The following is a 144179-nucleotide window of genomic DNA, read 5'->3' as shown; positions in this document are numbered from 1 at the left end:
GGAACTTCCAAAACCAAAAATGACCAGGTGACCATGAGAGTCTGTACAGGCAAAACGATGACCATCAGGGGTGAACTTGCAGTCAAAAACAGCACCATGTCCCTGACCTTCAATCTACACACACAAAAAATATAAAACTATTAAATTAGGGATTACATTTTGTGTCCAGCCATATCTGTCTCTTCTAAAAACCAACCAGCATAATAAATAGTTTAAATTAAATTAAGTATAGAAGAAAGAACAGCACACATGAATATACAGAAAGTTGTGTAGCAGATGCTACTAATATGCTACCGTTTGTTTGCAATTCAATACATTAAATATTTTTCTGCTATCATTTTCATGGGTACCATCAGAGTAAACCTCCTTTCCTTTTTTTCCTTTTTTGTAAATTGCCTAACAGTCTCAGAATACTGTACCATGTTGAAGTAGTGATGAGTCTTTGTGCCTCTTATAAGGTCCCATATGAAAATGTTGCCATCATGACCTGCAGACAGCATGACACGGGGATCATATGGGTGTGGTTCCAGCACAAACACCTCTGCCTCATGACCCTGAGAAGTATGAAAAACGTCACAGTTTGTCCTACAGCAGTGGGCTACTCAAACATCAGTCTCAATAACTCTCTCATTTCTTTTGTTTTTGGACCATAGTGACACAAATCATAAATAATCCAAGTAACAAACTACATTTTTTCATACTAATCATACAGCCATTGTATTTGGTTGCATGTTAGATTCACTAACAGTGAAATAAATTATTTTTTGACGCATATACAACGTAAAATTGAAACATGGACTGGATACTCTTAAGTCTAATTTTAATAAAATGAATTCATGATTAAAACAAACAATTAAAAACACTCTTTTAAACAAACCCCAATATTGAATATAAACTCTGTAGTGTTTTATTTGGATTTTTTTTTTTACCTTCAACACATGTAAAAGCTGCCCTGTGTAGGAGTTCCACACTTTGAGGAGATGATTGTTGACAGCTGTGATAACGGTATTGTCATGTCGATCCCACGACACCATGGTGACCTTGGGTTTAAAGAAACCCTCTTCTTCCGCAGGCACAGTTCTGTAATTAGCGCAGATTAAAATAGCAGTGATAAAGCTTATATAGAAAGGCCAAAATTCAAGAAACAACTACAAAGATTGTTTTTAATTGACTACATTAACACAAAACAGACTTTCGTTCTGATTTGTCTTATTAAAAATATTTAACACATTTTAATAAACTGTATGAAAAACCCTTGAATAATCAGCTCTACACACATTTTCAAGAAATGACAAACATTTCTAGCACACAATATTCATGATAAAGTCAAATCAAAAATTATAGAATGAAATTGTGACTCCGGGGAGTCATACCCTGGTAAAGTGGCAGACATCTCCAGTAAAATGCTTCTCCACTGATGTCTCTGATGCAGCTTCCAGATGCGAGCAGTACCATCACGGCTGCCACTTACAAACCTGAGAGAGAACATGATACACGGTTAAATATGCTTTTAGACAATCTTTAAGCATGACTATAAATCCAGTACATTTTACTAACAAGTGCACTGCTACGTGTATTGTTTTTTTTGTTTTTTAATGGCCATTCGGGAAGTTTAGTAATTCTGCAATTTTGTTGATGTGTAGCTAAGAATCTACCCAATCTATTTCAATCTAACAATTATTGGCTGGTTTAGGATCCACAGAAAACTAAAAGAAACAAAACACACATGACATTACCAGCAAAATAAAATGTATACCACTAATTGTTGGAATTAAGGCAAGATGGGGAATAATTAGAAACTTTAGTATGTTCCGAGGTCTAGCTGAAATCAGACAACATTCTGAACATTCCACATGCATTCAACAGAACCATGAAATGATCTTCAGAAATCTGACTGAAAATAGGACAATTCTCCTCATATTAAACATACCTCTCTCCTGTGTTGCAGAACTGGATGCTGTCAACTTTGTCCTAAAAACAAAAACATGTCAAAATTAGCAGCACACTCAGTTACCTTAGGTTTATGCAAATAGGATGCAATTGATGTATAAAAAAATAAAAAAAATAAGCTCTAACCGTGTGTGAATTAAGCTCTGCTATTTTTTCCGGACTGCCACTGCCCATGTAGTATATCCTGATAACATCATCAGTGCTCCCTGTGGCTAGGAACATGCCTCCTGTATGAGATTAGAACAATTATATTAGTTGCATTAAAGTCATTTTAACTAAAGTCAGCATTGTTAATTAGTTGACGCTACTGAGATTCTGAATGTTTAATATAAATTTGCTTTAATGCTTTAACATTTTAAAATTTAATTAAAATAAAACCAAACAAATAAAGAAATTATCCACCCTGAATATATTTTCCTAGAACAACTGGAAATGTTTATACATAAGAACACCAGGTGTTCATTGTGTGGCATTTTGAAGTAAATGGAAAGGAAACTTCTCCCAAATTACATGTAATACAATCTTGTCCAATGGCTATAAAATCTGTTCCTGAAACCTCCTGTCTCTGCAAATAGGTGTGGCTCCTTTTTGGTTGAATGGAAAATTCGCAGCCATACTAGTTATTTTCCAGGAGTGCTCTGCTGTTTAGTTTTACCTGGGCTGAACGAGGAGCACACCATCTGAACACCAGGTCTTGGTCTTTCTGTGAATTTCAGCGGACGATCACTAACAAATATAGAGAGAGAACAGAATTAAACAGAACATTCTATATTGCAGCGGCATTCAACTAACAGATTAAGCTACACCAAAATTCTTGGCCTGGATAAGCAACTAGTGTTACTGGATGACAATAACAAAATATCTTTTTAATCATTAGTGATGAGTCCATAGCTGCAAATAAGATATGTTGTGTTATTACACTTTATCCTTTTCATTATCAATAAACTTTATGCTACGAGTCACAACAAGAATCTTTCTCAGAAGCCACAATGGCACTTAAAATAAAGATAAATGTCACTAAATTACAGGCCGTTTTTCTGTTCAGCAGTGTTACTTGGTGCTCTGTTTAACCCGCAGCCAGTTAATGGTCTATAAATATTCTATATTTGTATTACTTTGTAAGCACTATAAAGCTCTGCCTAAAAATACACATGCAAAATATAAACAAACAAAATACAATCTTACAATTGCAAGGAAAAAAAAAATTACACTTACGTGAAATTGGTGTTTTTTACATCCCACTGCCAGAAGCAGACAGTTGCATCAGTTCCTGTAGAGACCATGAACCTTTTGAAGCCCTTGGCAAATGGAGAAAACTAAAGAAACAAGACATATGGGTCAAATCAAGTCTATTAAATAATGCAGTAGAAAACAGTAGGGTAGAATACCTGTAAAGAGGTAATAGATCCACTGTGACCCTGCAGCACTGCTACTGGGGCACAGGTACGAAGGCACCAGACACGGATGGTTTTGTCGCAACTACCCGCTGCAATGAGGGTGTTCTCCATGTTGACAGCAAGGTCAGAGATCTCAGCATGATGTCCCCGCAGAGTGGAGTGAAGCCTCCCATCAAAAGAGGACCAGATTTTTACCAAGGCATCGTCAGAACCCTACAGAGGAAAGAAAAGAGCTCAATTGGTCTTCAGGGCTGAACAACTACAAGCTCCACACAGAAGGTTGTGTCCACTGGCTCAATAATTAAATGTTATATGACCTTTCATTTTCATAATAAAGAATTTCAAACTTTAAAATAATTTGCATTTTGGGCTACTGCACTTAGACTTTAGATACACTCCCCATCCAAAAAAAAAAAAAAAAAACCACGACACACTAATATTTCGTTGGACCGTCTTTAGCTTTGATTACGGCATGCATTCCCCATTAAAATTGTATCGAAAAGCTTCTGGAATGTCACAACATTTATTCTCGTCCAGAGTTGCAGTAATTTTTCACCAAGATCTTGTACTGATGATAGGAGAGTTGGACCCAAAGCACATACCAAAGATACTTAATGGGGTTAAGGTCAGGACTCTGTGGTGGCTGATCCATGTGTGAAAATACTGCCTCATGCTCCCTGAACCACTCCTTTCACAATTTGAGTTCCTCATCTTGGAATATACCCATACCATCAGGGAAGAAAAAAATCCATTGGTGGAATAACCCGGTCATTCAGTATATTCAGGTAGTCAGCTGACCTCATTCTTTGGACAGATAACATTGCTGAACCCAGACCTGACCAACTGCAGCAACCCCAGATCATAACACTGCCCCCATAGACTTGTACAGTAGGCAATAGGCATGATGGGTGCATCAGTTATTCTGCCTCTCTTCATACCCTGATGTGCTCATCACTCTGGAACAGGGTAAATCTAGACTCATCAGACCACATGACCTTCTTCTATTGCTCCAGAGTCAAATCTTTATGCTTCCTAGCAAATTGAAGCCTTTTTGCTGATTAGCCTCACCGATAAGTGGTTTCTTAAGGCTACACAGATGCCTATACAACAACCTTAACTGCTTTATTGGAAAACCATAATCTGTGCTGGTAATGATACATGATAATTGAATTCAGAATAAAATGTATTAAGAGCAACTAGATTTATTAACAAGTAAACTGAAAATCACCATACAAAGTAGTAGACGTGACTAATCAAACTGGCGTGTCATACCATCCCACATTGCTCGCCATACCGGCAGAGAAAATTAAAGTTATAACTAGGGCTGCAACAACTAATCGACAAAACGCTAAAAATCGTTAAATATCATTTGTTATCAACAAAGGCCGATATCGATTAGTTGCGCTGTTCAAGTTACAGGTTAGCATGACAGCAAGATAACACCGCCGCTTGCAAATTGGCATCTTAAGTCATCCAAGTCATCCATTTTATATTAAATGCAACAAAGAACACTGTAACAGTAAAAAAGCAGAAAACTCACTTTGCTCTACAGAAATACCACACTGACACACAAGCACATGAAAAGAAAACACTGGTATCACGGATGAAGGCGAAACATGAGCATGGTGAGCAGAAACTGTATAATCCTCATTATATAGAAATGGTACAGTTTAATGAAGTGCTACTGTGTAAACTATTTGCTAACTCTGGGGAAAGTTGCACTGGATCTGTTCTGTCGTGACTCACAAGCATCAGGTTGCACAATCAGCTCGCTCACGACATAGCGATGGATTCAATTAAAACAGTGCCGAACAAACACTAAATCTAAGAGCAGCAAATAACAGCAGCAGTAAACATTTACATTTTTACTTACTGTGTTTTTTAAATTAAAGCCTCTTTTGAATTAATTCTCTTTTTATAGCATTTGTCTACAACAGTAACTTTGTTTTCAAATGTGATTTACTGCAGCTTTACTACATTCAAATTGTTTTCAATGTTTTTATATTTAATTTATGCATACATTTAATTATTGTACAAAATTAAATCTGTTAGATATTCTAGATGCTTAGATCTTTACAACTGAACTAAATGCCTTTTTTTTATTTAAACAAAAATTGTCAAAACAATCTTTCAACTTCTCAATTAGGGGTCACCACAGCAGATCACCTGTCTCCAGACACCCCTGTCCTCTACATCTGCCTCTTTCTAAAACAACTACCTGCATGTCTTCCCTCACCACATTAATAAACCTTCTTCTTGGCCTTCCTCTTTTCATCCTTCTTGGCAGCTTCATCCTCAGCATTTTCTTACCGATAAACCCCATGTCCCTCCTCTGTACATGTCCAAACCATCTCAATCTCGCCTCACTCTCCAAAAAGTCCTACATGCCCTGTCCCTCTAAAAAAACTAATTTCTAATCCTGTCCATCCTCATCACTCCCAATGAAAACCTCAAGATCTTCAGCTCTGCTACCTCCAGCTCTGCCTCCTGTCTTTTATTCAATGCCACTGTCTCTAAACCATACAACATCGCAAGTCTCACCACAGTCCTATAAACTTACAAACTCTCCATTGCTTTGCACTGTTGACCCAGGTACCTGAACTCTCTCCAGCACTTTAGGCTCTTCTCAACCTGCTCCCTACTCTTACCATAAACCACAATATCATCATCAATATCATCCATTCAGACTCCTGTCTGACCTAATCAGTCAACCTGTCCATCACCACTGAAACAGGAAAGGGCTTAAAAGCGATCCTTAATGCAGTCTAACCACCACCTTAAACCAGTCTGTCGTTCATACTGCACACTTCACTGCTGTCATATTGTCCTCATACATGTCCTGCACCACCCTCACATACTTCTCTGACACACCTGACTCCCTCATTCAATACCACAACTCCTCTCTCAGCACTCTGTCATACGCTTTTTCTAAATACACAAATACACAATGCAATTCCTTCTGACCTTCTCTATACTTCTTCATCAACATTCCCAATGCAAATAATGTGTCTGTGGTGCTCTTCCTCAGCATAAAACCATACTGTTGCTCACAGATGGTCACCTCTTCTCTCAGCCTGGTTTCCACTACTCATCTGGTCCAACCGTCTTTCCACTTCCCGCTTCACTCTCCACATCATCCAACCTTCTCCCTCTCTCATTTTCCTCATTCATCAGCTGCACAAAATACTCGCTCCATCGTCTCAACACACTCTCCTCACTAGTCAACACATTTACATCTCCACCTTTATTGCTCTAACTTGCAGCACATCCTTCCCAGCTCGGTTCCTCTGCCTGGCCAATCTGTATAAATACTTTTCTCCTTCCTTAGTGTCCAAATTCTCCTACAGCTCTTCATATGCTTTTTTTTGGCTTATCCCTCTTCACCTGCTGCTGCATCTCCTTGTACTCCTGTCTACTTTTTTTCATCACTCTGTCGATCCCAATCATGTTTTGCCATCCTCTTTCTCCTTATGCTGTCCTGCACTTCCTCATTCCACCACCACGTCTCTGTCTTTCTTTCCATTTCCAGATACCTCTTCACCACCACCGAGCCTCTGTCTGACCTCTACCCTGAATCTCACACTAGTGTCTTCCTCCTTCAGTTTCCACCATCTTATTCTTCTTTCAGTCCTCACTCTCCTCCTCTTTTTCTTCACCTTCAAAACCATCCTACAGACCACCATCCGATGCTGTCTAGCTACAGCATCGGATCTCTTAAAAAGAACATAGTCCACCTGTGTGCACCTTCCACTCCTATACATCACACAGGATCCTCTTCTTCTTAAAATAAGTGTTCACCACTGCCATTTCCATCCTTTTAGCAAAACCTACCACCATCTGCCCTTCCACATTTCTCTCCTTAAGGCCATACCTACCACTTCATCAAACTCACTCCAAATTTTTCCTTCTCCTCCATCTCACAACCCACTTGTGGAGCATTGGCACTGGTGGCATTTATCACCCCTATGCTTCATGTTGATCACACTATCAGAAACTTTCTTCACCTTCACTACACTCTTACTGTACTTTTCTTTCAGAATCACCCCTACACCATTTCTCTTTCCATCCACACCATGATAAAACAGTTTAAACCCACCTCCAATGTTCCTGTCTTTACTCCCTTTCCACTTAAGCCTCCTGAACAAACAACATATCTACCTTTCTCCTCTCCATCATTTCAGCTACCTCTCTCCCTTTACCAGTCATAGTACCAACATTTAAAGTACCAACTCGAACCTCTGCTCTCCTACACTTCTTTCTCTGCTGTCTCTGTTGACGTCTTCCTCCTCTCCTTTGGCCAACAGTAGCCCAATTTCCACCAGTACCCTGTTGGGTAACAATACCTGTGGCGGTTGTTGGTAACCTGGGCCTCGACCGATCCGGTATGAATTTCCGGTATGATCCGCATATTTGATTTGGCACGTGTTTTACGCTGGATGCCCTTCCTAATGCAACCTTCCCAATTTGTCCTGGCTTGGGACCGGCACCCAGAGTGCACTGACTTCTGCAACCCTAATGGCTGGGTAAAAATTGTCAAAACAATGTTGTATTATATTATATACTGATTATTTTAAGCATGGTTGTTAACTTGCCATCTGCAATTAACATTGAAAAAAAATAATACAAAATCTAAATGTTGATTTACACAAATTGTCTCATTTTGCCTACTCATGCGTTTTTTTTTACACTCAATGAAAACACAAATGATCAAAGCAATTACACAATTGGTCCTTATCAAAAGGTAAGTCAGATTTTCATGGCTGAAGAAAGGTCTTACCGTGAAAATCCGGGAACCTGTTCGGTCAAAGGCGATGCAGTAAACGGCCGAGAGATGTCCCAGAATCCTCCTGTGCATTTTGATGTTTTGATATACACTGACAGGATGGACAAAGCTGAAACGCTGAGTGCCTGTCAACTCTCTTCCTCTGCACACCTCCACTACACACAGTTCAACACATTAACATCTTTAGTTATTCTCCTATTACATGCTATACATTAACACTGAAACAGAGTTGAAGGTATAACATTGGTGAATAGAACAACACAGAAAATGCAGTACAGACTATGACTCGAACTGTCAATGACTTTCATCTCAGATTTCAAGTTCAATTAAACAAGATATCAAATCTCAGCTGAAGTAGTACACCTTCGGTTTAGACTCAACAGGGGCTAAATAGGTAAAAAGAAAAATACAGAGAGAAAAGTTAAGGTTGTTATTTTACATCTGTGTATGTATTTGCACACTCAACTTCCCTTTTTCTACAGGAAGTGCTTTTTTCCAGAACTCAATTGTTTACAACTCAGATCCGCAGAGAAACAAACTGCACATGGTTTTGCTCAATAGGGTCGACTAAAAACCACCTGCTACCCTGTATGTCATTTTAAATAGAGTGACATATATAAGGGATGCACCGAAATGAAAATTCTTGGCCAAAACCGAAAAAGGAGGAAAGCAAGGCCGAAAACCGAAACACCGAAAGAAATTATGGCAATTATTATTACCATTGCATTAATGGCTATGACTGTGTACCAACCTTACTAAAATCAAGGCATTTCAATTGCATAAATTAATATTAAAGTCTCAAAGAATTAATCAATTACAAATTATGAAAATATTTATTTATAGCATTGCAACAATGCACAGGATAAAATAAATTAAAATTTTGTCTTAAATGTTTAACTTAAATGCACTCATGTGTACATTAAATAATAATGTACAGGCCCTCTGGCCTGCTAATAGGTTGTAAAATTAAATATGTTCTTTCATAAAAACAAAGTGCATTCAGAACTAGTGCAACTGCTTAAATATACAATACAACACTATCCCTGAGAAACTTCCTGCCTTTTCAAAAACGTCCACCACAGACGGAGTGCGCATGCTCGGAGGGGTTTTGCCTTTCTGTGCGTTTGCGTTCCTCTGATATTCAGCATAGCAATCAGATGTTTGGATTTCAAATTAAACCCGACGTGGAGAAAGTTTTTGCAGACGAAATTTCGGCAGTACATGTTTTGCAAATCACTATCCGTGGGTCTTTCTCAGATATACTGAAATACGTCCACACCGCAGACATGTTTTAGACAGGCACGTGCAGGCCGCGGTTTCTGTTTGCGTCATCACAACAAATTGTTGGGCCACCTTTGGGCCATTTTCGGCCGAAAATTTTCGGTGGCCGAATATTCGGTGCATCCCTAATATATTAAATTAAATTAAATTAAATTATATTATATTATATATATATATATATATATATATATATATATATATATATATATATATATATATATATACACACACACATACATATATATATATACACACACACACACACACATATACAGTACAGACCAAAAGTTTGGACACACCTTCTCATTCAAAGAGTTTTCTTTATTTTCATGACTATGAAAATTGTAGAGTCACACTGAAGGGATCAAAACTATGAATTAACACATGTGGAATTATATATGGAATTATATACATAACAAAAAAGTGTGAAACAACTGAAAAATGTCATATTGTAGGTTCTTCAAAGTAGCCACCTTTTGCTTTGATTACTGCTTTGCACACTCTTGGCATTCTCTTGATGAGCTTCAAGAGGTAGTCACCTGAAATGGTCTTCCAACAGTCTTGAAGGAGTTCCCAGAGATGCTTGGCACTTGTTGGCCCTTTTGCCTTCACTCTGCGGTCCAGCTCACCCCAAACCATCTCGATTGGGTTCAGGTCTGGTGACTGTGCAGGCCAGGTCATCTGGCGCAGCACCCCATCACTCTCCTTCTTGGTCAAATAGCCCTTACACAGCCTGGAGGTGTGTTTGGGGTCATTGTCCTGTTGAAAAATAAATGATGGTCCAACTAAACGCAAACCGGATGGAATAGCATGCCGCTGCAAGATGCTGTGGTAGCCATGCTGGTTCAGTATGCCTTCAATTTTGAATAAATCCCCAACAGTGTCACCAGCAAAGCACCCCCACACCATCACACCTCCTCCTCCATGCTTCACGGTGGGAACCAGGCATGTAGAGTCCATCCATTCACCTTTTCTGCGTCGCACAAAGACACGGTGGTTGGAACCAAAGATCTCAAATTTGGACTCATCAGACCAAAGCACAGATTTCCACTGGTCTAATGTCCATTCCTTGTGTTCTTTAGCCCAAACAAGTCTCTTCTGCTTGTTGCCTTTCTTTCTACCATGAAGGCCTGATTCACACAGTCTCCTCTTAACAGTTGTTGTAGAGATGTGTCTGCTGCTAGAACTCTGTGTGCCATTGACCTGGTCTCTAATCTGAGCTGCTGTTAACCTGCGATTTCTGAGGCTGGTGACTCGGATGAACTTATCCTCCGCAGCAGAGGTGACTCTTGGTCTTCCTTTCCTGGGGCGGTCCGCATGTGAGCCAGTTTCTTTGTAGCGCTTGATGGTTTTTGTGACTGCACTTGGGGACACTTTCAAAGTTTTCCCAATTTTTCGGACTGACTGACCTTCATTTCTTAAAGTAATGATGGCCACTCGTTTTTCTGTACTTAGCTGCTTTTTTCTTGCCATAATACAAATTCTAACAGTCTATTCAGTAGGACTATCAGCTGTGTATCCACCTGACTTCTGCACAACACAACTGATGGTCCCAACCAAGAAATCACACTTATTAAACCTGACAGGGGACACCTGTGAAGTGAAAACCATTTCAGGTGACTACCTCTTGAAGCTCATCAAGAGAATGCCAAGAGTGTGCAAAGCAGTAATCAAAGCAAAAGGTGGCTACTTTGAAGAACCTAGAAAATATGACATTTTCGGTTGTTTCACACTTTTTTGTTATGTATATAATTCCACATGTGTTAATTCATAGTTTTGATACCTTCAGTGTGACTCTACAATTTTCATAGTCATGAAAATAAAGAAAACTCTTTAAATGAGAAGGTGTGTCCAAACCTTTGGTCTGTACTGTATATAAAATATAATATATATATATTATATATTAAATATATATATTAAATATATTATATATATATTATATATATATAAAATGTGTGTGTGTTTTCTCAATTTAGTTTGTATTCACACTGTACATGAAGCCAAAATTAAAGTTGTCAGTAGGCCTGAAAGCATATTCAAAATTAAACAAAAATTGGAGCCCAGTTAAGCAGCGTGTATTTACAAAATATAGTTGCTGACAAAACCAAAACACAGCAGTTTGGTTCATTTTTTCAATTCGAGTGGATTCAGAACTGAATCACTTTAGCCTGGCACTCAAAACTCACTCGTTTTTTTTTTTTAGAACTTATTCGATTACCCATTCCTGGGCTAATTGTTTTGGTCCTTGCCCTAGTGTGATTGTGGTGTTCTTATGAACACACAAGAGCCACACAGAAGGGATAAACTATACCCAGGTTCTGTACGAACATGCCCTGTATTCATACCTATAAACAATATTCCATACTGAAACAGAAATGACACCTACCCAGATTTGGGGCATCCCTGCAGCTCAAAGGCCTCTCTGGTGGTCTTCCTCTGTGAAGCGCAGCAAAAGTCGAGCTTTTCCATCGGCTATGGCCACAATCTATTCCACAACAAGAGATTATATTGTGTAAGAATAATTATCGTATTTAAGAAAAGAACAGTAGTTTCAAATGTTAATGCTGCACCACCTTTTGCTGTCCGAAGTAAGGAATGTCTCCCTGTTCCCAGTAGAGAATGCACCCCAGGCAAACCAGACGGCACTTGTTTGTTGAGGATCGGTCCAATCTGCTTACATATCTGCAGCAAGTGGTCTGGTGCAATATGCTTGTTGGCTGCAATCTTATGGAGGAAAATAAAACTTCCTGTTTGCTAGATGTCATTCAAATGCATTAGACACTCCCATTTGAAACAAATTTGATCTAACTGGCTCATTTAAATAATCCATTCATTCATCCTCAGCAACATTATGCTTAATCACAGCAGATCCAAACCTGAAATTAAAAACTAAAATGAAATTATCTGTCAAATATTCAATACAATTTTTAAGAATTGTCTTATAATTTAAATGTTTTGACAAGCCACCTAGTGGGACAATGTGTCCTTGTACATGATCCAGAAACAAAAAAGCTCCAACTTTTATACCAATACTTGCATCAACACAACAATACGGATCACTATCTAGCCGAGCCTGTGCAGTAACTCAGCTTTGTATATCTCCAATGTTCGCTGTATACATTGTTTTAATCTTTAGTAAGAGTTGAAATGCCATTAGACACTGATAATTAAGAAGCGCTTGCTTGATTGTTTTTAGTAGCCAATAGTGAAATCTGCTTTTTATCTCATAGGCGTGAGATACACTAGCAGTGTCCTCTCCTGATGATTACAACAGACACAATCACTAACACTGGAATCATTAGGCACATTAGAAATATTTCACTATGATTACAGTTACTGTGTTTCAGGGCAGCTGTTTCCTTTAATGCACTTGCTTTAATACCATCATGCCCGACCTCCTCTCAGACCCAGCTCTTAGTGCCCACCCCAATCAATGTCAGTGGATCACCAGCTTCCTGACAGACAGGCAGCAGATAGTGAGGCTAGGCAACTCACATTCAGGTCTCTCACTATCGGCACTGATGCTTTCCAGGGTTGCGTTCTCTTCCCACTGCACTTCTCTATGTACACAAATGACTGCACCTCTAAAAACCCCTCTGTCAAGCTCCTAAAGTTTGCAGACGACACTACAGTCATCGCCCTCATTCAGGACGGAGACGAGTCTGCTTACAGACATGAGGTTGAAGAGCTGGCTGGCTGGTGCAATCACAACAACCTGGAGCTCAACACACTCAAAACAGTGGAGATGATCGTGGACTTTAGGAAAAATCCCCCAGCAATCCCCCACTCACCAGCATGAAGGTCATTCAAGTTTCTGGCTATCACCATCTATCAGGACCTGAAGTGGGACAATAATATTGACTCCATTGCTAAAAAGGTCCAGCAGAGGTTGTACTTCGTTTGCCAACTGAGGAAATTCAACCTGCCACAGAAGCTGCTGAAAAAGTTCTATTCGGCCATCAATAAGTCTGTCCTGTTTACATCCATAACTGTCTGGTTTGATTCAGCTACCAAATCAGACATCAGGAGGCTACAGCAGACAGTCAGGACCGCTGAGAGGATTATTGGTGCCCCACTGCCCAACCTACAAGATCGTCACTCCTCGAGAGTGGAGAAAAGGGCTAAGAAAATCTCTTTGGACCCCACACACCCCACACCCACTCTCTCTTCGAAATTTTGCATTGTGCCCAGCGCACCGTCCACCAGAACCACCAGGCACAAAAACTTTTTTTCCAGCAGGCTTTACTCAGCCTAAACAGTTAAAACATTAATTACTACACATTCTCCATCATAACTGAAACATTTATACAATCATACATTTGTAAACTGAACACTTGTGAATAACATCTGTGCATTCATGTAAACAATATTTCTACTTATGTATATAGTGCATTATTTCATTGTCTGTTTTACTTATATTTTGCTATATTATGTCTGTACTTTCTCCTGCACTGGAAGCCCCTGTCACCAAGTCAAATTCCTTGTGTGTAAACATACTTGGTAATAAAGCAATTTATCTTATTCTGATTCATATGCTCTCCGACTAATTCGCAGCCCAGTACCACTAAATTGTGATTTTAGAAGGTTGATAAATGAAATAAGTGAAATTTTAGTCATGATCCTCGGTTCAGGATATATAACAAAGTCTAAAAAGGAAGTGGTTTGAAAGTGAAGCTTTTATGCAAATAAAGACAGCGCGTCAACCAATCACAACGCACGAACAAAAAGAAAAAAGAAAAGAAAAAAAAGGAAAGCAGCGGTCTGAGAAGGCTGATTGGTCGTAAAAATGACGACGTCACGAAAACTCGGTATTCTCCACCCTCACTGCAATACGACACTAAGTGAGAACCGAGTCAGGTCAAAAACAAAACAAAAAAAATTATAAGAAAAAAACTCAGAGCTACACATAAAATATTAAATTGCACTTAACAGTACCAACAGCGTGGCACGACTTTATAAGCACACAAAAATCAGCCTGGGCTGCTCCCGCATTAGTGAATCTATTGGTCAAACAAATCCTGGTGAAATTACTAGCATTCAGGAGAAACACACATGGAGCAATTAAAGGCAACAGATAAAAACATACCAGGTCTTCATACGATCGGGGATGTTCATTGCCTTCCCAGTCCACTCTATGGGGAAGGAGCTGCCGAGAACAGAAACCCGATCAGCAATGACAGGACTTTAAACATGCTCCAATAATAAACCGATTAACCATGTTATCATTAATATACACAAAGATAGAGATAGCTATCAGAATTGACAGGCATTAAATCCGCCTCTTGGTGTGCTTTACTAGGAAGTAGGCTTTGTGTTAATCAAGAATAAAACACACGGACACACACCTGGTGTTCCTCCATTTCACTTACGAGAACCTGCAACAGAAGGGAAAGTCGTGTATGAAGATTAAACAAAATACAGCATTTAGACACAACACGGGCTTATAACCAAAGGGGTGTATACACAGCTCTCACCTCGGCCGCTCTCCGACAAGGACCGGTTGTTAAAAAACGAGAAATGAGATAATAAAGCTCTGCAAATAAACAAGAAACAAAGCGCGAGAAAATCAGTGAAATGTGAATTAAACGCAGGGAAACGGCGATGCTGCTGATCCCAAACATTAAACGTTACTTTTCTTTCGCCTTACCCGATTCCAGGAGCGAAATACTCCCTCTTTTGTCCATTCTGTCAGCCATAACTAAGCTGACGTACTACTCTTGAAACTTATTTCTGTGTCCTGTTATCCGCTGATATATTTATTTAATTTTGACTTCACGGTTTGGGTCCACTTCGTGATCGCTCCCGCTTTCCGTTCAGCCAGTTTTCAGTCGCCATTGGATGTGCGAGGCCTCGGCTTACAGAGCAACTTCCGCTACGACCAAAGGAAATGGGGGGTTGGGAGGAAAAAGTCTCTTTGTCAAACAAAGGGAATAGAAATGTCTGTGAGAAATTCAATGCATACTGACGGTTTATTATCTACTTGCTTACAGAAGTCGAAGAAATATTACCTCTAGGAGCTTCGACAGAAAAGGTTTTTTTTTTTCCCTTGTGTCGCGCGTGCTCGCGTGAACTTGTCGATGACGTCAGCAGCTCGTGCTCACTCTTTTGACGCTGAATCTGCCCTTTGGTTATTTTTGGAGTAAATTATTATTCAACTATTAAAAATAATAATAAAATAGGGCCCCAGATTTAAATAGCAAAAATGCATTAAGAATACCATAACTGTTTTAGAAAAAAAAAAGATTATATTTGCATAGAAACCTATTCAAATACAGTTAATTAGTACAAAATGATGTGCCAATAGAGCTTGTTTTCAGTCCTAAAGCTTTAAGTTTCGGCGGTCCCTTAAATGATCCTAAACATTTTTGTACCATTTTAAGTCACGTAGAATATCAATGAAATAAGAAAAAAAGTATTTTATATGTATCCACACGTAGTAGACTTTCCACATAGGATTTTTGCACAATCAGCATTCAGTGGTTTTCACATGTACATTCTTAACCAAGGTACTGTATATATGTCACATCATTTAAGACGTGTTTTCACTTGTTATGTAGAAGTTTTGTTCACATGTATTATTATTATTCCCATGATGTCACAAGCATTTATGTACATTCACAACACATTTGCAGGGCATAACATGATTATGTGTTCCAAAATTTCATGATCCTGTGTTACTATGCCTGCACCAGTAGCAGGTTGCTTTCATGCGTCTACAAGTTTCTGCACTCATCACACTCCTGCACTCCTGTGGCTGCTTTTTACTACATGCCCAGCAATAGAATAACAGGAGTGTTACACAAAAATGTTAAAAATGTATCATCACAGAATACAGAAAACGTAACATGAAGATCAGAGATTGTCTGAAGATAATTATAATTGAATATAATAACATTTTATCAGAACAGAAAAAACTACATGATAATGTTCCTTAACTATTTACTATATGTCATTACACAACACTTTTTTCCCCAAGAATGCAAACAAATTGATGGTTATCAGTAATTGATTACTGGGAACAATGGTGATTATGATTAGGAACATAGGTTTAAACAAGCATAACCTAGAGTATTCTTTTTAAATAGACAGCCATATATGCACTGTGTGGCAAAATTTTCCACTCTCTCAGTGCATATACCGCTGTCTATTTTGCCATTAATGCATATATAATAATGGTTGGCAATGGTACATACAGCATATAATAGTTGTCTTTAAACCAGACAGGACAGACAGGAGGCATACTCTTGGTATACACTGAGATTAATTAAAGTATATACAGTGGAACCCGGTTATGTCGAGGGCCTAGGGGGGTGCCAAAAAGCGTTGAGATAACCAATGATCGAAATAAACGAAAACCAATATGGCGGCAATATATTAACGTGCTTGAAATTTCTTTATGTACCTGATGTGCGTTAATAAATAAAAATGTGCATGCACGTGTTTTTTGAGTTTTTTTTACACATCAGCGTTGCCGCGATTTGTTTGATGAAGACATGCTATAAAAATGTACATACATGTTTAATAACAACAAAAGGCATAAGTGCACCAACTAACAGCAGAGATTTACCAGTATACAATACAAACCACCGTCCATTCTCAAAACAAACCTTTATTATATTCTCCAACATTGCAAACACAAAGATCGCTCACAAAATCACACAAAATGTGCAGGGTGTAGTTCGTTTTTACAAAAAGCTAACCAGTGTCAACATTAAATTCTTGACTCATTTCACTCTGACACACAGCTCTGAAAACACCTGTAGAATCTGTGAAGGCTTAATATTTCCGCCACTACCGCAAGTTTTTCTGCGGCTGCACAATGCCGTCTCACTACCGTATTTTTGCGTGTATAAGATGTGTATATAATTTTGCGTATATAAGACTGGGTGAGGGGTATGTAAAACTTTCTATAAGATGCGTCTTATATATGCGGAAATACGGTAGTGAGATGGTGACGTGGCAAAAGCCGGCGATTGGTCATGCGGATCGAGATAACCAACGTTAAGTGGCAAATTTGCCCCCACTTGTGCTCGAGATATTAGGGTTCGTTGACATAAAAGAATCGACATAACCAATGAGAGTTAACCGAGGTCGAGATAAGTGGGTTCCACTGTAATCTCATATAATTCATTTTGTATTATGGGCGGGTGCATCCCCAATTTGATTGCAAAAAGGGTGGCACCAAGGATGCGATAAATAAAAAAAATATATAGCTGGATTCTCACAATATTTGTCTAAATGCATATTTTCTACAGCATTTGCATCTTGCCCAAAATCCATAAATGGTTGGCAGTCATTTGTGCTGACTGGATAGCATCACAGGGTTGTACCTAAAGATTCAAATGTTCCCAACCTCCTGACTGGTATCACTGAAAGTAGCATTAAACCCAGCCCAATGAAAAGTCACCACCAGCTTGCTCATCAGGGACAAACTTACATTTATAAAAAGCATCTTATTCATTTTTATCACCACATTATCTGTGTAAAGCTGCTTTGAGACAATGTTCATAGTTAAAATTGCTATACAAATAAAAATGAATTGAATTTAATTTATTTTAACTGAATAGACCAATTCAGGCATGATTTTTATTTAGCTTAACTGTTGTTCTATCACCTTTTTTCATTTCTCATTTCCTTTTGTTCTGCAGAATGAAGCATCAGATGGTTGTCTGGAAGCCATCTTGTCCCAGATGGTGGAGGGGAAGGAAGTGTTCTTTTCTCTGTTTACTCTGTGTGTGTGTGTGTGTGTGTGTGTGTGTGTGTGTGTGTGTGTGTGTGTGTGTGTGTGTGTGTGTTTGGGGGGTGTTCGAAAAAGACAGACTGAAACTGGTTTGCCTTTTGAGTTTATCATTTTCAGAAACAAGAACAAAGGGCATATCTGGTATTTCTGGAGTCTCACAGGATTGCTGCCATACTATGGTTTCAGCATGCAGTGTCAATTCTTATATAGTAAACTACTACTATATGAAATATGGGTCACTATGGGTTAAGGTTAGGGTTAGGGCAGGTGGCACAATGCCATTTACTAGTGGAACTGTGGTCTGGATACTGATCCAACAAAGTGTATTGAAACAAGTCCTTAAATCAGTACTAATAGATGTAGTTCAGTGAACAAGCTCAGATTCTGCAGCAGATATTGTGATTTATTATATCCTTTAGGTAGTTAGTTGCTTAAACTGGCACATACTTTTAATTAAGCAGACCTGTATAAATTTTAAGTGAGTACCAGTGGAAGGGGTTTTATGTCTGAGTCTGTATCTGTCTGTGTTTCTGGATGAAGTTGATTTATCTGTCACATATCAGATAGATTTACAAAGTAGTCACAGGAGGCATATAGTTCAAAATTACTTAGTAAAGTGAGTAATTGCATGCTATTTATAATTCAGAAGGTTTAATTGGTATTAATGGTGTTTTTAAAATTACTTCTTTCCAAATTGGTCATCTACTAATTCCCACCCACCACACAGTTCTCTGCTGTTATACAACAGCTATCAGTGGGGGAGGGGGAGCACTAACACCAGTTTCCTCTGAGACTCATAAAGCCAGCCAGCCATAGCTTTTTGGAAGCATTGTATCTTTCTTCTCCTGTATATATAAGCTCACAGACTTGATTAGGTAGTGTTATGATTAATGATAGGGAGGGACAGCATGCCATCAAATACAATAAACAAAAATAATCTTCAACTGTTGCTGATCACAATCGCTATGATCAATATTTATTATCTTTATAAGATCTGATTCACAATTCCATACATGGTTCTTCTTCATCTTCTTTCGGCTTCTCCCATTAGGGACATGGTTAAACCTTTAAAATACTAACTAGTTATCTATGTTGTGAGCAATAGTTACACCTAGTGTTCAAACATGGAAACTGCAACAAGCATTAAAATAGATGGGAGAAGCCGAAAGAAAGAATTAGCTGCTTTTAACGGGAGAAGCCGAAAGAAAGTTTGTTCGTAAATCATTTCACGGAGTAGGTGGAACAGTGATAAATAATTAATGGTTGCCAGATTTTTTTAGTTTAAAAGCAACATATATAAATAATATGTAACAAAGCTCTGTAAATTATGCAAAATGTAGTTGCAGATGTTTGGAAGATAGAAAGAGGGAAAAAGCATTTGTGAAATAAGTCTTTTGATAATGTGTTTATCAAAAATACATCAGAATCACTTCCACTTAAAAGCTGAGAAACACCAGTATTATTGTGGTTCCTGAGATGTAATTGGGATGGTAATTATTTTAGCTCAATCACAGTTGAAGAAACATCTAAAAATGCACTAAATTAACTGCTAGACTATACAAAGAAATACGGTGTGATGATTATTGGTGATTTATCATAGGATTATGCTAAAAAAATACTATTAAGGAATATGGCACTAGCAAGATTGATTACTGGTTTCATACAACAATTCTATAAACAAAATATTAACTCAAGTGATAACAGCTGTACATTTTTAACTATGCAAAGCCACATGTGCTATTCATCATGTTCATGTTTTTGTCTGCATGACAGGACCATACAAATTTGTGTATCTTTTATTAGAGCATTTAAAATTTGGTGCTTTGAGTATAATTCTCTCATACTGACCACTGGATGTTCAATATGGCAACTCATGTCAAAGAGTTTCCTGAGGATTTGAGAATTAGCATTGTTGCTCCCCACAAAGACGGCCTAGATAGGTAACACCCTGAAATTTAGTTACAGTGCAGTGGCAATGTAACTGTAATGGTTCAGATGAATTGTAATGAAAGGTGATTTTGAGTATATGCTGACTTTAAGGGCCCCCTTGTGGTGAGAATTGTGTATAGTAACTTCTGTATGCCTCGTGTTGAGGTGAGTTAATTGGAAAGTGTCATGGCTGAAGAGCAGCTTGTATGGTGAAGTCGTGACCCGCATAAGGCTGTAAGACGCTATTATTTGTCATATAAATATGATGTTTAGTAGGTTAAAGATGTTAAAAGATGTAAATTCATTAATCTAGCGATGCAAATGTTGCTAAGAACAAAATGTAAAGTGCAAAGTGTGAGCTTTAGGTAGCGCCGTATGCTAGCGGTCTTTTGTTATGATTATTAGGCTAAATTGGGTTTTGTTGGATTGGATTACAAGCTATTACTTAGAATTAAGAATATAATTTCAAATGCACATGACAATGTAATGTTTAATGCATTGATTTAATGTGTGATTTAATGTTTCTTTGAATGTTTTAGGCAGTAAATACTGTTCAGTTGGCTTTGCACTTTGAATGTGATTTAATTACAATTCTAATTGCTGTATTTTTTATGTTTGTTTACAGTTTTATAATTTAAATTTTAATGTTAAAGTTAAACGAGGAAAGATTCATGAAATCTACAGAAAGAATAAAAGCCATGAATCAACATCTCGCCAGTTCGCTGTCTGTCTAGCTGGATAGAGAAGTTACATGTTTAGCGAGGACAGAACTGTAACGTGTTAGAAGCATGAAAAATTGGCAAGCATGAGGAATTGAGGAAGTTTGGTAAGGGCCAAGTTGTGATGGTTAGACTACTGGGTCAGAGCATCTCCATGCACCCATTTTCCAGGGTTCCCGCGGGGTCTTAAAAAGTCCTAAAAGCATTGAATTTATTAATTTGGAAATAGTACCTTAAAAAGTCTTTAAAAAGTCTTGAATTTTGATGTCTGGGTCTTAAAGATTGTGCTGTATGTAATTTCTCCATATATCACCACAGCCATAGACTACAACACAACAAGCAAAGGAGAAGCGCGAGAAATCAATGAAAATCTCAGCATTCCACAGGAAAGGTTGACTGACGGACGCAGTTATATTCTTAAAGTTTGTTTTTACGTTAGCTAGCTACCAATTTAATTCTGAGGTTATGGGGAAATGTAAATTTAATGAAGCGTGGCTGGCTAAAAACTCTTTTCGTCATTGGTTAAAACCAGTGGACAACACCGTTTTTGAGGCGTTTTGCACCATATGCAAAAAAAGGATTCAGCTAGGTACAATGGGAATGAAGGCATTAGAGTCTCATGCCAAGTCGTCCGAGCACATAAACGCTCTCAATGGACAAAAACAAACTCCTTCCATCGCCTGCGTGTTTCAACCAACTAATGTTAGCCAGCTATCTGCTAATGTGCCTGAAGTGGCAACAGGAGCTAATGTTAGCCAGCTTGCTGCTAGCGCTGCAGACCCTCCAGCTATGGCAGCAACTAGAGTGGATCTGCGCACAGCGTTCGGGTCCACACCAACAATAAAAGCCGAGGTGTTGTGGACTTTTAACACAATCGCTAAACACCAGTCCTACAATGGAAATGAGGGTATCTCAGAGCTTTTTGTGCTCTGTGCATGTTCCCTGACTCCGACATCGCTAAAACGTTTACTTGCGGTCCCGACAAAACAGCTTACATAGCCAAGTTTGGTTTAGCTATCCACATCAAAGAAGAACTGGTGTCCAAAGTTAACAAATCGCCGTTCGTTCTTATGTTTGATGAGGGTCTCAACGAGACTACGAAAAACAAACAGCTGGATGTGCACGTCCGCTTCTGGAACGAGGGACAGGTTCAGTCCAGATATCTGGGCTCTCAGTTTATGGGACATTCCACTGCACAAGACCTGCTGTCGCATCTCAAAGTAAGGATAATGATTATTTACGTTAAAAGCTCATCAATTTATATTGATAGACTCAACTTGTGTGCATATACTCTTCTGTAACTGCAATATTACATGCAATATTACCAAATAGTTATTTCCCTTAACAATATTTGCTTATCCAGTTCTCTTATTTGAGTAATCAAATGCAACCCTTTTTTTCTCAGGAATGTATGGACAGACTGAACCTCAGGGACTTGGTGTTCATTTCAGTGGATGGGCCCAGTGTGAATTGGGTCTGGCTAGGGATGCGGACAGGCTGGCCGAGGAGGCTGAAAGGAAGGCAGGAAGCAAGATGGCTGACCTGATCTCCAGGTCCAACCTCTTGCGGAAAGGCCATAAGGAGAAGTTGACGGAACTGGCTGTCCTTGATAAAGACATTGCTGCCCTGAGTGAAGAGCTAAGGAGTTGACTGTGTTTCTTAATTTAATTTAATTTATTGTTGAGTTCTGATTTTCGATGTTTATCGTTCAGGGGTCTCTCAGTTCCCCATATTCCCAGAATGGAATAAGTAGCTAGCTCATGTTAAAAAACAACTTAACATTGTTCGGCAAACTTTCTTGTGGTCTACTGAAATGTTTTATTTTTCACACTGCTTGGCTTATCTTTTACGCATTCCACATTTGAAAAATAAATGAACACAAGTTCAAGGATTTTGTTTTTCTTTGCTGGTAGGGACATGAAATAGGTATACATTTTTTATGTAAATGGTCTTAAAAAGGTCTTAAAAGACTTGAATTTAACTTGTAGGAACCCTGATTTTCACAATAGGAATATTTCTTTCCGCTTCTCCCATTAGGGGTCGCCACAGCGGATCATCCGTATTCGGGATCCGCATGTTTGATTTGGCACGTTTTTACGCTGGATGCCCTTCCTAACACAACCCTCCCCATTTATCTGGGCTTGGGACCGGCACTAAGAGTGCACTGGCTTGTGCAACCCTAATGGCTGGGGTTGGTTCCCTGACCGGGGATCGAACCCGGGCCGCAGCGGTGAGAGCGCCGCATCCTAACCACTAGACCACCAGGGACTTTCACAATAGGAATTTTCAAAATAGGAATATAATGTGGCTAAAAGCACACACATTTACCTTTTGGAGCAATAGGCCCATACATTTAAATGCAATCCATTTTGGATTCATATTCGATCTACGCTGGATCATAGGTACTGCATAGACCAGGGGTGTCAAACTCAAATTCACAGTGGGCCAAAATTAAAAACTGGGATGAAATCGTGGGCCAAACTCAATATTTATTGAAAATTTGACTGCAATTGTGCATGTTTTCCGTCTCTCCAGATGTGTAATGTTTAACCTTTTCACGTGGAAACAAACTTAGGTTTTGCATACATATTGAATCTGGAACAACCAAAGTTTAATATTATAAACACATGAGAAATTAAATTTGAAATAAAACACACATCAGTGGTATTAGTTTTGGTATTATGTCTGTCGCTCTCTATCTATAGACCTAATTCCTTTTTAATGTAAACCTTTTTTCACCGGGCAACAACACAACCAATAATAATAATAATAATTTCCTTCAATTAAAAAAGCAATTTTTCAACTATTACCAGTCCATGCCTTAAAGTAGAAAAAGTGCATAAAGACATCATTCATTCAAGCTCAGTTTTTACACTCTGATTTACTCTGATGCACATTGGTTCAAGCCAATGTGCATCAATGTCTGGGTTTAGGCTCTGAGCTGAGCATCATGTCTGGGTTTAGGCTCTGAGCTGAGCATCATGTCTGGGTTTAGGCTCTGAGCTGAGCATCATGTCTGGGTTTAGGCTCTGAGCTGAGCATCATGTCTGGGTTTAGGCTCTGAGCTGAGGAAATCCTCAGGATTGAGTGAAGATGTTCATCAGTGAGACTCCTGAGTGTTGTTTTGTTCATCTTCATTAAAGAGAACAGTTACACACAGATATGTGCTGCTGAACATAGAGAGGATTTGAGCAGCTTGGGCACGGAGTTGGAGCAGTGTGTCGGGGAGGAAACATGGAAACTGTGCAACACACACAGAGTCGTACTTTGACTTGAGCGTGTCTCTACACTGGAGTTCAATCAGATCCATTTGGAGGTTGGTTGGTGCGCTTTCCACGTCAACCACAAACGGATTACTGAGCAGTTCAAATCTGCATTTCTGGGCTTCAAAGTCGGTAAATCACCGGGTAAATTCAGCGCTGAGTTTTTCAGCTTGAAGTTTTTCAGCGGTCTCGACTGACGCGCCCGCGCACTAACAAAGCATTCTGGGATTTGTAGTATTAGCGTTGTATGCGCTATACACTGGCGGGCCAGCTCTAATACACATTTGATATGATCTCGCGGGCCAAATATAATTACACCGCGGGCCAGATTTGGTCCAGTAGCTTTTCTGGGAAAAACATTCCTTACATCAGCTATGGTAAGATACCCATCTTCTACATTTTGTGGCTTAAAACACACAAATCTGTCTTTTGGAGCACTTAGGCCCATGCACTGAAATGCATATTTTGCTTAGATAAAAGAAATAAAATAAAATAAAATAAAGGTGTTCAGTCATTTGTAAATAAAAATTTATTTTTTTTTTAGATTTTTTAAAACGTACATTCACCACAGCTAAAGAAGCTTTTATTGTCATTTTAAACATATATAGCTGCCACAGTACACAGTGAAATGAGATGTTTCTCCAGAACCTTTGTGCTACATAATACAGAACACAGAGCTAGGGCCTAAAGTAAGCTGTCCAAGCCACACAAAGTGAAAACAGTGCAGACAAATAACATTGCAAACGCACAACACAAGACACAAACAAGGTAGCCTTTTGCATAATGTGTCGTACAGTACAATGTGCAAAAAGAGAACTGTAAACAAGAGTGTACTTGTAAATATAAACACAATGTTGTGCAAAACTGCAACAGCAGCAATCGAGTAGATGTGCAAAACAGCATGTAAACAGTTATAATACAGTTATGATAAAATAGTGATAATATAAAATGGGTGATGCTGAAGGCCTGGATGTGTGTAAACTGAGATGAGTTCAGTTCTGTGTGTTAAGGAGCCTAACGGCCGTCACGTCTTCTGTGAACTGAAGTTGCTGACATTTTGGGAGAGGAATGTCGTCTCACATGTGTCTGATACAGGATTCTAGCTGGTGAACAGTTCTTAGTGTCCTTTGTTTTATTTTTCTTTGCATTATGTTCCAAATGTTTTCAAATAGTAAATGGTCTACGGCTTTGGCCCAGAGAGGATGGTGGTGTTTCGGATAATATTCACACGTCTTCTTTTTTGCACGATAGAGATTTACCCAGCATTTGTGGATGACATGGCAAACTTTATTCACAAACAATGATATCTGGAAGTATTAATGAGCCTATGCAGTGAGTCCATTACAGAATCATGACTGTTTTAAATGGCCATCCAATATTGATTTTCTCCCTTATACCTTGTATACAGAAATTTCTCCACATTCTTTGAAAGTTGTATAGTTTTATGTAAATGATTGGCTATTCAACTGTTTTGCAATTGTATGTTGGGGAACATTATTCTCAAATTGTTACACAATTTTTAGACACATTCTTCCACAGATTGGTGAAGCCCATCTGTACTTATGAAAGACTCTGCCTCTCTGAGATACACAATTTATACCCAATTATCTTACTGAGTTGTTGTCAATTAACCTAATAAGTTGTAAAATGTTTCTCCAACTGTTTAATTTTACTACTAAATTTAGTAAAAAAAAAAAATCCCCTCATTAATCTACACTCAGTATCCCATAATGATTCTACAATTCAAATCAAATCAAATCAAATTTTATTCGTCACATACACATACATACAGAGTACGACATGCAGTGAAATGCTTTATACGACTGACCAGCATGAGGGAATAGGGTGGGGGAAGAAATAAAACAAGGGGAAAGAAGGCAGATAGATAAAACCAATAAACTATGTAAAATAAATAAATAAATAAATATATATATATATATATATATATATATATATATATAAATAATAAATTTTCCTCACTGTATATATATATATATATATATACAGTGAGGAAAATTTATTATTTGAACACCCTGCTATTTTGCAAGTTCTCCCACTTAGAAATCATGGAGGGTCTGAAATTGTCATCGAGGTGCATGTCCACTGTGAGAGACATAATCTAAAAAAAATCCAGAAATCACAATATATGATTTTTAACTATTTATTTGTATGATACAGCTGCAAATAAGTATTTGAACACCTGTCTATCAGCTAGAATTCTGACCCTCAAAGACCTGTTAGTCTGCCTTTAAAATGTCCACCTCCACTACATTTATTATCCTAAATTACATGCACCTGTTTGAGGTCATTAGCTGAATAAAGACACCTGTCCACCACATACAATCAGTAAGAATCCAACTACTAACATGGCCAAGACCAAAGAGCTGTCCAAAGACACTAGAGACAAAATTGTACACCTCCACAAGGCTGGAAAGGGCTACGGGAAATTGCCAAGCAACTTGGTGAAAAAGGTCCACTGTTGGAGCAATCATTAGAAAATGGAAGAAGCTAAACATGACTGTCAATCTCCCTCGGACTGGGGCTCCATGCAAGATCTCACCTCGTGGGGTCTCAATGATCTTAAGGAAGTTGAGAAATCAGCCAAGAACTACACGGGAGGAGCTGGTCAATGACCTAAAAAGAGCTGGGACCACCGTTTCCAAGGTTACTGTTGGTAATACACTAAGACGTCATGGTTTGAAATCATGCATGGCACGGAAGGTTCCCCTGCTTAAACCAGCACATGTCCAGGTACGTCTTAAGTTTGCCAATGACCATTTGGATGATCCAGAGGAGTCATGGGAGAAAGTCATGTGGTCAGATGAGACCAAAATAGAACTTTTGGGTCATAATTCCACTAAACGTGTTTGGAGGAAGAAGAATGATGAGTACCATCCCAAAAACACCATCCTTACTGTGAAGCATGGGGGTGGTAGCTTCATGCTTTGGGGGTGTTTTTCTGCACATGGGACAGGGCGACTGCACTGTATTGAGGAGAGGATGATCGGGGCCATGTATTGCGAGATTTTGGGGAACAACCTCCTTCCCTCAGTTAGAGCATTGAAGATGGGTCGAGGCTGGGTCTTCCAACATGACAATGACCCGAAGCACACAGCCAGGATAACCAAGGAGTGGCTCTGTAAGAAGCATATCAAGGTTCTGGCGTGGCCTAGCCAGTCTCCAGACCTAAACCCAAAAGAGAGTCTTTGAAGGGAGCTCAAACTCCGTGTTTCTTAGCGACAGGCCAGAAACCTGACTGATCTAGAGAAGATCTGTGTGGAGGAGTGGGTCAAAATCCCTCCTGCAGTGTGTGCAAACCTGGTGAAGAACTACAGGAAATGTTTGACCTCTGTAATTGCAAACAAAGGCTACTGTACCACATATTAACATTGACTTTCTCAGGTGTTCAAATACTTATTTGCAGCTGTAGCATACAAATAAATAGTTAAAAAACCATACATTGTGATTTCTCGATTTTTTTTTTTTAGATTATGTCTCTCACAGTGGACATGCACCTACAATGACAATTTCAGACCCCTCCATGATTTCTAAGTGGGAGAACTTGCGAAATAGCAGGGTGTTAAAATACTTATTTTCCTCACTGTATATATGTATGTATGTATGTATGTATGTATGTATGTATGCATTAACGAAGTAATTAAACCTGTTTTAAAATTAATAAACTCTTCCATAAGCACTGGTTATGTACCTACAATCTTCAAACTGGCAGTTATCAACCCCCTAATTAGGAAAACCTGACTTTGACCCTTGTCAGCTGTCTTACTAGAGGCCAATATCAAACCTCCCCTTTATCTCCAAGATTTTAGAAAAGGTTGTAGCACAGCAGTTATGAATCACATCTAATTAGGAATAACATTTTTGAAATGTCAGTCAGGATTCAGGCCTCATCATAGCACAGAGACAGCAACAGTTTGGGTGATAAATCACCTGTTTTTGGCCTCTGATCAGGGTTTTGTCTCTTTACTTGTTTTGCTCAACCTTAGTGCAGCTTTTGACTCTATTGATCACACTATACTGCTTGCTAGACCTGGGAACTTTGTTGGAATAAATGGAAAAGCTCTCTTATTTGACTGATCGCTTTCAGTTTGTTGATCTAAATGCTGAGTCCTCTATACTCTCTACACTAAAGTTTGGTGTTCCCCAAGGATCTGTTTTAGGCCCACTGCTTTTCTGTTTATATATGCTGCGTCTGGTTATAATTATACATAAACACGGTGTTCACTTTCATTGGTATGCTGATGACACACAGCTGCATATTTTAGCAAAGCCAGATGAGAGAGATCAATTTAAAAATTTAGGGGTGTGTAAAGGATATTAGACAGTGGATGCTTAATAACTTTCTTCTGCTCAAATCGGATAGGATGGAATAACTTTAATTAGGACCTAATGCAGCTAGAAATAAACTGTCCGATTATGTAGCATCTCTGGATGGTGTTTCTGTCTCAGTGTGTACAGCAGTCAAAGACCTTGGTGTGATTTTGTTAAATCTAGATTAGACTACTCTTTGGGTGTTCAAGTAAGTGTATAAATAAGCTTCAGTTAGCTTAGTAGTTAGTTCAGCAGCAAGAGTCCTTAACAGATCTAGAAAATATAAACACATCACCCCTGTTTTAATCAGTCTACACTGGCTTCCAATTAAATCTCGCATTGATTATAAAATACTACTTGCATTGTTTATAAAATACTACTACTGATATAAAGCAGATACAACGCAGTTAACGGTGTTTATGTCAGTAATCCACCTGCCACGCCCCCTTCGGTGGCTGTCATGCCTCCGCACTCTCTGGAGCTCCCGGCTTAATCACACACACCTGGGGCTCATTATCACTCAGCCCCGCTCCTACATAAGCCCCTTACTCACATGCACTCCCTTATCCGTTATTGTATGTGTATGTTGATATGTACTGTTTGTGGTTACATGCATGACTCTATGCGGTCCGTGCCATTTGGACTCCACTATCCTGTACCGGCTGCACTTTTCCCCCCAGCGCATCTCGGATCAGCTGCGCTTCTCCCCAAGTGCACCTCGGACACTCTCTACATCAAAGGACTGCAGTGTGTGTGTTTGTGTGTATCACTCTCTCTCACTCTCTGTACTAAACCCGAGCGAGCTGTACTCCGGCTTCTGCCTCCGTTTTATTCGCTCCCTGACAGTTCTCTTCGATTGGAGGCCACTCTGTGCAGCATATTGCCAGTGAGTCACTATGTCCCTACTCAGTCTGCTCACCAAGACCCTTCTCAGACAGTTGCCTCCTGTTCCTCTCGCTCAGCCCCTGCCTCGCTAAGGATGCTGCTCAGCCCCCTGTCTCACTGAGGATGCTACTCATCTTCACTGCCTCTCTGAGGATGCCACTCATTCGCACTGCCTCTCTGAGGTTGCCACTCAGCCTCCCTGCCTGGCTGAGGACATTACAAGGGGCCAGCCCTTGTGTGTGTGTGTGTGTGTGTGTGTGTGTGTGTGTGTGTATATATATATATACACACACACACACACACACACACACACACAAAAACATACACTAAATACACACACAAATCAAAGAATTCTCAAATTAAAATTCAATTTAGATTTATTAGAAGAAAATGTATAATGTATTACCAAAGCAAAGTACAAAGTAGAAATAATAATTGTAAATTGTAATAATAAAAAACTGAATTAAGGGAAGGCTTTGCATATTTTTAGGAACACAATACGATTCTATTACAATAGTATGGCTTTGTAGTAGAAGAGTCTGGGTACTTAACTTGCCTGAGGTCCACGCCTTTCACCAGTTAAATATTTGGCACATCATGAAATGAAAAATATGACAATGAAGACCTAGGACTGTTGATCATCTAGAATCCTGTATCAGACACAAATAGTACATTACTCTCCAAAACACCAGCAACTGATCTCCTTAGTTCCCAGACACATACAGACTGTTAAAAAAAGTGGGGCTGTTATACAGTGGTAAACACAGCCTTTTTAAAAACTTTTTAAAAACATGTAACAGCCATCAAATTCAGAACTACCTTTTTTTCCCATTAAAACTGTAAATTTTCTCAGCTCAAACATTTAATGTGTTTTCATTGTTGCATTGTAAATAAAATATGGTTATGCAATTTGCAAATCATTGCTAATATTCTGCTAATATTGACATTTTTCATAGTATCACAACCTTTTTGGAATTGCAGTTAGAGAGCCTCAGGACAAGTGCTCCTCTACACTCTGCTTATTTTTTCTTTTACAAAACCCTACATGCAGAGCTTCATTTGGATTTTTGTCTTATTTTTCAAATCCATGATTAGAAAGGGCACCAAAACTTCACTGCCATATATGTAGACCCTTGTGCCAAATTAAATCAGGGGCAAGCGAGCAAACACATTTGTTTTGGCTGATATTTTTGTCAATCAGGGTTTGTATTGTAAAGATATGGTCTGATGTTCTATAATCCAATCTGACATTTTGTGACATAATGCTCAAATGTTAATAATGCTGCAATATATCCTCCCCTGATGACTACCTACACAGATGCCTCTTTAATTCTTTGGATGTAATTTGTCTCAAATGTTAAATGAAATGTCAATGAAATGACTAACACTCAGGATGAACATTTTTAGTAAAGGTAATCATAAATCTGTTTTTATGAGAATTTCATCAAGGCCATCTAAATTTTTTTTCTATTTTTTTTTAAAGTGATTCAACAAAAATTCCAATTGTGCATAGTTTTAGGTCGTTTTAAATGTATTTTTGTTTAAGTGTATTTTTATATACTGTTAACATTATTCACATTATTGATTTTGTCTCTTTCTATGTCTGCCAGCCTGCCGTAATGCTGTAGTTCAGCGTGGGGAGGCGATAAGCTGGTATTTGCGTGGGAGGTTGGCAAAGCCACTGATTTCAGGAGTTGAGTCAATGCTCTCAGGTCCCCCAGTTGTGGTAAAGGTGAAATGTTGGAGCATAGACACCAGGAAAAGAAACAGCTCCATTCGTGCCAGAGACTCACCCACACAGGACCTCTTTCCTGCATGAAGAAAGGACAATTTAAGTCAATATAAGTCTTCCATAGAAGGGCTTCTCTCTTGTCCAATCACAGTGAACATTGGTTGGGTCACAACAAATGACATCATCTTTTCATGTCATTACATATATTTTTCCTGGTCTTATTCTTGGCTTAAACTTAGATTTGCCCTGGTCTTAGCTAAAGTTTTGAAATAAGTGTCTTCCATACAAGGTATGCATTTTTCAACATAAAAAACAAACAAACTAAAAAAAACCAATTAAGATTTGAATAGATAAAATTGACAGATTAACCTTTGAAAAAACGACCATATTTATTGTATTGTGGTTAATATTTACCCTAAAAACAGTGCAAAGGCTATGTTGGTGAATGTGTATTTGTTTATGTGTATCTGTGTATGTGTTAACTTCCATTAACTGTTTGATGATTCTTCTACACATATATATATAAATATATATAATATATATGTGTGTGTGTAAAAGAATCATCAATCCTTTTTTTGAAAGGTGATAACGTTTTTTTATATTTAAAAAAAAAAAAAAATATATATATATATATATATATATATATATATATATATATTACAAATATTTAAAAAACGTTATCACCTTTTAAAAAAATGTATTAAATACAACTAGAGAATATAGACTTGTATTATGTCCATTTGGTAAGTTTGATGGTAAGTTTTTGTGGGACTAATTGTCTAATACTTTAATTAATCACCAAGTGTAACTGTTAAACTGTTTTGTTAAATGGTGAATATAGCAATTTTTACCTGCAGAAAAAGGCATGAAAGCAGAGTTCTTTTTAAAGTTGCCATTTCTGTCCAAAAAGTGTTTTGGGTCAAATGTCCAGGGCTTCTCCCAGTGTTCTTCATCCCTCAAAACAGAGTGAAGCAAGGGTAAGATTACTGTGCCCTGCAAGAGATTTAGTGAAAGGTTAACCAAAACTAGTGTTTTACCTCAAATTTGATACCTCAAATTTAGTTTAATAAAAAAAACTAAATAAAACTATTTAATCATTTGGGACAGATGGACAAGGAAATACAAAAATATGTGTTTTTGTGTTTCTTTGGAGACAAGTAATTGTATAATAATTATCAGCTGTGCAAGTCAGTAACTATGTGCAGCATTCACAAATGGATGGTAAATTATTAAATGATTCAACAATAATGTGCAGTAAAAAAAAGGTAGAAGAACAAGAATTTTATAAAATATTACATTGTGAAAATACAATCACTTTTCCACATAAATAATTTTTTTGTTATTATCTTGTGTTTAAAGTTTAATCACTTGCTAATAATAATTTAAAATAAATAAAATAAATAAAAAACATTCGCATTACTTTTAAAAGCTTAGATTGAACAGCTCGATGTAGGCCTTTATATTAATTCCAACTTGACTAGCTTATCTTCCATTTTTAAGAATTCTTAAGTGACACAATGATGTTAAATGGTATCTTTGGTAATCTAATCTATCAGTCATTAGAACAATTTGATATAATCATCCATTAGAGTCATTAGATAGGAGTCATTGCATATTATGATGTAGATAGGGTTAAATCAATATACTGATTTTTCTGGTCATAACCTTGAGGATATTAAAGAAAGCAACCTGATAATTTTGTCTATTTACAAACTTCTAGTGGAATAACAAACTTTTCAAAGCTGTCGTCACAATTTAGAGCACAAATTAATAGACTGATTGGAAAAAAACTTCACAGAATTTAAACAAGACGTTTATATAAATTAATGTCTACAAGAAACTGGCCACATACATTTTATTCTGTTTTTGGACTAGTATGAAGACTTTCTAAGTGTTTTTCCATTTATGTGCAAATTAATTTCTCATTACCTTCGGAATTGTGTAGCCTCTGAACGTAATGCGATGTGTGGCGTAATGGGGAACATTGAGTGGCACAAGGTCTATATAGCGTTGCACTTCATGGATCACTGCATCAGTAAATGGGAGGGACTTTCTGTCTTCCATGGAAGGGCTTCTCTCTTGTCCAATGACAGTGTCAATCTCTTTCTGCATGCGATCTGGAAAAGTGTGTACAGTGTATAATGATGCAACTCATATAATTGTTCATTTACATGCATTTTCTATAAATAAATAAATATGACATAAATAGCTAGTTTGTTATAAGAACTTGTGTAACAAATAAAAAAAATTATATTTTAAATGGGGCTTAATATATAATATTAATATAATTTTAATGTATAATATATAATGGGCAAATTGTTTAAATTACTGTAATGACTATCATATTTAAAACACAAACATTCATCAGGAAATCTACATTATATATTCACACCCCTCTATTAGAAACACCTTTACACCTGCACATGCATGCAATTATTCAATCACTTGGAAGCAGCTTTAAGACCCTACAGTTCAAGACCCTGAAGTAATGTTTGCTTTAAACATCAAAATACCAGAAATCTCAGTGACAATGAACATGGTATGGTTTTTGGTGCCAGGTTGGCTTGTTTAAATATGTCAAAAACTGCACATTCTTCTGACATTTCACACACAATAGCCTCTAGAGTTTAAAAACATCCATTGGGTAGAAAGGGCTTGTAAATGGGAGGGCTTAGACTGGGTCAAAGGTTTCTAAAACAGTTAAATCAAACTCCAAAGCAAACATCCACACCACAGTTTCCACTTTCTGATGTCTGAAGTAAAGATTAAATGACACTCATGACCAGTTTCTGCATGAATGGCTGATTGATTCATTTTATCATTAAGCGTGTGTACAGGTGTAATAAAGTGGTAGATAGATTTTACATGAGTATGCCATAATAAAAACAAACTTTTAATTATCTATTAGGTCGTGTGTTTTAAATATAACGTTTTTCTTGGAAAATAAGAATGGTTTTAGTATTAATATACTTTTAAAAAATCCTGATTGGTCCTACCCTGAATTTCAGGATGCTTGATAAGTAACATCAGAGCATATCTGATTGTAGTGCTGGTGGTCTCAGTCCCAGCCAGGAATAAGTTTAATACACTGGCTATCAAATTTTCATAGTGAAACTCTGTATTTGGACTGTCCTTTTCCTGTTGGAGAAGAAAAAATTGCTAAATGTTTTTCATGCACTTTAAAATACTCATATTTTTTGTTTATTCATTACGTTACTATGTATATAATTAGGTTTTAAAGGTTAAAACCAGCAATAACATTTAAAAAAAGCTTACCTGGCTAAGTCGAATAAGGAAGCAGTCAATGAAGTCTCGTGGGTTGTCAGGGTCCATACTGCCCTTGTGCTCTTGTACTTTAATCCTAGAAAAGGCCTTGAGTTCCTCCACATCGTTCAGAACTTTGAGATGCTTACCAGGAAGTAGCTCAACAAGCCATGGAAACACATTATACAACTGTAAAATAAAAGGGACAGATGAGTTTCCGATGAAGCAAGGCATACAGTATACATTTTTTACATTTAATAAAAAAATATATATTTTTTTGTTTTTGTTAATCGCATTGTAATCTAATCCCCTCATGCACATTGTGTTATATGTGTGGAAATGATGTGGTGATTAAAATTATTATTTTGATGTAAACTGTAACAGTGATTATTTTCACTTCTACTTCATCAAATACTTGAACATAATATATGTGACATATTTAAATTTTCTTGCTGAGGAAAGAGCATTGAGCTATAAAAGTTTATTGTTAAGAAAATAAAGCACAATTTAACTTGGTATAGGGGATCTAAAGGTTAAAGAATTATGATTGCAACATTACATTCCTCATTTTTATGTGGATATGAAAGTTCACAGCATTTTCTCAGAGAAATCTTTAAATGTTGCACCTGTCCCCATGTACTGCTGCCAAACCGCAGTACTCCGTTGATGACCTGGAGCAGATGCAAGAAGTGGCCGTCTTCATAACTAAAGCGTTGGCCAAATACCAATGCACAGATGATGTTGGATACAGCTCTGCTCAGGAAGAATGTGGGGTCAAATTGAGCAGCTACAGGAAAAAAGCACATGTTAAAAAGTATTACGGATTTATTTATCCAGATGTCATCCAGTCATCCACTAATGGCTTAAGAATGAATGGCTTAAGTATTACATTGTATGTATGGAAAAGGCTTTATTTTCTTCACCAGAAGATTTCAAAAGTTTATCAAATAACAGGCTGTGAGTAAAGAAATATAGTATTTTTACCACAGACCTGCAGAATTCTTAACTCTTATGTGTTAGAAAGTTGTTGTTTTTTATTTAACAGCAACCCTGACAGTAGAGGAAAGGTGAATGACATGTTTATATTAACTTCTTTGTTTGATCATTTCTGTAGTGTAAGTAATAACAAAAACAAACGTGTTTTTTGGATGTTTTGTTAACAACATATTAAAGTGCAATAGTTGACAAAATACTATGAAGCTACAAAACACTTTGCTGTTATTGAAAGACTTTGGAATAATAATAATATATTACCACTCCACTGTTGATTATTCTCCCTGTAGTATTTTAACAGATCCACATTACTATTCCTTGAATAACAGCTAGCTGTCTAACTCACTTCTTTGCACTTTATTAACTGGAATCCAACAAAACATCCTTAAGATTATACAATTATTTTATCAGCTTAAATTACATTCACATGCATTTTTACCAAACTCGAGTCATTAACCAGTTCTTTGTTCATTGAAATTGACATGAATCAGTCCACTCACAATTTGTTTCTTTAATGGTGTCCAGCAAGTGTTTGCTCTCTTCCTGTATCCACCCCTCCATTCTCTTTCGTCCCATCCCAAAATCTCTCAGCGTAGTGAGTGCAAATCTCCTGAGCTGACGCCAACGCTCTCCGTTACTGATAGCAATGCCTGCCAGATAAAGTAATAGAATGTGCGGTGGTGGATGAAGTCCACAAACCATGTACTTGAGTAAAAGTAGAGATACACTAGTTAAACTATGACTGTAGTAAAAGTACAAATTCTCACTTAAACTTTCACTTGAGTAAAAGTACAAAGGTTTTTGCCTTCAAATTTACTTAAATATATAAAGAACTATGACTAATTATAGCTTGAATAACCTATTATAATATTTGCAGTGGTGAACAAAGTATACACAGCATGTACTTGAGTTAAGTAGATAGACAGTAGGTAAAATATTGCTCCAGTAAAAGTAAAATTACTCCCTTTAAACTTTCACTTGAGTAGAAGTACAAAAGTATTTCTCTTTAAATGAGCTTAAGTATCCAAAATACTTCTCTACTTAAATCTCTCTCTCTCTCTCTCTCTCTCTCTCTCTCTCTCTCTCTCTCTCTCTCTCTCTCTATCTCAAGATTCAAAGGTTGCTTTATTTGTATGACAAATATGGACATTCGCATAGAACATACAGACAAATAACAACAGAAATAAGTCAGTCAGAAATAATAATAATAATAATAGTAATAATAATAATAATAATAATAATAATAATAATAATATGCTGTAATATAACTAGAATAACTACATCAGGGGTGGCCAACCAGTCAGAGACCGAGAGCCACATTTTTTACCGTGTTACCGCAAAGAGCCACATCATACACATTGGCACACATGAACATCACCCATCCCTTCCTCTTACACACTTACACACACACACACACACACACACACACACACACACACCTCTGCTCAGCCAGATTTATTGTAAATGTCACACACCAACATAATGACAGAAATTGACTCCTACAGTTCTAAGACCACAGGACAGTCATTTTCAACAATGAACATTGTGTGCACTGTCTCACACACACAAACTCTGTTTAACCAAGTCCACAAACAAAAATATAATAATTTACAATAGCGTTTTTCTTTTACTATGCATGTTACTTAGTGGGACTTTTGGCATTCCTTGCCTTGAACAATCCCCTTCAAATCTGCCTCGTATTCCGTTGTTACCACTCGAAGCAATTCTTTCACACGTGTGTCAGTCAGAACAGATCGATGCTTTGATTTCACGTGTTTCAGGGTAGAAAACACAGACTGTGGGGTTTTTTTTATGTGCGTGTTCACTTCGCTTGAGTGTAATACGGTATTTTTGTCAAATGCGCATGTGCGTGAGATGAATATACCGCAGGGGTGGGCAATTAATTTTTTACAAGGGGCCACATGAGAAACCTGAATTGTGTCAGAGGGCCACACCAACGATAATATTTTAGGGATGCACCGAAATGAAAATTCAATTCAAAAGGCAATGAAATCCATAATTTTTTGTGTTATGCCTTTTGCCTCGGCACCATCACTGGAAACTTTCCTGCCTTTTCAAAAACGTCCACTACAGACGGAGTGCGCATGCTCGGATTGACTTTACTTTTCTGCGCCGCGTTCTTCTCATATTTAGAAGGCAATCGGGATGTTTGGATTTCAGGTGATAAATTAAACCCGACTTGGAGAAACTCTTTGCAGATACACCCCCTCTTGAAATGTTAGCATTACATGTTTTGCAAATCGCTCTCCGCACACCGCACACATGTGGCTCTTATCCAGATAACCGTGTGCTGCTGCGCTTTTTTATTGCGTCATTACAACTGTGTTTCTGCCGTGTTGTTTCGGTGCAATTCTCGGTGCGTCTCTGTAATTTATGATTGGCCTCATGCCAAGGTCTGATATACCGCAAAGTTTCCCAGTAGGAGTAAGCTCATTTAAGTCTTAAAAATACCGTATTGAACGTAAGCAAAGCAAACACGCACATTCAAAATCAAACACACAAAAATCGATATGAACGTAGGAGCCGCATGAAACCGGCCAAAGAGCCGCATGCGGCTCGCGATCCGCGGGTTGGCCACCCCTGAACTATATAATAAAAACTATGGCGTAAAGAAAGAACAGTTGTGTATAATTCAATTCAGTGGTGTGTTAGTGTGTGTTTGTGGTGTGTTAGTATGTGTTGCTTATGTGTTAATGTGTGTATGTAAGTGTGTGTTGTGTGTGTTGAGAGAGCTTTATAATGATAAGAGTGTGGGTCACTCTCTATTAGATGTTGCCAGAATTTGATTGCGCTTTTTTTTCGATGTTTAGGAGAAGTGGATATCGGCCTAATTCTGCCCTGCATGTGGTGTTGGTGGTGTTTGTGTGCACCTTTAGGATCATTTTACAGAACTCTGCATGCATGACCTCAATTGGATTTTTGCCCCATTCACTGAATTGACAGAAGTTTGTTGCATTATGGCATAGAAAACTCTGCTTGCTTTTACTTTCAGTTCATTAACTGCCAGGTTAAAGTGTCCTGATGAAATCATGTTAAGTGCTAGGTATTTGTATTTTTGGTGTGCTCAATCTCGTGGTTTCCTAACCTAAATGAGTGTTTAAATCCCTGAGAGCTGGACCTTTTTTGGAAGATGATGATTTTTATCTTGTTGTGGTTGACTGTCAGAGCTCAGGTCTGGCAATATTGCTGCAGCAGGTCTAGTTTCTGCTGTAGACCCTGAGCAGTAGGGGACAGCAGGGCCAGGTCATCTGAATACAGCACGAGTTTAATCACTCTGTGGTGTAGAGTGAGACTGGGTGCTGCAGACCCCTCTAACATGGAAGCAAATTCGTTAATGTATCTTGAAGATCATGAAGAGTGTGGGACTTAAATATTAGCGCTGTCTCACTCCATGCTCCTGAGAGACAAAATCTGTTTGTTGATCTCCAATTCTTATTCTGCACTTGTTTCCTGTATACATGGATTTGATGATCATATGCTTTACCCCTACACCACTCTCCAACATTTTGTAAAATAATTATTGATGGCAAATGGAGTCAAAGTCCTTTTTAAAATCGATGAAGCAGGCAAATATTTCTGAATGATTTTGAATCACATATTTTTAATGAGGTGGTGCAGGGTTCAAATACGATCAGCTGTGTGTTAATTTAAGAAAAATGAATGTCTTTTACTCAAGACATTCTGTTCACTAAGGAATTTTAGAAATCTTGGGTTAATGATTTTACACATCATCTTCCAGAGATTACTGTTCACACAAATGCCTTGGTAGTTATTATGGTCAAGTTTGTCTCCACATTTATAGACTGGGTTATTAGTCCTTGATTCCAGATTTCAGGGAAGAAACCTAAACTCAGAACCAGATTGAAAATTTGTAAAATGGCTGAATCATTTTAATTCAGCCATTTTAAGCTTTCTTTGGTTTCAGTTTGTTAATTTTGTCCTTGAAATCTTCTTCTTCTTCTTCTTCTTCTTCTTCTTCTTCTTCTTTCAGCTTCTCCCATTAGGGGTCGCCACAGCGGATCATCTGTCTCCATACGACCCTGTCCTTTACATCTGCCTCTTTCACACCAACTACCTGCATGTCTTCCCTCACCACATCCATAAACCGCCTACTTGGTCTTCCTCTTTTCCTCCTTCCTGGTGGCTCCATCCTCAGCATTCTTCTACAGATATACCCCCTGTCCCTCCTCTGAACATGTCCAAACCATCGCAATCTCACCTCCCTCACCTTGTCTCCAAAACGTCCTACATTCACTGTCCCTCTAATAAACTTGTTTTTAATCCTGTCCATCCTCATCACTCCCAACAAAAATCTCAGCAGCTTCAGTTCTGCTACCTCCAGCTCCACCTCCTGTCTTTTACTCAATTCCACTGTCTCTAATCCATCGCAGGTCTTACCACAGTCCTATAAACTTTCCCTTTCACTCTCACAGATACCGATAACCCCAGGTACCTAAACTTCTCCACCTTCTCCACCTCTTCTCCTGCAACCGCACCACTCCACTGCCCTCCCTCTCATTCACACACATGTACTCTGTCTTACTCCTCCTGGCTTTTATTCCCCCTCTCTCCAGCATGTACCTCCACCTCTCCAGGCTCTTCTCAACCTGCTCCCTACTCTCACCACAAATAACAGTATCATCCACAAACATCATAGTCCATGGAGTTTTGTCCTTGAGATCCTCTTCACTAATTGGAAAATCTAAAGGGTTTTGATAATGGCCAATTACATTTGCTCCAGCTGATACTTAATTTGTTTTTGCTATCTCTCTCCTTTTCTCTCTCACACACACACACACACACACACACACACACACACACACACACACACACACACACACACACAATCGCCACGCAGACTCTCCTGTCCCGCTGTTCTCGCGATATTTTCTCCAGCAGCGAGCCCACCTCAGTGACTTAACACTTATCTTCCTACACTATCAATAAAAGTTTTTACCCACTCATAAAAAAAACAAAAAGAAAAGAAAAAGAACGACTGATTTCGGAAAATGAAGTTGAGTAATTAAGTAAGTAGAGAATTTAAAGTAATTCAAAGTAACATTTACTTTGCTACCGTCCACCACTGGAAATGTGACCTGATAAAGCACACATACACGAGTAATTTACTTACTGTAGTTATAGGTCTCATATAGGTCTCATTGTGCTTGGACAGTAAAGAGAATGTATAGATTTCAATTATAGCCTGTCTAATTTGTAACATTGAGTTTACTTTCTTACCATAGCCCTTCAGCACTCTCTGCATGAAAGGAACAGGGGCTCTGCCAACAAAATCATCTGCGTTGTCGACAAGGGCTTCTTTCACTGTGTCATAGCCCACCAGGACAAGGACTCTCTGGGATCCCAAATACACTGTCATCACAGGACCGTATCTCTTTCTCCACTGTTAAAGACAACAGACTTTAGCAGAATTTCCTAAATAGGTTAGAGCAGTGTTTTCTAAATATAAAATGCTCTACATAATTTTTCTTTTCTGTTTTCTTGTTTAATCATGTTAGTCAAGCTTATGAAAAAAATCTCAAAGATCAGTGAGCTGTATATAAAAAAAAAAATAAAAAAAAAACTGTCAATTTTACATGATCCTCAAAATATAAATATATTTCCAGACTTGTAGACTTAGTAGTATGACAACAATCAGACAACAACTCTGGTAGCACCGTGTAAAAATAGAATATTTTTATAGAAAGAAAGAAAGAAAGAAAGAAAGAAAGAAAGAAAGAAAGAAAGAATATATATAGATAGATAGATAGATAGATAGATAGATAGATAGATAGATAGATAGATAGATAGATAGATAGATATACAGTACAGACCAAAAGTTTGGACACACCTTCTCATTCAAAGAGTTTTCTTTATTTTCATGACTATGAAAATTGTAGAGTCACACTGAAGACATCAAGAGCTATTTGACCAAGAAGGAGAGTGATGGGGTGCTGCGCCAGATGACCTGGCCTCCACAGTCACCGGACCTGAACCCAATCGAGATGGTTTAAGGGTGAGCTGGACCGCAGAGTGAAGGCAAAAGGGCCAACAAGTGCCAAGCATCTCTCGGGGAACTCCTTCAAGACTGTTGGAAGACCATTTCAGGTGACTACCTCTTGAAGCTCATCAAGAGAATGCCAAGAGTGTGCAAAGCAGTAATCAAAGCAAAAGGTGGCTACTTTGAAGAACCTACAATATGACATTTTTCAGTTGTTTCACACTTTTTTGTTATGTATATAATTCCATATATAATTCCACATGTGTTAATTCATAGTTTTGATGCCTTCAGTGTGAATCTACAATTTTCATAGTCATGAAAATAAAGAAAACTCTTTGAATGAGTAGGTGTGTCCAAACTTTTGGTCTGTACTGTGTATATATATATATATATATATATATATATATATATATATATATATATATATATATACACAGTGAGGAAAATAAGTATTTGAACACCCTGCTATTTTGCAAGTTCTCCCACTTAGAAATCATGGAGGGGTCTGAAATTGTCATCGTAGGTGCATGTCCACTGTGAGAGACATAATCTAAAAAAAAAATCCATAACTATTTATTTGTATGATACAGCTGCAAATAAGTATTTGAACACCTGTCTATCAGCTAGAATTCTGACCCTCAAAGACCTGTTAGTCTGCCTTTAAAATGTCCACCTCCACTACATTTATTATCCTAAATTACATGCACCTGTTTGAGGTCGTTAGCTGCATAAAGACACCTGTCCACACCATACAATCAGTAAGAATCCAACTACTAACATGGCCAAGACCAAAAAACTGTCTAAAGACACTAGAGACAAAATTGTACACCTCCACAAGGCTGGAAAGGGCTACGGGGAAATTGCCAAGCAGCTTGCTGAAAAAAGGTCCCCTGTTGGAGCAATCATTAGAAAAATGGAAGAAGCTAAACATGACTGTCAATCTCCCTCGGACTGGGGCTCCATGCAAGATCTCACCTCGTGGGGTCTCAATGATCCTAAGGAAGGTGAGAAATCAGCCCAGAACTACATGGGAGGAGCTGGTCAATGGCCTGAAAAGAGCTGGGACCACCGTTTCCAAGGTTACTGTTGGTAATACACTAAGACGTCATGGTTTGAAATCATGCATGGCACGGAAAGGTTCCCCTGCTTAAACCAGCACATGTCCAGGCACGTCTTAAGTTTGCCAATGACCATTTGGATGATCCAGAGGAGTCATGGGAGAAAGTCATGTGGTCAGATGAGACCAAAATAGAACTTTTGGGTCATAATTCCACTAAACGTGTTTGCAGGAAGAAGAATGATGAGTACCATCCCAAGAACACCATCCCTACTGTGAAGCATGGGGGTGGTAGCATCATCCTTTGGTGGTGTTTTACTGCACATGGGACAGGGCGAATGCACTGTATTAAGGAGAGGATGACCAGGGCCATGTATTGTGAGATTTTGGGGAACAACCTCCTTCCCTCAGTTAGAGCATTGAAGATGGGTCGAGGCTGGGTCTTCCAACATGACAATGACCCGAAGCACACAGCCAGGATAACCAAGGAGTGGCTCTATAAGAAGCATATCAAGGTTCTGGTGTGGCCTAGCCAGTCTCCAGACCTAAACTCAATAGAGAATCTTTGGAGGGAGCTCAAACTCTGTGTTTCTCAGCGACAGGCCAGGAACCTGACTGATCTAGAGAAGATTTGTGTGGAGGAGGCCAAAATCCTCCTGCAGTGTGTGCAAACCTGGTGAAAAACTACAGGAAACATTTGACCTCTGTAATTGCAAACAAAGGCTACTGTACCAAATATTAACATTGACTTTCTCAGGTGTTCAAATACTTATTTGCAGCTGTATCATACAAATAAATAGTTAAAAAAATCATACATTGTGATTTCTGGATTTTTTTTTTTTTAGATTATGTCTCTCACAGTGGACATGCACCTACGATGACAATTTCAGACCCCTCCAGGATTTCTAAGTGGGAGAACTTGCAAAATAGCAGGGTGTTCAAATACTTATTTTTCTCACTGTATATATATATATATATATATGGCATCGTGGCATCAAAGACTATTAATTAATATGTAATAGCTCCAAATCTCTCAAATTTCTATAGTACATATGGTTGCCATTTTAATCTTTTTGAATTTCTCAGAAATTTCCAGAAAAACAGCCCCAAAACACTGAAGAGCCACCACTATATGTAATCATAGGCCCGAGGTACTGTTCTATTTTGCTGTTTCTCTGTGTACCAAACTCACCTCTAGTGTTTATTACCAAGAAGTTTTTTTTTTTATTTTTTTTTTTACAAAAGTTAAAAAGTTTAAACAGTAAAGAAAAATGTCACAGCCATATTTGCTAATATTTTCCCAATTGAAATTGTTAGTGGAGGGTAGTGTATATAATACCTATACATTTTTTAAATGCTGAAAACTATATGAGGAAAATGCCTGCTTACATTTAGAAAGGTTTTAAATGGTGCCCGGTTGTCCATCGTCCAAATATTTCCAATTATTGGCAAAGCTGTAGGTCCTGGAGGTAGATTATGTGGCTTATTCCTCCATCTGAGCAATATAAACAGCACTATCACTAAACCCAGCAAAAGCAAAGTGCCGGAGACATCCATTGCCCTTTTTCCAAAAAACAATATTTACACTTTTTGGAGTTGTGAATCTGTTGCTCACTTCTGCCTAAAGCATTTTCACACTGGTGCTTACAGAGTTTATGTGCTACCAGGAGATGGGAGGGGCTTAAAAACAGATGAATCATGTGTTATCTAGAGTACACATGAACTCCAGTGCTTGATGCTCGATGTGTGTGTGTGTGGGGGAACCCCATGACAAGTAAAAAATGAACTTACTAACTTTTTTGAGGGGTAATTTTCACTTTCTGTCTTTCTACTATATTTATTTACTTCCTGTCAGGGGTTTTGTATTCAGCACAATTTACTATTTTTTCATTATTAATAGGCCCCGTTATACAGGGGTGCTCAGATGAAAGCAACCCTCATTCGAGGCTAGTAGCCTGTATTTGCTGAAAGAGTTTGGCAAAAATCCAGTGCATATTTAAGTTTGCACTCAAAAGATGGCCATCGGCTGTCAACTGCAACCAAGACAGGAAGGAAAGCACAGACAGAACCAGACAGACCACTATGATCTGTTCTAGGTGGAAAAGTTACACATTAACATGTATTCTTTCCCTGACATCACCTGATACTTTTCCATCCTTTTGATGTTTAACTTATAAAAACACAGGGTCGTAAACACTTTCACAATGTTTTGTGTTACATTGTAAATAGCTGAATCAACAACCACCCCCCCCCCCACGCACATAAGACTTGAGTCAATTAGAGCACTGTAGTAGACTGATTATAGAAGTGAGATTTATAGAGTTTGCATACCATTTGTTTGTTAAGTACATAATCACCTATGATAGTAATATAACTGTAAATAAAATATGCAGTAGTGGTGGTATTTTGACAGTCACAATAACAATATTGTCACTTTAGATTTAAAAAAGTAAAAAGAACCGAGGACAATTCATGCTCAACCATAACCTGATTTTAAACTAACCTTTCCGCTCATGATGTAAATAAAGTTTCACTTGAAATGCAAAGTGAGGACAAGAATTTGAAAGTGACCACTCTCTTCTTTCACTTTATTGTTATTGCTATTGGTGTTAGCACCCAACTGGTCTGGTGATACCAGATGCTTTCTAAATGGTAATCATGGTCACATACCCCCTTTTTCAGATATTGTCCTTGATGTCCCACTGCCACTCCCATGCTATAATTACATTGTGAAATGCCAAATTTTTTCTCCATGATGATACCACAAAATTATATATACAGACCTACACACAGGACTACATAAAGTGCTTGTGCAAACAACAATTGTCTAAACAACACAATGGAGTGCAGTAAGAATAGTATCACAATGCAGAGCAGTGCCAACTAGTACAAAGAAATAATGTAGAATAGCTTGCAAAAGCATTGTCCTTTTAATGATAGTGTATATGTAAACATTTGGTGATTTACGGATATTTTGTTTGCATTTGTGTGTGCCTGTGTGTGTGTTTGCACATCAGTCCAGTCCAGTTTTGTTTTATAGAGGTTAATAGCTTGAGGGAAGAATCTGTTAAACAGTCTGGATGTGAGAGCCAAATTATTTCTGTATATTTTCCCAGACCACAGGAGGGTGCATGCAGTGTGTTGTATAGATGTCTATGAAAGCTGCTCAGGATGCTTTTAATAGTCCCCCTTTATAACATAGTGAGAATGGGTGGTGGGACCTGGGCTTTTTTCAGCTTTCGCAAGAAGTAGAGGTACTGCTGGCTTTTTCGTTTAAGTAGCTGGTGTTGAGGTGAACACCAAGGTATTTTGTGCTCTTGGTGCTCTCCATAAAGGAGATATTGATGATCAGCAGAGAGTGGTCACTAAGTATCCTCCTAGTGAACAACCATCTCTTTTGTTTTGTCCACATTCAAAGACAGGTTGCTGGCTTTAAACCAAACCGTGACCCTGGGTTTGGGGCAAATAAATGTTTGGGGAGGCATGGCTAAGGAACTGAAACAACTAAAATAATTTGGATTTTGAAGACTAAATTACTTTTCAAATAGCCATCATGTAATCTGAGTCATATTAACAACGGGGAGAGACTATTCATGATTTTGCACACAAGATCATGAATATAGGTTTGGACAGCCCTGTCTCACAGCATTTCGTGATATAGTCACAAAATTTTAAGTATTGTTTTGTGTTCATAGACATGAATTTCCCTCTTTTTTTCATGTCACTGAGGATCTCTTTCTATATAATGTATTTTAATAGGAAGTATTTTTGGTGCCTCTGCCAAAGATTTCTTTCCACACTGTATAATTTTTTTCTCATTTGTTATTGTTTTTTTTTTTTTTTTATCTTGAAGCACTTTTACTCAAAATTTAAGCAGGAGATTTTATCCTTGTTTTCATTGCTTTATATTCGGTAAGCCATTTGCTATTATAATCCACTGTCAGTGGTTCCTTCCAGTCAAAATACATTAAATATATTCTACTAGTTAATTAAGGAGACTGCATTAATTATAATAAGACAAACACATTTATTTCATATATAACTCTAACCATATATTTTCTGCCTTATTCTCTGATAAAAATGGTGTAATAAGATTATAGTAATCCCCATTTATCATGGTGGTTACGTTTCAAAACCATCCGAGATAAACGAAAAAAACGAGATAAATGGACCCCACCCAATAATGCTATTTTAAGTATATAGTACTGAACTGTATTAACATTTTACCTCATTTTATCATTAATAATTTTATTTTATTAATACATTTTATTATTTTAACATAAAACTCTATAAGTTCTTTGGTCTATTGTGCTATCCGTGAGATACCTTTAACATGCTTTTTTCACAATATTCCCCTCCTCTGACCTCCTCAGACTCTCTCCTCAGACTCTTGACCTCTGACTCTCTTCTTTTCTTTCCCTGGTCCATGTTCAGTGTGGTGTACAGAATGATACCAAACAACAGAGTGACTACTTTGCTGTTCTTCATTTAAAAAATGAAAAGACTGATTACATATTTAAAGATGTGTGATATTCATTAAATAAAACACTTTTTTTCCATTTCAAACTATTTTAATTAAAATACACATTGTCCATTTCCTCCTAAAGTGGTTCAATAGGGTTGTTCTCCCACTTAGAAATCATAGAGGGGTCTGAAATTGTCATCGTAGGTGCATGTCCACTGTGAGAGACATAATCTAAAAAAAAAAAATTGCCAAGCAGCTTGGTGAAAAAAAGGTCCACTGTTGGAGCAATCATTAGAAAATGGAAGAAGCTAAACATGACTGTCAATCTCCCTCGGACTGGGGCTCCATGCAAGATCTCACCTCGTGGGGTCTCAATGATCCTAAGGAAGGTGAGAAATCAGCCCAGAACTACACGGGAGGAGCTGGTCAATGACCTGAAAAGAGCTGGGACCATTGTTTCCAAGGTTACTGTTGGTAATACACTAAGACGTCATGGTTTAAAATCATGCATGGCACTGAAGGTTCCCCTGCTTAAACCAGCACATGTCCAGGCACGTCTTAAGTTTGCCAATGACCATTTGGATGATCCAGAGGAGTCATGGGAGAAAGTCACTGCACCGCACTGCACCACACTGTCTGAGATCCTCCAGCACTGCTCGATTGGTACCACCTTCTCTCAGAATGAGAGGTAAGTACAATTCAAGGCTCTTCTCTGTTCTGGCACCGAGGTGGTGGAATGAACTTCCCCTAGATGCCCCTAGAGTCCCTGATTATCTTTAAGCGACGACTGAAGACCTACCTCTTCCTAAAATACCTACATTAGCACTTTCCAAGTTTGTAGAATTCGAGTTTTAGTTATATTGAGTTTGTAATCTTGCGTACCAGTGTAGATTTATTCATTACTAGAGATTTAAAGCACGTTTGTATGTCGCTCTGGATAAGGGCGTCTGCTAAATGCCGCAAATGTAAATGTAAATGTAAGTCATGTGGTCAGATGAGACCAAAATAGAACTTTTGGGTCATAATTCCACTAAACGTGTTTGCAGGAAGAAGAATGATGAGTACCATCCCAAAAACACCATCCTTACTGTGAAGCATGGGGGTGGTAGCATCATGCTTTGTGGGTGTTTTTCTGCACATGGGACAGGGCGAATGCACTGTATTAAGGAGAGGATGACCAGGGCCATGTATTGTGAGATTTTGGGGAACAACCTCCTTCCCTCAGTTAGAGCATTGAAGATGGGTCGAGGCTGGGTCTTCCAACATGACAATGACCCAAAGCACACAGCCAGGATAACCAAGGAGTGGCTCTGTAAGAAGCATATCAAGGTTCTGGCGTGGCCTAGCCAGTCTCCAGACCTAAACCCAATAGAGAATCTTTGGAGGGAGCTCAAACTCCGTGTTTCTCAGCGACAGGCCAGAAATCTGACTGATCTAGAGAAGATCTGTGTGGAGGAGTGGGCCAAAATCCCTCCTGCAGTGTGTGCAAACCTGGTGAAAAACTACAGGAAACATTTGACCTCTGTAATTGCAAACAAAGGTACCAAATATTAACATTGACTTTCTCAGGTGTTCAAATACTTATTTGCAGCTGTATCATACAAATAAATAGTTATGGATTTTTTTTTTAGATTATATCTCTCACAGTGGACATGCACCTACGATGACAATTTCAGACCTCTCCATGATTTCTAAGTGGGATAACTTGCAAAATAGCAGGGAGTTCAAATACTTATTTCCTCACTGTACATAAGGGGTGTGATTGTGTAATATATATGTTTGCATTTTACACCATTAATGTAGGAATCACACCAAATATGTACAAATTACCTGAATAATTATTTAGGAGATATGCCACCAGTTAATAATTTATTATTTCATCATTATTTATTTTTCTCCACAAATGTAAACAAAAATATTTGAAGTTTAAAGTTTAGCACATTAAACCAAGTCCTGAATGTACCATCAAAAACGAACTTGAACATTACTTAGTTTCTAAAAGGATTTTAAAATTTTGTTTAAAATGCACCTGTTCAGTGTGAATCTGGAGGAACCATACTTATATGTTGATTGATTAGGAGGAATACACTTAGTTGCTTTGCTGGAGACATTATCTGATAATAGTAATTTGTTAGCGGTCTGGTTGGCTTTTGAGTGGTGCCTTGATAAACCAATCAAAATGGTTAGCAGACCGAAGATGCCAGAAGAGTTGCAGGAGAGCACTTGCGGAAGTTGAGGATTTTGCAATTCTTCTCAGCATTCAATAGGCAAAGTCTTATTAAAATGTTAATTGGCAGCATGGACTCACCACAGTTGTTTTGGTGAATCTCTCTTGCAGATATTCCTTTGAAACTTCTTCTTCTTTCGGCTGCTCCCATTAGGGGTCGCCACAGCAGATCATCTGTCTCCATAACTCTATATCTCTACATCTGCCTCTTTGAAACCCTGCATGTCGTCCATCACCACATCCATAAACCTCCTTCCTTTTTCCTCCTTCCTGATGGCTCCATCCTCAGCATGCTCCTACCGATATACCTCCTGTCCCTCCTCTGAACATGTCCAAACCATCTCAATCTCGCCTCCCTCACCTTGTCTCCAAAACGTCCTACATGCGCTGTCCCTCTAATAAACTCATTACTAATTCTGTCCATCTTCATTATTCCCAATGAAAACCTCAACATCTTCATCTCTGCTACCTCCAGCTCCACCTCCTGTCTTTTACTCAATGCCACTATCTCTAAACCATACAACATCGCAGGTCTCACCACAGTCCTATAAATTTTCCCCTTCACTCTTGCAGATACCCTTCTATCACAAATCACTCCTGCCACTCTTCTCCACCCACTCCACCCTGCCTGCACTCTTCTCTAACACACTCTCCATTACTTTGCACTGTTGACCCCAGGTACTTAAATTCCTCCCCTTTCACCATCTCTTCACCCTGTAACCGCACCACTCCACTGCCCTCCCTCTCATTCACACACATGTACTCTGTCTTACTCCTACTGAATTACATTCCCCTTTCCAGCACATTACTACAGGTTCTTTTCAACCTGCTCCCTACTCTCACCACAGACTTCCCCTTGAAACACTTTTGGCTTTTAACTGTTAGACTGTCGGCCAAAGTGTCTGATCCAATAACTGCCCATGTAACTGGAGTGTTGATAATCCTTTATCTTGATGTTTATGCAGGTTGCAAGTGGAGGCATTTTTCTTTTATATAACCAAACTATTAAAGATTTCCTTTTTTCCTGCAAACATTTGCCCATATAGCATGCACTATCTTATCTTTTTTCCATTGGAGTTAGCAGAGAAACAATTTTGATGAGATACATTGAAAATTTATTTACTACAAGTCTCTGTGGTGTCAGCCTACACATTATTTTTTAGCTCAGCGGGGATGGCAATGAGCTCCTACTTGCCTGAGGTTGACAAAGCCTCTGATTTTAGGAGTGATGTCATTCTCTCAGGTCTATGATCAGTGGTGAAGGTAAAATGTTTTTTTTATATAGATGAAACATATTTATTAAATTCATCCCACTCCCACACCACCTTATTACTCCACTCTCTCCACTAGCTTTTAAGGACTAAAAATATATAATACATATAACACTTTTTAAAATTAGAATTATTGAACGTTAAGTAAACACGTTGTTGCCCCATAATTTTACAAATTATTTAAGATTCAAATTGTTAAAATTCCTTCGTGCAGATAGTCTGACTTACGTTATTCACCAGGAACAAATCAAATGTACATTAAATACATAAATTTACAGCTTTTAACAGAAGCCCTTGTGCAGAGCGAGTTACCAGTTACAGTTACTAGTTACTTCGTTCAAAAAGTAACTCCGTTACTTTGTTGATTTCTTACACCAAAAAGTAGTGTGTTACTGTTAAAAGTAACTTTTTAGTTACTTTTTTAAAGAACCTTCTTTAATGTTCCCATTAATGCCCTTTTATGCGTTATGGTCTATACAAACACAAAACTGACTTAAACACAAAACTGACTTAAACACAAAGTAATTTTTATACACTTTTATTTAAGTCAGACCAGCACAAACTGAATATATCACAAGGATTTCTGAAATAAATAACAAAACAAGCTGAATAATATATTCACAATCAAAACCTAAAGCGGCTTCTGCTGTTGTGTTGAGCTCCTTCTTTTACTGATTATATTTGTACATATTGTATAAACTATAAATTCCTCTTTAATTTAAATGTATTTCATCATTAAAGGCATGTATGTTTTTGTAAAAGTGAGGCTTCATTTGTGAACTCAAGCAATGATGTTCACTATACATAAAAACCATGTGCAAATTTTGTGTTAAAAGGTATCCAAATTGGAGAGAGAATGATGAGAGAATGATTAATAATATTGTGTTGTGTTTAATAATGATGATAACAATGTCTATAAAAACATTTCATGAGAGTATTAGTATCGATATCGTCACCGGTTCTTGATTTAGGTTTGAAAAGCACGGCGCATCCATTGTATATATCTACACTACCAGTCCATCGTGTTAGATGGAGGACCTTTGCCGTAAAACGACGCACATGCGCCCTACAGTTCGGGGAGGGTCGTAAAGCATAAAGCAGTGCGAGTCCAAGAACCGGGCAGGAGACGTGGATTGGGAAAAACAGCACACACACGGCGCGGTCATGGCTGCTCGCGACAGGGTGACACATTTACTTAGGCAGCTTGTCGTTCAAGCGTAAGTCAAACAACTTGCGCAAAACAGACCATTAATCGAATTAATTCTGTTAAAGTTGCGTAATATTTCTAACCATATAACAATCGAATAGCATCCTGCATAACTTTAAAACGTCATGTACGTTATATATATATATATATATATATATATATATATATATATATATATATATATATAGTGTGTGTGTGTGTGTGTGTGTGTGTGTGTGTGTGTGTGTGCGTGCGCGCAGAATCAGAATCAGGTTTATTGGCCAAGTGTGTTGACACACACAAGGAATTTGGTTCCAGCTGTTTGTTACTCTCAAAAGTACAGACATAAATAAAAACCTATACATGACAAAACAGACACAACAAGACAAAAACAGACTATACAAGACAATACAGACAATATGAGACAGTATAGACAGTGTGGGTAATAAATAGGGATACAGACCAGTAATGTACATAAAGTGTGGAAGTGCATGGTGGTGCAAATGACAGGATTGTGTGCCAGGTATGATGAGAGAGTTTACTATAAATCTTTGTACAGTATATAGAAGCAATAGTGTGTGCAACATGTACAGATAATGTGATGAGTGACAGTTCTGTGCAGTACTCATAGATATGAGCAGGGAATATAATTATGGTCAGTTGTTAGTAAAGGTGATTGCTTGGGGAAAGAAACTGTTCCTGTGTCTGGCAGTTTTAGTGAGCAAAGTTCTGTAGCGGCTGCCAGAAGGGAGGAGCTGAAAGATGTTGTGTCCAGGGTGTGAAGGGTCATTAATGATTTTTCCTGCCCAGTTTCTGGTTCTTGTATGGTACAAGTCCTGGAGAGTGGGCAGGGGGCACCAATGATTTTTCAGCTGTTTTAACAGTTTTCTGCAGTCTGTTTCTGTCCTGTTTTGTTGCTGCTCCAAACCAGATGGTGATTGATGAGCACAGGACAGATTCAATGACTGCAGTGTAGAACTGTATCAACAGCTCCTGTGGCAGACTGTACTTCCTTAATTGCCTTAGAAAGTACATCCTCTGCTGGGCCTTTTTCAGAATCGAGTTTATGTTTGATTCCCATTTCAGGTCTTGGGAAATGGTAGTGCCCAGAAACTTGAAGTTCTCCACAGGTGACACAGGGATGTTGGATATTGTGAGGGGGAGTAGTGTTGAAGGATGTTTCCTAAAGTCCACTATCATCTCCACAGTTTTGAGTGTGTTTAGCTCAAGGTTGTTCTGACTGCACCATAGCACCAGCTGCTTCACCTCCTGCTTATATGCAGACTCGTCACCATCTTGGATTAGTCCAGTGAGCGTGGTGTCATCTGCAAATTTCAGGAGTTTGACAGTTGGGTCACTTGATATGCAGTCATTCGTATAAAGGGAGAATAGCAGTGGGGAAAGGACACACCCCTGAGGAGCACCAGTGCTGACTGTCCGAATACCGGAGGTAACACCTCCCAGTCTCACCTGTTGTTTCCTGCCTGTCAAGAAGCTGGTGATCCATTGACAGATGGCAGAGGGTATAGTAAGGTTTAGGAGTTTGGAGTGGAGGATTCCCGGAATTATTGTATTGAAAGCCGAACTAAAGTCAACAAACAAAATCCGGGCATATGTTCCTGGGCAGTCAAGGTGTTGCAGAATGTAGTTTAGCCCCATGTTGACTGCGTCTTCCACTGATCTGTTTGCTCGGTATGCAAACTGTAGGGGATTCAGCAGCTGTTCTGTCACTTTCTTTAGATGGGCCAATACCAGCTTTTCAAAGGTCTTCATGACGACAGATGTCAGAGCGACAGGCCTGTAGTCATTCAGTCCAGTAATGGAGGGTTGCTTTTATATATATATATATATATATATATATATATATATATATATATATATATATATATATATATATATATATATGCTGATGTGCTGTCCTAAAGTTACAAAGAAGCACATTTATGATATTTAAAAGTGAATGATATCCAGTAATTTTTTGTTTTTAATTGCTTGTAAATATATTAAGTACTTTTCTAAATGCTTATTGGGTATAAATAAAAAAAATATATTGAATTAAGCAAGCATTTAATTTTTTAATTGAGCAATGTATTTAGATATATGTGCTTCTACAAGACAGATACAGATAACTCATGGATGAGTAACTTTATTTTTATTTACAGAGTCCTTGCATGTCAAATCCTATGCGATTATTTTTTTAATAGGTGCAGATGTCCTGCTCACTCTTCCACACATTCTGTCCACATCAATCAGTCAGGTGTGTTTCTCATGTGAAAGACAAGAAAATACAGGTTTTTTATATATATTGTTCTATAAAAGGATTTAAATCATAGTATGAGCTGATTACCACTTAACCTAAATGACCGTCTTCATTGTGGACAGGTGCTGATCTTTCCTTTGGGAGAAAAACTGACTTTGCTTTTGAGGTTGGTGTCAGTCTTAATACTTATAACATGCATCAATGTTTTATATTTATTCCATTTAAATGTATTGAATTGTATTAACAAATGTCTAATGAAGATTCTCTTGTGGTTTTGCCTGTGTTTTTCAGATGGCCTGCTCTAATGTCAGATATGGAAAGGGTGTGACCAGAGAAATTGGCATGGTAATAATTTTATTATTGGCACCATTAGAATGAACACACAGTAATAGCATGCAATTTATCTCAAGCAATATAGGTGAATTATGTATTTATTTAATGATAATTTATATTACAAACTGACAGTTAGAGTAACATTGCAAAATATTTGAGTATTTAAACAAATATTTCTTTCATCTCTAGCTGGCTATGCATAATTACATAAACCAGGGGTTAAACAGTGCATTTAAGATTTTGATTAATACATCTACTCTTTATCTATTCATACGCAAGCTCCACTGAGCCCAGACACAAAGCCCATGGCTGAGCTCGGGAAAAGAGAATAAACGCCTTAAAACATAGTGCTTGGTTAAACCTCACCTGGCAGGATCAGAAACTGGTTTGCAATGAAATAACAGAGACAATTCTAATATAAGTATAAGAAATGGTAATATTTGCAATTACAATGGCAGTTGCAGCATTTTTATAAATTTCAAGGATTTAGAGTAAAATGAAATCATTTACTATTTTAACAAATGATAACATATGTATCTATGTTATAAAAATCTTACTTCATATACATTTTTATATAATAAAATAAATAGTTAAACCATATACCAAAGACAGGGAAAGTATGTAGGATTTGACATGTATTTTTTTTATAGTTGCTCTTGTTTAATGCCAACTGTATCTAAGACAGTTTTGACCTTTAAATCCACAAGTCATGGAGTTGTGATCCACTTGAAAACACAAGTGGGTGGAACTGTGGTCACTTGTTTGGTAGAAAAGAAATAAGTAACTTATTGTCTAAGAGAGTTAACAGTCTTGTACACCAGGATTCTTGTGGTGAGCTTCTATTTTATTATTTTATATTTTTGCTAGCAATTTTGACACCCCTGATTTAAAAACACAACAAAACTTGATAATGTATCCACAAGTTGGATTAGTGGCAAATTTGTACTTTTTTAAAATAATAACATCAATTTGAGTATAACGTTAAGTTCCTGAATGTTTTTTAGGACATGCAAAATATGGGTGCACAAAATGTGTGTTTGATGACGGACAGGAACCTGTCCAGACTGCCTCCAGTAACAGCAGTGTTGGACTCACTATTAAGACATGGTGTGAAGTATGAATGCTATGATGGTGTGAGGGTGGAACCTACTGATAACAGGTGGGATAAATGTGTATATTTGTAAAGCATAGACATAAAGTTTGTGTTGCAACAAACACTGAACTGTAAATATTTTAATTCATTTGCAGTCTTTTTATGTTGTGAGCATGATGGCTATATTGAATGGCTAATAAATTGCTATTTTCAATTTTTAGTTTTAAAGAAGCTATTGATTTTGTGAAGAAAAGGAATTTTGATGCATATGTAGCTGTTGGTGGTGGATCTGTGATTGACACCTGTAAAGCGGCCAATCTTTACGCATGCCACCCGGAGGCTGACTTTCTGGATTTTGTCAATGCACCAGTTGGAAAAGGAAAGCCAGTTACCCAACCATTGAAGCCTCTTATTGCAGGTATTTGTATGAATACTTATTTAGGAAATACGGAACAATGGGTTACATGGGATGTTTTGACTGATGTATGATTTGACTAATATATAAGTATGGCCCTCTTATTTATTTATTTATTTATTTATTTATTTATTTATTTATTGGACAATCTTGAACATTTTATACAATATATTGGTCTAATTATCTATTAATTACCATTAATTATTGTCTAATTAGTTCATATTTATCACATTCAGGGAAAACCTCTTAGTTTGTCAAAGCATACAAGGATGTACAGTATCTAATCAGGAGATGAATGCAGATTTAATACTTTTTTTTAGTAAAGTGGTTTGCAATTATTATTTGACATGAGGTGTAATAAACATTTAATCAAACCTACACTTCTGTCACTGACAAAAATAGTTTCCTGTTTGTCTTAAATTAAGATAGGATGCAAGTATCCTTGAAAGAAGAAACGCAAATTGCCAAATCACACAGTTATTATTAGCAAACTAGGTCAAGAAACATCTACACTCAGGAGCAAGGAGGGACTGAAAGATCTAGAGAAATCTTTAAGACATTCAACACTTTGGATTCCTGTTAAATTAAAGTCATGTTACGTTAAAGAAATCACTGCAGCAGCCTGGAAGTTATGATATAGTAGACTATACTCTTTACTGAAAAAAAGCTAAAAAATAAAATAAAAGCTTTTTATTTTTAATGCTGAATGTTTTAACCAATTAAAATGTAAACAAATCACATTCATATCAAATTGTAAAAGCTGCTTTCAGACAGTAAAGAGTATATAACTTTGTCTATGTGTGTTTTTCAGTTCCGACTACAGCAGGTACTGGGAGTGAGACCACGGGGGTAGCAATATTTGATTTTGAATACCTGAAAGCTAAAACAGGTGTGAGAGAATTAATTCTGAATGTAAAATATAAATTTGGCTTTTCAGTTTAAGCTTCATCCCAACACTTGACACTTTATATGGTCGTTATATGTTCATATACTGTATATGTTTTTAGTATCTGGTTTATCATGTAACTTAAATTTGGAAACATTTAATAGTGTTAATGTGCCACTATTTTGTTTCCCTCAAATGTAATTTAAATGTGTTCTTCCTTGTATTTTATTCAGGTATAGCAAGTCGATCACTGAAGCCTACTTTGGCAATGGTGGATCCACTTCACACACTGCACATGCCGGACAGAGTCGCTGCCAACAGTGGTTTTGACGTACTCTGGTAAAACACATTGCGTGCATGTGTGCATTTGAAGTGAATATGAATTGTTACTTTACATTTATTCTTATTTCAACCCATACTTATCCAGTCTCTCAATCTTTGTCTATCACCTCTAATAGCCATGCTTTGGAATCCTACACTGCTTTGCCATATAACAAGAGGAGTCCTTGTCCCACCAATCCTATTACCCGTCCTGCCTATCAGGGTAGCAATCCAATCAGTGACGTCTGGGCAAGACATGCCCTTTGTATAGTAGCCAAGTACTTAAAACGGTATATATTTAAAAAAAAAAAAAACAATCCATTTATTTTCAGTTATGTTTAATGTTGTGCCATAACAGTGAAAAGTTATCTCTTGTAATAGCTGTAAAATTATCCACTTACCTGCCTGCCTGCCTTTTTAGGGTTGTTTAATTAATAAAAGCAGCTTGTCATGTTTTTAAAAGCCATAAAGCCTCACAGAAATCTTTACCATTTCAAAAATGACCAAACTTAAAAATCCACTTATGTAGCTTGTCCACTAGATTACTAGACATGATTACAGTTTTTCTCAAATGCTAAAACACATTTCACAAACGTTTCCTCCATGTTTCCCAATGTCTAAACACAACACCCTTTTCTAAAGCTACATAAACCACACCTTCTCACTTCAAAACTCAAACTTTCACACCAAAAGAGCAGCTCGAAGCTTTCAAAAATTTAAACACTATACACATCATTACACACTACAGCAAAACAATTGAAAACACAATGCTCAATTTGTGAGAAGGTTCTTTGTTTCATAACTGCCAATGCATATTTTTGAAACTTTACAGTAATGGATGTTCTTAGATCTCTGCAGAGGATTAGGCATTTAGATTTAAGAGTTTCATATGAAGAGTATAAATCTATAGTAAATTCTGCATGTACACTACTGTAACACAACTCAATGCAAAAACAGAATCTATTGCACACAACAGTACTCTTGAAAACATGATCAGGGTGTGAAGTTTTTTTATTTACTTTATTCACACCACGCACACACCACAATCACTGTGCGGCATCATGTCGCTGAGCTGCATCGGGCCACATCACCTCATCCACATCGCAGGCTATATTGTCTCTTGCCAGGCACCGTGGGAAAAACACCCTGGAATGGCGAATCCATCCTTGGAAGGCCTCCACTGGGATGTCAACACAGGCCAGGAGGTTCTCGCTAGTGTATGGTTGTCTGTCGTAAACCTTCCATCTCCATGATGAAAAGAACTCCTCTATAGGGTTCAGGAAAGGGGAGTAGGGTGGCAGACAGACGTTTAAAAAGTGGTTACTGTTGGTGGTGAACCACTCTCTGATTTGGTTTGTTTTGTGGAAGCGTACATTGTCCCAAATGATCACATAAATTTGATGTGCGGGCCCAGGATGGTGTTGTTGGCGGTCCAGGAGGATGTCTTTTAGCTCCTCTAGGAAGGTGAGGAGACGTTGGGTGTTGTAAGACCCAGGGACAGCATGCCGGTGGACAAGCCCCTCCAAACCCATGGCTGCACAAAGAGTAATATTACCCCCCCTTGGCCAGGAACCAATGATGTTATGGCTTCTTTGCCTTCTTTTGTGCAGGTTGAAGCCAGCCTCATCCTGGAAGAGGTACTCATGAGGTCTGGCCATCGTGTCTTATTGTAATATCCTCTGTGAAAATGTGAAAGTGCACAGGTGTTCAGAACAACAGTCAATCAGGTAGCACAGTATTGTCCAGAGGAAATGTGGGCCACTGAGCAGTATGTCCACTAACTGTACTGTGAACATGGATGTATACTTACTTGCACATACTCGTAACGTAGGTCTTTGTGTCGCGCAGAGTTGCGCTCAAAGGGAACCCTATAGACCTGTTTCATCCGCATCTTTTGGCGCCGGAGAACTCGGTCTATTGTGGCCAAGCTGACATCATCAATGCTCTCAAAGTTGACATTATCGGCCATGACTTTGTCTCTGATCTCCCGGATTCTGATGAGGTTGTTCTCACGAACCATATCCACAATGAGGGTTTCTTGTGCCGCTGTAAATATGGCAACCCTCCCACCTCTATGTGGCATTTTTTCAACTCTAAAGAAAGAAACATGTGTTGTCAGTTTTACAATACAGTAACAACTGATTTGAAACCAATAGTCTACTTTCACAGGCTTGTAAAATTGTATTGTGACAAAGAAAGCAATAGAGTACAATACCTGCTCCTCTTCCTCCACTGATTTGAACTCCTCTTCCTCATTGGCCTGCTCCTCTTCTTCCATGGCCAGCTCTTCTCCCTCCTCTGACTCGAATTCCTCTTCCCCTGACTCTGCCTTCATCCATTGTGTTTGTTTGGAATCTTCAGCAAACTGTGCACTCTGAACTTGCTTTTGTACATGTGGTCACAGCATTAGCTACAAGTGTCTTCAATTTTGAGTCGTTGTGTGTAATGAATGATGCCAGGTGTGTTCATTGTGTTCAAATATTGCTGACTGTGGCAAGCATTTTGCATCACATGAGCTTTCATTTGAGAATATGAGCAGAGTTCTTTTGCAACTTGTGTTTTAGCAAAAAAAAAAAAATGTGTCAAGATTTATGAGAACGGAGGATTGTGTTTTGTGAATTGTGTCTTCATGTGAAATGTGTTTATGATATTGGGAAATGATGGCTAGATTTAGTAAATGTGTTTAGACAACTGGTCATTTGGTTTAGAGGATTGGCTTTTGTGTTTTAGCATTTGAGAAAAACTGTAAAGAACAGGCTTATTAATATAAAACTTAAATTACCTTTTTATCTAGACTTGTAGTCAAAGTGCGTTTTATATTTTATTATTATTATTTTTATTATTATTATTATTATTAACGTTGATAAATTGGACCTGTTTTTAGGTAATGCACAACAAGGAATTTTACTGTATGTCTCTTTAATGTTGTGTAATTAATTGCACTTTTTCCTCTTTTAAGTGAACAGTACCCTTTACAGTTTCACCATGTTTCAACAGGCACCCATTAATGTTATGGCTAAACAAGACTTGTCATCATTTCTATTTATTACTTGAACAGAATCCTAACTTGTTTTTACTTTATTTTCTTTAGTTTATGGTGTTATAATAAAATAAGAATATTTGGCAAAAAAAAAAAAAAAAATAAGAACAATATATCTGGCCAGCATTATGCATAATTGTCTGAGCAGTCTTGTACAGGTAAATAAAAAGTATGAGAATAACTTTCATACATCTTGTGTGTTTGTCAGAGCAGTGTGTAATCCAGATGATGTAGAGGCACGCTCCAGCATGCACCTGGCAAGTGTGTTTGCTGGAATTGGCTTTGGTAATGCAGGAGTTCATTTGTGGTAAATCTTTTTTTCCATAAATAAATATTTCACAGCAATAAAATGTTATAGAATATTTTTATATAATAGGTATAATATATAATTGATAAATTATTCTCCAAGTTTATTTTTTATTAATAATAATGACTTGAACCAATCAAAAACAAGATTCATTGGAACTTTAGTCTTAATTGCACTCTTTATCTGTTATTTTATTTCAGTCATGGAATGTCATATCCCATCTCTGGGAACATTAAAACCCACAAAGCTCAAGGATACAATGTGGACCACCCGTTAGTGGCAAGTGCAATCCTAAACAAACACTTTTAAAAACACAGTATTATAAAAAATCCTTCACTTTGAATAAGGTTTAAATAATTTCACATGGAATTACTGTAAAATTATGTCCAGCATTGGTATGCCTGCATTACAATTTATTAGCTGCTATATGTTTGCAGTTCCTCGTGTTTTTGATATTTTATTTATGTATATGATTTTGTATGTGGATCATAAATGAAGCCTCATGGACTCTCTGTGGTTCTCACATCCCCGGCTGTGTTTGCCTTCACTGCCTGCATGTGCCCAGAGCGCCACTTAGAGGCAGCAGAGATACTGGGTAATGGACAAACATACTTTTTAACTGTATTATGTGGACCTGAAACTTTGTTTCATGTATGCCTATATGCTTGTGTGTGTGTGTGTGTGTGTGTTGTTAAGGTGCTGATATAAGGAATGTGAAGAGAGAAGATGCTGGTCGTGTGTTGTCAGATGTACTGAGGAAACTTCTGTATGACCTGGAAGTGGAAGATGGCTTGTGTGAAATTGGCTACAGTAAAGAGGATATTCCTGAACTGGTGAAAGGAACTATTCCACAGGTTTGCTCTTATCTGCTTTACTTTTTGATGCCATGTTTTTTTAGTAGATTTATATTGTATATAATATTTATGTATAGGTGGGTTTGTGCTTTACAGGAGCGTGTGACAAAACTTGCACCAAGATCCCACACTGAAGAGGATCTCACTTGTTTGTTTGAAGCATCCATGAAACTATACTAAACATGCACAATACTTCATCTGCTTTGTTTAAGGACAAACCAAGCATATGGCTATGATTATGAACTATAAATAATTATGATTGGTTCATGACTCATTGATTTGCTTGTTAAACAAATAAGCAGTTAATTTTTTTTAGGAGTAAAATTTTCAACATAATTTTTTCTGCCTTTTGTAGTCTTCTGCAGGACCTTCAATTCACAAGTTATTCATAGCAAAGTATTACCCAGAAGCACTTTAGCTTAAGTACATTATACATTTGATAGAAACATATTAGTAAACTTATTTTCTGATATAAACACTCTAAATCTTTTACGTTATTTAAAGCTGATGTATGATAATTACTTGTTGATATACTGCTGTTGTAATAACAATAATCTGGAATAATTAATAGAATATAAATGTATAATTAAGACGTTACATTTAAAAAAAGCACAAGATTAAAAATAATTAAATCTTAAAATACAAAATGCATGAATCAAAATGAATGATGTACATGCTGCAATTTATTTATTTTTTTTAAAGCTGAATAAACTTTATTTATTCAATATGATATTCCTTAATTAAGCTGTATGGAAAAGGTTTTTATTTAGAAAGCAGTGCTGATTGTTGGCAGGGTAACTGAGAGGCCAGTAATACAGTGTGTTACAGTGAGGGAGGAACTTTATTCAGGTTTTAGGCCAAAAATTTACTGCACATGCAAACTGTGAATGCTTTAGCTGTGTAGGATCCTCAGACCACTTTGTTGGCAAACAAAAGTAACAACAAATCAAAACAATGGGAAAATAAATGACCATATGTACAGGATAAAGTACAATATATACTATATATTACAGGTCATCATCAGGAAGATCAGTTGAAAATAAAAACTGTAAATAACTGATCTATACGTTTTCCATTTTGCCCATATTACTACCAATGTTAAAGAATAGTGCTTATATAAATCTCTCTCTCTCTCTCTCTCTCTCTCTCTCTCTCTCTCAAATATATGAGCCAACAGAGAAATATAATGAATCATTTCTTTGTATCATGAAAAATCTCGAAAGTTGAAATAATTCAAGCAATAAAATAAAAGGAGCTAGTTAGCTCAAGCAATTCCTTCTACTATTTCTTCATGTTTTAATTCGTGTAACTTGCAAATCAAAAGAAAAATGCCTAAACTTAAGTCCACAGTAAAGGTTCCACTCCATTCTACAGTAAACCCACTTCTTACTTTCATTCAGAGAGGCATGCTCACATGACATTTCTTTCGCTTGAAACAGTCTTGCATCTTAAAAAGCTGTGCAATAACAAAAAAGGAACTGGGAGATCAATTTACAGATAAATGAATGAGACAATAGCCTGAGCAACCTTATAATCAGTTATAATCAAAGTATTTTATAATAAAATTATACAAGATCATTATAAAAAAAAATTGTGGTGAAGGAAGAAAATTGTAAAGACTGTATATAGTGGGATGTAAGTAAACCTTAGTGACCATTAAGGCTGTGTGGAAGTGCATGTACAATGGTAGAACATGTACAAGGCCATCACTAGCAAATGTAAATATAACATTACTCTCCACTAGACCTGTCTGAAACGTATAGGAGGAAAGCTTTGGTCAGGTCATCCCAGCCTGCTTGCTAACAAAAATCCCCCTGCAAGATCCAGTAGATACATACAGTGCACATTTTTACTCAGAATTGAGTAATGAAATACAACTCCTTTTTTTTTTTTTTTAAAGGTTTAACTAATCAGACAAGAATGCAGCAGCACCCCTGTGGAGGACAGTAGTCACACCAGAAACAGTCCATTCAGTAAATATTTACACTCAGCCAACGAAAGAATCAAAGAATCAGTCAACCAGTACTCCTAAGTGTTCCTTGCTTTAGTAAAGATGTATTATATTATACAAACTTTACCACACTCAAGTTAAACCTAAAGCACTCCTTTAATCTTTAGTGTTACTAATTCAGAGGATTATATCATCTGTGATACAACAATATTGTGTTGAATTTAATATCACAGCAGCATGTTAAGCATAGCACTGTGTGCCAAAAATAAACAAAATTCCTTCAGTTTATATTTGTCAACATTCTTCCATCATTGTGACTTTCAAATACCAAGAGCTGGCAGTTTTAATCTGGTCACAAAAACAAGTGGTGAGTTCCAGTGGAGAGTTCCTAATGACACCTTTCATTTGATCCACACTTGGCTTAATCAGAAGACAAATATACAGTCCCATAGAGGTATAGATCATATTCTACCAATAGTATCACCGTGCAAAACACACACTAGCCAGTTGAAGAAAAAAAATCGGATCAGCACTGCATTATCTTTGAATGTTGCATTTGAACTACATTACAACAATTAGGAGTCCCTTTACTTTCACAACAGACTAACAACAACCCACTATCTATAAGGGATGCTGGGTAAATGCATTTTGTAGCTGATTTTGGAGTATAAACCGCTACAGAAGGATTTGTGTATTGAAAACCAGATGCACTTGGTTTTACACACAGTCACTGTGTGCTCCTGACTTAAATGTCTATGTAAAGCATGAATGTGTGTGCTGCAATATATGGAAAAAGCTAATTTTTACCAGCACCTTTGCTCAACTTCAACCTCTTTATAACAATTACTCAGGAATTAAGCTGAGAACCTCACATATAGTTATTGGTAAATATGATTAAGTTTTTTAAGTACATTTGCACAAGAGCACATCATAAGGACTGGTCCATGGGCTCAGAGATGCTTGGAGAATCTGCCCCTTGACTCTTTATATCTTTTTGCTCATCTAGCTCTTCCTCCTTGTCATCTTGCTTAGCAGCAGTGCTAGGTGTTGTCTGCTGCCGTAAGTGTTTGTCCATAGAAGCCTGTATATTTGACACCATCTCCTGTAGACGATGCCGTTGAGCCTCAATCGCTGTGGGCTCTAATTCTAATTCCCGACACCCTTCCCGCAGGGTGAGCATGCCTGGGGCCACACGCACCAGCTCTTCCCTTGCCCGTGCTAGCCCTTCCCCCTGTACACTGCCACTTAGGTCCACTCCGTTGCTGTGTTCACGCCTGATTGGTGGGTGCTCATGTGAGGTGGATCCCAGTGAGTGGCCTTTTCCCTGGAAAGCAGTAACTGCCTGCTCCTTCTTGCGCACCACCCCTCCACTGCCCAGTTTTAGGCCATGAGCAGGGCTTCCGTCACGGTTGTGAAGGGAAGCCTCAGAACAAAGTTGGGACAATGTCTCTTGTATAATTTCCTCCACATTAGGGCCCACTGGGAAGTGGCCAGCAGCATCCACACACAGCTCCAAACGCTGCTCTGCTGCATTAAACACAAATGTCTTACCAGTCAGGTGTGGCAGAGTGCAGTGCTTCCCATCCAATAGACCTGAAGTCAAACATAGTAACACACACACACCCACACACACACACCCACCCACACACACACACACACACACACACACACACACACACACACACACACACACGGTTAAAAAACTCTACACAATTGCATCCTGTATTTATGTCACCCACAATTGCTCAAACCTTTATTTGTGATTGTTGTTGAGATATTTCCTTGTTCAATGACTCGTTTAAAGAACTGTAATACAACCAAAATGTTTTGCAAATCTCATAAACCCATATTTTATTCACAACCGAACATAGAAATTAGATTATGAAGCCACGCTGGATGGAAGCATATGTTGCTCTAAAACCTATATATACCTTAGGGTTAAATAGCAGCTGGTCTGTTGCATGGTTGGGTGTAAAAAGTGTATATTAGAGGAGCAGAGTCAGAAGTAAAGATGGGCAGATTTTCACCAATCTGCAGGAAACTGTGTCTACAAATTGTGGAACAATTTCAAAATAATGGTTCTCTACATAAAATCTGACAGTTTTGGATATCCCATCATTTACAGTAACACCAAAAGACTGGATCTGGGGAATCTCTGTGTGCATGGGACAAGGGCAAAAATCAATATTGGCATGATCCTTGGGCTCTTAGATGGCGCTGCATTAAAAACAGGCATAATTCTGCAATGATAATTATTACATAGGCTCTTAAACATCTTAAGAAATCATTCCCTGTAAACACAGTTTGCATTGTCATCCAAAAATACAGGTTAAAGCTCTACTATGCAAAAAAAAAGCCATAAGTAAACATGATCCAGAAACTCTGTCTTCTTCTCTGGGCCAAAGCTCATTTAAAATGTACTGAGGCAAAAGTGGAAAACTGTTCTGTCGTCCAATTAATTGAAATGTGAAATTCTTCTTGGAAACAATGGACACTGTGTTCTCCAGACTCAAGAGGAGTGGGACCATTTGATATGTTATCAGCACTCAATGCCTACATCTCTGATTGTATAGAGGTGCATTAGTGCCCATGGAATGGCCAGCTTGGTGTACATAGGGGTGGACAATTATCTATTGACCTGGATACTGGATATACCTCACTAACTGAACACAGCATGTGAGGACATGGTTGTCTGCAACACCAAAGCCCTGCAGAGTCCTGGCTCTGTTCCTCTTAACTGTCTACACTGCAGACTTCATGTTCAGCTCAGCAACCTGCCACCTGCAGAGGTTCTTCGATGACTCCGCAATCGAATGCCTGTTTATGGACTGATCCAGGACTATGTCAACTGGTGCCAATTAAACTTTCTCCAGATAAATGTGGGGAAGACCAAAGAACTGGTGGTAGATTTCTGCAGGCACAAACACTCTTCACTTTCACCAGTGAAAATTTTGCTAAAAGGACATTGAGAGAGTGGACTCTTAGAAATAACTGGATGTTCATCTAAACAGCAAACTGGACTAGACAGATGATACAGAAGCAATTTATATAAAAAAGGACAGAGCAGACTCTTTCTGCTGAGGAGACAAAGGTCTTTTGGCATGCAGGGGGAGCTACTGAAAACCTTTTGTGACTCTGTGGTGGCCTTGGCCATCTTCTATGGAGTGGTCGGTCTGCTGGTGCAGCACCATCTCTACTGCAGACAAGAAGAGTTTGGACAAGTTAATCAGGAAGGCCAGCTCAGTCCTGGGGATGCCCCTGGACACAGTACAGGAGGTTGAAGAAAGGAGGATGGTAGCTAAACTATCATCAATACTGGAGAATGACTCTCACCCCCTGTATGAAACAGTTGCCTTTCTGAGCAGCTCCTTTAGTGAGCGACTGAAGTGTCTGCAGGAGTGATACCGAAAGGTCTTCTCCAGTCACCATTATACACACTATTTATACTATTTTTGAAACTGTGTAATAAAACGTATAAAATATTTTTGTCCAATAACATTTTTTAAACTGTGCAATATTACCCAGTACAATTATTTTGTGTGATAGTAATACTACTATCATTCTTGGTTTTTTTTTTGTATTTATATACTGTACTGTATATATTTGTACTGTGTTTCTGCTTTATATTTGTACATTTTTTCTTTTGCTGCTGTATCATGGACACATCTGTTGTTCAAAGAAAAGCTACACAGTGGTAAACATGGCCCCGTCCAAACATTAAGTTGTGGGCCGCAAGTTTGTTTAGTTACCGCCTCATTCTTTTCTTTTTTTTAAATTATTTTTAAGCTTGAAAACATACACAACAATGCCATTGGTAAAAAAAAATACACTAGATTTAGTGCAGTGTTACTGTGGTTACTCACTCCGTACCAGAAATAAGATTTGTTTTGCGCAGGCATGAAAACACTAAAGAATTCATAGCGTTAGCTAACTAGGAAGTGGCTAGCAGCTAATGCTAGCGCTATGGATTCTTCAGCATTTTATGTTCAGCTTCAAGAATTTCTTTTAAAAGGAGAAAATCCTGACAATTCCACATATTGAGAGAGTAAATGAATGAAGGATAGAAGGAATGATGTTTGATAAAGTCTGAAATAAGTAGAACAGTTAAGTAGATCATATCTTTAGACAATTATATTCAATGAAAAACACACACACACACAAACACACACACACCTGTTTTACCCAAATAATCTAAGAAATGTCAACTATTTAATTTAATGTAAACTATTTAATTAAATGTTTTCATTGAATGAATTTTACTTAATCAATTAAATTTGTGCCAATTTAATTAATTACTCAATTGAATCAATATAATAAGTATATTGCATTAATTTCATTTATTCTATTTTATTTTTTTATAGAATATTATTTTATATATTATAAGCAGGCATTTAGGTAAAATTGTTTTAAAAATATAAAATGTTCAAATGTTGATCACAAATGTCAATAATAATAATAATAATAATAATAATAATAATAATAATAATAAACTGTGTTAATAAAAAACAACAAGCAATTTCTTCCCACTAACCGTACCGAAACTAAACATCGAGGTACCGTAACGTGTATTTTATTTTCTGTTACACCCCTAGTATACAAATATATATACACACACATATACACACATACATATACAGGCAGACTTACCCATATCTTTCTTTACAATGTTATAGAAGACTCCTCCCTGCTGAAACAGATGAGGTAACTTCTTTGCATATGACCACACATCCTCACCTAAGAGACAGAGCAAAAATAGCACAGTTGCATCTTTAAGTAAGAGCAAGTAAGTTTCTCAAATAATATCCATATGTATATTACCTGTTTGTGAAATCTACTTGATGGTTGTATGAAAAATGTATGTTTGACTTTGTTTCAATGATTTGTTAATATTAAAGCTGTTATTTCCAAATTATTATATTGGTTGAATCATTTAAGAATGTTTACTGATATTGTTTTTCTATTAACCATTATTAATAAAATCTTTGATTAGAGGTGGAGACCGAATAGGGTGGAGTTTAGCCACTTGCTATTAGATTCAATTAAATTTCAATCCATATTTATTTGAATAGCGCATAACATTGTCTCAAAGCAGCTTTACACAGATAATGCGTTAATAAAGAATAAATAAGATTGTACGATACACACACACACACACACTATATATATATATATATATATATATATATATATATATATATATATATATATATATATATATATATATATATATATATATAAGTTCTAGTTTATGCATGCAAAAATTGCATTTGCTGTTAAAAGGGATTATCTAACTTGAAGACCCGAGATCAGTCTTAATCTGAGTTTAGTTAATACAACAATTTGAAATTACTATAAATAAAAAAAACAACAACAGTTGTATACTAAAAAGCAGACATCAAATGGGTTAGCCTCACAGAGCATCTGATCACAGAAATATTGTGAGTGCCGCGATGAAAACCCGAAAACAACTGCCAGTGTCATCACCAAAATCCTCCACAAGGCAGGAGTAAAGGTCACAGGTCATACCTGGACATTAAACTGCATATCAGTCAAATGTTTAATTACTTTTTAGTCTTAATTGATGATGTAAAAAATTGACTTCAGTAAACCATTGCAATGTGTGTGCAATATGATCAGCACTGCCCAAACTAGCATACCTTTTAAATACAACTCAAATACAACTCAAATAAGCGAACCGGTCTCTCTATAAATGCTAAAAGTCATTAGAGTGCATTCTCCTTTTTCATAGCAGCATATTGTTTGTTTTAATGGCAAAGCCGGTCTGACTTGTGTAATGTTATTGATTCATGTTAGCTTGATTAGCTCGAATAATTGCTTTCTTTAATTATTCTTTAATTATTATTAATTTATTTCAGTTGAAAAAAAACGAGGATTTCATCATTACAGTATTCCGTGTATAAATGCACAATAAATCAATGCAATAAAGGCGAAGGTTAGTTGACTCAAGTTACATTACTGAGTCGAATTATCTACATTTACACAAACATCAGTTTAATAAACAAGATTTGTAAAAGATCTGTACGTTTCCTCTGTTGTACAGTACACGTTTGCAATATTGAATGCAACAATGGACTGAGGATTTTATTATGTACATCCACCAGAATGTCATATAATTAACACGTACAAACTATTTGCCGAAACTATGCAGATAAATTTGGTTTCCTGAAAAATACTACATAATGCAATTTTTATAAATTTAATCAAAACAGTTAAATAGACTTACATAAGCAATGTATTATTTACTTGTGTTTGTTTGCTTGTGTTTTTTCCATAGTAAAGCTTGTATTTACACTGAATAATCTTACTTTGTGTTTACACTGACATAAATGCACAAAGGCTGTTACTGCTTTTCGAAAGGTTATGTCCTACCCATAAGTGTTGCAAGGAGACAGAGTGAAGACATCTCCAGGTCAACACCATCCTCTAACTCTCGGCTGCTGGTTCTGCTGAGCCAAGGTTCCATTGGGGTATGAGTATCTGTTTGAGAATCTGGTACACTCTCCTTGAGCACTTCCACAGTAATGCGGTCTCCATGTTGCAGGGCCACAGGTTGGTCCTGTTGTTCTGGGGGTGGTGGGGGCAGTTCCCGAGGAGGAAAGCCATGTCGAATGCACTGTTGGTGGGGCTGTAAGTTGAAGGCCTCTGTGATGGCTTCCTGCAGCTCTGCATAGGTATTATGGGCTTGCAGCTGTAGTGTCGCCTGTCTCCCATCACTGGTTGTCACCCGGATCTTCTTTTGCCCACTAGGGGTCAAGCCTTTAGTGGGTGTGGGTGGGGCTGAGGAGAAGGGGGCAGGGGAGGCAGGGCGAGGCTCTGCAATCTGGTCTTGCATCCTCTGATGTTGTGTGCGTCTGCGTTGAGACAGAGCTGCCTGCTCACTAATCTTATGTTGCAGACTTCTCTCTGCTTGGCTCATCACCAGTTCCTCTTTATGTAATGTGCGGCCCTTTTGTCCTGTCAATATAATCTTTTGGGGAGGGTTTGCATCCCACTCTACCACTTTCCCACCCCCTTGACCTTGACCCTGCATGTGAGCACCCTCTATAGCCACGGGGTGGTACTCCTCTGGGTTCTTCTTTGCTGTATGGTGCAGAACAGTGTTCACTACCTTCTGCACAAGAATCTCACTGCCAAACTCTCCTGGGAAGTGCTTTGTGACGAGGCACATTGCCACATTGTAGACATTGCTGTTCAGTGCCACATCTAATTCATACTGGAACCAATAGACAGTCTCTCGAACTACACGGCCACCCCATTCAAGGGTAATTGGAAATGCCTCTGGCAAGTTATCATACTCCTTTCCTTCCCAGAAATGTTTAAAGCCACAACCACACTTACCACCCTGTGAGCGTGTGTTTGTACGGTCCCCATCAATGTACACTATAGATCCATCACCACGGACATGCCGTGCAGAGTTTCTGTGGCACCAGGTGCAGGTGGTCAGTGAACTGAGTTTGTAGTCAGGAACCAGTGCATCCCTCTCAGGGCAGTAGGAGCATACTAAGTTATTCAATGGAAAAGTGTAGTTCTTGTCTCCACGGAGAGTGCCATGAGTAGACTTAGCAAGGTTGTATAGTTTTCCACCAGGCACCAACCACTCAGAGGGAACATGGAGTTCAGACAGTGCATTGCAAATCAGACAGCAGTACAGACGATTCTCCTTCACCATTTTTTTTGCTGCCTCTGTCACGTCTTCTGGTTGAATGCCAATCACCCCTGTTCTGCGGTAAAAATACTGATGAACATCAGCCACCAGTGCAGGATGGATGCCATGTTTCTCTATAAAAACCTCTTCCATTGCACTGACTAAACGGAGCAGGTATTTCTCTTGCAAGCTTCGATCTCCCCCAATAATGCAGCCTCCACAGGCTTCAAAACTGATATACCTACTGATAAGTTCTTGTGGAACTCCCCAAGCTTTGGGGATCAGTGCTGCAGGCAGTTTTGGGAGAAGCATCCCCTTAATACCCACTAGAGGGAGATAATGATTCCTGCCTGAGCTGCTCCATGCAATGCAGATGGGCTTGTTGAGGGTACCATCCTTTCCCCTGCATTGCTCCTCGGGCACCAAGCCTGGCAGAAACGTGGCCGAGTAGTCACCTGAGCTCCTCATGCCACTCAGAGAGTCCAGCAGAATTATGGGACGGTGAAGGACATTGGCTAAGCCAAAAATATGGATGTTCCTCAATCCAAGAGGGACACCCTCCGGAGGCACGAACAAAGGGTCACACTCGTTGATGATGTCCTCCCATTCTACAGTGTCAATAAAGTCTTGAAAGAGAGCCTTATAGCGATCCAGGTTTTGTTTAAAACTGAGCTTAAGGTTTTCTCTCAGCGCGTGCCAAAACAGCTCACGACCCACTAAAGCCCTGGACACAGCATGAACTAGGCAATGGCCATCTCCATCCACATGCACAGGAATGAGACATTCTTTGTTGTTGTTGGCTTTCTTTATCTCCTCCAATGTGTCGTGGAGGTATATGAGGCTGCCAGATCTGTCCTTACCATAGCCAACTGTAGATACGTGCTCCTGCTCTATAAGAAAAGCTCGGCCACCTAACAGCGAACAGTCAAAGAGCTCACCTTGATTTATCTCCCGTAGTAGTTTCGCTTTTCCAGTCTGTTTGTCCATTCCGTAACGGGTAAGAATCGGTGACAGCAGCTTGCAGTGGTAGTTGGACAGACCCATCACTTTGACCAGTTCTGTGCTTTTTTTGGGAGCTCCAGTAACATCGAGCAAAGCGTTTCTCAGTAAATTATGAAGCACAACATCAGGGTCGGTTACTTCTTCCACATTTAAAAGATTCTTCTGTTCATGACGCTGGCCACATTCCGTGCATTCAATGCTAACTGAGCTATAAGCAGGGAAGAACAATCTTGCATGACATTTGGAATCTGGACAGATTCCTGATAAAATTCGCTTGTCCCTTTTCTTTGAGCCTTGTGGCGACGACATTTTCATGAGCGATTCCTTTCTGACGAAATGATTTATAAAACCATTATAGCATTCTGCCCCGTTTGTTTAATCATTTAGTTGTTATTTATCCGCTGAGATCAACACGGAAGCGGTTGTTTTTCTCCACCCACTGTCTGTTCAACGACGCCAAAGTCCCGACCGGAAATAAAGAAGCCGGATATTGTAGTTTAAATGAAAATAAATAACGGACTTTCCTATAAAATACTTTACTCTTGAACATTAAAGTTTATATTAAGTTATTTAAATTACTCGTAATTAAATCACAAACATACTTGACATTAAAATAGCGACAAATACATAAGGAATTCAAATAGATGGCATTAGTTTACACTACTTAAACCAGAATGCAACGCAGCCTCGTACAACTGCCCTCTGACCTTAAGTGATGCCTATAACGGAAGTGTTTACTTTTAGAGAACACATACAACTTTTCTTCCGAAAGGGCAAAATGTATATATTTGTTGTCCTCTTTTACCGTTTGTTGTCTTTTCTCACCATGATAATTATCAAGCATTAAGCTAAAGTTTACGTACCCAATAGTTTGCGCATGCGCTGCAGAAGTAATACATGAAAGTTGAAAATGCGGCTAGATTTTGAATGTTTTGTCATTTGAAATTTTAACTCCTACAAACACTCAACAACACCTTGACTGCATAAATCAGCACACACTTGCAGAATCAGAATCAAGTTTATTGGCCAAGTGTGTTGACACACAAGGAATTTGGTTCCAGCTGTTGGTGACTCAAAAGTACAGACATAAATAAACACTATACATTTAGCTTAGACTATACAGACAATTAGACAATATAGACAATACAGATTTAATACGAACACAATATACAGAGTATATGACATCAGTAATGTACATAAAGTGTGATGGGACTCTAACAGTTCTCAGATTTAACCATACACATTTAAAATGAAGCCTGTAGGTAAATAGCATACAACTTCCTTCAATTAAAGTGATTCTAAATAAAAGCAGATAAAAGTCAGTTGTTGCAGTAGTATTTGCTTAAATGGTTGTGGTTGCATTATACAAAGAGACATGGGCCACAAATAATTGCCAAAGAAACTTAATTGTTGAAAGGTACCAATCAGGAGCCAAATAGAATATTGAAAGCACTAAATGTACCTGACAGTGAAGCATACCAAGAGATTTTGGCACAAAACCTTCTGTCTTCTATCAAGAAGCTGAAAACTATTTTGCATTTTAACATTTAGCACACATAAAAATCAACAAAGACAAAGTATAATTAAAGTTTTGCATTTGCCAAGCCAGACCCCAGACCTCAATTCCATCGGAAAGCTATGGAATGCCCTAAAAAAGAGCGGTAAACAGGCGATTCCCTTGCAATTTAAAGGAACATGGATTATTTTTTTTTTTTTTGCAATTTTGCAAAGAATATCCATGTTCCTTTAAATTGCAACAGGAGATCCAATTGCAATTTAAAGAAACATTGACTTTTAAACAATTTTTTTGCCAAAAAAATAAAAAATAAAAGCATACCAAAATCTAGATATGTGAAATTAAAAGATACTTGTTCAAAAAGATGTGATTTCCTAGTAAAGCCAAAAGGTGTTTCCACAAAGTATTAGTGTGGAGGATTGTCAAGACATGCAATCAAGCTGTGGTAGTTTATTTTATTTTAAATGTATTTCAAGTTTATCAAATATCTCTTTTTTCTCTTAAGATGTATGTTGGAAGATCACATTAAAGATGTAACAAGTCGGACATTTTTCTTGCTGCAAATTTCATAAGGGTGTGTAGACTTTTAATATCCACTGTAGATCAGACATAACATTAAAACCGCATGCCTTACATGGATTCCCAAAGCCGTCTGGAGGTGTGCTGTAGTATCTGACACTGGGATAAGGCAGTGTGCATCTGCATGAAAACGAGAACCCAAGTTTGCTCACTAGAATGTTGCTCAGAGCCATCTTGCTTAATCTGCTAGCTGGCTTTCTTCCCGTAGGTCCGCTTGAACAGAGATTTGTGCTATTGTAGCTCTTCTGTGGGATTCGAAGCCTACCCTTTACCAGTGTTGGGTGTAACGCACGTTACGTTTTGCATAAAAAAAAAATACTGAATTAAAATGAACGTAGTCACGTAGAATCGCGCACTCATACGTGCGAGCCGCGGGAACAGAAGCTGGTCAGAAGCGGAGATGGCAAACCAGAGCATTACATTACTGTGATGGAAGTATTCTTATTATTTTGAAATAGTTGAGGAAAAGGAGAAAGGAATAATGGTTAAGTGTAGATTATGTGTTGGTAAAAAGCTCTTGTCAACTGCAAAAAAATACCACTTAAAAAAAAAAAACATCTGCATGTAAAGCACAGCACTATGTGTGTGTGTGTGTGTGTGTGTGTGTGTGTATAATGTTGAATATATGCAACATTATGCAATGTTGCATATATGGAAATGGAGACAGAAATATAGAAAACTTTTGCCGACTCTTCACCACTGCAGCTCTATGGACTGCTCAGAATAAAAGTTCTCTGTGGGAGACACATGTACGATGCCATCACAGCGGAGATAGAGAGCAAATTCACAGCTCGTTTGCTCTTTGTGGGAAGATAAACTGCCACGGTCACTGATAATAGCGCAAACTTTGTAAAAGTGTTCAGAATGTTTCAATCTGATGATGAAGCAGAGAATGATGTAGATGAGGACGAGGTCATATTTACAGAATTGCACGATGTTTTACGTGATGACAGTGAAAGGTATGTTCTCCCTCCACATCACCGGTGTGCAGCCCACACCCATAACCTTATATACACAAACGATAGTTACATTCCTGATGGCGGGGCAGATTGCAAAGCAGTGTACAGAAGTGCGACTGAAAAGTGTTCAGCCTTGTGGTCAAAATTTAGTCGATCATCTTATTGTTATCTAAGAAGTTATTAAGCATTTTAAATGTATAAGACATGTATTTTGCTCAAATATAACATTTCTTAATGGCAATTATCTATATTACACCTGTTACATACAACCGTGAAAGAGATGCAAGTAACGCAAAAGTAATATAACGTGTTACTTTCCATAAAAAGTAACTAAGTAACGTAATTAGTTACTTTTTTGGGGAGTACTTCCATATTATAATGCATTACTTTTAAAAGTAACGTTGCCCAACACTGCCCTTTACTACCCATGGGCATCACTGAGTGTTGGGAGCCAATGACTGAGCAGGTTTTCTGGTTTCCATCCTTAGATCAATTTGTTAGGTGCTACCTACTGCATACTAGAAACACACCCCAAAGCCTGCTGTATGTGGCCCTTGTCAAAGTCATTTGAATCCTAACATTTTTTCTGCTTTGTGAACTTTGTGAAATGACTGTTGCTGCCTAATATATCCCATCATGTGACCGGAGCCATTGGGTCTAATAATGTGTTATTATTTTTGCCTGTGAGTGGTTTTCATTTTGTTTGGTAATGTTATTGATATAGATGACATTACATCTAAAACAGAGCAACTAACCATGTAAAAATGAATGATTAATTTAAGTTTGTAAGACATCTGGAGGATTTGATGTCTTATTACCCTGTTGTATACCCATATCTCTGACTTCTATTTCTATATTAAATTAAACACACTTAAACACACATTATAACATTAACTGACAGCATGTTTTTATGTTTGAAAATATCATATCAAGTATTTATACTGTCATGGAGGCTGTAAACAATGTGTATATGCAGGAAAGAAAGAGAAATGGAACTATTGAGAATCGAAGAAGATAATCAGTACTGATATTTTTGTTGTCTTCTACAGAAGGTTATGTCTTCAGTAAGGTAGTTCCACAGTGATAAAGGTCAGCCATGCCGAGGTGAGAGCTATGTCTCAGTTTATGAATGTGCATACATTTGTGTGTGTACGGTCACTGATTCTTCACTTTGACTGCAACTCTGGAAAGCTTAGTTCTCGATGAGACTTCAGCACACGGACACCCACAGGCACAGTCATACACCTGCAGGTACAGGGTAAGACCTTTCCTGTTTATGTGTGCCAAACTAAATTATTTCATTCAGGCAGAATAGTGCAAAAGTGATTACCGCCTCTTCACTTTACTGCAGTATACTTTCACAACACCAGCTTTATTCTCATGTTTTGTCAGTGAAATGTATATGTTTTATAAACAAAGCAACTGCATTTATGCATCTCATCTTCGCAAAACTAACAAAGTTCACACCCATTAATATCTGATTGGAGGTACAGGCCCTTTTCATTTGTAGTCTGTGGTTGTTTCATGATGTTTCATTCCTGACAAACAGACAGGTATACATGTTGGATGGAATGTTATTGAATGCCATTGTCTGGATTTAACAAGTTTTTCCTAAAAAAAAACTGTGATCAAAACAAACAATCATTTCAAAACATTAAATCTTTTAAAAACCTGGCATAAAAATGATTATTATTGTAATTATTTATCAGGAGATAGGTACAAAAAGGAATGGGGAAGATATAAACTTATTTTTCTGACATATTGTTAACTCATTGCATTTGACAGGAGTCTGTTGCATTAAGGAAAACCCTTTCTCACATAAAAAGAAAGCATTCAAGCATGCCTAATTTTTTTTTAAAACATGTCACAATGCATTGGTCTTATGGGGCCAAGCCATTTTAAACATAATACTAAAATGTCTCTGTGCTCACTATGCCTATATTTCCATTCCAGCCTCATCCTCTCCAACACCACCTGCATAGATATGCTATGGTGGTCACTATTACTCTACTAGATTCCTATAAACAAACACTTGCAATCTTCATCCTGAGAGTTGCCATAGCTTAATAATTATATTTTTGGTGCAAAAAAAGGACAGCTTATCATCAGAAATATATAACTATATGTATATACACCTGTGTATGTGCAAAAAGGATTGTGAACATTCATGACCATCAACAAAAATGAACCATATAAGACGTTTGTGCCAAACTGCTAAATTTTGAAATGGTAAACTGTAAAATTTTTATCTCTGCACTTATTACTTCAAAATTAAATTCAAATATTTTAGGTATCCTTGCAATTAAATTAACAGAAAGGTAGACTTAGCTGTTCATAAGTTATCAATACTATCTTAGTGACAGCTTAACTATCAGTTGGTAATGTTTAGTCTTAATCTCTCTATCTCTCTATCTATCTATCTATCTATCTATCTATCTATCTATCTATCTATCTATCTATATATATATATATATATATATATATATATATATATAGTGTTTATAGTTTATCACACTTTAATGCTTTAGATCATCAAACTTATTTACATAATAGTAAAAGACACAAGTAAAAACCAGATGCAGTTTTTAAATGAAGGTTTTTTATTATTGAGCGAAAACAAAATCCAAAACTACATGGCCCGGTGTGAAAAGGTGTTTGCCCCCTTGTTAAAACTGTAGTTCATCACACCTGAGTTAAATTTCTCTGGCCACACCCAGGCCTGATTACTGCCACGCCTGTTCACAATCTCTTAAATAGGAACTGCCTGACAAAGTAAAGTAGACCAAAAGATCCTCAAAACCACAGTGAGAGCGATTATTCACAAATGGCAAAAACATGGAACAGTGGAGAAACTTCCCAGAATTGGCTGGCCGACCAAAATGACCCCAAGAGCACAGTGACAACTTATCCAACAGGTCACAAAAGACCCCACAACAACCAAAGAACTGCAGGTCTCACTTGCCTTAGTTAATGTCAGTGTTCATGACTCCACCATAAGAAAAAGACTGGGACAAAAAGTTGACGCTGCTGAGCAAAAAGAACATAAAGGCTCATCTCAGTTTTGCCAGAAAACATCTTGATGATCTCAAACTTTTGTCTTGTCAGTCCACAGAGTATTTTCCCAAAAGTCTTTAACTTTTTGGCAGGTGTGTGTCCCATTACGTCTGGCATAAAAGTAAAACCGCATTTCAGATAAAGAACATCATACCAACAGTAAAATATGGTGGTGGTAGTGTGATGGTTTGGGGCTGTTTTGCTGCTTCGGGACCTGGAAGACTTGCTGTCTTCGGCTATCTGTTCATTACCTCAAGCTGAAGCAAACTTGGGTTCTGATCTAGAACACACCAGCAAGTCCGCCTCTGAATGGCTGAAGAAAAACAAAATGGAGACTTTGGAGGCCTAGTCATGAAGTCCTGACCTGAATTCTATTGAGATGCTGTGGCATGACCTTAAAAAGGTGGTTCATGCTCAAAAAAACTCCAATGTGGCTGAATTACAACAATTCTGCATAGATGACTGGACCAAAATTCCTCCACAGCGCAGTAACAGACTCACTGCAAGTTATCGCAAACGCTTGATTGCAGTTAAGGGTGGCCCAACCAGTTATTAGGTTTAGGGGCAAACAATTTTTCACACAGGGCCATGTAGTTTTAAATTTTGTTTTCCCTCAATAATAAAAGCATTAATTTAAAAAATGCATGTTGTGTTCACTTGTGTTATCTTTTACTATTATTTAAATTAATTTGATGATCTGAAACATTGAAATGTGACAAACCTTATTTTAATTCCATATTTAATAATTCCATATTTGTTCATATTTGTCCACACTTAGTTCATTTACACATTCAGCTAAAATACTTTCTCAATGCCTCATGTAAAACTTGCCAAATGTGTACTTCATGAGCTGGATATTTCTTTCTGAGCTGGCGATCCAGTTCATTACAGGACAGTTTAATAGGATTTAGTTCTTGTGACTGGAAAGGCCATTGTATGATTGATAACACTCCTGCTGACTGCTTGCTCTCTATAACATTTACAGAGCTTGGATGTATGCTTCAGGTCATTGTCACGTTGTATGGTAAAGTTGGTTCCAAATAGCTGCAGTCCATAGGAAATAACTACACACACACACACACACACACACACACACACACACACACACACACACACACACACACACATATATATATATATATATATATATATATATATATATATATATATATGCTTTAATAACTTTTACCTAATATAATTCTCCAAACGTTTGTGCAGCAAAAAAACCTCAAACCATTAAGTTATGCTTCCACCTGTGCCATGTGGGTGTGAGGCATCAGCTAAATGCCTTAAATTTTATGTCTGATTATTAAAGCCATTTTGCAGTCATAAATTAGTTTTCTTTAAAAAGAAATTACTAATTTTAATTACCAACTTATTAGCTGTCCCATTGAGGAGTAATGAAGTGTGGCATGAGCATGGTAAAGTTAAACACACCTCTCGGCTATAAATTGAATCGAAGCTCGTGTTGCAGGGACTTTTGTCTGCTTGTGATTGAGAGTCAGGTAAAGGACACACTTTTCCACTCATCTCTTAACATTAAAACAGCATTAACACCTTTGCAGGTAAGATTCTTTTCATTCATTTGGCCGATAAGAAACTCATTTACCCGGTAAGAAACATAATGATAAAATGTTTAGAGTTTAGAGCAATATTACTAGTCTTATAAGCAATTCATTTTTAACGGACACAAGTTTTGCAAATTGTTTTCACTGCAAGAGCTTTTAATTTGAGCTTATATTAGTTTAGTCATACTGGCCATATATGCTGGTAAAAAATTGTTTGGATTTCCAAATTACATTCAATTGCATGGAAAGTAAAAGGTTTTCAGTTTTGCTTCGGTCCTGACATTTTCCCATCTTTATAAGTGCTAACTGGTTAGGCCAATGGGTGAACTTGTCAGTAATTGAGTTTACATTTACAGATCGCTGAGCAAAGCTCTAAATGAAGCGGTACGTTGTGTTTGCGTTGGTGGCGATGCTCTGCACTTTCATTCCGTGCAACAAATGCAAGGCAATAGCCAGCTTTAAGGATGAGCTCACTGGCTTTAGACTAACGGAACAGCAGCATCCAGTTCTACCAATCCTCATACGACTAGGAGAACAGTACTTCATCAGGCTCGACAACCCAAAGCAGAGTCTGTTGCAGGAAGATGTGGATGAGCTTGGAAACGTTTTAACAGACAACTTTATCCAGCTGCCGGACTCGGCTGAGAGAAAGCGCAGGGGTGACGAACCGCCAATCTCTTTGGATTTGACATTTCACCTGCTGCGTGAGGTGCTGGAGATGGCACGGGCTGAACAGTTAGCTCAGCAGGCGAACAACAACAGAAAAATCATGGACTTCTTTGGGAAGTAAATGCTTTTCGAGATTCCCTCAAACTTTTAAATTATAATGCCCATCCTATTGATTTTTTAGTTTAAAGCTTTTTCATATTTTTTATTCGTTTATTGTTTATTTTGTATTGAACTGTGTCGCGGTGTAGTACTGCAATGATTACTGCAGATTACAGTAGAGAAATAGACTTTTATTTTTTCACACTTACACCTTATGAAGCAGATAAAACATTTAATTGATGTGAATTTGACATCTGGAATTTCTCTTTGTTGTCCAACGCATTGTCATACTGCTGTGTGTGTATATATATATATATATATATATATATATATATATATATATATATATATATATATATATATATATATATATAAAAATTGTGTCTATAAACTATTCCTTTAGGGGACAAAAGTAATAAAGAGTCACAAAGAAATTTTGTCTCTGTTGAATTCCTGGTAAATATACATAAGGAAAAAAACGTCCCCATAAATTTTACTTGGGTGTATTGAGCCAGGAAAAGGAGAAAACATGGCGTGGAAGGCCATCTGAGGTTTGAGTGGTAATTCCCTCACTGGGGTTGGCGGACCCCTAAAAAGAAGAAGGAGAGAGATAGAGAGAGAGAGAGAGGAGAGAGAGAGAGAGAGAGAGAGAGAGAGGAGGGAGAGAGAGATAAAGCATTAAAAAACACAATACTCTTTGACTAACTATATATTTTTCTAAATCAGGGGAGTGGCCAATCAAAACAAAACGAGAGCAATTGGTTAAATATTCTGACATATACTACATTTTTGTCATACATTAAATAAAATTGTCTTGCAAAAGTATTCAGACCTTTGGCTAATTATTGTATTACAAATAATACACTGAAATGTGTATTCTGTTTAGGTGTGTTCTGATAGTTAATTTTTTTAACACTGAAAATCAAAATCAATTAATTTAAAACTTATGAATGTATTAATTTATGGATTTATTTATAGAAAAGATTTTGATGTAAACTAAAAAACTAAAGTAGCATTTTATATGTATTCAACACAATTATATTTTGTAGTCACGTATTGCTGTTTGCTTCAAGCTTTTTGGGATATGTGTCTACCAGCTTTGTAGCTTTTATTGAGATATTTGCTGAAATCTTTTCAAGTAATTTGGGCACTGCTTGTGGACTTTCAAATAATGCCACAGATTTTAAAATGGGTTGACATCAAGATAATTACTGCAGTTAAATATATTTTACTTTTAACAAGTCATTAAATCATGATGCAGTAGGTTCTTATTACCGTATTTTTTCGGACTATAAGGAGCTACTTTTTTCCCACGCTTTGAAGCGGCTAATTTATGGATTTTTCCTGGGTTTTTCACGGTTTCACAAACTTCAAGCCAAAAAATTTAGACCAATGACATTAGACAAATGAAATTGCCGAACGGTTTCAGGTGAACCAATGAAACTCTTTATGTTAAATCACGCTCCCATTGAATCGGGTCACACCACATCATAAATATGGATGAGGTTCCTCTGACGTTTGACCTGCCGCTCACTCGTACTGTCAACAGGAAATGAGAATCATTTGTCACGCTGAAAACAACCGGGCATGAAAAAACACACTTCACCTGTGTTCTGAGCTGCATGGCATCGGGAGAAAAGCTTCACCGATGGTGATTTTTAAACGCACGACGAAGCCAAAACTCTCGAGAGAAATTGTTGTGAAAGTAAGGAGGAAGACAGTGAACAATGACTTTCTTGGTAGGCTACTGTTTAAATACAAGTCGTGTAACAGACACTGTATTTCGTTAAAGCCTGTGTAAAGTTTATTAGTTTCAATGTTTATAGACAGGTGCAGCGTATTTATGTTCAAAATAAAAATCTTTGTAAAATTCAGTGGGTGCGGCTTATATTTGGGTGCGCTTAATAGTCCGGAAATTACGGTACTTAAACAACCACGTCAGAAGACATATCATGTGGTCATGGAAAAAGATGTTACAATGTTTCAGAAAGGTGAAATTATTGGCCTGCATGAAGCAAAGAAAACAAACAAGGAGCTTATTCTAAAAGAACTAAAATTGCTTTGAGAACTGTCCAATGCATTATTAAAACCTGAAAGTCTAATTCTTTATTGAAGAAATCTGGTTGGAAGAAAATCTTATCGTAAACAGATATTAATTAATTGTATAGTGAAATCATAAGAAAACCATAGAACTCACAGCTATGTTTAATAATGAGAATAAGAGTATTTCCACATTCCACAATAGAACATATCAAATGTTTAAACTGGGAACATATTATATTTTAAGCAAAACAATAAGGTTAACAATAAAAAAATTTATTTGATCTCAAAAAATTTGGAACTGTGCCATGTTTACCGCTGTGTTACATGCCCTGTTCTTTTAATCAGTCTGTATAAGTTGGGAACTGAGGAAACAAGTTGCTATAGTTTTGGGAGAGGAATGCTGTCCCAATTGTATCTGATACAGGATTCTAGCTGCTCAAATGTTTTTTAATTGGTGAAAAGTCTGCTAATATGAAGCCATGCTGTTGTAATAGATGCAATAAGCGGTTTAGCATTGTCTTGCTAAAGTATGCCAGGCTTTCCCTTAAAAATCATCTGAATGGAAGCATATGCTCTAAATCTTGTAAGTAACGTTTAGCATTAATGGCACCTTTCCAGATGTGAAAGCTGCCCATTCAATAGCACAAGTGCACCTCCATGTCATCAGAGTTGCAGGATTTTCAGCACTGATAACAAGATGAATAGTCGCATTAGTAGTAGTGATAGTAACATTAATCCAGAGGATGCAGAAACAGAATTTTTTTTTTAATTTCTAATTTCTGTTCAACTGACCCAGAACAGTTTTCCACCTTGCCTCAGTAAAGTTTAATTGAGCTATGGCCCTCAGATGATGGCAAAATTTCTGGATAATGTTTACATATGGCTTCTTCTTTTGCACAAAACAGCTTTAACTTGCTTTTAATTTGGTGCTACCAGAGGGCCCAAATAACACAAGCATCCAATATGGATTGTTCCTTGTGCACAGAGATTTCTCTAGAGTCACTAAATCTTTTGTTTATATAATTTAGATGACATAATCTTTGTAGATCTTATGATCTACAAAGTCTCCACTTTATGTTGGGGAACATTTTTTTGCGTTTGTTTCACAATTTGTAGACAAAGTTTTCACAGACTGGTGAACCTTGGCCCTCAGAATATTTTTATGCCTGGTCATGTACCTGACCTGTTACCAATTTACTAATTAGTTGCAAAATATTCCCGCAGCTGTTTTTTTTCCAGTAACAGTTATGTTGGCACTATTCCAACTTTTTTTAAATGTGAAATCATATTATTTTTTCTGTATAATGGCACATTTCCTAATTTTCAAACACTTGATGTTTTCTATGTTTAATTGTGACTAAATATGTGTTTATGAGATTTGCTAATCATTGCATTCTGTTTTAAATTACATTTACATACATTTTGGAATATTTGGAATTGGGATTGTATAATGAAATGTTGAATGGAGTGGTGGAAAAGCACAGGCCATTGCCTGACCTCACAAAATCTCTACTGAATAAATAAAAGTTTGTGGAAAGTCTACCTGAAAAGTATAAGCTATTATAGTTGCAAATGGGGACCAACTCCATATGTAATGTATTTACAATGAAATGTCATTATAGTTCATGTTGGCATAATGGTCAAGTGTCCCAATACTTTTGTCTATACAGTGTATATCTATGGCCTGGCATTTGAAGACTCTTCCACTCACATACACAATTTAGATGTAAGCATTTTGTGTAAGATGATCAAACAAAAAGCACCCATATTAGGAAAGTCTGGCAAAGAATATAGATCTAGAATGAGCTTAGTCATTAGTGTTGATTCATGCAGTATATCTGGTTATCTCTTTTGGAATTATGTGCAGGGTTGAATTGTTTTACCTCTGTGGCTGTATTTTCTAAAGTGCTGGGGGCTGTGCTTGGAGTGGGTGTGACTGAAGATATATTCTGTGCCATATTGGTGGTCATGGTCTGAGTTATTGGTGGTGTATTTTGTGCTGCACTGGGGTCCAGTGTCAGGGCAGGGCTTAGACCACTAGTCAGCTGAGGTGCAGTGTCCGCAACTGATGGGGAGCTTGGAGTCAGGAAAGGACTTTGCTTTACTGGGGAGGTGTTTAATCCTTCAGGCTCCTGAGTCCTGCCACTGATATGTGCATCATTAACTACTTCATCTTCCTCTTCCTCATCATTACTGTCACCATCTTCATTGTCATCTGAAGAGAACAAATTACTGCATCAAAATTTATGGAATACACTGAAAAACTGCAGCTAGCATTAAAGAATATAAACACACACACACACACACACACACACACACACACACACACACACACACACACACACACACAGTTTCCACCAGCTAGAAAACTATTTCTACCAGTCACTGGGTTCTAATTAAAAGGTTCATTAAAACAATGGTTTTGGAAATATTAGGACCTAATAATATTGTGACATATTTTTATGTTATATATATAAATAGTTAATCAGTTTATATCATGAGCACGTTTTTTTTGTGACAATTGTGTTCTAAGCACATTCTTGATGCATTATATAGTTAACTCTAATAGTCATTACACTGGCTGCAATCCAGTGCACCATCAGTATTGAAACATACACAGTACAGTATTTAGAGCAACATTGTGCACTGCATCTATTACAATTTTGGTGTGCATGACAACATTAACAAATAGCAAGATGAAGTCAAGATCTTTAAATTATAATATAAGCTACTATTTAATTAATCTTGAGAGTAACAGTCATCTAGCATTCAGTTTAGCAGCTCTTCGTTCATGGGTTTTTTAGGTATTATCAATAACCAAGTTTCCAGGTTTTAGCATAAATTCCAGCCCAACTACATCTCACAGTTACACAAGAGACCAACTTTTAGACCAAGAGAGAAACACTGATCATTTTCACAAGAAACATTAGTTCATAATGTTTAGGTCAATTGGTAAAAATTTATTAAATTAATTCTGATTATTTGCTATACAACAATATATGGGTAGTCCATCATGGCACCAATCTCATTACTTATGCTCTTTTCTAACACCCCCAGGTTTTCATAGATAATGATATAGTCAATGATTTTTTTCTTTATCATACTCTAATGATAAAATACTGTAAAATTACAAAAACTAAAGGAAATTTAATAACATTATTGTTTAATGTGTATGATTAAAATTGATAATAAATTATAACTATAAAGTATTTCTTGATTTGACATACAACTATATTGTACCAGTGGTGCACTAGTGGAGGGCGGAGCCGGACGGAACGAGCGGTAAGAAACACCTGCGGCTGATGAGACTAATCAGGGCTCTCTGTTTTAGTCCAGCTCCAAACTTCCCCTCACACAATGCTGGTACATATATATTTAGCTTGCTTTATTTAGTTACATTAGAGCCTAAAAAAATGGCCAGAAAGTTCTAGTGGGTGTCCCGTTTAAGGAAATCAAATAAGGGTTTCCAATTTGCTTTCGTTATAAAATGTGAATTTCAAAAAAATCACTCATTTGACCAGCAGCATTGTTTTACTCAGTGTTTCCTATGTTTCCATGGCAAAGAGGTAACATTTATATTTAAATAATATCTAGTTCAAATCTAAATATGGAAACAGATTTGAACATTTTGAACTGTGTTTTAAAATGTTAAAATCTGTTTTCATATTTAGATGCGACTTTACATATACAGATACATAAAGGCATTATATTACAGGCCTGGTTCAAAAGTGATATAAATGATTATGAATTTTTAATTCCAGAAATTCCCAAGATACTCAAAAATTTTTTTTTGCACTTTAACTTATGTATTATGTATATATGTATGTAGTTCATTATGTATTGTTGATTACCTGTTTTACAATTTTACAAACTTGTAAACCCACAGAATTACCTCCAATAAAGTCAATGTTATAGATGGCTCTCCTCTCATTGTCAAAACTGACAGTAAAATGATCCATATTTTCATAACCACGCTCCAACTTCTCCAAGTGAGAAGTGTTTTTGCCCTCTGTTATTCTGAAAGAGAAAAGGGAAACATTTCACAGGAACTGAAGTTAAAACTAAATCCTTATTAATTCCATAATAAATTGTGCTGTGGTCACTCACTTCTGTAGTAAAGGTTTTGAAGTCTGTTAGAAAGGGCAAGAAAGAGCAAGAGACAAATAAAATTTAGGTCAAGAAGTATTTATATTCTAAAAGTATAGAAACATTATGCATCTGCAATCGAAAGTGTAAAAGCTCAAGCTCCAGACATAAGATTTCTTTTACTATAGTAAGAAAAACATAATAAATAGTAAACAGAAAACTATTTTACAAGTGTCTATCTGTGACCTGAAGGAAGATGGCCATCTCTGGTTCCTCCATGGTGTGTATTCCTGTTTCCACCAGCTTTGCACTCTTGTCCAGGTGCTCTGTGTACCTGTGCAAGCAATAAAGCTAATAACTCTGAAGTTGATTGCTGTTTGTTCACACAACACAACACACACACACACACACACACACACACACACACACACACACACACAACACAACACAACACAACACACATATATATATATATATATATATATATATATATATATATATATATATATATATATATATATATATATATATATATATATATATATATATATATATATATATATATATATATACACACACACACACACACTGGTGATCAAAATTAGAGAACAATTTATAAACAATTGAACAATTCTGAAATAATGTTTTCTTCACTGCTCAACAGTTGAAGGAGTTTTTGTCCTGTCTATACCATGCTACCAGAACACCTTTCCCACAAAATAACTAAGGTATTTAAAAAAAAAAAACATTATTTTGCAGAAAACACACTGATCAAAATTAGAGAACAACAATGACTGTAGAATGGAAAAAGATTACAACAAAATTTTCTGAAGGTTACAACAGTCAGCAGTTAGTAGGAAGTGTACAGGCCTCTGCTCTGAATGACTTCAGCACATCTGCGGCCACAGGACAGCACTAGTCTCTCACACTGCTCTGGTGTGATTTTGGTCCACTCTTCTTCCAGTCTCCTCCACAGTTCGGTGACTGTAGTGGGTTTCTTGGCCATAACTTTGTCACAAAGGATTTTCCAGAGGTTCTCTATTGGGCTGAGATCAGCACTCTGGGCAGGCCATGTCATTATTTCAATGTTTTCAGTTTCAAGGAACTGCTTTACCCGTTTTGCTGTGTGACATGGAGCGTTGTCCTGCATGAACACTGTGGGCTGATTGGGTGATGAAACCAGGGAAGGAACCATATGTTCTGATAACTGGACCTTACCACTGCATTTGATATAATGGATCATGCCATCCTCATCTCTCGTCTTCAACATGTTGTTGGTCTGCAGGGTGCAGAACTAAATTGGTTCTCATTATACCTCACTAACAGAACTTTTTCAGTAATGCTGGATGATCATTCTTCCTCAGTTGCTCCTCTGTCATCTGGTGTGCTTCAGGGATCTATTATTGGTCCTATTCTGTTCTCACTCTATATGCTGCCACTTGGACAACTCATCTCCAATCATAATGTTCAATTTAATTTGTGTGCTGATGACCTCCAGATCTATCTTCCTGTGATTCAGAATAATCGTTCTGCAATGGACCCTTTCCATAGTTGCCTTCAGGATATTAAACAGTGGCTTTCCCAGAACTTCCTTCATCTAAATGAAGAAAAGACTGAGTACATCCTGTTTAGCTCGGACTTACCCAGCAGTTCTCCGAGTTTTGGTCCTCCTACACCTCAGTTTGCACCTACCGTGCGTAACCTGGGTGTTATTTCTGACCAAAGTATGCACTTCGATAAGCAGATCAGTGCAGTAGTGAAGGCGAGCTTTTATCAGCTAAGGCTCCTTAGCAAGGTCAAATCTTTCTTGTCCCAAGCTGACCTTGAAAAAGCTATACATGCCTTCATCAGCTCGAGAATTGACTATTGTAATGCCCTTTACACTGGACTTAACCAATCACTTTTAAATCGGTTCCAAATGGTACAGAACGCGGCAGCACATCTTTTCACCAACACCTCCAAATGCTCCCACATCACCCCTGTCCTCCGCTCGCTTCATTGGCTTCCGGTGCGGTTTAGGGTGGAGTATAAGGTCCTGCTGTTTGTGTTCAAGACAATTAATGATCTGGCCCCGCCGTACCTCGCCGAATTATTAAAGGTCTACCAACCAGCCAGAACTCTCGCTCCTCTGGACATACCACTCTGGTTGTTCCTAAATGCAACTACAAAAAGTTTGGAGGCCGGTCATTTGCTGTCCAGGGACCAACGCTGTGGAATGCACTTCCATTACACATACGATGCGTCACTGATCTGAGTATTTTTAAATCGCAGTTGAAAACTCATTTGTTCAGACAAGCTTTTAACACGTAGCCCTGATTCAACTGATTCAACGTCTTATTTTAATTTATTTTCTACATTTTTCATTTATTTTTAATTTATTACTTTTAATTAAATTTTTATTTTTAATGTTTATTTTTTGCTTTACTGGAAAGCGCCTTGTGCTCCTTTTGGTAGTTGTAATGCGCTTTATAAAAAGATAAAAAGTTTGATTGATTGATTGATTTATAAACATTTGCATTCACTCTGCCATGTAGCTGTATAAGAGGCCCAACTCCTGCTGCAGAAAACATGCCCCAAACCATGACACTTCCTCCTTCACTTTTCACTGACTTCTTTACACACTTTGGGTTTAGTCTTTCTCCAGTTTGTCGCCGAACATAATGTTTCCCATCGGACCCAAATAAATTAAACTTGCTTTCATTACTGAAGTGAACTTTGGACCAGTTCTCCTCTGTCCACACAACATGCTCCTCAGCAAAGCTTAGTCTAGCCTTTTGATTCTTTCTGCTAATGAGAGGTTTAACGTGGAAACAATTGCCCATTGAGATCCTCCGCAGTATCCTGTCCTCTCTTGTATTTGTCTTCCGTGGACGACCAGCCTTCTTGGTGGACTTGAATGAGTTTGTAAAGATTCAATATTCTTGAAATCACAGATTTGGAACGACCAAATTGTCTTGCTATGGCTGATAGGGTCATCCCTTTGGCCTTCATCTGGACAACCTGCTGCCGGAGGCTTTCAGTCACTTTAGAACGGCCCACCATCTTGCAGAGTCAGTCAAACTGGAAGTTAGGCTGCCAGTTAAATAGGGGTTGACAGATAATCAAGGATATTAGCACCAGGTGCCAGATTAACACCAATAACTGGGAGGAATCTGAAAGTGTTCTCTAATTTTGATCAGTGTGTTTTCTGCAAAATAATGTTTTTTTAAATGCCTTAGTTATTTTGTGGAAAAGGTGTTCTGGTAGCATGGTATAGACAGGACAAAAACTCCTTTAACTGTTGAGCAGTGAAGATGACATTATTTCAGAATTGTTCATTTGTTTATAAATTGTTCTCTAATTCTGATCGCCAGTGCATATATATATATATATATATATATATATATATATATATATATATATATATATATATATATATCTGTGTTATTATCTCTTATTATTACTTATTAATATGTAAGAGATTGGTTGGAAGATGTACAGTAAAAAGTAAAAGTACAACTCCAACTTTAAGAAAGTTGGGGTAGTGTGTAAAATGTCAATAAAAACAGAATGTAATGATCTTATAAACCCACATTTTATTCACAGTAGAACAGAGGAAACATTAAATCTTGTTTTTATCTTGTTTAAATTTAATATTAAACTGAGGAAATGTACCAATTTAAGGAAAAAAAAATCGGGCAAAACTTCCAGTTAACAAGTTGGAATGGGAGCAACAAAAGATTGGAAAAGTAAATTTTACTAAACAGTAACAGCTTAAGGAACATTTAGCAACTAATTAGGTTAATTGGTTATAGGTCGGTAACATGAATGGGTATAAAAAGAGCATCTTAAAGAGGCAGAGTCTCCAAGAAGTAAAGACAGGCATAGGCTCACTAATCTAGAAAAAACACATGGGACCATCCAGCTTGTGATATGAGTTCAGCTAGCATACTGCATCTATCACAATAGCATGGCTTTGGAGTAGCAAATTGGCCTTCCTGCAATCCAGAACTTTCTCTAATTTAAAATATTTGGCACATAATGAAGCGAAAAAAATACCACAAGGACTGTTAAGCCAGCCCTAATCCTGTATCAGACATAAATGGGACAACATTGATCCCCCAAAACTCGAGTAATTGACAGAATGTCAGCTCTTAGCTGTATACAGACTGTAGAAGAATGGATGCTACACAGTTGGTAAACATGGCCCTGTCTAAACCTTTTTGAGATTGTTGCAGCCATCAAATTCAAAATTGTCTAATTTATTTTCCTTAAAATTGTATATTTCCTCAGTTTAAGCATTTGATAAGCTGCCTATGTTTTATCAGGAATAAAATATGGGTTTATGAGATTTGCAAATAACTGACTCTTCTTACTAACTGATTCTTTTTTGGAATCGGCGTTGTAAGTTGACAGCTGACCAACACACCATATGAGGTTGTTCCCCAACTTCTTGCCCAAAATTGTCAGCACATAATTGTATAGAATGTTTGAAAGTAAATAATAGTCTTCATACTTTTAACTACGTAGCCAAACTTTTAACATGGCAAAAGCCCTGTACTTAACGTGAGCCCCATAAAGACAACCTTGGTTTGCAAAGCTTCCAGTGTAAAAATCTAGATTGGACAGCACAGAGCCCTCATCTCAACCATTAAGTGATTGCCTTTGTATGCCTCAGAATGCTAGCTGTGTGTCAGGCCTACTTACCTGAGAACAGTGTCCTATTAATGCTCTCATGGGCTGTGTGTGTGTGTGTGTGTGTGTGTGTGTGTGTGTGTGTGTGTGTGTGTGTGTGTTTGTGTGTGTGTGCGTGTTTGTGTGTGTCTACACCTTCGCTGTAGGCCTTTAATGTAATTGAGTTTCTCTTGCTGTTCAGAGGTGATTTTCAGTGTCAGCTCTCCTTTCCTATCTTCCAGCAATGCATACAGATGATCAAATGTCTCGCACACATGTGATTTCTGCTTGCGTCCATTCTCCTATGCAAATGACAAATAGAAATCAATGGCAATATCAATTATAGCAGCAATTATTAGAAAATTTTACAGCTAAATGGGCTACTTATTAAAGTTGCAAGACATATGACAACAATGTCTGCATTGGTTCCAACACAGCAATTATAAATATACAGTATATAATCTATACAGAATTCACATAGGAGTATTTATTTATTTATGAATGGAGAGTTTGCCACAACTGCCTGCCACTCATAAGAAAAAACTCATAACTCATAAGAAAAAACATTAGAAACATGCCCACCGAGTTTCATTCCTCCGTAAACCTAGTGTAATAGGTGCTCAAAATTCATTGGCGAATAGCAGGCATGTTTTTTGAGATATGCGAATGTCCTCATAAATCCTTGTGGCACACTGGACACAGACACTGCACGACAAGTAATACAAGTAATACAGTACTTGCGTAGTTTTAGCCATTTCTAAGGATTTTGCATCTGAAAGCGCCACCAAGTGGTCAAGTTTTGTAATTATTTTTATTTGACCAGAAATGCTTGTCTACCTAGATTGGTCAAGATATGTGACCTTTTTGATGTTGAGTTGAATTTTTTTGATAATTATTGAATTCCTCAGCATGAAACGATACTGTTGCTAACAGATGGTCACCTTTTCTCTCAGCCTGGCTTCCACTACTCTTTCCCATAATTTCATCGTGTGACTGATCATCTTAATTTCCCTGTAGATACTGCAGGTCTGCACATCTCCCTTATTCCTAAAGATCGGTACAAGCACACTCCTTCTCCATTCCTCAGGCATCCTCTCACCTTCCAAAATCTTGTTAAACAATCGTGTTAAAAACTCCACTGCCATCTTTCATAAACAGCTCCACGTTTCTACTGGTATGTCATGTGGTCCAACCGACTTTTTGCTATTTATCCTCTTAATAGCTGCTCTCACTTCCTTCTTACTAATCACATCCTTTATAGCACACCCTTCACAGCTCGGTCCCTCTGCCTGGCCAATCGATACAAATCCTTTTCTCCTTCCTTAGTGTCCAACTTCTCATACAGCTCCTCATATGCCTTTTCCTTTGCTTTTGCCACATCACTCTTTAACCGCTGCTGCATCTCCTTGTACTTCTGCTTACTTTTCTCATCACTCTGTCGAACCCAATTTTGTTTCTCCAACCTTTTTATCCTTATGCTGTCCTGTACTTCCTCATTCCACAACCATGTCTCTTTGTCTTACTTTCTATTTCCAGATGTCACACCAAGCACCTTTCTAGCTGCCTCCCTTATCACTTCTGCAGTAGTTGCCCAATCATCCAGCACCACTTCACCACCACCGAGCCCCAGTCTGACCTCTACCCTGAATCTCACACTACAGTCTTCCTCCTTCAGTTTCCACCATTTTATTATTTTTTCAGTCTTTACTCTCCTCCTATTCTTCTTCACCTCTAAAATCATCCTACTAATCACCATCTGATGCTGTCTAGCTACACTGTCCACTGTTAACACCTTACAGTCTCCAGTCTCCTTCACGTTGCATCTCCTGCACTGAATATAGCATATATATTAAATAATATGTCCTAAACATTTCTGTTAGCATAAGAGATGGGAAGTAACCAAATACAAATACTTTGTTACTGTACTTTTCTGGTATCAGTACTTTACTTCACTATTTATTTTTCAGACTTACTTTCACTGATTAAATTTTAACACAAATATCTGTACTTTCTACTTCTTACATATTCAAACCTGGCTTGTTACTTTGGTTTTAATCTATTTGGTGACATGATCAATATTTTTCTTTTCATAGCGCACCCTTTTCAGCCCAGCAATCTATTTCTTGTCATTGTGCGGCTTTTTTAACCTGCCACTGGTGTATCATTTCCTGGATATCACACACCACAGACATAAGCTAGCCTACAAATCTAACAACAAGCAAGGCAGAAGGCAACAAAAAGTGTGACTAATGTGGATGAGACAGAGGGAATCAGCGACATTCCTGGTCACCTCATCAACATAATCTTTCCTCTGCTTGTGTTCTACAGGTGCATCTCAATAAATTATAATATCATTAAAAAGTTAATTTTTGTAATTCAATACAAAGTGAAATTTGTATATTATATAGATTCATCACAGACAGACTGATATATTTCAAATGTTAATTTCTTTTAATTTTGATGATTATGGCTTACAGCTAATGAACCCAGCCATTAGGGGGGCACAAGCCAGTGCACTCTTAGTGCCGGTCCCAAGCCCGGGTAAATGGGGAGGGTTGCGTTAGGAAGGGCATCCAGCGTAAAACGTGCCAAATCAAATATGCGGATCACAAAGGAGAATTTCATACCGGATCGGTCGAGGCCCGGGTTAACAACGACCGCCACAGGTATCGTTAGCCGACAGGGTACCGGTGGAAATTGGGCTACTGTTGGCCGAAGGAGGAGAAGGAGAGGAGGAAGACGTCTACAGAGACGGCAGGAAAAGGAGCAGTGTAGGAGAGTAGAGGTTCGGGTTGGTACTTTAAATGTTGGTACTATGACGGGTAAAGGGAGAGATAGCTGATATGATGGAGAGGAGAAAGGTAGATATGCTGTGTTTTCAGGAGACCAAGTGGAAAGGGAGTAAGGCCAGGAACATTGGAGGTGGGTTTAAACTGTTTTATCATGGTGTGGATGGGAAGAGAAATGGTGTAGGGGTGATTCTGAAGGAAGAGTACAGTAAGAGTGTAGTGGAGGTGAAGAGAGTTTCTGATAGGGTGATGATCGTGAAGGTGGAAGTTGAAGGATGATGATAAATGTCATCAGTGCCTATGCTCCACAAGTTGGCTGTGAGATGGAGGAAAAGGAAAGATTCTGGAGTGAATTAGATGAAGTGGTAGATGGTGTACCTAGGAAAGAACGATTGGTGATTGGGGCAGACTTTAATGGGCATGTAGGTGAAGGGAACAGAGGTGATGGGTAGGTATGGTTTTAAGGAGAGGAATGTGGAAGGGCAGATGGTGGTAGATTTTGCTAAAAGGATGGAAATGGCAGTGGTGAACACGTATTTTAAGAAGAAGGAGGATCATAGGGTGACGTATAGGAGTGGAGGAAGGTGCACACAGGTGGACTATGTGCTATGCAGGAGATGCAACCTGAAGGAGATTGGAGACTGTAAGGTGTTGGCGGGGACAGTGTAGCTAGACAGCATCGGATGGTGGTCTGTAGGATGGTTTTGGAGGCGAAGAAGAAGAGGAGGAATGTAAGGATTGAAAGAAGAATAAGATGGTGGAAACTGAAGGAGGAAGAGTGTAGTGTGAGGTTCAGGGAAGAGGTCAGACAGGGGTCAGTGGTGGTGAAGAGGTGCCGGATGATTGGGGAACTACTGCAGGAGTGATGAGGAGGCAGCTAGAAAAGTACTTGGTGTGACATCTGGAAATAGAAAGCAAGACAAGGAGACGTGGTGGTGGAATGAGGAAGTGCAGGAGAGCATTAGGGGAAAGAGGTTGGCAAAACAGAAGTGGGATCGACAGAGTGATGAGAAAAGTAGGCAGGAGTACAAGGAGATGCGGCAGCAGGTAAAAGGGATGTGGCGAAAGCCAAGGAAAAGGCATATGAGGAGCTGTATAAGAGGTTGGACACTAAGGAAGGAGAAAAGGAGTTATACCGATTGGCCAGGCAGAGGGACCGAGCTGGGAAGGATGTACTGCAAGTTAGAGCAATAAAGGATGGAGAGGAAATGTGTTGACTAGTGAGGAGAGTGTGTTGAGAAGGTGGAGGAGTATTTTGAGCAGCTGATGAATGAGGAAAATCACAGAGAGAAGGTTGGAGGATGTGGAGTTGGTGAAGCAGGATGTAGATAGGATTAGTAAGGAGGAAGTGAGAGCAGCGATTAAGAGGATGAAGAATGGAAAGTCGGTTGGACCAGATGACATACCGGTAGGCGTGGAGATGTTTAGGAGAGATGGCAGTGGAGTTTTTAACCAGATTGTTTAACAGGATTCTGGAAGGGAGAGGATGCCTGAGGAATGGAGAAGGAGTGTGCTGGTACCGATCTTTAAGCATAAGGAGATGTGCAGACCTGCAGTAACTACAGGGGAATTAAGTTGATCAGTCACACCATGAAGTTATGGGAAAGAGTAGTGGAAGCCAGGCTGAGAGAAGAGGTGACCATCTGTGAGCAACAGTATGGTTTCATGCCGAGGAAGAGCACCACAGATGCCTTATTTGCTTTGAGGATGTTGATGGAGAAGTATAGAGAAGGACAGAAGGAATTGCATTGTGTATTTGTGGATTTAGAGAAAGCGTGCGACAGAGTGCCAAGAGAGGAGTTGTGGTATTGTATGAGGAAGTCAGGTGTGTCAGAGAGGTATGTGAGGGTGGTGCAGGACATGTATGAGGACAGTGTAACGGCAGTAAAGTGTGCAGTAGGTACGACAGACTGGTTCAGAGTGAAGGTTGGACTGCATCAAGGATCGGCCCTGAGCCCTTTCCTGTTTGCAGTGGTGATGGACAGGTTGACGGACGAGGTCAGACAGGAGTCTCCTGGACTATGATGTTTGCAGATGATATTGTGATTTGTGGTGAGAGTAGAGCAGGTTGAGAAGAGCCTGGAGAGGTGGAGATATGCGCTGGAGAGAAGGGGAATGAAAGTCAGTAGGAGTAAGACAGAGTACATGTGTGTGAATGAAAGGGAGGGCAGTGGAGTGATGCGGTTGCAGGGAGAAGAGGTGGAGAAGGTGGAGGAGTTCAGGTACCTGGGGTCAACAGTGCAAAGTAATGGAGTGTGTTAGAAGTAAAGAAAAGAGTGCAGGCAGGGTGGAGTGGGTGGAGAAGAGTGACAGGAGTGATTTGTGATAGTAGGGTATCTGCAAGAATGAAAGGGAAAGTTTATAGGACTGTGGTGAGACCTGCGATGTTGTATGGATTAGAGACAGTGGCATTGAGTAAAAGGCAGGAGGCAGAGCTGGAGGTAGCAGAGCTGAAGATGTTAAGGTTCTCGTTGGGAGTGACGAGGATGGACAAGATTAGAAATGAGTTTATTAGAGGGACAGCACATGTAGGATGTTTTGGTGACAAGGTGAGGGAGGCGAGATTGAGATAGTTTGGACATGTGCAGAGAAGGGACATGAATTATATTGGTAGAAGAATGCTGAAGATGGAGCCACCAGGTAGGAGGAAAAGAGGAAGGCCAAGGAGGAGGTTCATGGATGTGGTGAGGGAAGACATGCAGGTAGTTGGTGTGAAAGAGGCAGATGTAGAGGACAGGATTGTATGGAGACGGATGATCCGCTGTGGCGACCCCTAATGGGAGCAGCCGAAAGAAGAAGAAGAAGATGGCTTACAGCTAATGAAAACCAGTATCAGTATCAAAATTCAGTATCTCAGAAAATTAGAATATTACTTAAGACCAATAAATAAATAAATAAATAAATAAATAAATAAATAAATAAATAAATAAATAAAGACACAGAAATGTTGGACTACTAAAAAGTATGAACATATACAGAACTCAATACCCTGTCGGGGCTCTCTTTGCATGAATTAATGCAGCAATGTGGCGTGGCATGAAGGCGATCGCTCTGTGACGCTGCTGACGTGTTGTGGAAGCCCAGGTTCCTCTGATGGCGGCCTTCCTGGTAAAACTTCCTAGTAGACGGCTGTGCTGACCTTGGACTTGATAAACCCAGTGGACCAACACCAGCAGATGACATAACTCCCCAACTACTACTGACTGTGCAAACTATACACTGAACCGCAAGCAACTTGGATTCTGTGCCTCTCCTCTCTTCTTTGGACCTTAATTTCCAAAATTATCTTTTATCTGAAAAAAGGTCTTCGGCCCACCGAGCAACAGTCCAGTCCTTTTTGTCCTTTGCCCAGGTAAGACACCTCTGATGTTGTATCTTGTTTAGGAGTGGCTTGACACTGTAGCCCATGGACTCTTAAAGTACTGACTCCAGCTGCAGTCCACTCTTTTTTAATCTCCCCCAAATTCTTGAATGGACTTCATTTCACCTTTTGCTACTACTTTTTTCTTCTTCCATTCAACTTTACATTAATGCACTTTGTGAACAGCCAGCTTCTTTAGCAATGACCTTTTGTGTCTCGTCTTGATGATAGTCTTCTGGACAACTGTGAAGGCAGCAGTCTTCCCCCATGATCGTGTAGCCTGAACCAGACTGAGACACCATTTAAAGGCTCAGAAAACCTTTGCTGGTGTTTTGAGTTAATTAGCTGATTATAGTGTGTAACCACGAGTCTCCAATATTGAACTTTCTAACAATATTCAAATTTTCTGATCAATTTTCTGTGAATTTTGTATTTTCATTAGCTGTAAGCCATAATCAACAAAATGATAAAAATAAACACTTAAAATATATCCGTCTGTGTGTGATGAATCTATATAATAAACAAGTTTCACCTTTTGAATTGAATTACTAAAATAAATCAACTTTTTAATGATATTTTAATGTAAGAATTACAGACTGCCTCAACCCAGATTCCACCCCACGCTATATCAAATTAAGCTCATCCACAAAATGGCTTAAATATGATAAAAAAAAAGTAGTAATTTAGTACGATGTAGAATTTCTGTTGTATCAATCTTAATCATTGTCTTAATTTAATCAGTCTGGGAGAGGCAGCAAGCCATCAAGGACTATCTCCAACCAAAAGGTGTCTGAGACCATTTTACATGTATAGGACAGGAAGAGCTGTATAATGTTATTACCAGAGCTAAATCAACAACATGTCAGTTAGATCTCATTCCAATTCATCTAAAGAAGGAAGTGTTATATACAGCTGGTGAGCCTCTTCTCAACATTATTAACTCCTCACTATCGTCAGGTCACATCCCTAAATCCCTCAAGTTAGCAGTTATTATGCCCCTCATTAAAAAACCTAATCTGGATCCAAACATGCTATCGAATTACAGACCAATTTCAAATCTCCCATTTATGTCTAAGATTTTAGAAAAGATTGTCGCTGCCCAGTTATGTTCCCACTTGCAAGAGAACAATATCTTTGAAGAGTTTCAGTCAGGTTTTAGGCCCCATCATAGCACAGAAACTGCCCTAGTTAAAATCACTAATGACCTGCTTTTAGCTTCAGACCAAGGCTTCATCTCGCTGTTGGTTTTACTAGATCTTAGTACTGCATTCGACACTATAGACCAGGGGTGGCCAACCCGCGGATCGCGAGCCGCATGCGGCTCTTTGGCCGGTTTCATGCGGCTCCTACGTTCATATCGATTTTTGTGTGTTTGATTTTGAATGTGCGTGTTTGCTTTGCTTACGTTCAATACGGTATTTTTAAGACTTAAATGGGCTTACCCCTACTGGGAAACTTTGCGGTATATCAGACCTTGGCATGAGGCCAATCATAAATTACAGAGATGCACCGAGAATTTTCGGAAATACCTAAATCACCGAAACAACACGGCAGAAACACAGTTGTAATGACGCAATAAAAAAGCGCAGCAGCACACGGTTATCTGGATAAGAGCAACATGTCTGCGGTGTGCGGAGAGCGATTTGCAAAACATGCAATGCTAAAATTTCAAGAGGGGGTGTATCTGCAAAGAGTTTCTCCAAGTCGGGTTTAATTTATCACCTAAAATCCAAACATCCCGATTGCCATTCTAAATATGAGAAGAACGCGGCGCAGAAAAGTAAAGTCAATCCGAGCATGCGCACTCCGTCTGTAGTGGACGTTTTTGAAAAGGCAGGAAAGTTTTCCAGTGATGGTGCCGAGGCAAAAGGCATAACACAAAAAATTATGGATTTCATTGCCTTTTGAATTGAATTTTCATTTCGGTGCATCCCTAAAATATTATCGTTGGTGTGGCCCTCTGACACAATTCAGGTTTCTCATGTGGCCCCTTGTAAAAATTAATTGCCCACCCCTGCGGTATATTCATCTCACGCACATGCGCATTTGACAAAAATACCGTATTACACTCAAGCGAAGTGAACACGCACATAAAAAAAAAACCCACAGTCTGTGTTTTCTACCATGAAACACGTGAAATCAAAGGATCGATCTGTTCTGACTGACACACGTGTGAAAGAATTGCTTCGAGTGGTAACAACGGAATACGAGGCAGATTTGAAGGGGATTGTTCAAGGCAAGGAATGCCAAAAGTCCCACTAAGTAACATGCATAGTAAAAGAAAAGCGCTATTGTAAATTATTATATTTTTGTTTGTGGACTTGGTTAAACTAAGAGTTTGTGTGTGTGAGACAGTGCACACAATGTTCATTGTTGAAAATTACTGTCCTGTGGTCTTAGAACTGTAGGAGTCAATTTCTGTCATTATGTTGGTGTGTGACATTTACAATAAATCTGGCTAAGCAGAGGTGTGTGTGTGTGTGTGTGTGTGTGTGTGTAATAGGAAGGGATGGGTGATGTTCATGTGTGCCCATGTGTATGATGTGCCTCTTTGCGGTAACACGGTAAAAAATGTGGCTCTCGGTCTCTGACTGGTTGGCCACCCCTGCTATAGACCATGATCTCCTCCTAGTACAGAATTACATCGGCATTCAGGGACAGGCATTAAGCTGGTTTAAATCCCACCTGTCCGATCGTTACCATTTTGTAGACTTAAATAGAGAGTTATCCAGGTTAATGCTAGTAAATTATGGCATGCCACAAGGTTCAGTTCTAGGACCACTGCTTTTCACAATATACATGCTTCCCTTAGGAAATATTATTAGAAGGCATGGAATTAGCTTCCAATGTTATGCTGATGATACCCAGCTATATATCTCATCAAAACCAGGCGATACAGCTCAATTAGTCTGCATAACTAAGTGTGTTAAAGAAATAAGAGATTGGATGACCAATAACTTTCTACTATTAAATTCTGATAAGACGGAGATTTTGCTCGTCGGCCCAAAAATCAGTATACAGAAGCTCCAGCATCTCAACCTGCATTTAGACGGATGTTCTGTAACCACTAGTTTAACAGTAAAAGACCTGGGAGTTATTTTAGACAGCAACTTATATTTTAAATAATCATATCAACCAAGTTACAAAAAGCCTTCTTTCACCTTAAAAATATTTCTAAGTTAAAAAACATGTTATCTACAGTACAGACCAAAAGTTTGGACACACCTTCTCATTCAAAGAGTTTTCTTTATTTTCATGACTATAAAAATTGTAGGGTCACACTGAAGGCATCAAAACTATGAATTAACACGTGTGGAATTATATACATAACAAAAAAGTGTGAAACAACTGAAAATATGTCATATTGTAGGTTCTTCAAAGTAGCCACCTTTTGCTTAGATTACTGCTTTGCACACTCTTGGCATTCTCTTGATGCCTACTTTAAAGAACCTACAATATGACATATTTTCAGTTCACTTTTTTGTTATGTATATAATTCCACGTGTTAATTCATAGTTTTGAGTCATAGTCATGTGCTTCATGTATTTCATATTCATAGTACATATATATATTCATCTGTATATTATATTCATAGTACATATACATCTGTAAATTACTGTTTATAGTCCTATAATACTATTCTTATTCTAATCTAATCTAATCTAATCTAATCTAATTTTGTCACTGCCACGCTGTTATGAACATTACGATCATAGTTGTCCTAATAATTATTTCATACACTAATTTATTTAGATGCACCTGTATATGGTGGTTGTTCAGCATGCTACATTAATTGGATAACAAAATTAGAAAACATGTCAGAGCCCAAACTTCTTTACTTTAACTTAAATTACTTTTACCAGAGCCTTTAAAAACATGAGTATCTGTACTTTTATTTGAGTGAACAATTTGTTTAATTTTGCCACCTCTGGTTAGCATGTAAAACAGAGACAGACAAACACATACCTCCACTGTTCTGCAGCTCTCTTCCAGCAGGCTGATGATGGCCTGAATTCTGTCATTGTTTCCCACCAGCATTGCCACACCCTCTGACAACTCTGCCTACAAAAACATTACACACATTACATACATGCATACAATAAAAAGAAAGTGGTATAGTCATTTCAGTCATATTCTGTAGCTAGTCCCAGATAAAGCAAGGCCAAAATGTTTTACTTATATATTTACTGTAGATGAACACTGCTGATAGTGTAGCCTACAACAGAAACAAGCAAAGCAGTGGTATGCAGACTAAATTTACGTTTGGTCAGAAGAAACCCTTTATCTATACATCCTTGTCATTCTGAGCTTAAAATGTAAGTCTACTAATAACCTTAGATACCTTCAGTTTTCTCACATATGCTGGGTATTATCCTTTAATCTCTCATAAAAAACAAAATGCAATATGATGGTTAAAACATTAATAACATCAGAAATTATGTTTTCAGTGCTAGATAGGGATGTAATGATACACAGTGACACAATGCGTCATTTTGCAAAATTGTGATAACGTGCATCATAATGGCATTGTCACTGTTATTTACATTGTGTATAAAATAAATATTAAGATTAAATAGTTTTGCAGATTGTGAACTAAAATGTCAAACAAATTTGTCTTAATACTAATCCTAATAGAGTTGAAGAAGAAGAGGAGGAGTGTGAGGACTGTATAATTATAAGAATAATGGAAACTGAAGGAGGAAGACTGTAGTGTGAGATTCAGGGAGGAGTTCAGGCAGGGATTTTGTGATGGTGAAGAGAGATGTGGCTAAAGCAAAGAAAAAACATATGCGGAGTTGTATTAAAAGGTGGACACCAAGAAAGGAGAGAAGGATTTGTACTGATTGGCCAGGCAGAGGAACCGACCTAAAAAGGATGTGCTGCAACTTAGAGCAATAAAGGATGCAGGAAGTGTGTTGACTAGTGAGGAGAGTGTGGTGCGAGTATGGAAGTGGATAGGATTAGAGTGGAAAGTCGGTTGGACCAGATGACATACCAGTAGAAGCGTGGAGATGTTTGTGAGAAATGGGAGTGAAGTTTTTAACCAGATTGTTTAAAAAGAAAGCGTACGACAGGGTGCCGAGAGAGGAGGTATTGTATGAGGACGTGAGGTGTGTCAGAGAAGTATGTTTTCACACTGTCCTAATATATGTCCTACACCCTGACATATATTAGGACAGTGTGAAAACAGTGAAGTGTGCAGTAGGAATGACAGATTGGTTCAAGTTGGAGGTGGGTTTGCATCAAGGATTGGCTCTGAGCCCTTTTAGTGGTGATGGACAGATTGAATGACGAGGTTAGACAGAAGTTTCCATAGACCAGGGGTGTCAAACTCAAATTCACAGTGAGCCAAAATTAAAAACTGGGACGAAGTCACGGGCCAAACTCAATATTTATTAAAAAATTGACTGCAATTGTGCATGTTTTTCGTCTCTCCAGATGTGTAATGTTGAACCTTTTTATATGGAAACAAACTTTAGTTTTGCATAAACACTGAATCTGGAACAACCAAAGTTTAATATTATAAACACATGAGAAATTAAATTTAAAATAAAACACACATCAGTGGTATTCGTTTCTTATTCTCTCTCTCTCTCTCTCTCTCTCTCTCTCTCTCTCTATCTATAGCCTTTCAAATTCCTTTTTAATGTAAATCTTTTTTCACAGACCAACAACAAAACAACCAAAAATAATAATAATTTCCTTTAATTAAAAAAAGAATAAAAACAATCTTTTAACCATTAACAGTTCATGCCTTGGAGTAGAAAAAGAGCATAAAGACAACATTCATTCAAGCTCAGTTTGCTACACTCTGATTTACTCTGATTGGTTGAAGTCAGATACCTGCATCTCTTCTTAGATACCTGGCATCATGTCTGGGTTTAGGCTCTGAGCTGAGCATCATGTCTGGGTTTAGGCTCTGAGCTGAGCATCATGTCTGGGTTTAGGCTCTGAGCTGAGCATCATGTCTGGGTTTAGGCTCTGAGCTGAGCATCATGTCTGGGTTTAGACTCTGAGCTGAGGAAATCCTCAGGATTGAGTGAAGATGTTCATCAGTGAGACTCCTGAGTGGGGTTTTGTTCATCTTCATTAAAGAGAACAGTTACACACACAGATATGTGCTGCTGAACATAGAGAGGATTTGAGCAGCTTGGGCACGGAGTTGGAGCAGTGTGTCGGGGAGGAAACATGGAAAATGTGCAACACACACAGAGTCGTACTTTGACTTGAGCGTGTCTCTACACTGGAGTTCAATCAGATCCATTTGGACGCTTTCCACGTCAACCACAAACGGATTACTGAGCAGTTCAAATCTGCATTTCTGGGCTTTAAAGTCGGTAAATCACCGGGTAAATTCAGCGCTGAGTACGCGGAGTTTTTCAGCTTGAAGTTTTTCAGCGGTCTCAACTGACGCGCCCGCGCACTAACAAAGCATTCTGGGATTTGTAGTATTAGCGTTGTATGCGCTATACACTGGCAGGCCAGCTCTAATACACACATGATATGATCTCGCGGGCCAAATATAATTACACCAGATTTGGCCTGCGGGCCTGAGTTTGACACCCCTGCAATAGACTATGATGTTTGTGGATGATATAAGACAGAGTATATGTGTGTGAATAAGAGGGTGGGCAGTGGAGTGGTGTGATTGCAGGGGGAAGAAGTGGTGAAAGTGGAGAAGTTTCGATGTCGATGATCCGCTTTGGCGACCCTTAATGGGAGCAGCCAAAAGAATAAAAAGAAGAAGAAGAAGACAAATGTATTTAAATCATGTAAAACATGTAACACACAACATAAAGTATATGCTTTTATTTACTTTTGATTTTATATGCATATACCAGTTTTTATCATGTGACTTGCTCAAGAGGAAAGTACATTGGACCTCTAAAACACACTACTGAGTGGGAAGAAGGAATAAAAATCAGCTTCTACAAGTCTGAGGTCAGAATTCTCTTCCAGAATATAGTGGGATGCTCAAACCAAATTAGGAGAAAAATGTTACGCCTGGTAGAGGAGAAGCCTTTATTTTCACACTAAGCTTGTTAGGAAGCTGGGATATGTGCACAGATCAGACATAATACAGCAACCATGTATCCAGAATTCAGAGTTTAACTGCTGAGCCACCGCTGCCCTTGAAAATGTAAATAGTACAGAAGAGTATAGATGTATAGAAGTGGCTGGACGTGAAGGTAAAAATTATTTTAAAAAAGCAGTTAAGATCACAGTTTTTGTAGCTAAAGCTACAAGAATCTAGCAAACTACAAAAACTTAAGTGAAGACTGTTAATTTTAACAAACTGCCATGTAGAAAACTGCATTAATTTTTTATTTATATATTTGGCCTTTTTCATATGCTCTTATTTAAAATCAACATTGCTTTGAAGTTTCTATTAATAAATATAGTCTAATAATGTTTTACTGGGTCACAGACCTAAAGTGAGATCAGTTGTAAGAACTGTTGTGTAGGTAGTATAGTATGAAAAACACAGGGACAAAAATTTATTTAGACAAAAATTGTATTTTAATACTCCATGAAGTGGTAGACTTCATGATTCAGCTGTTTGGGAAAGGTTTAGTGCATGACAGAAGTCCCAGAATAGACTGTTAATGCAAGAAAAAGTCTTAATGCATACCTTCCTTGCATAACAACAATAAGAGATTGGGGCCATTTGAGCAATGCTAGAGAATCAGAGAGAGTGTGGTGCACTGTTCTACATTTGATACAGGCTGTATTCTGGATCAATATGACTGGGGAGCAGAGGATGTGGTCACGCTCTGGTGTGTAAATGGAGGATGGAGTCAGGGAAAGTGAATGTTAAAGACCTAGTGTTCTGAAGTGAGTGGACACAAAGATAAAAGGGGAGAAATTAGATACATGAGAGAGAAAGAGCTGAGCAGCGCAGCATGTGTGTGTATTACACACACACACACATGCACACATAATAAAATAATATTTAATTGGACTGCACTTTTTCCTTGTTTATAGCACACTTTCGCTGAGGCATAATTTCGATTTACTGGCCTGATTACTGGCAGACCTGGGAAATCAAGAAATCACTTAGAGACAGACAGGTAACAACGTGATTGACTTTGCAGATTCATCAAAGGATTACAAAGCTTTAGGACTCCAGTGAACCACTGTGAGAGCCATTACACAAATGAAGAAAACTTGGAACAGAGGTGAACCTTCCCAGGAGGGGCCATCTTACCAAACTTACCCCAAAATAACAACAACTACCCCGGAGATCATAAACAAACCCAGAACAACATCTAAAAAACTGCAGGCCCCACTTTGCCAAAAACCATCTTGATTATGCCCAAAACTTTTGTGCAAATATTATGTGGACTGATGAGATAAAAAGTTAAACATTTTCAAGGTCTGTGTCCCATTACATCTGGTTTAAAACTAACACAGCATTTTTTAAAAAGAACATCATAAAAACAGTCAAACATGGTGGTGGTAGTATGATGGTCTGGGGCTGCTATGCAGATTTAGAACCTGGAAGATTTCCATTACTAATGGAATCATGAACTCTGCCCTCTATCAGAATATCCTGCAGAAGAATGCCTATCAGTTCATGAACTCAAGCGAAAACGCACTTGGGTTATGCAGTAGGACAATGATCCAAAACACACCATCAAGTCCACTATTTTATGGCTCACAAAAAAAACTAATTGAATCTTTTAGAGTGGCCTCGTCAAAGTCTGGACTTCCAATTGATATTCTGTGGAATGACCTTAAACAAGCCGTTCATGGTCAAAAATCCTCCAATGTGGCTGAATTAAACCCAGCAGGGGACAGCAAAGATACATATAAACAGTGCAGTAAACTGGGTTGACGTTTGTCTTACCTTCTGGCTCTCATAGACAGTATTGAGTGGTGCAACTTCACAGTTTTGATGAGCACCAAACACTTTGCACAAAGAACAGGTGGGAGCAGAACAGGACAAACAATAAATGTTTATCTTCTCCTCCTCATGTACCTCGCACATCATTACAGTTGGTTTCTGCTGCGGCTCTGCTTTATTATTTGTACTGTGAGAGAGAGAGAGAGAGAGAGAGAGAGAGAGAGAGAGAGAGAGAGAGAGAGAGAGAGAGAGAGAGAGAGAGAGAGAGAGAGAAAATGTTATTTATTTAAACATTAATTTAAATATTTCTGATGATCATCACCAAATCATTGGGTTTTCATGTAGAGTTTGATGGTAAGCGGTAGGTTTATTTACACCAGGGGTTCTGCAGTCCACTCTGTTCCACTCGGTGGCCGAGAAGTGCAAAACACATTAACAAATCCGAAAACAAATTAACAAATGCAAAAAACAAATTTACAAATCCGAAAACACAACGACAAAATTCAGACAAAACGGAAAAGGTAGGTATAGTTGAATGGAATGGTGAATGGAAACTTACCGATCATTGGACGAGACACCTGTCATTCAACATATACATTGTTAATTTGTTTTTGGATTTGTTAATGTGTTTTGCACTTCTCGGCCACCGTAAGATTCAGACAAATTTGTATAGCTTTTAAATATTCCATTTTTTTTTACATTCCACTGACATTAACCACTACAACCACTCTTTTAAAGAGCCAAGGACTCAAGAAAAGTTAAACATCAAATACATCTTCTAGCTAATGCATAGTCCCTTTTGCTCTTTAAGACAGTCCAGATGTGACTGAGTAGAATATGTTCTGTTAAAGATATGACTGATTTCCTGTATTTTCTTTGGCTTGGTGGAGTGGTTTGTATTGTTATTGAAGTAAAGTACAGAAGTACCTGATTGTCTCCTGCTTGTACATGTCAATTATGTTTTCCACAAGCAGATTCCGTTGTAGTCCATAAACACCATGACGATCTAGAACCACTTCGTGTCTGCAGGAAGGGCATCGAAATCTACCACCAGAACTTAATGTAGAACCTCCACGTGTAGGCAAATAAGGATTTGAAGCCTATAAAGACACATACACACACATACACACACCAAAATACATAGTGCAATCAGTCTTCTTTTCAGAATCAGAATACCATATACTTCCAGATATAAATGAACTTTAAAAACTAAATAAATTAAAAAAAATAATAAAGTTAGACTTCTTCACTTAATCATTTAGAAATTGGACACGCCACTGCAGTTTAATGGCCATCTGTATCATGTTTCCTCTTTATTTTATAACAAGCTAATTAGATAAAAGGTCTGGATCTGTTAATAGGAACACTCAAAGGTGTCCCAATTATGCACTCATAAAGGCCATCTTTAGGTAAGAAAATCGGCCTATAAAAGAGATGGCAGTGGCCGAAATAAAAAATTTGGTACATTCTTATAAAGAAGGAATGCACTGCCAAGCTCAATAATATTAAAAGAAATGGAAGATCACTAATGTATATGATTACAGAACTTCTTGTTTGGTGATGGAAAAACCCTTTCACAAAAATTGGCCATATAAAGAAGAATGCAGGGTATCATTGTCAAGTTGACAATCAAGCGACCCCACATACTATTTGTTTAGTTTCAGAGCAATACTTCAATATGTAGCTGTTTTTGTTCCACAATAGTAAATCAGTGTTCAAAAACTTGATCCAATCATGAAGAAAACCATCAGTAGACAGATGTTGCTTATGAAAAATCTAAGATAAGTTCAGTATCAATAAGTGTGACTACCTCGATAAAAGCAGAATCTGTATGTGCCAAGATAAAAGGACATCAGCCATTACCTCAGAGTTAAGAGAGTTAGATGCCTACATATATATATATATATATATATATATATATATATATATATATATATATATATATACAGTATATTTCAATTTAAATGATTTATTTAAATAATTTCTATATTTGCCAACATATTTATTGTATTTGTTTCTATTTTTTTTTCAATTATATATTGTATTGTTTTACTCTATTTTTACTCTATTTCTATCCTGCAACAAATGTATATTTTTGATCAACACTTGTATCTAATGCTCTCTAAATAGCTGCCTACCTTTGCCTAGTTCAAAGGCCACTGACCCAAGTTAGGATTTTGTTCCTTTTTATTGCCTTCTCCATTTTACTTATTGCTATAAAAATTAAGTTGATGAAAATGTGACAGAACCTAAGATAATTTTTGCTGGCAAAAAAAAATTGTGCTTGTATAGAAAAGTTAACAGCAAACGAAGTGAACTCATGTAATTTATGATATTTCGGTATAATCGTTGAACAAGTGCAATGGATATGGAAATGTCAAAAAGGCTTAAAATTATTTTATTTATTTAATTATGATTGAATTTTTAAATGGGATTAATTTCCCATGTTTTCGAAAGCAATTTTGTGAATGTGGCCTTACAGAAGTACACTGTTGACACAACAGTATATTGTAATACCGCATGGTGTCAAATGAACGTCTAAACAAATGTGCAAGTATAACGACAATAACAATGGCTTTGTAGACTACAAACATAATAAAATATGTCTAGGACTCACTACCTGAAATATGTCATTGGCACATTTCCGGCAGAGGTTGTGTTGACAGGGTAAGATCACCACCGGCTTGGTGAACATCTCGAGGCAGATCGGGCAGATCAGCTGCTTTTCCAGGCTGTCCATGCTGTCGCGGTTTCTGGAATGCGATTGTTCCAAAGAACGTTTCTAACACCGAGAGAAATGCGCAATTTTCCCCCCTCTTTGACCGGCAACAACGACCTAGTTCTGGCAACGAAATGAAATGTGTTAATAGTGCCGTGTCACTGTGGGAGGAATGCATCGCCCGAGTGCTAAAACTTTTGCTCCCCCTCCCGCGGTGTCATGGAGCGCACTGTTTTTAGCACACACACGTCTACGCGGTCATGATTGCGTGACCATATATGAAAAGTGAATGCTTGAGGCCAGACAAAGCGTAACGTCGCCCCTTCCACAAAACCCTGAAACACCCCAAAATCACTAGAAATAAACATTTATAATTTCAGCCATAAAATACCCCTAAAACGGGCTTATAGTTGAAAAAAATTATGAATGGTTTTAAAAAGAAAGTTTAAATGTACTACATTTTAAGAGGATGTCTGGTTTTAATTTGTGGACCAAATTTTAAGATTACTATTGACTAATAAAACACTTTCAGTACAAATGATATTATTGTCTTATTAACTTGAGTGAAATGTGAAATGAAATTTTGAGCTTCTTTGACATGCTTTAAAGAATGTGTATTGGAGCTGGAATGGACTATACATGTTCATGCAAAACCTTGTGTCCTCCTAGTATAAGGCCCAAAAAGTGTCCTCCCAGTATAAGGCCCAAAAAGTGTCCTCCCAGTATAAGGCCCAGAAAGTGTCCTCCCAGTATAAGGCCCAGAAAGTGTCCTCCCAGTATAAGGCCCAGAAAGTGTCCTCCCAGTATAAGGCCTAGGGGTTTGAACCAGGGCTGCATTAAAGATACACAAAATTTACCACAGGAGTGTGTGAGAAGCACTCAAGTGCAGTGACTAATTCTGACAGGTTCAAAGGTCAAGATGTTTCAAATGAAAATAAAATTAAAAAAAAAAAAGTAAAAGGGAACATTTAATTTTTGACTAATTTTAGTCAAAAGGTGCTGGCTATCTGTTGGTTCCTCAAATAATGAAGACTACAGCAGGGGGCAGATCTTTCTCTTATAAAGCCCCACAGTTATGGAACAGCCTTCCAATCAGTGTTCGGGACTCAGACACAGTCTCAGTGTTCAAGTCGAGGTTGAAAACGTATTTATTTAGTCAAGCCTTTTATCAGTAGATTTCTCTTAGGTAAAGGCACAGATCTGGAGGGAACATGGATATAGAGTGTTTGGTGAACTGGTATATTTGTATGCTGTCGTCCCCTCACATTCACACGTTCACTCAGGTTTGTTGACGGTGGTGTGGTGGGTCGTCTCTTATCCCAGAGATCCCTCATGTCTGTGTTACCTTCTGGTTCTCCCTTTTAGTTATGCTGCCATAGCGAGTCTTGCGAGTCCAAACTGCACAGTGACATTAACTTTCGTACACCAATAGTTACACTTAATAATCCATATCCTTCTCTTCCGTCACCCTCTCTCTCTCTCTCTCTCTCTCTCTCTCTCTCTTTCGGTCGAGTTAAACATGCTCCTGAGGCTCCAGTGACCAGTGTTCCTGCCCCTCTCCCTCCTTGGATCTTCACACTTCTGTGCAGCTCGGGACGGTCTCTTAATTCGGAGTAGAATGGGTGCTTTGAGGACGGATTGGACTGTAGTTGGTGTCGGCGGTCTGCTGCACTGACTCGGGAGTGCAGTTTGCTTCTGATCATCATCACTGTACCCCACAACATTGTATATCTGCTTCAAATGGACATTTGGTGCAACCCAGATGAGGATGGGTTCCCTCTTGAGTCTGGTTCCTCTCAAGGTTTCTTCCTTATGCCATCTCGGGGAGTTTTTCCTTGCCACAGTTGCTCATCAGGGACAAACATACTTACACAGAACATATTTATGTTTAATCACCACATTATCTGTGTAAAGCTGCTTTGAGACAATGTTCATTGTTAAAAGCGCTATACAAATAAAAATGAATTGAATTGAATTGAATTAATTTTAGTGTTAGGACATTAATTTTGCCTGTTTTGGAATTATCTCATTAATTAATAGAACTTCAGTAATTAAATGACCATAGACCACTATTCATATCCATAAGCACTACTTTACATCTGTTAATTTTTTTGCTTGTGTTTACACTTTAATTGTGTTTGCAATTCAACACACCATTCCATTTCACCTAATATCTTCAGAAAGATAAACGTACCATATAATAAGCTAACAATTAATAATACTAATATACATTAGGGGTGTAACGATACGTATTCATACCGACATTTTTGGGTACATGGCTTTTGGTTCAAAGCACATGTACCAAGCGCAGTCCTTTTTACAAGCTGAACATAGTTTCTAAAATCTCCTAGGAATGTTTAAGTGGCAGACCACAAGTTTGTTTAGTCTCTGCCTCGCATTTTGAGTGCATTTTCTAAATTATTATTAAACTTGAAAACATACACAACAGTACCTGGTGTACAGAAAGAAACTAGAGTAAATACAGTGTCACTATGGCTACTCACTCTGTATTAGTAATAAGATTTGTTTTGCGCATGCATGAAAGCGCTGAAGAATCTATAGCGCTAGCTATGCTATGGATTCTTTAACGTTTTATGTCCAGCTTCAATAGTTTCTTTTAAAAGGAGAAAATCCTGACAATTGTGCATATCGAGGAAGTGAATGAATGAAGGATGGAAGGAATGAAGACATTTGTTACAGTATGCTAAAATAAGCAGACCTATTAACTTAATTAATAATAAACAAATAATTAATTCATTAATTAATTAACTTAACACCATAATCATGGCACTTTAGTGGGTTGGTTTATTAGGCAGCAAGTGAACATTTTTTTCTTAAAGTTGATGTTAGAAGCAGGAAAAATGGGCAAGCGTAAGTGTAAGGATTTGAGCCAGTTTGACAAGGGCCAAACTGTGATGGCTAGAAGACTGGGTCAGTGTATCTCTAAAACTGCAGCTCTTGTGGTGTGTTCCCAGTCAACAGTGGTCTGTATCTATTAAAAGTTGTCTAAGAAAGGAATAGTGGTGAATCGGAGACAGGGTCATGGCTCACTGATGCATGTGGGGAGCGAAGGCTGGCTGTGTGAAAGAAGGCAGTGTAATGCTTTAGGCAATGTTCTGCTGGGTCTGACCATCCATGTGGATGTTACTTTGACATGTATGACCTAATCATTGTTGCAGACCATGTACACCCTTATATGGAAACAGTATTCCCCTAATGGCTGTGGGCTCTTTCAGCAGAATAAGCACTCTGCCATAAAGCAAAAAATGGTTCAGGAATGGTTTGAAGAGCACAACAATGAGTTTGAGATGTTGACTTGACTTCCAATTTCCCCAGATCTTAATCCAATCGAGCATCTGTGGGATGTGCTTTACAAGTAAGTCGAATCCATGGAGGCCCCAACTTGAAACTTACATGTCTTAATGCATCTGCTGCTTCTTGGTGCCAGATATCACAGCACACCTTCAGGGGTCAAGTCTTGTGTCTCTATGGGTCAGGGCTGTTTTGGCAGCAAAAGAGGGACCAACACAATGTTGGGCAGGTGGCCATAATGGTATGCCTGTTCAGTGTACATCTAGACCTTAACAGTTTTACTGTGTGTCACAGAACAAACAAATTAAATTTTATACTTCATATACCTACCCCTCACAAAACATCCTTTACCCATCAATCCATGTAAACAGAAATACCTACACCTGTCCTCCTTCTACTAATCACATACACCTGTCCTCCTACTACTAATCACATACACCTGTCCTCCTCCTACTAATCACATACACCTGTCCTCCAGGTCCCTATTCCCCTTCACTCACCCTCCGATTTACTAGTTACAACCGTATATCAGCCAGACTACCTTCCACTCTTGTTCCCTGTGCGTCTATGCTCCTGGCTACGCTTCGAATGAAGCACTCAGTAAATTTACCATTTGCTACAGTCTCATCTCAAGCTCCCTTGTGTTTGCATGTTTAGACCAATAATCAGACCCGCCCCAGAAGTATTTCAGAGGAAACTCATTCAAGTTCTGGAAGGATTGCAAGATATCTATGTCATTGCACATTCAGAGTTCTGTGTAGTTCTGTGTTCCTTGTGTTCCATTTTTTGGGATGGTTGTTGTTGCATCACGAACTGAATAGGATGGGACACGTTGTTGTGTTAAATAAAAGTAATGTACGCACTGGAACATGCACTAACCCATTTATTTTAATAGGAAAGAATAGAATGAAACATATTTTGTTATGTTGTTTGTTGTAGCACCTTGGTCCTGTGGAAATGCTGTTTTGTTTCACAGTGTACTAAACTGTATATGGTTGAAAGAACTACAAAGCTTTCTTGAACTTTTCATTCTTTTCAAATGTCTCTCCTATAAGATTGTTGGCAAATATTTTTGGTCATTTTCAGGCCCAGCTTCGAGGCCAGACTTGACTGTAACAAGGCAGAAAGCTGCCATATCAAGAGTCAGCAAAGAAGCACAGAGAACTGTAGTGAAAACATTGACAATGGGGTGGTTTGCACTGGCCTGTTGGTGACAATACAAAGTACATTGCAAGGCTGGAGCTTGTGGGAGCAGTGCGGTGGATTGCCAAAAACGCAATAACATTGTCCATCCAGAAAATAAATGCAGCGTGTTGAAACTTTATGCTCTGGCCAGAGTTGTTTGCTACACTCACCATTAAAGCTATAAATGAACCAGGACCCATCTATCTCCCAGCACTTATCTCAAACCACACTGCATCACACTCCCTCTAATCCTCTAGCTCTGCTAGATTGGTCCAAACATCTTTCAGGGTACAAGGAAAAAATACTTTAAAACCTTTACAGTTCTAGCACTAGATAGTGAAACAAACTTCCACTTAATATCAAAACAGCAGACCCTTTAGCAGTTTTTAAATGTCTAAAGACATACCTCTTCTACTGTTTAAAAAAATCGTAGTCTGTGTTTTAATGGACCAGGACCAGTATGTGTTTATTGATAGAGACTTTTGTCGTCTGGACAATGGTCAAATGCCATAAATGTAAATGTTATTATTTAATTTTAAGAAAGGCAGTCATCCATTCAAATGATGCTAATATGGTCTTCTTTTATAATTTTGTTTTACTACTATAATATTTTTTCTAATGAATTTAGTATTTTTTTGTTTTCCTATTCAAGATATACTGCTTATTATAAATAATAAAATGTGTCCAGCTTTGCAGTCATTAAAGTTTCATGCCTTTTTTTCTGTTTGCTTTTCTAGCAATTACAAAAATTATGTCCATTTAATTTTTTAATTGCTGTGTTTCACAGCGAACAATGCTGTACAGCTTTTAACCCTCTGTTTCAGTAGTCATAAAGGCCTAATAATAAAGGCCTAAATCCTTGCTTAAATCCAGTTAATTTAAATGTGAGTTCACCCCTCACATTTCAAGAATAATTTTAGTATATATATATATATATATATATATATATATATATATATATATATATATATATATATATATATATATATACAAGGGACAATACTATAGAAATTAAACTTGGATATATTTTTTAGAAAAGTCACTGTGAAGTTTGCATAGCAGATCAGATTTACTGCCATCTAGAAATAACTCAACATACAGCCATTATTGTCAAAATAGCTGGCAACAAACGTGGGTACACCCTAAGCTCAACCATGCAAAATCACATGTCCATCATGTTCATATATTTATATGCTTGACAGGACCATACAAATTTGTGTATCTTGTATTAGAGCAGTTAAACTTCGGTGCTTTGAGTACAATTCTCTCATACTGAACCCTGGATGTTCAACATGGCACCTCATGGCAAAGACTCTCAGAGGATTTGAGAATTAAAACTGTTGCTCTTTACAAAGATGGCAGAGGATATAAAAAGATAGGTAAAACCCTAAAACTGAGTTACAGTACAGTGGTCATGGTCATAGAGTGGCTTTTCAAGACGGGTTCCACTCAGAACTGGCCTCGCAAGGGTTGATCACAAAATTAAGTCCCCTGCAAAACAGTTTGCTGAAGACAACATGTCCAAGAGCATGAATTACCAAAAAACACAACCTGTGGTCTGATGAGACTAAGATAAACTTGTTTGGCTCAGATAGTGTCCAGAATGTGTGGCGATGGCCTGGTAAAGAGTACCAAGAAAACTGTGTCTTGCCTATAGTCAAGCATGATAGTGGTAGCATCATTTTCTGGAGCTGCATGAGTGCTGCTGGTACTGGGGAGCTGCAGTTTAATGAGAGAAACATGATTCCAACATGTACAGTGACATTCTGAACCAAAACATGATGCCCTCCCTTCAGAAACTGGGCAGTTTTCCCCACATAATAAACACAACTCCAAAATGAAACTGCCTTGCCGAGGAAGCTAAAGGTGAAGGTGATGGAGTGGCCAAGTATGTCTCCATATGATCTGTACCCTACTGAGTGTGTCATCCTCAAGCGGAAGGTTTAGAAGCACCATGTGTCTAACATCCAGCAGCTTGGTGATGTCATTATGGAGAAGTGGAAGAGGATCTCAGCAACAACCTGTGCAGCTCTGGTGAATTCCATGCCTAGGAGTATTAAGGCAGTGCTTGATATCAATGGTGCTCACAAAACAGTGACACTTTGGACACAGATTTGACATGCTCACTTAGGATGTATTCACTTATGTTGGCAGGTATTTTGACAATAATGGCCGTATGTTGCGTTATTTTCAGTGGACAGTAAATCTGTACTGCTATACAAGGTGCACACTGACTAAAGTATATCCAAGTTCAATTTATATAGTATTTAACTTGAGGAGATACACTAAAATTGTTGCATAAATGTACAGTAAATAGACGGCAAATTTAAATTTGAATGTCAGAAATTTGTTTCTATGAGTAATATCACCAATGATCAAGCCAGTGGTGACAGTGGAAAGAAAAATTCCCATAGAGAGTATGAGTATGAGAAAAATTTGTATGAAAGGAACCAGACTATCTGGATGAATCCAAATGTTCTTTAATTGTATGTCCATAATTGTTGAGGTCATCAACTGTTCACCTTTAGACAACTGATTGCAAAATTGTTCATGACATTCAGAGCCCTAAGCCACCATAACTAACTGTTCATATTAATTGCAGTCCAAATCCACCTTCATGATTCTTTTGTTTAACCCTCCAGTGTAGCCTTATGGATCTTTAGGCTGTTCATCTGGAACCATCCTCAAGCACAGCAAGTGGTTTCCAAATAAAGAAAACTCCCTCCAGAAGTTGGGCAGAGTTATACCAGTTCTGTCAGAAAGAATAAGGAAAAACTTTGGCAAGTATTGTGAGAAATTTCACCAGTGTTTGAATTAACAGGCAATGCTACTAAATGCAAAATGTATGTAAATATAATTTTTTTCTGAAAAGTTATATGTTTATGTTATAAATTAGATGTTACATCACATCTATATGTAAATACAAAAAAAGTAAAACATTCCAAACTGTCTTCAGATATTAATAATTTGATCTCAAAACCTACACAAATAAATTGGCCCTGACATTCCAATAGTTTCGAAGGGGACTGTATTGCATGTAGCATTGTATAAGAACAGAACGAAAACACAATATAAACTCTATGGGGCAAAAGGGGGAAAATTATGTGTGTCTATTGAGAATTGTCATTTTATCTTTAAAAAAGTCAGACTTGTGAAAGTCTGATTGATTTCTGAAAACAGAGCAAGGGGGAGGTGGTAGCTCAATGTAAGCTGGATTTCTGATCAGAACGATAATTGAAGGTCGCTGTGGTTCAAGGTAAATGGATATTAAATTGCATTTTAAATAGTAAGAATGTAAAATATAGGATGGTGGACAAGCCAAAAATTAGGAAATGGCAAATACAAGCAGAAACCCCGTTGAAGCACAACCATAGTCATCATTATTTGCCATTATTAAGCATGCACACACACAGACGGTTTAATTCCCCAAGGGGTTAAAAAACCTCATGTATAACCTCAATAACAAAAAAGTTGGGAATAAAATATATAGGTTTAGGAGCAAAACATACATTTTACACAGCCTACCAACTTTTATGGAACTGGAGTAGCTATTTTGGCTACACAGTCTAATCCACCAAGAATGAGCGGCTTCATCTCCCAACTAAACAGGAGAGTCGTTTAAAAATCAGGAACAACTATTTAAAGAAGTGACTGTGCAGATCTGTAGTGTTTAGATTAAATGGACTTTTAAATCTTTTTTGCAGAAATCATCTCGACCCACAGGCCACATGGTGCCACTAGGCTTCGCTGCAATCGCCCAAATAATTAAAGTGAAAATCTGTCAGATAAAATACCCGCTAAATAAGAATTATTGCTTGTTTAACTGTCCTACATACATCCCTCTTGATCATCGTTACCTTAAATTCCTTGAACGACGCCACACGTTCTGTCAGTATTTCATTTAATTGTTTTTTTATTCGATCGCTTCAGTGCCTTTTAGAAGTCTGGAATCAACAAACTTTTTTTCTGAAAGAAATGGTTAAATAATCATCCAGTACGAGCAGGTGGTGGGCCTGTATTCCTATCTGACGAGTCCGATTGTGCGGCTTTAAGTCGCAAGATCCCACCTCCCTTTGGCTTTTCAGTGGTTTCGAAAGGAGTTGCGTGGAGATGTGTATCACCGAACAACTAGTTGTACCATTCAGTTTTGTCTTTTCCAAAACAGTCAGATGTTTTTTTTCTCTAGCATGAGGCCTATGTAGATTCTGGAAGTCCGCCTGGAGCGCGAGTGTCTGTGTATTCGTAACTTATGTCACTTATTCCAGCTGCGGATCGGACAGCGGATCAGACGAGTTACAGACATCGTTTTCTGTGCTGAGATTTTTTTTTAAACATTTAAACTCAGGAAATGGTCTGATGTTGGAATGTATTTTAGACCTTCGACAAGAATGGACGGATTGTGGAATATATTGTACATATTTGTTTCCGCATACTAATATAAGGAAGCGTATAGTGGTAGTGAATAGTGTTTTGGTACGCGGCCTGGTTTTCAACTATCGGACATACACTAAAGACTGAATTATGGGACAGAGCCAAACCCGGGACGAGTCAAACACGCCGCCAGCTCATTGATAGATATCTTATCAAACTTTTATGCGACGACTCGTAACGCTTTAAATGGATCACTGCACTTTTGTTATGTTTTTGCCCGATTAATTTGACATTCATTCGTCGTATCGCCTGAGAAACCAATGGAAGTATGTTACCAGCTGCCGGTGCTACCACTGGACCGGCCAGTACCGAAACACGTCCTGGGCCGGCGTGGTGCCATCTCCATCACCTCGAGTTCGGGTTTGTTCGGTGGTCCTGCCCCCCGCCAACTCTCCAAGGTATGTCTGTTCGCCCGGTACCGCGTGCCAATACACGCTTAAAGTCACAGCACACGATTCAACCACACCTGAAGACAACTAACAATATCTTCCTGTTGTAATTAACACATTACAATAACATTTCACCTCATACATTATAGGAATGATATATCTTTGGAAGAAGAATGCATTGTGTTTCTGAATATAGATTTGGAATTGGGTTTCTGTTATTATCAAACTGCTATAGTGAAGGTGCTGGACATGTATCTTACACTGAGCAGTGGAGCTCTCCTCTTTATTAAACACTGTTTTAGTTTAGAGTTTCCCCTTATCCAAAAGGCAGGAAGGCCATGGTTGTTAGTTCAGCGGTCGTTCTAAAGGCATATCAATGCTACTTTGTAATAAATGTGCTCAACAGTGGCTTAGATCAGTTGAGTGCAGTAAGTAATTGTTCTGAGCTCAGGCTGAAAGCAGTGTAAGGACAAAAGAGAATTGTATACATGCATGTGCACAATGCACAGACTTATACAAGTGGGTCAGTGGAGCACTGATAGAAAGGAAAAGGAAAAAGCCTGGATATTTATTATTATTATTATTATTATTATTATTATTATTAAAGCTATTTAACAAAGGACACAAAAATCTGTACTGCTATACAATGTGCACACTGACTAAAGTATATCCAAGTTTAATTTATATAGTATTTAACTTGAGGAGATACACTAAAATTGTTGCTTAAATGTACAGTATATAGACTGCAAATTTAAATTTGAATGTCAGAAATTTGTTTCTATGAGTAATATCACCAATGATCAAGCCAGTGGTGACAGTGGAAAGAAAAATTCCCATAGAGAGTATGAGTATGAGAAAAATTTGTATGAAAAGAACCAGACTATCTGGGTGAAACCAAATGTTCTTTAATTGTATTTCCATAATTGTTGAGGTCATCAACTGTTCACCTTTAGACAACTGATTGCAAAATTGTTCATGACATTCAGAGCCCTAAGCCACCATAACTAACTGTTCATATTAATTGCAGACCTTACAGCAGACCTTACAGCAAGCTGTTTGGTGTTATCAAATTCCTCACAAGGTACTGAGCTTACATATGATGAGTCAAACTAGCACATGATAGAGTAGCAGACAAACCATAGGACAAATGCAGCACTGCATTAGGTTGTTAAATTTGGTTGGATTTAGGACAGTGTTATTCTGCTTAGATAATGTGACATGTACTCCATACAGCTGAAATCAAGTGGAATTATTGTCATAGCCATGCTGTTTAGAAACTTCATCAACACCTTTATGAATTCAACAGTGGTGGTATTTAGACTAAGATCATACAAATAAAATAAAGAAAGAGTTTAAAGAAAGAGACTCTTGCCTTATTCTCATTCTTTCTCTCAAATCCACGTATAAACGAGCCTGCATCACAGCATTCTTCATCCAGCCTTTGAACTGGTAGATATCTAATGTACGTATCTAACTGTCAGCCAGGATTATTGCTCAATTAAACATTTGGCTGTATGTTCAGCTGAAATGTAGTCATCCTAATATTTGTATAGATATCTACCAGTTCAAAGGCTGGATGAAGAATGCTGTGATGAATGATGAAGAATGCTGTGATGCAGGTTCATTTATATGTGGATTTGTTTACATAAAGATTTTCAGGAGCTGTTGGTTTTAACTTCTGTGTAATATTTAATGGGAAACAGTAATACAGAAGAGGCCTGTCTAATGTACAAAAGCACTTTTGTATTTACTGTTCAGTGAATAGGACTAAGTGAAATTTCTTAAACCGCTAGGTTCTTACATGTACTGTAGTATTGTGTATTACAGTGGAATCCCGTTGTACGAGCATAATTCGTTCTTGAAAATTGCTCGTAGGTCCATTTGCTCGTATGTTCGAACTGATTTTCCCCATAAGAACGAAAGTAAAAGTGATTTAATCCGTTCCGAGATCTCATTCGATCGCTTATTTCTGCACTTAAAAAGTAATTGTAGCCTATTTTAACAAACAAATACAGCGCAAATTACCGTAATGTAAACATAATTTAACACTTACTGTCAGGGAGCTCCCTGATTCTTCTCCAGTGCGTGCCCCGCCCACACGGAGCTGCTCGCCGGCTTACTAATCACACACCTGACTCTCGTTTAGCACTCATCGCCCAACCATATATAAACCCCTCATTCACCCTCACTCGCTGTCCGTTATTATCAATGGTTTGGCTGTACATGTCACGATTCACCCGTGCTTGTGGTCAGCGGCACGCGTCTCCTACGCGCTCCTTTGGATATTACACAGACTGCTTCTCATCCAGTTCTGGACTAGTGGACTGCGCTCCCACCGCGCACCACTGGATTACATCCCAGTTACTGCGTGTGCGCGTTTTTGCAAAATAAACTTTGCTTTGACTTCGGCTTCCGCCTCTGTTTCTCGCATAACACTTACCCATGTGGTAGTGGTTGATTGTGAATGTGAGACGCGCACCACGCTCATAACCTCCTCGGTTTCCATGGTATTTCTATTTACTTTCGTTTTCACAGCACAATCACTGATTTACATGGGAGACATTTTTCAAGATTTCTAGTGAAATAAAAATATAAAACTAAAAAAAGTTAAGTTTTTGCTGCACTGAACAACGAGAGTGACCGAGTAATACGTCATTAACTAAGAGACTGATGCGACCCTCCACTGAAAACAGTGAACCGGCAGCGTGGGCTTGCTCGTGCCTTCCAAATTTGCTCGTGAAACAGGGTAAAATTTTGCGAGCAAGTTTGCTCGTATCTCAGTTTGCTCCTACAATAGGTTGCTCGTACAACGGGGTTTTACTGTATCTGTTAATAAGCATGTTATGGTATTGTTACTGTACCGAATAAGTAATATTTTGTGGAACTTTATGCAAAGGCAAGTGATTTTTACAAGTACCAACTGCTTAGCTGCATGCTCACAATAACTTTCTTTCGGCTTCTCCCATTAGGGGTCGCCACAGCGGATCATCCGCATGTTTGATTTGGCACAATTTTACGCTGGATGCCCTTCCTAACACAACCCTCCCCATTTATCTGGGCTTGGGACCGGCACTAAGAGTGGCTGGGGTTGGTTCCCTGACCAGGGATCAAACCCGGGCCGCAGCGGTGAGAGCGCCGCATCCTAACCACTAGACCACCAGGGACCCTAGCTGCATGCTCACAATACTTTAATATTATCATTACATCTTTACTATAATTATATATTTCAACTTGTCTACTACTTCAGTTTTATTGATTATAAAGATCTTTGTTGATACATCAAGGACTAAATAAATTCAGCATATTACAAGTTCTGCAAAAAGAAATTGACATTCTCTCTATCTATGTTGGTCTTTAAAGCCTGAGAAAATATTTTCTACTATGAGTAGTGGAAAAATACAGAATGTACTGACATTAAAGTGAATATATCGTCTAGACTGGTGGACATCTGAACATAAGACCAATACAGTCTTGGTAAAAAGAAAGTACACTCATATAAGTTGGTTGAGCTTCTGTAAATAAACAAATAAACTTTGCTGACAACAGCATTTTGTAGGTTTTTTTTAAACAATCATTTAGAAACTAGATTGGAGAAATATACCTTGATCCCATAGTCTTTTAATGCAACCAATCAAGATACACTGAAGTTTGTTAACTTTCAATAAAATGAGTTTTATCTATATTGATTCAGAAATGTAGTTTAAAGCTCTATAATGCAAAGGAGAAGCCATATGTGAACATGATCCAGAAATATCACTGTCTTTTCTGGGCCAAGGCTCATAGTAAAAAGGGACTGAGGAAACTGTTCTGTGGTCATATAAATTGAAATTCGAGATTCTTTTTGGAAACTATAGATAGGATCCTGTAAGGGACACAGAAGGGGCAACATTCCCCCAAAACTCTGTTTTCTAATTTCTACTGCAAAAACAATAGGAGTTTATGAGATTTGCAAATCATTGCATTGTTTTTATTTACATTTTACACAGTGTCCCAACTTTTGGGAATTGTGGTTATAATTATACTGTATGTGGAATATATATGTTCATGAACAGTCATTGAGAGTGTGAACTACAGTGTGAGTTTACACTCGCACTTTGAGCGCATTTTATTATTATTATTATTATTATTATTATTATTATTATTATTATTATTATTAAGCTTGAAAACATACACAACAATGCAAGGGGTATGATAAAGACACTAGAGTGCAGTGTCACTGTGGCTGCTCACTCTGTAGCAGAAATATGATTAGTTTTGCGCATGCATGAAAACGCTAAAGAATCAATAGTGCTAACCTTTGCCACTAAACCAGGAAGTGGTTGCAGCTAATGCTATGGATTCTTTACTGTTTTATGTTCAGCTTCAAGAATTTCTCTTAAAAGGAGAAAATCCTGACAATTCCGCATACCAATTTAGTAAATTTATGATAAATGGAAGACATTTGTTAAAGTATCCTGAAATAAGCAAAACAGTTGAGTAGAGTAGAAAATTAAATATTAAATTAAAACACACACACACACACACACATTTTTCCATTCATTAAATTTTATTTAATCTATATAATTTGTGCCAATTTAATTGATTACTCAATTTAATCAATATAATAAATGTGTATTGCAACAACTGTTGATGTTAACAAATCTTAATAAAAAACGAAAGCTATTTTTCTTGCATTTCTTCCTCCTAACTGTAGCGAAATTGTAATAAACCATGACTTAAAAAACGTGCATACCGAACTGTGAATTGTGTGTGCTGCTACACAACTAGTTTACACTGTTTTAAAAATGTTCACCTTTTTAAACAAATACACAAGAGTTCTACTGTGGTTTTGTTTGGAACTATTTTCATCACCGATATTCAGCAAAAACTAACCTATGAAGTTAAGCTTGGTTAATAGCAGGTCTCCATGCAGTATTACAGTGCACTAAGGGATGGTAATGAAGATGTGGTTTGGCAAGTTTGGAATGGAAAAAATTAAGTGGTCTTACCAGAGCCCTAACCCCAAATCTAATGAACACCTTTGGTATGAAGTGGAATGCTGACTCTTTACCAGGCCTCAACATCATTTGCCAATCTCACTAATGCTCTTAGGAGGGTTAATGGGCAGATGCCTTCAAACTTACTATGCAGTTCATTTTAATAAATCTCCAAAAATGAACACTGAAATGACCAGTGTCAAAAAAGTAGGTCAGGGGTGGCCAACCCGCAGCTCTCGACCCGCATGCGGCTCTTTGCCTGGTTTCATGCTCTTACATTCATATCGAAGTTTGTGTTTGTGTTTTTTTTTTATGTGCGTGTTCGCTTCGCTTGAGTTCAATACGGTATTTTTAAGACTTAAATGATCTTGCCCCTACTGGGAAACTTTGCGGTATTTTTATCTCACGCACATGCGCATTTGACGAAAATACCGTAATGAACTCAAACGAAGCAAACATGCACATAAAAAAACACAAACTTCCATATGCAAATTGTTTACTTAAATTTTAAGTAAACAGTTTGTGTCAAGTTCGCTCTCAAAATGGCAGGAAAAAATGCACAGCAAAAGGAAAATATGAAGATGAACACAGGACGTTTTTAACAGAGTGGGAGAGTTTATATGGTTTTTGTTGAACGTAATGACAAGTCATTCTGCCTTATGTCAGGCGTGATTAGTGCATTTCAATGCTTCAAATCTTCAGCGCCACTTCAGCTCACTCCATGCTAACATCGACCAGGAATTTCCAAAAGGGACTGAACTTCACAAACACAAGTTGGTCACTTTGAAAAGTCAGGCAGAAAAGCAGATACAGTTTTCCCAAAAATTTAGCTTTAAATTTGGCTTGGAAAATTGAATTTGGCTTGGAACATTGCATGGGCTAAAAATCCATACAATAAAGGGGAGTTCGTTAAATAATGCCTCAGTGACGTTGTTGAAATCTTGTCTTCTGAAACGACAAACTAAAACGCATTGTATCAGATGTCCAACTGTCCCTCCACACTGTTGAACACAGAATATCGGACATTAACACGGCTACTGAATCACACTTGCACTCTGACCTGGAATGCCAGAAGTTCCACTAAGCAACATGCATAGTAAAAGAAAAACGCTATTGTAAATTATTATATTTTTGATTGTGGACTTGGTTGAACTGACAGTGTGTGTGTGTAAGAGGAAGGGATGGGTGATGTTCATGTGTGCCCATGTGTATGATGTGGCTCTTTGCGGTAACAGAGTAAAAAATGTGGCTTTTGGTCTCTGACTGGCCACCCCTAAAGTAGGTGATTAGCTTACTATGTGCATACATACATTTTCCCTCAAAATGCATTTTATATGAAGATAAATGCATTTGGATTTAAAATATATTGTCCTGTCAATTGCTCACAAACGTAAACCATTTAAACAGTTTATGCTGACCCAAAGCCTCTGTATGAACTACTTTGAAACAACACCAGAATGTTTTTATATTTACATTTATGGCCTTAATCTATCAATGAAAACATCAACACTGGTTCACTATGTTGAAGACCAGTGAATTAGTTTTTTCAATGTAATAATTATGTTTTTTTGCCATTACTAAATGTATTATTAAGTGATAATGCAAAAGATGAAACTGTACCTGTGTTTATGGTGTAAACCATCTATGCAGGTCACATTTGCAGGTTAAAATTGGTTGGCTGGTATTTCCGACCTCATTTTGCAATTTTTCTCATTTTGCAGACTTACAACCTGTAATAAAAATGTTAATAGTAAACTGATAATTTAAAATGCATAAATGCAGATTAATGAAGCAGATTGCATTTATTCATATTCTTTTGTGGTCAATGGCTATATTACAGATACAAAAAGGCAGGAGACAAGAAAAAAAATCTCCTTACCCAGACCCCAGTGAGGTATAATATTTATAAAGAGGTTGTGTGCATCCTTTGCAGAAGTGCAAAATTCCTTTAGCTATTTCTAGCTCATTTATTTTTAGCTGTTGATCAGGAATGTATACAATTACACAGGACAGTTGTTTATTCCAGTGCTATTGTTTACATGGATTTTTGCATGTTTGTAACAGAGACGAGGAGCAGTCTCATACGACAGCTCAGACCAGATGGTTCTCTACATCCGCATGATTGGTATGTCAAAGTTTTACTGTAAACCTCTACACTTAGCTTCATTTAATTCACATTAAAAAAATGTTTACTATTCGTGTGAGGGCTTTGACAATTATGAATGAAGTTGTTGATTAATTATTTATTGAAATATGCTGTGTCTACACACCAAATGACAAATGTCATTTTGATAACTTTTAAAACATTTTAAAAGTTAAAGTGTTAAAATGCTACAACACTGCTATGCTAACCCAGCTGATTGCTATGATGTTGCTAAGTGTTATGGGGTCCCAGGTTGTTCTTATTGTCTTTCTAGGAGGTTCAAATAGAGTGGCAGGTGTTAGGTTATAGCTTGTTAGCATAGGTTGTTAGGAAAACACATTGTCAGCAATCCACCTGCCACGCCCCCTTCGGCGGCTGTCATGCATCCGCTCTCTCTGGAGCTCCTGGCTTAATCACACACACCTGGGACTCATTCATCACTCATCCCCAGCTCCTACATAAACCCCTTGTTCACACGCACTCCTGGTCCGTTATTGTTTGTTGGTATTTGTGTATGTGTTGTTGGTCTGCGTATCCCTATATGTTCTCTTCCTCTCGGACTCCACACTTTCTCTACGGCTGCGCTTTCTCCCCAAAGCGCACCCCGGATTACCCCTATCTCTCCGTGCGTTCGTTCCTGGACTATGTGGACCTCGCCCCTTCAGGGCGTACCACGGATATCTCTCTTTGACCTTATGCTGGACTGCCGTGTATGTATTCATGTGTTTCGCTTGACTCATTTAACTTTCAGCGATTTCTACTCCGGCTTTCGCCTCCGTTCATTACCCCCCTGACACTCATCTTATGCTAAAATGCTATCTATTTGCTACCATAGTCCAGTTGATTGCTAGGATTTCAGTTGAAGCAATGCAGATTTAATTGTCTTCTGTATTTCTGAATGAAGTGAAAGTTTAATACTGCGAAATATTGTATGATCAGTGAAATACTGACAATGCATCCCTGTGGAAATTAAGACTCTTTTGGAGCATCAACTGTAATTTAAATTTTTTTAAGGTTAGAAAAATGTGTTATTTGTTCACATATGGCATTGGACTGCATTTATGGTTGGCGACTTAAATTTGAATGATAAACCAGTATTTATGAAGAGACATTTTTAGAGGTGTTTACTTATTTAAAGTGGGCTTATGCAGGTGCTTAAATTGTTTTTCATAGTGGCCCAAACTGATTTTATTAAATCATTTAGAAAACTGGATTAAAAAAAACATTTTGTCTTTAAGTCCCAAGATATCTGCCATATCTGCTCTACAGAAAGGCCAGAGACAAGAAAAATGACTGTTATAGCATCTTTTTATCATAAACAGGAGCTAGACTTCATTCACAATTGTTGTGTGCCCATTACACTGTTGCTGATTTATGGGCTTCTTTTACTTTGAAATATTTTTGGAAGATGGTAGCCACTGCACACACTGCACACTGCACACGACTCTTACGCTTGGCAATTTCCCTGCTTTCACCTTTGATTTCACCTCTCAGTTATTTTCATCGTATGTGACTTTAATATTATTTGTATGTTTGGTAGTCTTGTTAACATATGCTAGACTTTAACCTTCATGAGTCATTAAAGGTACTGGCATGATCACTTGGATGGTTTTCTTATAGCAACAGCAGCGAGTTAAAATGCTCTGCCACCCGGCCAAACTGAGTGCTCGGTGGAAAAGGGCCTTAGTCAGGGAGGTGACCAAAAACCTGATGGCTACTCTGAAAGAGCTCCAGAGTTTTTCTGTGGAGAGAGGAGAAGCTTCCAGAAGAACAACCATCTCTGTAGCATTCCACCATTCAGGCCTGTATGGTAAAGTGGCCAGACAGAAGCCACTCCTTATTAAAAGCCACATGAAGCCTGCCTGGACTTGGCCAAAAGTCACCCGAAGGACTCTCAGACCATGAGAAACAAAGATTGAACTCCTTGTCCTCAATGGCAAGCATCATGTCTGAAAGAAACCAGTCACCGTTCATCACCTGGCCAATACCATCGCTATAGTGAAACATGGTGGTGCAGCATCATGCTGTGGGGATGTTTTTCAGTGGCAGGGACTGGGAGACTAGTCAGGGTCAAAGGAAAGATAAATGCAGCAATGTACATAGACATGCTTGATGCCCATTTTATAGCATTGAGAGGCGTTTACCATGTTTACAAGACTCTTCTATATCATGACAGTATGAATAGCATACTCTGTTGGTAGGTGTGTCTAGATTGGGGCTAACAAGCTGAGACAGAAAAACTCTATCGTTAGATTCATGCATTGGTAAATACGCCCATTGTGATCAGACAAGGGTGGTTTCAGCAAAAGCTGAACCATAGAAGGATAAAGCCTTGCTGTGTACTCTTTCAGATATCAAACAGGAAAACACTTTAAGCAATGAAAATGGGAGGCTAGTTGAGCAGAATATGTAGATTTGGAATAACACACAAAATAAAGCAGAAAAATCATTCACTTGCCTATAGCTGTTTGATTGGCAAGGTGCTTCCAGTTGTCAGACACAAGCAGCTAAAACACTTGTTCCAACAGGTCAAACTCAAACTTATAATGACCTGAGAACATTGAGTTCTTTGTCTGTCAAAGAGACGTGCAGAGTGAAAAGATTTCAATTTAATATGATATATAACTAATAACATGATATTTTTACTAGGTATGGTTTCTTGGTGTTTGTTAGCATTTTATAGTATCAAATGTACATTTACATAATACTATATTTATACAAACCTATATATCCTCTTTAAGGACATCAACCTAAACTAGCTAGATACTGGAAATGAGAAGCATGATAAACATTTATTTTAAAGATAAAAAGACTTAATTATTCCAGAGGAAACATGACAAGCAACATTGTACTCCTAAGTAAATGCACCCACTGTTATCGGACAAGCCTGGTTTAAACAATATCTAATGCTAAACCTTAGATAACCTGACACAAATGTCACACTTAAAATCAACTCTTGATATTTTATCTGCTTAAAAGTAAATTTCTAATTACCTTTGGTGGATTTCATCTAAATTAAATTACACATGCTTATGATGTAGTTAATTACATGCAATATTTAACAAAAAAAAGTCAATATATTCAGTTCAATTCAATTTTATTTGTATATCGCTTTTAACAATGAACATTGTCTCAAAGCAGCTTTATACAGATAATGTGGTGATTAAAAGTGAATATGTTCTTTATAAATAAGTTTGTCCCTGATGAGCAAGCCGGTGGCGACTGTGGCAAGAAAAAACTCCCCGAGATGGCATAAGCAAGAAACCTTGAGAGGAACCAGACTCAAGAGGGAACCCATCCTCATCTGGATTGCACCGAATGTCCATTTATAGCAGATATACAATGTTGCAGGGTACAGTGATGATGATCAGAAGCGAAATGTAGTCCTGAGTCAGTGTAGGAGACTGTCCAATTAACTACAGTCCAATCTATCCTTAAAGCGCCCGTTCTTACTCCGGAATTTCATGGAACCACCCAAGTCGTTGATGAGAAACCGTCCCAAGCTGCACAGAGTGGCCTCCAATCGAAGAGAACACTATCCGGAGGCAGGCCTGGATAAAGTGGGAAGATCCACGGAGGGGAGAGGGTCAGGAACAGTGGTCACTGAAGCCTCAGGAGCATGTTTAACTCGACCGAGAGAGAGAGAGAGAGAGAGAGAGAGAGAGAAAGAGAGAGAAGAGGGGTGACAAGAAGAGAAGGATATGGATTATTGTGTGTCTTTATTGTTGTATGAAAGTTAATATCACTGTGCAGTTTGGACTCCGGCAAAACTCGCTATGGCAGCATAACTACAAGGGAGAACCAGAAGGTAACACCAACATGAGGGATCTCTGGGATAAGAGGCGACCCACCACACCACCATCAACAAACCTGAGTGAACGTGTGAATGTGAGGGGACGACAGCATACAAATATCCCAGTTCACCAAACACTCTATATCCATGTTCCCTCCAGATCTGCTCCTTTACGGAAGAAAGAATCTACTGATCAAAGGCTTGACTAAATAGATATGTTTTCCACCTCGACTTGAACACTGAGACTGTGTCTGAGTCCCGAACACTGATTAGAAGGCTGTTCCATAACTGTGGGGCTTTATAAGAGAAAGATCTGCCCCCTGATGTAGTCTTCATTATTTGAGGAAACAACAGCCTGCACCTTTTGATCTAAGTAGGCGTGGAGGATCATACTGGTACAGAAGTTCACTCAGATACTGTGGTGCGAGACTGTTAAGTGCTTTATATGTCAGTAGTAGTATTTTATAATCAATGTGAGATTTAATTGGAGTCAGTGTAGACTGATTAAAACAGGGCTGATGTGGTCATATTTCCTAGATCTAGTGAGGACCCTTGCTGCTGCATTCTGAACTAACTGAAGCTTATTGATGCACTTACTCACGCACCCAGACAGTAAAGCATTACAGTAGTCTAATCTAGAAGTAACAAAAGCATTAACTAATTTTTCTGCATCCTGTAACGACATCATATTTCTAATTTTAGCAATATTTCTAAGGTGAAAGAAGGCGATCCTGGTGATATTATTCACGTGAGACTCAAACGAAAGACTAGTGTCAATAATCACACCAAGATCTTTGACTGCTGTACACACTGAAACAGAAACACCATCCAGAGATGTTATGTAATCTGTAAGAATATTGAACTCATTTTGAAAGCTCAGAATAACAGTCACATTTTGGTTTGTCCGTTTGCTTGTTTGTTTATCTATTTATTTATTCATTATAATAATGACATTTTTTACTTTCTTCTTCTTCTTCTTTCGGCTGCTCCCATTAGAGGTCGCCACAGCGGATCATCCGTCTCCAAACCACCCTGTCCTCCACATCTGCCTCTTTCAAACCAACTACCTGCATTTTTTTTTTTAACTTTACATACTGATTTGATTTCAAAGCACATTTATTTCATTCTGTTGTATTCTGTCAAAACAAATCAGGCTAAATTTTAGGCAGTAGGAACCACGTGGAAGACTCGTTGAACTACAAAATGCAATGCTTTATTGATTTGATCAGATAAATAGGCATTGAAGGAGCTCATACTATTTAACCGATCAAAGTTTTTTGGAAATGCTCGGTGCATTGACAGCTTGTATAAATGAAGGCAATGTAGCTTGAATAGTGAATTTCCCTCCCTTTTAAATATAAAGTACTGGTTAGTATATATATATATATATATATATATATATATATATATATATATATATATATATATGTAAATGGTTTACAGGTTGACTATGATGGACGTTTCGCGCACGTTCAAAACATTTGGTGGGAAGAGGCGTACACACAGTGATATTGCGACAAATTATTTATTTTTGCTATTAAAAATGTCAAAATTACAAATAGGACCATGCTGTCCATGCGCTCTCAGACCAGAAACTAACTTGCTCAGACCAGAAATTAAAGTGTTTACATTTCTAAAAAACGAAACACGACGTGACGCTGGATATTAACTAGCAACTCGAGTATATCTACTGCTATGTAAAACCAACAACACGTGATTAATTACAATTGTATATGAAATATTTAAAAGGTTAGCCAGCATTGTATTGCATGCACCTTCGTGTTTCTCCGAGACCACACGCGGTTTAGACGGAGCATTCAAACCCACCGCAACATGGCTACACGTTTCATCTAATCTAACCACACACTTTTCAAAACCTATAAAATCATGTACATTTGCAATGTAATGCGTGGTGTTATACGCTGTCTTCAGTGTTTTTACCCCGCGTGCGTTCGTGGGTTCTTGTAGTAGTACATGATTTAAAAGCTTAAATATTACTCCCTACAATTGAATAGAATTCAGTTAGCAATGTGAATTATTATTAGCATATACAATCATACTTACCCGGTTATACAAGTACAGTGTGCACTAATAAACACCCTGGTTACCATAGCAATGAACCAAACAGAGGATGTTTTTAACAGCGCGTGACGCTCCAGCCATTTACAATTAATGTTGTATCAACAAATGATTCCGACTTTTTCGCTGAGGAAGTAATTGTAGGCATCTTGACTACGATAAGTCTTTACCACTTTTCTCGTGTAGATGCACTCGGTCTCAAGCCAATAAAAACTCACGTCTGGATCCGGTACTTCAGGTAAACGTTTAATGCTCTGAGTAAGACGTTTTCACTTCAGTTTCTGATTTAAGGGACGGTAATTCCACGTTATCATCGGTGTATTTTTGTTTTAGCTGAATTGAAAAACGTCGTATAGAAAGTTATTTCGGATAATTTTCAAAAGGGCTTGCAAACTGTAGTCGCAATTGCGATTTTTCATATCAATTGCAAAATCTTGCATCTATCTGACTACCTGCTGTTGCCCATCCAATGATCTTGAGAATAAAAGGTGTCTGTCTGTGTTGAGTTTTTGTTGGGTCCTGTTGGTCCCATGAAATTGCAGTCTAGGTGCAGACCGTTTTGTGTAGTTTTCTTTGCATGCCATGATTTAATCAGTGAAAAACTGTATAATCTTGCATAAAATAACTCAAGCAAAGCTCACAGTCTTCTGATTTGTTTGCTTGTTTATTTGTTTATTGCTTAGGGTTGCAGGAAAAAAATCAATGTCTATCTGGGGTTGTTTGCACAATACTTTTGGGAACCTCTGACTTAATTTTCCTCTTGGGGGTGTAAACATGACCATTGTCCATGCAGACAGGCATTCATTAAAAAAAAGAATAATAATAATAATACATTATTGCACAATACAGTGTTTACTTATTTTTATATGTATATAAAAACTGATTTAAGTGTTGCATATTTACACGGCTTATGCTTTTTTACAGATGCTCGATTGAGATCTCAGACAAGTTACACATCTGAGAAATCTGAGAGAGACGGGTGGACAGGTATGTAAATATATTTTCAGATATTCAGTGGTTTGAACCAAATATCCAGTACAGTATATATACATAACCAGTAACTGTAGCAGTGAATAGATGAGTGAGGGTATATCAAATTTGTAAAAAGCAAACACAATGTTCCTCTTTAACCTAACCAGATGTTTTGGTGTAGTTTGCTTGTAAATAAACAGATGTTTTGGTGTTGTTTGTGCAGCACAGACAGATACAGTGAGATCCAGATTGGAGCTGCAGCCAGGTAGAAGTGCTCGGTGTATTCACAAGATTTTGCATACTTCATGTTACTGTGGAAAAGACACACAGGAATCACACCCCATACTTGACCAGGAGTACATTAGCCAAGCTAAGGTAAGAAATAAACAGAGAGTTTACTTTGCAGTTTTGTCAAACATAAACTTAACTTAGTGCTTGCCAAAATTAATATACTTTTGGGGCAGAATAGGAAATTAATAAAGTATTAGTGTTTCTTATATAAGCACTGAAGGGTACATGCAAATGCATTTAAATGGTATTTTTTTACTACTAAATTAGTTTCTTCTGCCTTTTATAATGTGCTTTTGCACATCCTATTAAATAGTATGATTGCATTTGTCAAACGCAGTACAACATTACTTTGTGTATTGCTTTTTTAATTTGCATTATGTGTTCTTTAATCACTCATTCATTTATATAACACTGATCTCTTTTTCAATTTTATTTTTTGGAATCTTTGTCCTGTTGTAGTTTATGCTGAAGAAGGTTGGAAGCTGGAACTTTGACGTCTTCTTGTTTGATCAACTCTCTAATGGTGAGACACCTGCTGGTGACTATTAGTAACTTTTGCAAGTGTGGAAGGTATATGTGTAATCAGGATTTTATGAATGTAGAACCAGCAAAGCAATTTCTTTAGAACTTCTATACATACATCCATAGCTGTCTAGTACTTTAGAACTAGTGAAGTATCATGGTTGGTTATTTTCTTACTAGTTTAAGAATAAGTATTACTTAAGGTGCCAATACTGTACTCTATTAAGGATTAGTATAGCTATAAATTCCAGCATAATTTCATCCACATATAGTTTATTGGAAACAAAACAATATTCCTTCAGGACAGAGTGCTGCATAAAACAACAAATTAAACAATACTGCTCACCATTACAAAAATGGTGGGAAAAAAACAAGTGCTAAAATTACTGTTACCCAAGGCGATATATGTCAAAGCATTCTAATAGCACACATTTACAGTATGGATACCTGACCGTTACACACATGCTTTTTTTAGCCCTTATCTTGACGTTATAATAACCTTCACTGTGGAGGAAAGGCTGGAATGTACGTATCTATGAGGATTTGCCCATTCAGCAACAAGAGCATTGGTGTTGTCAAGCAGTAAGGTTTTGTTAGGAGGCCTGAGGCATGTCTGTGTTACAGTTCATCCTAAAGGTGTTTAGTGGGATCTAGGGCTGCAACTAATGATTATTTAATTGATAGATAACCTTTTTTTTTTTTTTTTTGCTTATCATAACTATATAGAACCCTAATTCAGGGTATTTATGTATAAAGGTGAATTTAAAAAAATGCAAAAGCCACATGTTGAGTTTAACTATCTTTATTTTAAAGCTTATAGTGGCTGCTTGTTGAGGAGCGCATGGGGGATTTCTCCTTTAAACAAACTCTCATGCTGGATTGTTTATTTCTGAAAAAAAAACAAAAAAAAACAAAAAATCTTTTAAGTATGCAACGTGCAATTTTGTATTGTTTTTAATGATCATTGCAGATGGCAAATTGACAACCATGCTTTAAAAATCTAGAATATAATTAATATAATAATATTCAAATGATATATGCATAAATTAAATATACAAACACTGAAAACAAGCATTTGATTTTAGTAAAGTTGCAGTAAATCACGTTTGAAAACAGATAAGGCATTGTTGTGGTAGACAAATGCTATAAAAAGAGAATGGAACAGAGAAACAGCAAGTTAACAGTTTATTTTTACTCACAACAGTGAGCCTAAATTTTTTTTTTTTACTGTTTTTTAAATGTAGTGTTTGTTCACACCGTTTTAATTGTATCCATCACTGTGTCGTGAGCGAGCTGATTGCACAACCTGATGCTCTCGAGTCTCAACAGAAAAAATGAGGATTATACAGTTTTTCCTCACCATGCTGATGTTTCTCCTTTATCCGTGACACCAGTGTGTTTTCTTTCCCTGCTGCTGCTTGACCCTGAACTCTCTGCCATTTTCAAGCAGCGGTTTATCTTGCCGTCACGATAACTATAACTTGTGCAGCACAACTAACCAATAACGGCATTTGTTAAAAACAAATTTTATTATCGATTTTATTGAACAGTTGTTGTAGCCCTAGTGGGATCAGGGTTTGGCAAAGATACACCAAAATGTATATTAAAATAAAATATCAAATACTTTAACTTTAAGTGAAATATACTACAAAATACAGCAGCCAAACTATGTATCCAAATAAACTACTGTATTTTTGTATTAAAAAATACAAAAAATTTCTTCACATACTTTCTATCAATTGGCATGTTTGATCCACTGTATCACTTCACCATTACACTGACTATACTTGATTAAACCTGATTAAGTAAACAATGTTTGATAGCAGCAGTTTTTCTCTGCCTGATTAATGCAATAAATCTGATATATGCAACCAGTTAACAGATCAAATATGCACATAGACGTGCCTGTGATCTCCCAGATGAAGGTTATTTTCAAAGTAATCAACATTGTATCCTAATTTAGTTACTTGGTGTTTGGTAACGAAGGGCTGCTTTGCATCAGCAACACTGACACAATGACAAACAAGTCATTCATAAGAAAACTGCTGATGGCACCTGCATTCCCAGCAATTAGTTTCTAACTAATTAATCATTAGTTTGTTAATAATAAATATAATAATAATGTGTTAGGCAGTTATTCATGCACTAGCTGTGAAGAAAAATGTACTGGCAGTCTGGAACAAAAGGAAAGTAAAACTAATAGGGTCCATCAATCTTGTTTATTTTTAGGAGTCTTTAGTTTTTCTTGTTCTTATATTTTTCATTACAAACAACAAAACCAGATCATCAGTGTTAAACTGTAGATGTAAATTGTTTGTGTCATAGTAGCAGTTTTCTAGTTGTATTAAATTTGTGGTTAAATTTAGATTTGCTATTTTTTTACATTACTTAAAACTTATAAACTATTTACATTGAAAAATCATAAATGTGCACTTTGGGATGTGCATAAACAAGTACAAATTATTTAAAGATTCTTTGCATTTTATTTGTTAGTGTATAGTATGTATGGAGGACTCAAATAATTACATTAATAATTATTTTATTTTGATTCAGGAAACAGTTTAGTGGATTTGACTTTTCACCTCTTCAATGAATACAGCCTAATAAAGCTCTTTGAACTGGATGTGCTCAAACTGCGGCATTTTTTAGGCAAGAACTATCCACATACTCTCATTTATTTGGTTTATTAAATGCAGTTCATACAGAATTACTGTATAAGATTTCAGACATGATCTTTAATATTTCTGTTTAACCATAGTAATGGTACAGGAATCCTACCACAGACAGAACCCCTATCACAATGCACTCCATGCTGCTGATGTAACACAGGCTATGTACTGCTTCCTGCAGGAACCACAGGTGTGTATATGTCTAAATTGTTGATGGAAACAAGAAAAACAAGAGAAGTCATAGATCATTCATATCATTTTAATTAAAAAAAATAGATGGATATACAGACATTTGAAAAATAAAGTACTCTCTTTGAATTTTATGGTTTTGTATAAGGACAATGAAAATAATCTGTACTTCTCAAAATTAACTGTAGGTAATTAGGTATTAGTATAGGTACACTATGTCATTTTTTATTTTTATAAAAAGCCAAATTGGAAAAGCCGTGTGAGAAAACCTAAAGTACATCTTAATTGCTTCTATAGGAATTAATAGGCTTAGTAGCAGGCAGATGCTGATAATCAAATGCCCTTGATTAATCAATTATCACTAAGTGGGACCACCTCTATAAAAGCCCAAGCTTTAGCATTTGGCTGGTCTGGATTATTCAAGTGTGTGTAAAAGATATCAGCACTGATTTTAAAGAAGCTATTTTTGCTTCTCATCAATCTGGGTTTCAAGGCTATTTTCAAAAAAATTAAAGTCCATCATTCTACATGGTGGAAGATTATTATAAGTGGAAAACATTTAAGACATTTGGCAGTTTTCTCAGGAGTGGCCGTCCCAGCAAAAAGCCCCCAAAGTCATACTTTGAAATGCTCAGAGAACTTGCACATATTTTAATCTAAAAAGTTTATTCTCAGACTCTACATGTTTAAGTTCATTACAGTACAGTTAGAAAAAGACTGTACAAGTATGATTTGTTTGGATTGGTTGCAGGGAGAAAGCCTCTTTTTTCTAAAAAGAACATGGCAATAGCTTTGCGAAGTTGCAAAGTTGCATACGAACAAACCACAATTTTTCTGGAACTATGTCTTTTGAACAGAAGAGACCAAAATGGAGATGTTTGCCCTAAGGTATAGCACCACATTTGGTGAAAATTAAACACAGCATATCAGCACAACACTTCATATGTAATGCACGGCTGTGGTGAGGTGATGAGTTGGTCTTGTTTTGCAGCCAGAGGACATGGGCAACTTGCTGTCATTGAGTTGGCCATAAACTTCTTTGTATACCAAAGTATTATAAAACCAAATGAGAAGCCATTTGTCTGACAAGTAAAGCCTGGCTGAAATTTGGTCATGCAACAGGACAATGATCCAAAGCATACCAGCAAATCTATGACAGAACAGCTAGCTGTTAGTGTTTATCTGAGGTTGTATTTACCTAATTCTAAGACCTGCTAAAAAACAAATGATTTTTTTATGATATCCTGATACGTGTAACCATAGAATTCAGAAAGAATTGTTTAATTTTTTTTATGACTTTACATATGAACAAATTCTTCTGTTGTACTAATGAAAATGTTTGTCTGTGTTCATCTTTAGCTATTTGAGTCTCTGACGTCATGTGATATCCTTTTGGGTTTACTGGCTGCAGCAACTCATGATTTGGATCATCCGGGTGTAAATCAATCCTTCCTACTTAAAAGTAGTCACCACTTGGCTATGCTCTACCAAGTAAGATGCACCAATTTTTTATGTGGTTTGTGTTTAGATTGATGGCTCTCTTAATCGTAATATTATGGTAGCATTAGCATACTTACACCAAGATTATTACAGTAATTTATATTTTTGCTCATATTAACGCAACTGTTTTCTGTTTGTGTTTTAACATGTTTGTTGTAGAACATGTCTGTGCTGGAAAACCACCACTGGAAATTTGCTGTCAGCTTGTTGAGAGAGTCATGTCTACTATCCCATTTATCATCTACAGACAGGTGCAAAATCACACACACACGCACGCGCGCACAATGGTTTGATCCTGTTCTGTAACACCCACTTAATCTCCTGAATAATAATAAATGTCCTGTGAAATTAAAAAGCTTATTAGATGCCAAACTTGGTAAGATAGCCACCTCATAGCTTCAGGGATCTGGGTCCAATTCTGAGTTTGTGTTTCTGTCTGTGTGAAGTTTCACATGTTCTCACATTGATCATGTGAGTGCCCACTGGGTTCTGTGGTTTTCTACCACAGTCCAAAAACATGTAGATAGGCAGATTGACTATATTAGATTGCTCCCAGGTATAAGTAGGTAAACGTGTGTGCATGGGACCCTGCAGTGGAATTCAGGGATGAGGTTTTTTTCACCTTACAATCAGTGTTGCTGAGACTGTGAACCCACTAAATTTATGGTTGTGATAAAGATTACAAGTTGTGCATGGAGAACACTGTTTCGGCTGCTCCCATTAGGGGTTGCCACAGCGGATCATCCGTCTCCATACCCACCTGTCCTCTAAATCTGCCTCTTTCAAACCATCTACCTGCATGTCTTCCCTCACCACATTCATAAACCTCCTCCTTTGTCTTCCTTTTTACCTCCTTCCTGGCGGCTCCATCCTCAGCATTCTCCTAGCGATGTACCCCATGTCCCTCCTCTGCACATGTCCAAACCATCTCAAACTCTCCTCCCTCATCTTGTCTCCAAAACTCCTACATGTGCTGTATGTAAGCCCTTTAATAAGATCATTTCTAATCCTGTCCATCCTCGTCACTCATAATGAAAATCTCAACATCTTCAACTCTGACAACTCACTGCAACTGCAGCACTTCCTCCTTATGATTTCCTGCACTCCCTCCTTCCACCACCACGTCTCTTTTTCTTTCTTTCTATTTTCAGATGTCACACCAAGTACCTTTCTAGCTGCCTCCCTTATCACTTCTGCAGTAGTTGCCCAATCATCCAGCACCACTTCCCTAAATCTCACACTACAGTCTACCTCCTTCAGTTTTCCACCATCTAATGGTCCGTGATCCGCATATTTGATTTTACGTTACACGTTTTACGCTGGATGCCCTTTCTAACGCAACCCTCCCCATTTATCCGGGCTTGGGACCGGCACTAAGAGTCCACTGGCTTGTGCAACCCCTAAAGGCAGGGTTACCGATTCTGTATGTGAGTAACTTTTCAAATACTGTGCTTAATTAATACTTCTCTTAGAACACTCCTTGTACATTTCTATATGAGTAAAAGTATAAAATATTTGTTTTTAAATGTACTTAATTATCAAAATTAAAAGATCTGATCCATAAGACATTACTGATTTACAGATATGGCACATTTTTGGCATCCCTCAACAAAAATATTATAGCTCATTATTTTCTTTGAAATAGCTTGAAACAGAAAAAAGTATTTGCTTTTTATCATTGTTCATTCCATATTTAATAAAATAATATCAGATGTTGCATTTGATTTTTGATTGAACAGAATATTTTAAATAACACAACAAATGAAAATGCCTTTGACAAATTGATGGGACTCTAAAGTTATTTTTACAGTAAGACATTGCAAACAAGCAATTTCATCATGACTGTTATCCAATAGGATTCAGATGAAGGCTCATAGAAGAAAAGTCAAGTGTTTTGTTCTTAGCCATTGTTGGGTGCTTTTAGATGTATATTTTGCATCATTATCCTTGCAAATTAAATTAAGCTTTCTGGTGCTGAGTAGTATGTTTGATAGTCAAACAGACTACACTGCACAGATTCAGCCAGATGCAGCAAAGCAGCCCCAAAACATAAACATTCTCCGCAAAGTTTTAAAGATGGTGTGTGTATATGTATATATTTTTTTTTTTTTTATTTTTTACATACAGCCTTAGCAAAAAGCTCCAGTTTGGTCTCATTTGTCAAAAGGTCATTCTACCAAAAGTATTGTGGTTTGTTAATATTCCTTTTAGCAAATTTGAGGGCTACAGGTACAGGTTATCACATTTAACAGGTTAATAAATATTTGCATTCAGGCGTACACCAAATTTCAGTGGTGGTTCTCTGGCACAGATGTGTTCTGAAATGGACATGCATTAATGCATAATAATTATTTCTGCTATATTTGTTCTAAATACAACGGGTTTTTTGTATGCATCAGCATGTATTGATGTGTGTCATTGCAATTAACCATTGTGGATACCAGAAAGTCCTTACTGACTCATGCGTTGCTATGCCCAATGTTGGCCCCCCATCAGTTCATCAGTACAACTGGCCCACCATAGGTTAACCACTGACCAGATATTATTTGAGCAGTTATATGTACGTTTATTTTCATTTTATACCAGAGCACAGTTAAATACCCAGATGTAATTGGTAAGAAGGTGTGCATTATTTACAGTATGTACAACAAAAAACATGGGTGTATAGAAAAACAGTAGACAGAAGTTTTGGCTGAAACATTTTAATGTGCTCCTTTTGAAGTATTTTTAAATAATATGTTAGAATATTGTTATTTAACTTTTCTGTAAGGAGTCTCTGCTGTATGCACTTTGTAACAGTCATTATGCTTTACAAAGATGCTTTACAATGATCTGATCATGCTAAAGAGAGAGTGGGTAAGATGCTGGTGATTAAATGTTTAGAGAGAAGGAACTATTTCTACATTCAACAACATTAAAAAATAAAACAGTAAAATACACAAAGCATTGTGCATCAAAAATTACTTAGATCATTGCCAAATTGTTGCAGTATAAGTGAAATATCATACTCTATACTTTGTGGTATTTTAAAAATTAAAAAAAAAAAAAAAAATCTAATAAATTCATACATTTTAAAATTGTGTCCATGTGTGCAGAGAGAACTTGGAGAATCGATTGGGTTCTCTGATTCTGGCAACTGATATCAGCAGACATGATGAGTACCTGAGTGAGTTCAGAGCTCACCTAAACAGAGCTGACTTGCACTTGAACAACAGTCAGGACAGACATTTCATTCTGCAGGTACACAACACACAACACACAACCCACACACACAAACACACAAAATTTTTGCACATTGCATATATATATATATATATATATATATATATATATATATATATATATATATATATCTTGCCTTCAGTAGCTACTTTGTACTATAATTGCAATGCCTTACTCTTGGCAGTGGTCAACAGAATTCAGTTGTGTCATGTTAGAGCAGGAATTTTTTATTGTTTCAAAGCCCAATTTTAGCTCTTATCTCTCTCCTTTTTATCCGCATCACCAGACAAACCAGCTCTCATTTTCATCCATGCGCTCGTTGCTACATACATATATACTATAACGTTAGTGTAAATTGCTCTGTAACAAATACAGTATACTACCACATACTAAACAGCAAGGCTCCTGGGTAGACTAGGCCATGTCTCTGTTGTCTCTCATGTCTCAACTTATGATATTTTCAATTTCTGATGGGGTCATTTTCAAGTTATGACTGTGTATATATATATATATATATATATATATATATATATATATATATATATATATATATATATACAGTGAGGAAAATAAGTATTTGAACACCCTGCTATTTTGCAAGTTCTCCCACTTAGAAATCATGGAGGGGTCTGAAATTGTCATCGTAGGTGCATGTCCACTGTAAGAGACATAATCTAAAAAAAAAAAAAAAACAGAAATCACAATGTATGATTTTTTAACTATTTATTTGTATGATACAGCTGCAAATAAGTGTTTGAACACCTGAGAAAGTCAATGTTAATATTTGGTACAGTATCCTTTGTTTTGCAATTACAGAGGTCAAACGTTTCCTGTAGTTTTTCACCAGGTTTGCACACACTGCAGGAGGGATTTTGGCCCACTCCTCCACACAGATCTTCTCTACATCAGTCAGGTTTCTGGCCTGTCACTGAGTAACACAGAGTTTGAGCTCCCTCCAAATATTCTCTATTGGGTTTAGGTCTGGAGACTGGCTAGGCCATGCCAGAACCTTGATATGCTTCTTACAGAGCCACTCCTTGGTTATCCTGGCTGTGTGCTTCGGGTCATTGTCATGTTGGAAGACCCAGCCTCGACCCATCTTCAATGCTCTAAATGAGGGAAGGAGGTTGTTCCCCAAAATCTCGCAATACATGGCCCCGGTCATCCTCTCCTGAATACAGTGCAGTCACCCTGTCCCATGTGCAGAAAAACACCCCAAAGCATGATGCTACCACCCCCATGCTTCACAGTAGGGATGGTGTTCTTGGGATGGTACTCATCATTCTTCTTCCTCCAAACACGTTTAGTGGAATTATGACCCAAAAGTTCTATTTTGGTCTCATCTGACCACATGACTTTCTCCCATGACTCCTCTGGATCATCCAAATGGTCATTGGCAAACTTAAGGCGTGCCTGGACATGTGCTGGTTTAAGCAGGGGAACCTTCCGTGCCATGCATGATTTCAAACCATGACGTCTTAGTGTATTACCAACAGTAACCTTGGAAATGGTGGTCCCAGCTCTTTTCAGGTCATTGACCAGCTCCTCCCGTGTAGTTCTGGGCTGATTTTCTCACCTTCCTTAGGATCATTGAGACCCCACGAGGTGAGATCTTGCATGGAGCCCCAGTCCGAGGAGATTGACAGTCATGTTTAGCTTCTTCCATTTTCTAATGATTGCTCCAACAGTGGACCTTTTTCACCAAGCTGCTTGGCAATTTCCCGTAGCCCTTTCCAGCCTTGTGGAGGTGTACAATTTTGTCTCTAGTGTCTTTGGACAGCTCTTTGGTCTTAGCCATGTTAGTAGTTGGATTCTTACTGATTGTATGGGGTGGACAGGTGTCTTTATGCAGCTAACGACCTCAAACAGGTGCATGTAATTTAGGATAATAAATGTAGTGGAGGTGGACATTTTAAAGGCAGACTAACAGGTCTTTGAGGGTCAGAATTCTAGCTGATAGACAGGTGTTCAAATACTTATTTGCAGCTGTATCATACAAATAAATAGTTTAAAAATCATATATTGTGATTTCTGGATTTTTTTTTTTTTAGATTATGTCTCTCACAGTGGACATGCACCTACGATGACAATTTCAGACCCCTCCATGATTTCTAAGTGGGAGAACTTGCAAAATACCAGGGTGTTCAAATACTTATTTTCCTCACTGTATATATAATATACTGTATGTCTGTATATGTGCATATGTATGTGTGTATACAGAATATGTTCTTTTTAACTATTTTATACAGATGGCTCTGAAATGTGCAGATATTTGTAACCCATGCAGGCCCTGGCATCTTAGCAAGCTCTGGAGCCACAAAATTACTGAAGAATTTTTTAGACAAGGTACAAAAACACCCCACTACCTTGCATTAGATGTGCTAAACAGTGTGTGTTAGACAGTGTTGGGCAACGTTACTTTTAAAAGTAATACATTACAATATTGAGTTACTCCCCAAAAAAAGTAACTAATTACGTTACTTAGTTGTAACTATCGTTGGTGTATATAAGGTTAAGGGTGTGGGCTGCACACCGGTGATGTGGAGGGAGAACATACCTTTCGCTGTCATCTTGTAAAACATCGTGCAATTCCGTAAATATGACCTCGTCCTCATCTACATCATTCTCTGCTTCATCATCAGATTGAAACATTCTGAACGCATTTACAAAGTTTGCGCTATTATCAGTGACCGTGGCAGTTTATCTTCCCACAAAGAGCAAATGAGCTGTGAATTTGCTCTCTATCTCCGCTGTGATGGCATCGTACATGTGTCTCCCACGGAAAACTTTTATTCTGAGCAGTCCATAGAGCTGCAGTGGTGAAGAGTCGGCAAAAGTTTTCTATATTTCTGTCTCCATTTGCATATATGCAACATTGCATAATGTTGCATATGACTATGTTCATTTTAATTCATTATTTATTTTTTTATGCAAAATAAATTAACTAAAAAATAACTCGCATTACTTTTTTTAAAAAGTAACTCAGATATTAATGTGCAAATTTAGAAAGTAACGCGCTACTTTACTTGTTACTCCAAAAAAGTAATATTATTACGTAACGCACATTACTTGTAACGCGTTACCCCCAACAATGGTGTTAGAGGAGCAGCACTTTGAAGAAATTAACATTTAGTAAACCTTTTTTATGTTTTATGTATATAAAAAATTTGTGTTTGTGTTAAGGTGACATAGAGAGGAGAAAAAATCTGGAAGTGAGCACTCTCTGTGACAGAAATACCTACACTGTGGGCAAAATACAGATCGGTACCTCATAAGAACACACCCGAAAATACACATTGCCTGTGCACACGCACACACACACACACACACACACACACACACACACACACACACACACACACACACACAAACACAGACACAAACACATTTTAATGTTCAACCATTTAACTCTTATCCATCTATGTCTACAATCATTCTCTCTATCGCTCTGTCTGTAGGGTTCATATCATTGGTGGAGCCGTTGTTTGCAGAGTGGGCCCGTTTCTCAGACTCACCACTTTCTCGCATTATTATAAGTCACATGACATCAAACAAGTTGAAATGGACCCACCCACCACAAGAGAACATGTGAGAAACTACTCATGTGAGAAACTACTCAAAGTCTTCCAAACCCTTTCTAAACCTCTTACACACTTACACACACACACACACACACACACACACACACACACACACACACACACACACACATTCTAAATCTATGCCAAGGAAAATAAAAGACTCCCATGAGTGTAAAGTGTGTGTGTGTGTGTGTGTGTGTGTGTGTGTGTGTGTGTGTGTGTGTAAGTGTGTAAGAGGTTTGGAAAGGGTTTGGAAGATTTTTTTTTACGGCACCCCAAAAATGCTTTTTTATTATTGTTTAAGCCGTAAATCATCTTCCCACACACTTTAAACACACACAGAAAACATTTGCTAAAATATAGT

At 37.7% G+C, this 144179-nt stretch overlaps 7 protein-coding genes, 1 long non-coding RNA gene and 1 other non-coding gene across 16 annotated transcripts in view; 3 read left to right on the top strand and 6 right to left on the bottom strand.

The window, feature by feature from the left end:
* brwd1 (bromodomain and WD repeat domain containing 1) overlaps nucleotides 1-15488 on the bottom strand; it is a 38411-nt gene extending 22923 nt beyond the window's left edge. For 3 of the 4 annotated variants that reach the window (XM_046876935.1, XM_046876938.1, XM_046876937.1), the window contains exons 1-17: nucleotides 15420-15488; nucleotides 15059-15323; nucleotides 14886-14944; nucleotides 14757-14786; nucleotides 14498-14557; nucleotides 11985-12135; nucleotides 11798-11896; nucleotides 8125-8285; nucleotides 3339-3560; nucleotides 3166-3266; nucleotides 2606-2676; nucleotides 2077-2177; nucleotides 1931-1971; nucleotides 1374-1475; nucleotides 930-1080; nucleotides 420-554; nucleotides 1-114 (exon numbers count right to left, since the gene is read on the bottom strand). The exon at nucleotides 1-114 is cut by the window's left edge and continues 15 nt beyond it. In XM_046876935.1, coding sequence (XP_046732891.1) covers nucleotides 1-114; nucleotides 420-554; nucleotides 930-1080; nucleotides 1374-1475; nucleotides 1931-1971; nucleotides 2077-2177; nucleotides 2606-2676; nucleotides 3166-3266; nucleotides 3339-3560; nucleotides 8125-8285; nucleotides 11798-11896; nucleotides 11985-12135; nucleotides 14498-14557; nucleotides 14757-14786; nucleotides 14886-14944; nucleotides 15059-15107 — 1647 coding nt within the window. In that variant the 5' untranslated portion in view covers nucleotides 15108-15323; nucleotides 15420-15488. The remainder of the gene's footprint in view (nucleotides 115-419; nucleotides 555-929; nucleotides 1081-1373; nucleotides 1476-1930; nucleotides 1972-2076; nucleotides 2178-2605; nucleotides 2677-3165; nucleotides 3267-3338; nucleotides 3561-8124; nucleotides 8286-11797; nucleotides 11897-11984; nucleotides 12136-14497; nucleotides 14558-14756; nucleotides 14787-14885; nucleotides 14945-15058; nucleotides 15324-15419) is intronic. The other variant, XM_046876936.1, reaches the window with a different exon arrangement.
* Nucleotides 15489-22995: 7507 nt separating this feature from the next.
* Nucleotides 22996-23067, bottom strand: trnae-cuc. The gene has a single exon. It is a non-coding gene; the product is annotated as a tRNA-Glu (tRNA).
* Nucleotides 23068-29635: 6568 nt separating this feature from the next.
* Nucleotides 29636-43985, bottom strand: LOC124403270 (cytochrome P450 2G1-like). Its single transcript, XM_046876939.1, has 9 exons — nucleotides 43731-43985; nucleotides 40525-40687; nucleotides 35766-35915; nucleotides 34899-35059; nucleotides 34285-34461; nucleotides 34005-34146; nucleotides 32938-33125; nucleotides 31860-32001; nucleotides 29636-31087 (listed from the first exon to the last, which is right to left on the bottom strand). Exons 1-9 carry the CDS (start codon nucleotides 43896-43898, stop codon nucleotides 30906-30908), a joined length of 1473 nt encoding a protein of 490 aa, XP_046732895.1. The 5' UTR covers nucleotides 43899-43985; the 3' UTR covers nucleotides 29636-30905.
* A 7392-nt stretch (nucleotides 43986-51377) lies between these two features.
* On the top strand, nucleotides 51378-61335 carry adhfe1 (alcohol dehydrogenase iron containing 1). The gene is made up of 14 exons (XM_046876342.1): nucleotides 51378-51521; nucleotides 53695-53747; nucleotides 53873-53916; nucleotides 54042-54095; nucleotides 55088-55242; nucleotides 55398-55594; nucleotides 56403-56480; nucleotides 56711-56816; nucleotides 56936-57088; nucleotides 60047-60145; nucleotides 60346-60424; nucleotides 60644-60740; nucleotides 60842-60999; nucleotides 61096-61335. Exons 1-14 carry the CDS (start codon nucleotides 51469-51471, stop codon nucleotides 61177-61179), a joined length of 1410 nt encoding a protein of 469 aa, XP_046732298.1. The 5' UTR covers nucleotides 51378-51468; the 3' UTR covers nucleotides 61180-61335.
* A 486-nt stretch (nucleotides 61336-61821) lies between these two features.
* Nucleotides 61822-72074, bottom strand: vcpip1 (valosin containing protein (p97)/p47 complex interacting protein 1). Its single transcript, XM_046876341.1, has 3 exons — nucleotides 69341-72074; nucleotides 67598-67684; nucleotides 61822-64543 (listed from the first exon to the last, which is right to left on the bottom strand). The coding sequence occupies exons 1-3, from the start codon at nucleotides 71931-71933 to the stop codon at nucleotides 63879-63881; spliced, it is 3345 nt and encodes a 1114-aa protein (XP_046732297.1). The 5' UTR covers nucleotides 71934-72074; the 3' UTR covers nucleotides 61822-63878.
* Nucleotides 72075-79670: 7596 nt separating this feature from the next.
* LOC124403404 (corticoliberin) lies at nucleotides 79671-80084 on the top strand. Its single transcript, XM_046877123.1, has one exon. It carries the CDS (start codon nucleotides 79671-79673, stop codon nucleotides 80082-80084), a length of 414 nt encoding a protein of 137 aa, XP_046733079.1.
* Nucleotides 80085-80382: 298 nt separating this feature from the next.
* On the bottom strand, nucleotides 80383-109573 carry trim55a (tripartite motif containing 55a). The gene is made up of 10 exons (XM_046877026.1): nucleotides 108463-109573; nucleotides 106770-106942; nucleotides 105846-106029; nucleotides 100961-101056; nucleotides 91001-91146; nucleotides 86438-86525; nucleotides 86213-86235; nucleotides 85998-86122; nucleotides 83989-84320; nucleotides 80383-80651 (listed from the first exon to the last, which is right to left on the bottom strand). Exons 1-10 carry the CDS (start codon nucleotides 108580-108582, stop codon nucleotides 80556-80558), a joined length of 1383 nt encoding a protein of 460 aa, XP_046732982.1. The 5' UTR covers nucleotides 108583-109573; the 3' UTR covers nucleotides 80383-80555.
* Nucleotides 109574-115522: 5949 nt separating this feature from the next.
* On the bottom strand, nucleotides 115523-117903 carry LOC124402940. The gene is made up of 2 exons (XR_006928811.1): nucleotides 117765-117903; nucleotides 115523-115810 (listed from the first exon to the last, which is right to left on the bottom strand). It is a non-coding gene; the product is annotated as an uncharacterized LOC124402940 (long non-coding RNA).
* On the top strand, nucleotides 116916-143947 carry LOC124402939 (high affinity cAMP-specific 3',5'-cyclic phosphodiesterase 7A-like). Of its 5 annotated transcripts, none has more exons than XR_006928810.1 (13): nucleotides 116916-117887; nucleotides 124919-124979; nucleotides 131794-131856; nucleotides 132065-132216; nucleotides 132592-132655; nucleotides 135208-135303; nucleotides 135413-135513; nucleotides 136872-137003; nucleotides 137172-137263; nucleotides 140108-140252; nucleotides 142522-142580; nucleotides 143418-143498; nucleotides 143693-143814. XR_006928810.1 is itself a non-coding variant. In XM_046876386.1 (13 exons), the coding sequence occupies exons 1-13, from the start codon at nucleotides 117750-117752 to the stop codon at nucleotides 143824-143826; spliced, it is 1356 nt and encodes a 451-aa protein (XP_046732342.1). In that variant the 5' UTR covers nucleotides 116916-117749; the 3' UTR covers nucleotides 143827-143946. The 5 variants fall into 5 exon arrangements, 4 of the variants coding, with proteins under 4 accessions (XP_046732342.1, XP_046732343.1, XP_046732345.1 ...); XM_046876386.1 differs by having other exon boundaries at nucleotides 142484-142580; nucleotides 143693-143946; XM_046876387.1 differs by lacking the exon at nucleotides 124919-124979 and having other exon boundaries at nucleotides 142484-142580; nucleotides 143693-143947.
* The last annotated feature ends 232 nt before the right edge of the window (nucleotides 143948-144179 follow it).

This window comes from Silurus meridionalis, chromosome 20 (genome assembly GCF_014805685.1).
Source record: "Silurus meridionalis isolate SWU-2019-XX chromosome 20, ASM1480568v1, whole genome shotgun sequence".
Taxonomy (NCBI): Eukaryota; Metazoa; Chordata; class Actinopteri; order Siluriformes; family Siluridae; genus Silurus; species Silurus meridionalis.
The sequence above is the reverse complement of the archived record's forward strand: the minus strand, read 5'-3'. Positions and strand labels throughout refer to the sequence as shown.

Coding starts and splice junctions, on each gene's coding strand:
- LOC124403404 (XM_046877123.1), top strand. CDS start 79,671: ATGAAGCGGTACGTTGTGTTTGCGTTGGTGGCGATGCTCTGCACTTTC.
- trim55a (XM_046877026.1), bottom strand. CDS start 108,582: ATGGACAGCCTGGAAAAGCAGCTGATCTGCCCGATCTGCCTCGAGATG. Junction 106,943..108,462: donor GTGCCAATGACATATTTCAG/GTAGTGAGTCCT, acceptor GTGTCTTTATAG/GCTTCAAATCCTTATTTGCC. Junction 84,321..85,997: donor TAACATTGACTTTATTGGAG/GTAATTCTGTGG, acceptor TGTTCTCTTCAG/ATGACAATGAAGATGGTGAC.
- LOC124403270 (XM_046876939.1), bottom strand. CDS start 43,898: ATGGATGTCTCCGGCACTTTGCTTTTGCTGGGTTTAGTGATAGTGCTG. Junction 35,916..40,524: donor GAGAGTGCTGAAGGGCTATG/GTAAGAAAGTAA, acceptor TTTATCTGGCAG/GCATTGCTATCAGTAACGGA. Junction 34,147..34,284: donor TCCTTATTCGACTTAGCCAG/GTAAGCTTTTTT, acceptor CTTCTCCAACAG/GAAAAGGACAGTCCAAATAC.
- adhfe1 (XM_046876342.1), top strand. CDS start 51,469: ATGGCTGCTCGCGACAGGGTGACACATTTACTTAGGCAGCTTGTCGTT. Junction 56,481..56,710: donor ATACCTGAAAGCTAAAACAG/GTGTGAGAGAAT, acceptor TATTTTATTCAG/GTATAGCAAGTCGATCACTG. Junction 61,000..61,095: donor TGAAAGGAACTATTCCACAG/GTTTGCTCTTAT, acceptor TGTGCTTTACAG/GAGCGTGTGACAAAACTTGC.
- LOC124402939 (XM_046876386.1), top strand. CDS start 117,750: ATGGAAGTATGTTACCAGCTGCCGGTGCTACCACTGGACCGGCCAGTA. Junction 124,980..131,793: donor TCTCTACATCCGCATGATTG/GTATGTCAAAGT, acceptor GCTTTTTTACAG/ATGCTCGATTGAGATCTCAG. Junction 137,004..137,171: donor ACTTGGCTATGCTCTACCAA/GTAAGATGCACC, acceptor TGTTTGTTGTAG/AACATGTCTGTGCTGGAAAA.
- vcpip1 (XM_046876341.1), bottom strand. CDS start 71,933: ATGAAAATGTCGTCGCCACAAGGCTCAAAGAAAAGGGACAAGCGAATT. Junction 67,685..69,340: donor TCTCCTTGCAACACTTATGG/GTAGGACATAAC, acceptor TCTGTCTCTTAG/GTGAGGATGTGTGGTCATAT. Junction 64,544..67,597: donor CATTGTAAAGAAAGATATGG/GTAAGTCTGCCT, acceptor GTTTGACTTCAG/GTCTATTGGATGGGAAGCAC.